General features: G+C 44.1%; 2 protein-coding genes across 3 annotated transcripts; one reads left to right on the top strand and one right to left on the bottom strand.

The window, feature by feature from the left end:
• Positions 1 to 34,479: 34,479 nt before the first annotated feature.
• CEMIP2 (cell migration inducing hyaluronidase 2) lies at positions 34,480 to 121,108 on the bottom strand. 2 transcript variants are annotated; one of them, XM_044265911.1, is made up of 24 exons: positions 121,029 to 121,108; positions 101,224 to 101,566; positions 95,543 to 95,683; positions 94,170 to 94,731; positions 88,715 to 88,884; positions 83,475 to 83,663; positions 80,847 to 81,016; positions 79,118 to 79,327; positions 78,597 to 78,802; positions 78,372 to 78,441; positions 75,295 to 75,423; positions 71,529 to 71,617; positions 66,651 to 66,782; positions 65,286 to 65,321; positions 63,985 to 64,140; positions 61,042 to 61,219; positions 58,409 to 58,624; positions 54,981 to 55,189; positions 51,023 to 51,205; positions 48,471 to 48,690; positions 43,770 to 43,868; positions 39,992 to 40,146; positions 36,868 to 36,971; positions 34,480 to 36,532 (listed from the first exon to the last, which is right to left on the bottom strand). In XM_044265911.1, exons 2-24 carry the CDS (start codon positions 101,552 to 101,554, stop codon positions 36,336 to 36,338), a joined length of 4,152 nt encoding a protein of 1,383 aa, XP_044121846.1. In that variant the 5' UTR covers positions 101,555 to 101,566; positions 121,029 to 121,108; the 3' UTR covers positions 34,480 to 36,335. The 2 variants fall into 2 exon arrangements, with proteins under 2 accessions (XP_044121846.1, XP_044121845.1); XM_044265910.1 differs by lacking the exon at positions 121,029 to 121,108 and adding an exon at positions 119,935 to 120,023.
• Positions 46,321 to 47,088, top strand: LOC122917705 (glutathione S-transferase omega-1-like). The gene has a single exon (XM_044265912.1). The coding sequence runs from the start codon at positions 46,379 to 46,381 to the stop codon at positions 47,060 to 47,062; it is 684 nt and encodes a 227-aa protein (XP_044121847.1). The 5' UTR covers positions 46,321 to 46,378; the 3' UTR covers positions 47,063 to 47,088.
• Positions 121,109 to 144,179: the final 23,071 nt, after the last annotated feature.

Here is a 144,179-nt window from a genome sequence, read left to right as displayed (position 1 = left end):
GCTCCCCACTAAGCAGAGAGCCTGATGTGGGCTCAATTCCAGGACCCCGGGATCATGACCTGAGTCGAAGAAAGAGGCTTTAACCCACTGAGAGATCCAGGCACTCCCCTGTTCATACTTCTTTTATGACCCAAAGCACCCATGGAACTATGGGTGGAATGATTTGCCTGTGTTTTACCCACTATGTTCTTCCCTTCTTCTCCAACTCTCCTTCCTTCCTTCTTCCCTTTCATTCCCTTGTTCCTTCAGTCCACCCTTCCTTCTTTCCTTGTACCTTGGTCCTTCCTTCCTTTTCTCCTTCCCTGTACTTCCTTGAACTCTCTTCCGTTCTTCCCACTTCCCTGTTTCCCTTCCTTCCTTCTTCTCAGTCTATGGAGCACTGTTTTGTTTTTTACCCACCTTTACAGTGGACAGCTCCAACCCAACTTCTGTTTGCTCAGATAGAATGCAAGTCTGTTCTCACTGACATCTTGGCAGCTCTTCTGACACTGCACTGTTTTCTTCTCTGAATTACGGGTTAGAGAGTGAATATTGTTTTAGATTAATTTTTCCATAGTCTGTGGTGCAAAGGATAAGGAGAGAGCTCTGCCGGGGCTCTGGGTAACCTTAATTTGAGGACACAACTCTTCTATTTTTTCAGAGATTTTCTTAATATCCTAAGAATTCACATCACCTAATTGTGAATGCTCTCCCCTGCTAAAACTATTCCCATGGGGGCAAGGGTGCCCAGACTTTTTCCTATGCTGCCTACTCACTTCCTTCATCTGCTTCTCCACAAATATGGCAATATTTATAACAATTTTATAAGAATTTTCACCTACTGAGGCCTCTGGCTCAGTTAAGCGTACAACTCTTGATTTTAGCTTCGGCTGTGATTGTAGGGTTGTGAGATCAAGCCCCATGTCAGGCTCCATGCTAGGTGTGGAGCTTCCTTAAGATTCTCTTTCCCGGGGCGCCCGGGTGGGTCAGTGGGTTAAAGCCCCTGCCTTCAGCTCAGGTCATGATCTCAGGGTCCTGGGATCAAGCCACACATCAGGCTCTCTGCTCAGCAGGGAGCCTGCTTACTCCTCTCTCTGCCTGCCTCTCTGACAACTTGGGATCTCTGTTTGTCAAATAAATAAATAAAATCCTAAAAAAAAAGATTCTCTTTCCCTTTTCTTCTGTCCCTCCCCCCTTCTACCTCTCTTATTAAAAAAAAAAAAAAAAATCACTTACTATCTCCCCTTCTGCTGCTTCTGGAAGGTGGAAGTGGGCAAGAAGCCAAGCTAAGCACAGCCATTGTAGACTCCCCTGATTCTTTCCTTGGCTACCAGATTCTCACAGTCATAGAGCAAGAGTATAACCATTTCCCTGCTTGCTAGCTGCTGCTGAACTCGCTGCTGGTTTGTACTGTATTTGTTGTTTGAGGAACAGGGATTTTTCTGATCTTCTTTCACTCTACCGGCTAGCAGGGACACCGCAGCAATGAAGCCTGTGTCCTCGGAGGGCTCACATTCTCGCGGAGGGAGAAGACCAACCAGCCCACCAACCAACCTCGCAAAGACAGACGGGACAGTTTCACAGCGTTTCAACAGAAATCAAAGGCAGGGGGAAAGCATATCTCTTTACAGGTGTCTCACTAATTTGCTCTTTACTCCGTGGATCAATTATCCATAGGAGTCCAGTCGACAAAAGGGCACCCCACAGGCAGTCCCGTGGCTTGGCTGCGCAGGACCTTTAAGGCGAGGCTGCTGTTAAGTGGGCTGTGATCCTGTGCTTAACAGCGACACTAGTTACTTGGGATAGTCACTGGAGCAGTCACAGGTTAGACCCACTAAACCGGTTCTGTCAACTGGCTCCCAGTACGCAGGGGGAAGCCCTGATAGGTAGGTTCGCAAACTTCTGCGCCCGACTCCCACCATGTGATGTCAAGCCACTAGCAATCCAATACCCAGCTTGAGAAGCCCGGAATATTTCACAATGGTCTCCGCGAGCGTGAGGCAACCCTCGAAGCCCATGACCTCAGGGGCTGCCGCTCTGGGACCCAAGCTGCAGTCCTCGTTGTTGGAAGGGCTTCGAATGGCTGAGGGAAGTTTGTGGACGTTACATCAGACATGAGTTGTCTGTAAAATCTTCCGAATTCATCAGGAACATACACTGGAGGGTCTTCTTGTGAGCTGAGTTTTGACCAGGGATTTTGAGGAACCTCAAAATAACGGAAGACAGGTGTGTGCACCTGGGCTCAGTGTAACACAGGCAGGAAGGTGCATTGGCTTCTCTCAGGTCCCATTTCTGCCATACACGTGTCCAGTGTAAGCCACCTGAGTGTCCAGGAGTGACAGCTGGACCCTTGCTCTGGTCCTGACTCCGTAGGGACATCTGAGCAGGGAGTCTGGCTCTTCATGCCGCTACCTCCGAGTCATCTGGAAGCAGCAGCTCATTCTCAGCACTCAGGCCTGGAGACTTCAGAGGCAAGTTTGCCACAGGAGATGGCATTAAGTAAGAATTTTACCCCCCTCCATAGCCTCTGGTCCATTATTATATGCGACCCCAAGACTCCTTCTGCTCAAAGACTCCTAAATGGGGAAATCCCCCAAAAGGCAACCAGGTTGCCGGGGGCCACATCAGCCAAGGTGCATTTCTATCCAGGAAGACAAAGTCCAGCCCCTGCATTCCCTGGAGAGCTGAGCTCTGCCCCCTGAGGAAAAGCCTCCTTAGGGAAAGTAGGGGAAACCACTGGGTTTGGATCCAGAGAAAGGCCTGTTTTCTCAGTAACTTGGGCAGTGTAATTATACACACTTGACAGTGTCATGTAAATACTAATTGAGATCACGTATGTAAAACAGTCTAGCAGCTCATTAATGTTAGCTCAAAATGGGGCGCCTGAGTGGCTCAGTGGGTTAAAGCCTCCACCTTCGGCTCGGATCATGATCCCAGGGTCCTGGGATCGAGCCCCGCATCAGGCTCTCTGCTCAGCGGGGAGCCTGCTTCCTCCTCTCTCTCTGCCTGCCTCTCTGCCTCCTTGTGATTTCTGTCTGTCAAATAAATAAATAAATCTAAAAAAAAAAAATGTTAGCTCAAAATAGTTTAAGTACATCTGCTTATTATTAAGGATGTCTTTCTAGTCTTTGAGAAGCATTACCTATGACTGTCTTAAAACATGTACCTTTAAGTAAACCTCAAACTTACTATTCAGGATTTGTTTCACTGTGTTGCTTTGTTAAAAATTTATCCAAAAGCCTTCTGTGATCCCTTATGCCACTTTGCCCGACTGGAATTTTTGTGTGTGCTTATGCCGTAGATGTCAGTTTTGACTGTTATAAAAATAAAAATCTAATTCAAGAGTCATTTGTTCAACATTTTTTGAAAAATCTTTTTATCTTATTTCTATTACTTCCTCACACTTTTTTTTTTTAATAACACAGACCACAAAGGAACCAGGACCAGAATGATAGCCATGGGGAAGTTTTAGGGGAGGCTAGATCCATTTATTCGCTTTATACACATCTGTTGAGTACATGTCTTCTGCCTGTGTGTCACTACTCTAGGAACTGAGGCCACAGAGAACACACAGTCCTTGGCCTCAAGGCCCCTAGCAATTAAGTAGAAGATACAGACAAGCCGTGGTAATCAATGTATGGCGTGAGAAATGCTAGACACAAAACTGATGCTACAGAGTTTCTGGATCAGAGTGAACTACATTCGGAAAGATGGAGAGAGGGAAGCCTTTTGCAGTTGGAAGTGACATCTGAGTAACGGGGGCACAGTCAGCTAAGAAAGAGGACAAGGAAGTTCCAGACAGAGTGAATAGCATGTGCGTAATTACAAAAGCACAACAGAGACCGGTATGCTCAGAGAACCATATGCAGTTAGACTGTGTTAAAAATCAGGAACATGGAGTGAAGCTTCCAGAGGGGAAGCTGCGTGAGCCACTTCCACCAGTTCATGCTGCACCCCGATGGCAAGGGGCAGTGATCAAAGGACCTTAATCAGGGGAATGAAGAGACCAGATCCATTCTTGGAGAGGTTGCTTGATGGGGATATGGGAAGACTTTAAGGGGAAAAAGCCTGAAGATGGAAAGACCACTTAGGAGGTGAGTGCAACGGGCAGAAAATGTGGAAGGTCTAAGCCAAGGCAAAAGGAGGGGAATGCAGAGAAGCGGAGAGCTAGAGAGTTATGAAGTAGCCAAATCAGTAACTCTCGGTCACCATACAGACATGGCAGGTAAGGGGGACAGAGGATCAAAGTTAATTCTTTTTTTTAAGATTTTTATTTATTTGACAGAGAGAGATCACAAGTAGGCAGAGAGGCAGGCAAAGAGAGAGGAGGAAGCAGGCTCCCTGCTGAGCAGAGAGCCCCATGTGGGGCTCTATCCCAGGACCCTGGGATCATGACCTGAGTGGAAGGCAGAGGCTTTAACCCAATGAGCCACCCAGGCGCCCCTCAAAGTTGATTCTTAAATGCGTGACCTAGGCATCTAGACAGAGATTATAGTGGCATTCACTGACAGGAAGCACAGGAGGAAGGTGGATGGAAGGGGTTAAATAGCCATTTTTAGGTATCCAAGGTTGAACTGCCTATAAAATACCCAGACCAGACAGAGTGGGTGCAGTAAACATGTTACAATATATATGTGTACAAATCATTACATTGTGTGTCTTAAATGTACGCAGTGTTATATATCCATATCTCAACAAACCCTGCGGAGGGGAAAGTGGTGGAATAAATCTAGCTTGGAGTCCAAGACAGATCTGAGGAGACAAGTGGTAATCAAGGCCAGAGACACATGTCAAGAGTGAACAGAATGAGAAGAGAATAGAGGAGGAAAGGAATAGAGAATAGAGGAAGCAAGACTAAGAAACATAAGCAGCAAAAAAGAAGAGATGTGGAAAGACAAAGAAATAAAGGAAACAAGAAGAGCTGGAAATTATATTAATACTCAAGTTTCAAGACTCAGTTCAGGTACCACCTTCCCCAGAAAAGCCTTCTCTTGGTCTCCCCCGACCTCACCACCCTGTCTCTGCTGTTGGCTCCTGAGCAGAGCTATACCCAGCGCCCATGATCTTCTAAGTGAAGCAGCATTTCTGTCTCCTCCACACCCCCAATCTCCAGCTTCTACAGCTCTCAAGGACAGGGCCCAAGTCTTACGCTGGCACCCAGGTTGGTTTCTGGCACATCCTATCTGTCCCATCAATAAACGTCCATTCAACTAAACTGGAATCATGAAAGGAAAGGTATTCAATAAGAGGAAATAATCAGCTTTATGAACTACTTCCAAGAAACCAAGTCAAAACACTGAACTCACCCACAGACAGTGAACTGACAATGCTCTTGGCAAGAGAAGTTAGTGAACTAAGGCAGAAACCAGACCACCATGGAAGTGGATGGAGACAGTGGAGAAAGCACCAGCAGCTTTCTCTTGTGAGGAATTTGATGGTGAAGGGTTGTGTCACTGCATGTAATAGCGGGTCAGAAAAGGATTTTCACCCTAATGGCTCTTCGTTTAGTGACAACGTTTTCAGAAATCGGTTGTCAAAGGAGGAATAAATAGGTGTACTGGAAATGGGAAGGTCACAGAAAATCAAGGGGGATTTTTTTTTTTTTTTTAAAGTTGGAAGATAGTGAAGCACAATTGTAGACCAAAGGGAAATCAAAACACGTCAAGAGGGAATAAAGACACAGGAGCCAGGGCACCTGGGTGGCTCAGTAGATTAAAGCCTCTGCCTTCGGCTCAGGTCATGATCCCAGGGTCCTGAGATCGAGCCCCGCATCAGGCTCTCTGCTTGGCCGGGAGCCAGCTTCCCTTCCTCTCTCTCTGCCTGTCTCACTGCCTGCTTGTGATCTCTGTCTGTCAAATAAATAAATAAAATCTTTTAAAAAAATTATTTAAGACACGGGAGCCAGAGGCGCCATGGATAAACATATTCTGAAAAAGTAAAACGAGAGGAGATCCAGAACACAGGTCACTGAACAGATGTAGAAGGCAGGCCACAGTTCTCACAGAATTGAGGGGAATGAAAGGAATAAAGGCTTTGGATGCAGACCCACGGGTCAGGAAACAGAGCAGGAGCAGCTCAGGTGGGAATGCCTACTGACCTCCACTTTCCTGATTAAATGCTAGACGGGGCCCTCTGCTGAGTGTGGGGCATGGCTGGGGCACGTCAGGAGACCGGTGAAGGGGTGTGTGGTTGTGGACAAACACGACGGTGCTAAGTGGAAATGTGCAGGAAGGTTACTGTGCGGTGTGAAGAGACGGCCGGCTCGCGGCTAACTGCCTGCTGCTGCCCCACGTGTGCCCACACGTTTGCACAGCATCTGTGTGAACGCAAGGCAAGAGCTGGGGCAGGAGGAGGGAGAAGGACTGCTGTGAGGCATTGGTGTATAAGAATTATGTTTATGGAGGAAAGAACACATTTTTCATATATTTTTTATTCATATTCTGTACATACAGCATTTTTTTTAAAGATTTTATTTATTTATTTGACAGAGAGAGATCACAAGTAGGCAGAGAGGCAGGCAGAGAGAGAAGGAGGAGGAAGCAGGCTCCCTGCTGAGCAGAGAGCCCGATGCGGGACTCGATCCCAGGACCCCGAGATCATGACCTGAGCCGAAGGCAGCGGCTTAACCCACTGAGCCACCCAGGCGCCCATACAGCATTTTTTTGAATGTTGAAATTGTTTATAGAAGTGTCAACAATTTGCTTTTTTCACTCCGCTTTTCATTTTTGGGATTTACCACATTAATACATGTAACTGGAAAATTAGATTTCGTGTTACAGTTTTAAGTGAATGTTAGAAAGAGGAATTAGGGACACCTGGGTGGCTCAGTTGGTTGGACGACTGCCTTCGGCTCAGGTCATGATCCCAGAGTCCTGGGATCGAGTCCCGCATCAGGCTCCCAGCTCCATGGGGAGTCTGCTTCTCCCTCTGACCTTCTCCTCGCTCATGCTCTCTCTCACTGTCTCTCTCTCAAATAAATAAATAAAATCTTTTTAAAAAAAAAGACTAATTAATTTTACTTCAAAAAAATCCTTTTGCAGACAGCAAGGTTTCAATTATGCTTTCTTAATTTTTTTTTAAGATTTATTTTGAGAGAGAAAGAACATGAGAGGAAGGGCAGAGACACACGCAGAGGGAGAGAGAGAATCACAGATGCCACACTGAGCACAGAGCCTGACATGGGGCTCAATCCCAGGACCCTGAGATCATGACCTGAGCTGAAATCAAGAGTCGGACACTGAACTGACTGAGCTACCCAGGTGCCCCAACGCTTTCTTAATTTCAATGAACTTTTTAAAATATACTTGTTGTACTAAGTGAAACAAGAACAGAATAACACTTTATTTCTTTAAGTAAAAAATACACTTATCTATTATAAATTCTCTGACAAATGTAAAATAAACAGACATTGTTTCAAGTTCACAAGTCAACCCTCTTTGGACAAGAGCTATTAAACAAACTTCTGCACACATTATACAAAGTTCTTTGTTCCGTTTAATAAACAAACTTAGAGATAACTTTATGATAACATATAAAAGAAGCATAGATTAATTTTAAAATTGTCGTTACTGGAATGGAAATCTTCTCTAACTTTCTGCATTATCTTTCTAATCTAAACAAACAGTGGCTAACCCAGCGTTTTGGGTTCACAAAAGCCCTTATGCCAAAGACTTCATGGAAATTTCTTATTTATCACTGAAATCTCAAACTACATTTTTTTAAGATTTATTTATTTGACAGAGAGAGAGGAAATACAAGCAGGGGGAGTGGGAGAGGGAGAAGCAGGTTCCCCACTGAGCAGAGAACCCGGCTCGATCCCAGGACCCTGGGATCACGACCTGAGCCAAAGGCAGATGCTTAACGACTGAGCCACCCAGGCACCCCACAAACTACATGTTTTGATGATAATTTTAGCTATTTCCAAGTAGTTGGGGTCAATAATGTTGTCTAGTAAATAACATTAAGGAACTTACAGATAGAATTTATCTCCACATGCTACCAATTCATTTTAATTATTTGAGTTCCATTTTATGGAGATCCGACATTTTTATCCACTTGCTGGTGAAAGAGCTAGGTTATTTTCAGTTCTTCATTATCACAAGCAATGCCGCAAGAACATTCACACCCACACGTCTGTGTATGCAAGAGTTCTGACAGAATCCTAGAAAGCAGAATTGCTGGATCCCAGAGAATATGCATCTTTAGTTGGCTATGACATTAGTTGGCGATGACATGAGGACCACATCCTTACGAGGCTGTATCAGATTGTTCACAAAGGAATCACACCAGTGCATCCACTCACCAGCTGGGGGGGAGACTTCTGTCTTGTTTCTCCACATTCCCACTCACATTTACAATTATTACAATTATCAGGCTTTTAAGTGTTCACGGATCTGCTGGGTAACAACCCATGTTTTAATTTGCATCTCTTTGGTCGCTAATGAGACAAAACACTTTCCTGGGCTTGTTGGTCATGCTAGTTTCATTTTATGTGAATTACTTAATTATAGCATTTGCAATTTTTCTCAAGGTTTTGTCCTTTCTTTACAGTTTGGCAAGGGCTCTTAATACATTCGACACACAAATAACTTCTCAGTTTGATGTGTTGCAAAAATTGTCTTCCAGTCTTTAGATGGTCTCCATTTGTGTTTACTATTCCCCTTTTCTTCCTCATTATGTTTTCTTCTTTTTCGCCTTCTGTTGTACTTATAACATTTTTATATACATTTTTTTCCTCCTTTGTGGTTTTAAAGCTATACATTAGTTCTATGCTTTCCAAGGATACTCAGTTTTTCGAACCTACAGAGTTAGCTACAATATATTTCTCCTGAAGTCTGGAGGAGTGGTTCTCAGAGTATAGACCCAGACCAGTAGCATCAGTATCACCTGGTAATTGTTAGAAATGCAAGTTCTCGGGTCCCACCACAGACCTAAGGAATGAGAAACTCCAGGTGGGACCCACAACCTGTGTGTATTAAGTGATTCTAAACAACCAAAGTCCTCTTTTCCTACCCAATCAAAAGACCTCAACCCCTATTTCCACCTTTCCTGCTTTCTTGGTATTCTTATGTAGAATTTTGAGTGCGCGTGTCTGTGTGAATAGTGTCAATCGTTAACTAAAATAATAACATATTATTTTCTGGGGTTTTTGTACCCCAATTCTTAGATATCTGTTAATAGCTCTTTCACTGAGAATGTTAAGCAGCAGGTTTTCCTAATGCCTTTTGAAACTGTATGGTCCGCATTTTTGAGTCATACTTTATTTGGATTTAGAATTCAATTTTTGCACTTGCTATCAGCAAACTGAAAGTGATACTTTGTTATAATCTGGCATTGGCTACAGGTAAGCTCATCTAATAGGTATTCATTAGCAGGCATTCTTCTCTCTCATAGTTTTTAAGATTTCTCTCTCCATGCCTGGAGTTCCACCATATTACTGTTTTGTATCTACATCTACATCTATTTTCTATTTAACCACTTCATCATCCTTTGTCTTCATTTACATGTGAGGGTTTGTGACTTTAACTCTGAAAAATCCTCAATCTCTCTTTGAATAGTGCTTCTCACCCTCCTCCCTTTCTTCTGAACTTCCTGTTGGATGTAAGCTTCTCAGTCAATCTCCCATGCCCTTCCCCTATTTCTCCATATGCTTTTTTCCTCTTCTCTGTGTACTGCATTCTTGGCAAAGTTCTGACACAATTATCGAGAGCACAGTATCTTCCTTCATGTGTCAGCCTAATGCTGATGCCACATACTGTGTGCTTTATCTCAGTGTCTGTTTTTCATGCACAAGATACCTAAGTGGCTCTCTTTCATATATGCTTCTTAATTTCATTTCTGCTTACCTTTGGTTAATTCTTGCTCTTGTTATGGAAGTTCTTATTTCATTTACCACTCTGAAGATCCTCAAAACATGTATTTAAAGTCTTTTTCATATTTCTCTATTTGTTTTCATTTACCTAAAGTTTGTCTCCAGTGGTTGGCAGTCATAGGCTAGATTTCTTCATATGTTCTGGAATTTGCACCTTAAGTTCTCTTTGGTGAAATCTCTTTCCTTCCCCTCTAGCCAGCCTCCCACTTCTAGTGGTGGGTCTGTAACTGCCTCTGGCCCTCCATCCCCTTGATGGCACTGCAGATAAGGAGCTGCCACTGTTTGGGGCTTTCCTCATTTTGGGGTTGTGAACTTGTACAGTGTCCTTCTTTCCTGGACACCAAGTTTCATAGAAGTAGCAGCCCTAAGGAGAGTTCCTGTCTCCTTTCTTAACTAGGGGAGCCTCACTCCGGGCCCTAGTTTCCAGAAGCTCCTATCTACTTTCAGACATACAACCCAGCAGGTTCCAACCCCAGCCCCAACCATAGCTTTGTCTTTTGTTGTATTTCTGGTGTGGGAAAATGTTATTCTTTCTTGTTAATGTATCTATTACTTTCATCTTCTCTTTTTATATAGTTACACGTTTGGAGCAAAGATGGAGCTTCAAAAATTAATTTTTAACGTCTCCTTGACACCCAAGGTCTGACAAGGAATCTGCTTTATTATGTTTTTAGGACCCAGGAAGGTGTACAGAATGCTGTAGACTTCCAGTTTCCAGTCTGGCATGTGAAGAGCTGGGAAGCTATCATTCCCTCCTAACAATGAGTTAAAAGCCGAATAAACTGAAAATCAATGACTTAAAATAGAGAATCCCAGCTTACCAGAGCAGAAACCTCCATTGCAACCATTACCAGGGGAGGAAACCTCAAAGTAATTGACAAACTGCTGGAGGCTCAATGCAGACACGTAGACAGTGATGGAGAAAAATCCTCCCAAGCTTCCAGCAGGGGAAAATCATCCATTTCGAAATACCCTAAAGAATTCCCTTCTTCTTGGTAGTAAGGCCTGCTCTCAAGAGGGCCTAACCCATTTCTGGGAAGGGAACTATCCAACTAGAGCCCATTCCTCTCCCACCCCACCTAAGTGGGAAGGGCAGGGTAGGCAGAAGCCCGCGTGAACTTGCCAGCGTGGAGGCACGGGCTCACCAAAAGACGGAGACCTAATCTCAGGACTCAGACACTTCCCCATCCCCCACACCTCGCCTCACCATCATATTACTAAGGTCTATTTACTAGAGGGTTTTTGTTGTTGTTTTTTTTTTTTTTTTTTTTTTACCCACTAAATCATGTCTGGCTTTTAACAAAAAATCACAAAACATGCTAAAGCAAAAAATGTTTGAAGAGACACAACAACCATCAGAACCAGATTCCTATATGCCAGGAATGAGAACTATTATTAGGTCTATTATTACAAGAGGGGAATTTGAAACCACTGTGATTAATATGCCCGGGGCTCTCATGGAAAAAACTGAGAACATACAAGAACAGATGGGTAATCAGAGAGATGGAAATTCTAAAAAAGAATAAAAAAGAAATGCTAGCCACTGTAACAGAAATGAAAAACGCCTTCAATGAGCTTGTCTGTACACCAGATACAACTGAGGAAAGAATCTCTAGGTTTGTGCAAATGTCAATAGGAACTTCAAAATCTGAAAAACAAAAAGAACAAGGACTGAAAAAAACAAACAGAATATTGAAGGGCTGTGAAACAATGATAAAAAGTGTCACATAAGTGTGATGGGAATACCAGACACAGAATGATGTAATCAAGTTTTCTTCTGTATGACCAATTAAATTTCATCTTCCAAGCAGTTCTGCTGTAAGATAAGACAAGAACTCTCCCTTTAACTCGCTGTGAATTTCCTCATCACTAGATCACAAGCCATACAAGAAAAGCATCTGAAGTCATATTTCAGGCAGAGCAGGGGTAGGTGTAGAAACCATACAGGCCATCAGCATAATGTAGTTTGAGTAAGGTCTAAACCAGTGCTGGCAAATGCTGGCACAGATATATGGCTGATCTAGGGAAGGAGTCACTCTTTTCCTCCCACAGTCCCTTGGCAGTACCTCATGACCCTTCTCAATGCAACACATTGGAATCGCCTCCAATTTACCGGAGCTAGCATACAAATCAATTCTGTTATCCATATTTCCTAAGCTGTGCCTGAGGCAGCTTCCTCCTATAAAACATTAACTGGTAAAAATAATAATAATTATTATTATTATAGCAAATGAATTTGAAAATACTGAATCAAAACTATACACTTGGGTTTTTTTTTTTAAGATTTTATTTACTTATGTGACAGAGAGAGAGGCAGCAAGAGAGGGAACACAAGCAGGGGGATTGGGGGAGGGAGAAGCAGGCTTCCCGCTATGTTGGGAGCCCCATGCACGGCTTGATCCTAAGACCCAAGCCAAAGGCAGATGCTTAACTGACTAAGCTTCCAGACACCTGTATACAGTTGTTTTCGACTGCCAAACTGCACAAAGTATGTTATTCGTTTATATTTTCTGAACTTCCTAAACCAGGAAGGAGTAGCTCATAGAATGAGTGTTCTCTGGAACAGACTTCGACACAATTGGTTCTAGAAGCATTCATGGACCCATCATTTAGGGGAAAATAGAGAAGTCTGGGGGCACCTGGGTGGCTCACTGGGTTAAAGCCTCTGCCTTCAGCTCAGGTCATGATCCCAGGGGCTAGGGATGGAGCCCTGCATCGGGCTCTCTGCTCAGCAGGGAGCCTGCTTCCCTTCCTCTCTCTGCCTGCCTCTCTGCCTACTTGTGATCTTTCTGTCAAATAAATAAATAAAATCTTTAAAAAAAAAAAATAGAGAAGTCTGGAGGTAGAGCAGCAGTTAGCAAATTTTCTCCATAAAAGGCCAGTTAGTCAATATGTGGGGGTTTACTGGCCAGAAGGTCTCTGTCACAACTACTAACTTCTGCTATAATAGCAAAAAGCAGCCATAGTCAACATTGGGTATAGCTATGTTCCAATAAAACTTTATTTAGGAAAAGAGGTCTGTGAACTATAGTCGGCCAGCTTGCTACAGAGCATGGTGATACTTTGACACAAAAAAATTCTGTTATTCAACAATGCTGAGCACCTACCATGTGTGTTCTGGTTCCACACAGATGAATCCATGTGTTAGGGGAGACCATAGTATTTCGGGCACAGACCCATACAAAGCCACAAGAACATCATAGTTTATATTTACAGGCAGTTTTTCACTTGGCTTGTTTTGAAACTGGTATTTTTAGGGGTGCCTGGGTGGCTCAGTCACTTAAGCACCTGCCTTCAGCTCAGGTCACGATCCTAGGGTACTGGGATCAAGCCCCACATCGGGCTCCCTGCTCAGTGGGGAGTCTGCTTCTCCCTCTCCCTCTGCCCACCCTACCATCCCCACCCCGACTCATGCTCTCTCACTCTCAAATAATAAAATCTTTAAAAAAATAATAAAATTGGTATTTTTTGTACCATCATTTCACAAAAAATGTCACTGAGATGCAAACTTCACCTGCTGACTTTGCTGGCAAAGGCAGCTAGAAATGGAAGGTAGATGGCCACACCTCTACTATGGCATTTATAGGTCACGTCCACTTTCTTTGTCAACTTAACAGTGCCTCCAATTTATATTCAACCACAATAAAAACACTGGGAAAAATCAACTAATTAGTTTTCCCCTTAAGCAATGGAAATAAATCCAAGCCAGGGTGTCCTGTTCCAGGCGGAATCGAGTCTGCATCTCATCCAACAAACTAGTCCTCTCATGGAACTCAAAACCTGGCCTGTGGGAAGGAAAGATAGAGAAACCCTCTGTTCTTTTTCAATATTTTGTTTCGAAATCCTGATGGAACAGTTTTATTTAAGTCCAACTAGCCTTTATCCTACAAAACTTTCCAAACAAAGACTCCACAATTTGGTTCTTTTCCAGGTTCTTTTGATTCTGGTAAATCAAGCTAACCCCAGGCATGTCTGGGCTTTGTTCAAATCCCCACCAGCCTCCGTTTACATGCCTGTTCCGGGTGCCAGCTGTTTAGACCACGGGATTCAGATATCTGCTGCCCGCAGTTACACCACGTCCTTCCCTAGGAAAAGAGAACTCCCCGTCGATTCAAGCATTTGGCATCTCCCAACTACAGAAACAGGGAAGAGGAAGCGACTTATAATGAAAGGGGATATTGGTGCCCACGATTACTTTCTCAAGCTCTGTTCCCATATCCTTTCTAATTGTAACCTTTTTGAATAAGCACTAGGAGTTAGCCTGTTTCAGACAAAAGAAACCACTGAAGTCCCCATAACACTATATACCAAGTGACTATTGTGAAACAATTAGCATTGCGGCCAGACATAGGGCTCTGATTTTAAAAGTGCTGCGTTCCTTGAAATTCCGTAGGCTTGGCTGCCCTGCTGGCCACAGAGAGAGCCACTGGAATGTTTCATACACCAAATGTTGCTTTCAGCCCAAGTCATTTGTTTCTCTTTCTAGAATTCCTATGGAAAATTTCCTATGAAACAGACGTGAGAATCAGAGTGAATAAAGAGCTTCCCTTTGAACAACTGTCTTCCACTCCCCCATCCCCCCCACACCACATGAAAGAATCAAAAAAAAAAAAAAATTGCTCTCAGACTGCACAAGAAAATTTGGGCCTCATAAGGGCTTATAAAAGCTAAAGAAAGTGGGGGCCATTCTTCAGTGTGTTTAAATGGATGGTCGACATGAAAGCAAATTCCTGAAATTCTCCTTCGGCTGGCATCATTCAAGATAGCTCATTCCCAAACAAAAGTCTTAGGCCTACATCTGCCAGCGGGGGACTGTCACCACTCATAAACAGCTGTAGATTGAACTCACCCCAGAGCTCTAAAGAAGGGGAATCAGGCATGTGTTATTTCTTCAGAACAAACCAAACCTGATTCAACAGAGCACAAAAACAAACCAGAGCAAAATGAAATGACAAGAAGTAGGTTCTGATGGTTGGAAGGCAGAACACAGAGACAGGGGACAGAGGAGAGGGTTTGAGCTTGGGAATGTGCAACAGAGAGTAAAAAAGACCTGAGCAGCACTGAGAACCCTGGCTTCCGATAAATTAATCAACTAAGGAAGCCGTAGATTGAGGGGGCTCTAATGCCACAGCAGCTTACTGAAGCCAACCAAAGTCTCGGCCTACACAGACCGTCCCTGACTTACTATCATTTATGATTTTCCTACTTTAGGATGGTGCAAAAGCGACATATATTCAGCAGAAAATATACTTCGAATTTCAAATCTTGGTCTTTTCCCAGCTTAGCGATAAGCAGTAGCATTCCCTCTCCTGAGCTGGGCGGGGGCAGCGAGCCACAGCCCCCAGTTAGCCCCACAATCACCAGCGAACATGAGGAATGGGCGTATAGCCCTTCTCTACCCACTTGGCCATTCCGGTTTTCATTTTCAGTGCAGTATTCAATACATTACATAAGATATTCAAAACTTGGCTATAAAATTGGCTTCGTGTGAGCGGATGTTGCCCAACTGGGAGCTGATGTGTTTCCAGCAGGCTAGGCTAAGCCACGGGGTTCCTTAGGTTAGGCGCACTAAATGCAACTGAAGACGTTTTCAACTTACAGAGGGTTTATGGGGATGTCACCCCATCTGATGCGACAGACGCTCTGTCTCTCCCTCATGGTTACAAAACCGAAACGTCAATCAAAGTCAACTAGGTTTTGGGTTGTAGCCCATCAGTAATTTCCTTACTTTGCTTCCACCTTTCCTCCCGAAGAAACTCTCCCCACCTGCTGTGGGTACAGCGTTCCCAGCCACTCGCAGGTCGTGGCTCAAATAAATTCTTAAAATTTTGCATGTGCCTCAGTTTATCCCTTGACAGTTCTGACGTCAGAGCAGGGAACTGAAGGAGACCCTTCCCCACCCTCTCCAAGCACAGCCCCCCCACCCCCTACCCACACCACCACGTGTCCCGGGAGCAGAGAGCAAGCCGGCCACCCACCTGTCCAAGTCCTTCAGCTCCCTGCCGTCCCCGCTGGCTCTGGCGGTCGCCTTCCCATCCCGCGAGGAGCTTTCGGCCCCCCCCCCCCCGCCCCCGAGCATTTCTTTTCCCAGGACTGAGTCTGGAAACCGACCCGAGTCAGACTCGGTCCGACTGGCAAACGGGTCCGGGTCTGGGTCCGACTCGGAAACCGGTCCGGGTCTGGGTGGGGCTGAGCCCCGCGTGGAAACCAAACCCCGCCGGGATCAGACTGGGGGCAGCCGGCGGCGACTTGGGAATGGCACCGAGGGGTGAGGTCAGACTGGGTCCGACTTAGGACAGGGACTCTGTCCGACTGAGACACCCCGACTTTCTGCGTTCGACTTCCAACCTAGTTGAAGGTCTCCCTGATGAAAAGCAGCTCGTTGATAATGCGCTTGGGTGCGTGGGTCCACCTGGATATCATTCAAGCTGAAACACCGTGGTTCTTTAATGTTTCGTTTTTCCAGACTTAAGGAAAGCTGCTTCTCTTTTCTCTAAGTTATCAGCAGTTTTGTAAAGTATGCTTTTGTGAACAGAATTCAAACATTTGCTTTTTTCTCTACCTGAGCGCTCTGGTTCTAGAGGCCAGGTGTCCAAAATCAAGGTGTCCTTTGTGTTCCTCAAGGCTCTGAGGGACACCTTTCCTACCTCTTCTCCGTTGTGTGCTGGCTGCGGGCAATCCTAAGCATTCCTTGCTTTGGGAATACATGATTCTAGTCTCTGTCCCCAGCTCTGCATGACCTTTGCCCTGTGTCTCTGTGCCAAGTCTTTCTCTCCTTCCTCCTAGAAGGATACCTGTCATGGTCATTGGAGCCCATCCTAAATCTAGGGCTATCTCCTCCCAAGATCCTTAACTTCATTATATCTGCAAAAATCCAGCTTCCAAATAAGGTCACATTCAAAAGCACTAGGGATTAAGATTTGAACAGATCTTTTGGAGAAAACTACACAGTCCTTTTGGAAGCATGAGATTCGACAACCCCCTCTTTCATTCCAGGAACTGAGCCAGGTAGCAGAAACCCATAAATAAGTAAAATCGGTGAATCCTTATTCTCGGGCTCAGACTATCCTTCCCCTTGCCTCCAGCCAGTACCCCAGTGGAAATGGTCTCCTCATTTTTCTCTTGGCTTCAAGTCTAACAAGTGTTACATCTGAAACAAAACAAAACAAAAAACTTGTAATAGTCCAAACCAGACAGGTTATGCTACAATAATAACTACCATTGTCTCTGCATCTTAAAACAACGGTTTCTGTCTTGTTTGTCTCTGTGACAAACAAGCTGAGGATCTACTCTATGTCATTCTCACTAGAGGACAAAGGCCCAACTTCCATAGGAGCTCAGGCAGGAAAAGGCTCTGACAAATCAGATAGCATCCCTTAGGGTTTCTCCCCAAAGTGACACACATCACGTTCGTTCATTAGCGTTGGTCAATGTCAGGTCTGTGGCCATGCCTCACTTCAAGGCAGGCAGAGAAGTACAATCCTGATAGAGGCTGGAAGTAGGACATACTGGAAATACTCAGTGGATAGCTCTAACAGCTACCACAATCATTCCACTGTTTCAGTATCTTCCGTGGACATAGCCCACCTGCAGGGTAAAGTGAACACTCCTTAGCATGGCATCCCGGGCTCTGTGTGGTGACCCCACTCTTGATTTTCAGCTTCATTTTGTCCTCCTTCATTACCACACACACTCCAGCTACACGAAATGTGACTACTCAAAATTCCCTGCCAGGCCAGGCTCTCTTGGTAGCCTCAGGACATTTGCTCACGCTGGTTCCCTTTATCCGAGCAACCTTTGCCCTTATTCTTCCTCCTAGATTCTTCTTTAAAAGGGCACTTCCTCTTTGAAAGCATCTCCTCAGGTTCAATTAAACCCTCCCCATCCGTGATCCCATTTTCTTCTTGCCTATCTCATTTCTGCATTGACTGAAGCACTCTGTGTACTGAGCACGGTGTTGCAATAGGGAAAAGGGCCCAGCCCCAGGGCTCCAACGCTTGTGTCACTTGTGTCGTGGGGGAGAGATCTGGGTAGAGAACAAAGGGTGTATGAAGCCCAGAGATGAGAAAACACGTGCTGGTTTGGAGAACTGAAAATATGTACTTAGGAAATACGGGGGAAATATGTGGGCTTCACTATAAAGCAAACTGAACCACGGATCTTGAATTGGAGAACAAGAGAGTGCCTATTTCCTACTTTCATGATTCGTCAGGGTGACTCCTTAATTGGGCCTCCTTGTTCTATCAGTCTCTGAGAGGGATATTCCTCTTTTTTTTTTTTTTTTGTTTAAGTAAACTCCACCCCCAAGGTGGAGATTGAACTCACGACCCCAAAGCAAGCATCCTATGCTTTACCCTCTGAACAAGCCAGAGCCCCCCTCCTCTTAGTCTCTCAATGCCACTGCCTATCATTATGTGCTTTCTTTGTGTCTACACAATTTCTTGCTTAATAGCCTATTAGAATTCCCATAATATTTTTCAATATTGTTATATCAAATGTCTCAGTATATGCTTTTCTCTCTTTTTGTTTTGATCACTCCAAATCCTTTTGTTTAAGGTATATCTATAAATAGCGTGTCATTACTATGGTTTTTTAATTGAGGTATAATTGCCATATAACCTTATATTAGTTCCAAATGTACAACAGAATGACTCAATGTTTGTGTTTACCGCAGAATGACTGCCACAAGTCTAGTTAATAAGTCACCATACAGGGCGCCTGGGTGGCTCAGTGGGTTAAGCCGCTGCCTTCGGCTCAGGTCATGATCTCAGGGTCCTGGGATCGAGTCCTGCATCGGGCTCTCTGCTCAGCGGGGAGCCTGCTTCCTCCTCTCTCTCTCTGCCTGCCTCTCTGCCTACTTGTGATCTGTCTCTGTCAAATAAATAAATAAAATCTTTAAAAAAAAAAAAAAAGTCACCATACATATTTACACATTTTTTTCTTGCGAAGAGAACTTTTAAGATCTACCCTCCTACAAATTTCACTTTTTAATCCCAAACTGAGAGATTTTTGTATCCAATATTAGAAAAGTGAGTATAATCTGCATTTGCGCATTATAGTTATTGATGTATTTGGATTAATTTCTACCATCTTTATACATATACATATATATGTATTTGCAATTCATCCTGTTTTTCTTCTTTATGCTTTCATTAAATAGATCGATTTTTTAAACTTCTTTCTTTTCACTTTCCAGTTTAGAAGTTACGCTTTTTGTTTATTTTTAGCGCACATTCTTACACTTAAAATATGCTGACCAAGTCAAAGTTAATCAGTATCTCTTTTCTCTATGAAAAAGACAGGGCCTGGGCACACAGGCACTTCCTCTGCCTCCTGATGAGGCCGGACACTTGGCTCCCGGACCTGTTTTGAAAGCGTAAGCAGAACTGAAGCTGTGTTAGTTGTGCTATTAACCTAGCCCCACATTCTGTTTTGTTCCCTACTCAAGTGTGTTTTATGCACTTCTTAACCTCGCGCACAGTCAGTCCTTGACTTGGCCTTCTTACCCCCACGCTCTGTTTTCACACTGATTGTAGAAACCTAATGGGGACTGGACGGTAACATTTGTCTTGAAATTATCTGACCTCCCTGACAGAACCGGGTCTGACAGGTGCCTCCTTGCTCAGGAGAACGAACAGCTCTAGGTTGTTTCAAACCCCACCCCCTTAAAGGTTTCAAGAAACCCCTCACTCTCCTCTCACATATCCACCTCCTTCTCCAAGCATATATAAGCTGGCCCTGGGCTCAGCAGGGCAACACAGCTTCGAGAATGATCCCTTGCCTTCCTTTTGGGCTGCCCTGATAATGAAGCTCTCTCTGCTTCAAAACCAGGGTCTCAGACACTGGCTTACGGCACTTCGGGGGCACAAACAAGTGTGGTTCAGAACAGTAATTCCAAGTTATTATGAAGTATTTTATTTCCAGCTTGCTTCCAAACACAAACCCAAATACTGTTATCCTGGTTTTCCGGGAAGTATGTTTTAAAACCATGTCCCATGGTTTACTGCTCTCTTTACTCACCATTGATTCCCAGGCCCCACAGTGTCACCCTGCCATCATTTTTCTTCATCCTCAGGAGCGCTCCAGCCATGGCTGTTTCCAGCACCACCCTCAGACCAGGATGGGGCTTGAGACTCAGCATTTAGAGGGTTTCTCTTGCCCCCTGACCCCTGATCCACATTGCCCATCTTTAAGAACCAAGGAATCCAGGAGCCCAAGAAGACATACCCCTCTGGGCATGCACCGCTCGTCCTCTTCCAGACTATGTTTCAAAGATCCAGGACTCTAGACTCTCCTGCGTGGATGGCCCTTGTTGGGGGCTGGCTTTCAGGATAAGTCTCTGGTCCCAGTGAAGCTTTAGCTCCTGCTCTTTAAACTGGTGCCTTCGAAGTTTCCAACATGTATACATTTTCCTTTATTCACCTTGAGCTCAGCTATGCATGTGCGGGGGCAGGGTGATTTTGGAAAAAAAAAATGCATTATCTAATAATTCTCTATGTTTTGAGTGGAAAGGTTGTTGAGGACGAGGGGAAGCTAGATTTCATATGTACTAAATCCACTGCCTGAACCTTAATTTTACATGTAAACTGAACTGAAATCTAAGTAAAATAAAATTTGTTGAATCACATTGATTAGTTTTAAAATAAAACTACTAGGGACGCCTGGGTGGCTCAGTCTGCTGAACATCTGCCTTCGGCTCAGGTCATGATCCCAGGGTCCTGGATGGAGTCCCACATCAGGCTCCCTCTGCCAACCACTCCCCCTGCTTGTGTACCTGCTCTCTCTCTCTCTCTCTCTCTCTCTCATTCTCGCTCTCTGGCAAATAAATAAATAAAACCTTAAACAGAAAAAAAAAAAAAAAGAAAACCTACTATCTATTAAGTAATCCTCTTACTGTGACCTAGATCATACCTCGGACTAAGTATGATTAATGCTATGGCCTAGGGCAAATTACTTCATCATTCTGAGCTACAATTTCTCTCTTTTCTTTTTAAGATTTTATTTATTTATTTGAGAGACAAAGAAAACATGAGCTGAGGGAGGGAGAGAGAGAAGCAAGCTCCCCACTGAGCAGGGAGCCCAACATGGGGCTCAATCCCAGGACCCTGGGGTCATGACCTGAGCCGAAGTCAGACACTTAACCAACTGAGCCACCCAGGTGCCCTCACAATTTCTCTTTCTAAAAAAGGAGAACAGTGCAGGCTGCACGTAACGACTTCCTTCCAAAGAGCACAGCATAGAAAAAGGAGAAAACAAAGTAACTTTACAGATGAGCAATCTGGCAAACAGTACCTTTGCCAGAGGATCAAGTTTACCACCAAAGATGGTAAGTCATGCTAACAATATGTACACCTGAGACAATGTGATGAGCATGGTACTTCATTTCTGTGGTGTTCTTCTCTAATGTAACTCCAACGTATTTATGAGAAAAATATCAGACAGATTCCAGTGAAGAGCATCCTATGAATCACCTGACCATTACAGCTCAAAATGGGCACAGCCATGAAAAACAACAAAAAAAGTTAAAGTCTGAGAAACTACCATAACTGAAAAGAGCCCAAGGAGACATGACAAAAACATTTATATTGTATCCTAGATGGCATTCTGGAACACATAAGGTACATTAGCTAAAAATTAAAATAGACTGAATAAAACATAAACTCTATTTAGTTCATTAATTGTAGCAAAGTACCAACTACTGTAAGATGTTAATTATATGGAAAACTAGGTGTGGGGATATATGGGAACTCTCTGTACTATACAACCTTCCCAATTTTTCTATCCATCTAAAACTATTCTACAGTTAAAAGTTCATTTAAGATCTTTCTTAAAAAGTAAAAAACGGGATGAGATGACTTTTAAGAGAGTTTTTAACCTCAACATTCTGATTTCTGAATATAAAATAATCAGTCTGTAAGGTTAGCAAGAGTAGAAGGAAATTGGATCATGCAGTTTCAACAATATGTTTGCAACTATAAATATGTCACCAATGCTTACGGATTCACATGTACCTTCTCTATGTAAGGGCCAAGGGCAGGTCACCCCAAGATGGGCCACTTTGGCAGGAATATTATTTTCAGTTAAAAGCAATCAAAACCTAGAAGATTCCAGAAAAGCTGTTTATCTCCACCCTCAACTGCCCAGTTACACCAGGAAGAAAGCTGTTTAACAGAGATTCCTCTGTGCCTAAGAAACTTATCTACATAAGAGAGAAAACTTTGCTCTCCAAACATCTCCTTCCACCTTCTTGTTAATGGTCTTTCTCCCCTTTTTATCCTCAGACCCCGACCACTTTTTTTTTTTTTTAAGATTTTATTTATTTATTTGACAGAGAGAGAGCACGAGAGGGGAGAAGGTCAGAGGGAGAAGCAGACTCCTTGCTGAGCAGGGAGCCTGATGCAGGACTCAGTCCCAGGACTGCAGGATCATGACCTGAGCCAAAGGCAGTCACTTAACCAACGGAGCGACCCAGGCACCCCTGACCGCTCTCCTTACCTCACACAAGCATCATGTTTGCCTCACTGTCTTTGGAATTTCCATGTCTGTGGATTCCCTGCACATACATGATTAAATTTTTCTCCTGTTTATCTATCTCACGGCCATCTGATTCTTAGCCCAGCTAGAAGGACCTTGAAGAGAAGAGGAAATTCTTCCTCCCCAAAAACTGACGTCGTTGGCAGGATACTTGAACTCACTGGACACTGCTTGCTCGGGACACCTTGGGAAACCTGACGAACAGCCAACCCAAGTTCACATTTCTTGCCACGGCAGCTTCCTGACATCTCTCTATCTGTGGTGTCAGATGAAGGGAGCATAATGAGAATCCTTTTTCTCTCTTTGCAAATCTAGATTAGCAGGAGAAAATACTTGCTGAGCCAGCTCCTTGGGCCTAGTTTGGTAGCGTACTCTCTGGTGACTGATGCATTTCTTCCCAGAGAAGGTCTTTATTTTCTTTTGTCCATGTCATTTGATGTGCACAGGAGGTAAAAAGCTGTTGCCAAAGAACATCCTGGAAGCCAAAGCCACAAACCCACTAGCAGTTAAAAGCTTTTAGAGTGCTCACACCTCAACACGCTGCCCATGGTGGGATAAGTTGGTCACAGAATGGGTCACATTGACACTGGGTCATCTGCTAACCTCAAGAAAACTTCCATGCAATGAGGTACACTATAAAACCACACACAGTCACCAACCCCATGGCATATATCTCTTGGGTATTAATATGCCTCCAAAGACCAAAAGCTCAGCTAACACTACTAATGTACACGTATTTTTCCTTCTGTCTTGCTTTATGTCCTAAGACCATTGGCTTTATGACCAATGAGAACATTCTTTTTGGTCTCCACCCTCCTGATGGTGCACGTATAAGAGGTGAACTTGGGACTTCAAACAGACCAGGGATCCAAGTCTCTCTCGCTCTCCCTTTCTCTCTTTCTGTTTGGCCATGCCAACTCTCAGGGGTGTCTGCTATGAGAGGTTCCAAACCACAGGAACCTTTGTCACACTAACCTTTGTTCCTTAGTAGTGTGCAAAGTTCCATCCCAATATTGCTAGCCCAGTGTCGCAGATTAGCAGGTCTGTGGCTAGAGGCATCTCACGTTTGGGGAGTATTATTTAGATGCTGTTAGCATTACACCATCGTCACCGCCTGTGCAACACACATCTTTGCCTACTCCAGCTAATTCTGAGAGTGAACTTTTGGATCATGGGGCTACATCATCTATGTCCCCTTTGGATACCTCCTGCATCTTTGGTTAAGCTATTAAGGCATATTGGTTTGAGTCACTATTCACAGATCCTACTCACAAATGGACAGATGATGGACCCTTTAAATTTCCTGTATTTAAAAGAAAAATGTTCTGTGTTTGGAATTTCCATGCCCATGTAGATTTCCCATATATATGCTATTAAATTTGATTTTTCCCCTATTAATCTGTCTCATGTTAATTTGATTCTTAGTCCAGCTAGAAAGGCTTTGAAAGGAAGAGGAAATTCTTCCTCTCTAACACCTACCAATATTACCTTTTCTAGATATATTTATATTGATACATAACATAATTCATTCATTTTAACAGGAATATAGTAGTGGAATCTATGAATACACTATATTTATATGACCCCTCAATAACATCTATGTTCAGTCCAATGTTTTACTCATATAAACCCAGCCATAAATATCCCCACATATTTCTTTGCACAGATGAACAGAATATTCATAGAAATATATAGTTAGGGTAGCTTATATACAAAGCTAGTAGATACTACAACTTTTAAAAAAATTTTTTTAATGATTCTATTTATTTATTTGAGAGAGAGAGAGAGCATGAGAAGAGAGTGGCCAGCGGGAGAAGCAGACTCCCTGCTGAGTAGGGAGCCTTGATGTGGGACTCGATCCCAGGACTCCAGGATCATGACCTGAGCCGAAGGCAGTCGCTTAACCAACTGAGTCACCCAGGCGCCCCGATACTACCAATTTGATCTCCAAAGTGTTTGCACTCACTTTCCAGCCAACAATGTATCCAAGTTTCATTTCCTCTACATATTCATGAACCCTTTGAACAGTTTATCACTTTTTTTTTTTAACAATTTACTTATTTATTTATTTTAGAGACCACCCAGAGAGTCTTAAGCAGACTCTTGGGCTGAGCATGGAGCCCGACATGGAGCTCAGTCTCACAACCCTGAGATCAAGACCTGAGCTGAAACCAAGAGTTGGCCCCTTAACTGACTGAGCCATCCAAGCACCCCAATCTCACTTTTTAATTGCATTATCCCTAAACACTAATATAGTTAGACATCTTTTTCATATATGTGTTTACCTTTCAGGTTTCCTGTTCTGAGTTGGATATGATCGACATTTGCCCTTTTCCCCCCTTGGTTTGCTTTTATTTTTGTTAATGATTTAGAGAAGTTCTTTTTATGTTTTTGCTATGAATTCTTTTTTTGGTTATATTCGTTAACAAATACCTCATCCAAGTTTATGCTGTGTCTCTTGGCTTTGTTTAAGATACCTTTTGTCATACAAAATGATTACATTGTGATCTAGTAAATTTTTTTAATGTGTTTTTTTTAAAAGATTTATTTATTTAAGAGAGAGAAAGAGAGTGAGGCAGGAGGGGCAGAGGGAGAGAGAAAACTTCAGCAGACTCTGAGCTCAGCACAAAGCCCCATATGGGGCTCAATCCCTGAGATCACCTGAGCCGAAACCAAGGGTCAGATGCTTAACCAACTGCACCACCCAGGTGCCCCTGTGTTTTTTGTGTATTTAACATCTATTTCTCCCTTCCAATGTCAAAATTATATTCTTCTGTATTTTCTCTAAAATTTTATAGTTTGGGGTACCTGGGTGGCTCAGTCGTTAAGCGTCTGCTTTCCGCTCAGGTCATGATCCCTGAGTCTGGATCGAGCCCCACATCAGGCACCCCAAACTATATAAAAACAGGGACGCTGCTTCCTCTCTCACTCCGCCTGCCCGTGTTACTCTCTTGCTGTGTCTCTGTCAAATAAATATTTATCTGTCAAATAATAAATAGACTCTTTAAAAGAAATAATAAAATAAAAGTTTTCTAGTTCTACGTTTTCACACTTAAACATTTAATTCATATTGAGTTTGTTTTTCTTCATGGTGTTTGGTAGGGCTCCAACTGCATCTTTTTCCATAGAAAACCATGTATTCTCACTCTATTTATTGAATAGTTTATCCCTTGCCCACTATTGTAATGCCATCTTTGTCACAGGTCTATTTCTGGGTGCTGTGATTCATTCCACTGTTTAGGCTGCTTATTTAAATGCAGATTTGGGGGTTTCAACCAAAGATTCTAACTCAAACTATTTAGAATGGAATCCATGAATCTGCAGTATTAAGAGTAAACTCCACGGTTCTGGTAGAACAGCCCATAAACCTCACTTTTAAAAAGATAATTCCAGGAGCACCTGGATGGCTCCGTGGGTTAAGCCTCTGCCATTGGCTCAAGTCATGATCTCAGTCGGGGTCCTGGGATCGAGCCCCGCACTCTGCCTGCCTCACTGCCTACTTGTGATCCGTCTGTCAAATAAATAAATAAAATATTTTAATAAATAAATAAATAAACTAAATAATAAGATAATTTTGAGCTTTGGAAAACAATCAAGAATGCAAAACCCAGAAGGTAATATTTCATAACAGCGATATCCCTCCTTCAAAACTATCCTTTTTCCATGTAGAACCTGAAACCTTAATATTCAATTACAGCCCATTTCAAGGCGATCTCACAGAAGTCTAATCAGAGAGAAAAGCTAAACGTTCTTTCTCTCTAAACTTAGAAACTCATACCAAGCCGATGGGTACATCTAAGTAGCTAACTTCCCCCATGGTCATTAACAGTAGACGTGACTTCATCCACAAAGCAATATTCTACTTAACCACTGATGAAGATGATCTCCATGACCAAAATGAGTCAGGCTCCACTGGGCCCTTCTTCCGACTAGGCCCCTGACCTTGGGTTCTTGGGACCTTTTGGCCCATTTAATCCAGTTTTAACAGGAATCCTGCTGCCTCAGCTTCGGGAAAATTCCCCCACCCTTGGTATCTTATCACCCTGTCCAAAATCCGGTAAAGCTGGAATCCCCCTGCTGGAGAAGTTTCCTCTTAGTAATTTCCCACCACCCAATCTCCACTCTGCTCCTTGGCTATGAAAGTCCACTTGTCCTTGTTGTATCCCGAACTGAGCTCCATCCGCTCTCCTGGTACAAAACCCCACTGTAATAACCCCTTGAATCAAGTCCACCTCACCATCTTTTACAAGAGTGCTGAGTACTTTTTTTTTCTTTAACACTGTACACACCAGTAAAATATTCTCTATGTGGCCCTCAGCAAGACAAAGTTCTTTAACAGGGCTGGAACCAAATTTTATTTTTAAAATTTGAGTTTCTGGGGCGCCTGGATGGCTCAGTGGGTTAAGCCTCTGCCTTTGGCTCAGGTGATGATCTCAGGGTCCTGGGATAGAGCCCTGCACTGGGCTCTCTACTAGTGGGAAGCCGGCTTCCCCCTCTCTCTCTGCCTGCTTCTATGCCTACTTGCGATCTCTCTCTCTTTGTCAAATAAATAAATAAAATCTTTTCCAAAAAATAAATAACATTTCTGACATGGTTTCATTCCAAATTATTAATTCTATCATTACCAAAAAGATGAGGTTTCAAAGAAATATACGTAATATAAAGTTCATGTCACTTATCACCAAGTTAGACAGTCAAGTATATTAAGGATAAATAAAACAGAGGCAGTATTTACAAATTTAGATTACATGAAACACTGTGAAGAATATATACTTTTTGACACACTAAAATGATAGATCTGTTCACAATGTGATAAAAGTCATAATGTTGAAGATTAAATTAAAGTCAAGGTTGTCATGTTGAGGGCTTTTAATTAAATTCAGGTGAAATAGCATTGAAAACTGAATTCAAGGTGAAGGTCAGGTGATAAAGATTTAATTTCATGGTTGCAGTGATGATATCAGCATAACAAACTCTCAGGCATATTAGACACACACACACAGACACACACAGAGTAACAAGGAGGGCAGGATTTCTTTAAAATGAGCACTGGGTATTATATAAGACTGATGAATCACAGATCTGTACCCCTGAAACAAATAATACACTATATGCTAATTAATTTAATTTAAATTTTTTAAAAAGTTAATTGATTAAAAAAAATAGGAAATTTAGGAATTTAGTAATGAGATTCCACCAGCTCTGACCTGCTAACTTAAGCATAGAAATAGTTAATGGAAGGGCACCTGGGTGGCTCAGTCAAGACGCAAGAAGAGAAAGAAGCGAGAACAGAAGCGTCTGCCTTCGGCTCAGGTCATGATCTCAGGGTCCTCGAGTCCGGCATGGGGCTCTCTGCTCAGCAGGGAGCCTGCTTCTCCCCCACTCTCTCTGCCTGCCTCTCTGCCTACTTGTGATCTCTTTCTGTCAAATAAACAAATAAAATCTTAAAAAAAATAAATAAGTCTTTCACTGGGTACCTCGTTGCTTCATAGTAATCCCTTGTCTTCTGTGAACAAGATAAAGAACCTGAATCAAGTGAAAAGAACCTATCCTACTAATTCAAGTATGTAGCAAGGACATAGGCATTAAGTTGATAATTTCAAAGTTGACTATCCAAAATATCCCATCATTATACTTGTCAATAGATTCTGAATCCAATTATTTTAGATAATACCACATTAAAAAGTCACAACTGAAATAAAAAAAAAATCATCCCATTTCAAAGAATTGGAAACAAGAGCCAGAAAATATAGATCATCAATATAATAAAATCACCCTGCCTTTACCCCTCAAAATAATAATTTTGTATTTGTAATTAACCTTCTTCCTCTGGATGAAAGTGCACAGGAAACTCCTAATCCTTGTGATCTCTAATTTTGTTTATATATCATCTATCTATCCACTTGGATCCTCATTTAACCTTGGGGGCATGTGTTTTCAATATAAAGCTGTAACAAAGGAAAGCTGTAATTACCCAATCTCTTCCTTTAAGCTACTGAGATAAGGCGATTTACAGAAATGCAAGACAACTATAAACAAAGGGATTTTCCAGTGCTCAGAGAGCCCAGCTTCCAGGAAGACACTGGAATAAATACTCTTCTTGTGGCCAAGTCCCAGAGCCTGGAATCCAAATGGATTACAGGCTTCAGAGCCAGGTAGGGTTCTCACCCAGTTCTCATCTAGCCTGTGTTCTGAGAACATTGCTTAAGCAGGAGGGAAATTGGGGTGCCTGGGTGGCTCAGTGGGTTAAGCCTCTGCCTTCGGCTCAGGTCATGATCTCAGGGTCCTGGGATCGAGTCCCGCATGGGGTTCTCTGCTTAGCAGGGAGCCTGCTCCCCGCCCCCATCTCTCTGCCTTCTTGAGATTTCTCTCTGTCAAATAAATAAATAAAATCTTAAAAAAAAAAAAAAAAAAGCAGGAGGAAAATCATCATATTATCCATAACCTTCTAAAAGATGATCAGAAGGGATTCCATTCAAATACAAATACCGATACGAGTGGATGGTATTGATCCCATAACCCCATGACTGATTACTTGGTTTGTGGATTTTCCAGATTTGCAACTTCCCCTAGGCTTTGATAGCATCAGCTTCATTTGTAGGTGAAGTATGCAGGAGAGCAAAATTACCTCAAATCGGGTACACAAAACTTCCAGCAACACATTACCGGGAGCATTATAAGCACTGTGGGCTGATATTAAAATGGCATCATTGCCTAAGAGGAAACTAGTTTTAGACATGAGGACTAATCTGACTTTGAATTTGTTTAGCAAGGGCTCGGGTTCCTGAAGGCTGGACATGGAAGGTGTGAGCCGAGCTGTGAGAGGTACAGAGAGGTCCGGGAATGTGGTCTTGGCCAGTCGGACCAGACCAGACCGCAGCAGTGGACCCTGGGGCAGTCGGGAGGAGGCGTGACAAGGAAGAAATGGGGTGCAGAAAAAATTGGGAAATTCCCCTGCCAAAGACACTCATTCTCCAAACCCACCTCTCAGCTTCGGCTTGCCATATCAGCCTAAGCTTTGAACCATTTCACTGTATGTTAGCATCTGTCCCGCTTGATAAGAAGCAAAAGTGAATGGATGCCTGGATGGCTCTGTGGGTTAAGTGTCTGCCTTTGGCTTGGGTCATGATTCCGGGGTCCTGGGATGGAGTCCCACATGGGGCTCCCTGCTCAATGGGGAGCCTGCTTCTGCCTGCTGCTTCCTCTGCTTTCTCTCTCTGACAAATAAATAAAATCTTTAAAAAAAAAATAAGTAAAAGTGAAAACGTGGGTGGTTGAAGGATGGAGTAATAATTAGGAATAAGTTGTTTCTAGTCCATGTTGAGTTTAGGACAAGAGGGATTGGAAGAGCAAACTCTTAGCTGAACTGCACTTTTCCCTCCCAGGAAGGGAGAGCAGAAAGCCGCACACACCAGCCGGGGAACGGGGTGCAGACGCAGGGTCTCAGTCCCCGCTGTCTTCCACAGCTCGTAGCGCTGGCCCGCACACAGCTGGCTTGCTGAGGTACACAGCTGGCGCAACAAAGGGTACAAAGGCTGAGTCCATGAGGACGCTCAAACCGAGTCACTGAACACGTACTGTCTGGCCCAAAGTCGTGTTTTCCAGATACAAACAACTGAGTACAGAAAGTGTGTTAGAACTAGACCCCGGGCTTTCACAGGCACTTTTCAGGGCTTCCCAAATCTGGCATCATCTCCAAAGTCTGCTTTAAACAAAACAGATTCCCTAATCCTTCGCCCTGAAACTACTAAATTAGAATTCACAGGGGTCTGAAAGTCTAAGTTTTGTTTTTTATTTTATTTTGTAAACAAACGACCCAGGCATTGTTATTGTTGATAATGGACCTTGTTTGGGAACCATGATTGTTCTCATTTAATCCCCTTTGTAATTTTACCCCACTATCGCTAGCCCCATTGTATAGACGAGAGAGCTGAAAATCAGGACTAGGGAGGCACCGAAGTCACAAGTCTAGTAAAGAGCCCCGACTGACATCAAACCTAGTCTGGTAGCTAGAACATGCACCAGACCTACAGCAATGAACCAGATTAGGCACTTCACGGTCTCAAATCCACTAACTACTCACGAAGAATCACTTCCCTTAGAAGACTGCTCAAGTGCACATTTTGGGAGGCAAGTAGTTTTGGATGGCTTTTGTCTCCCGGGATCAGAACTCTCTTCTTCCTTGCCACATTGGCAACTAAGGATGCCCCTTGCTCCCTGAGATCTGTAAGATCCTACATTGGCTCCCATGGGCAACCCATGTGATCTAAGCCTTCCGCTCTCAGGAACTGGGTGTTTCAGACCCACATGGGCTGGGGGAGGAGGTGGATGAAGGGAGCCCTGCCACCGTCTCCCAAAGAGTGTCCCACCCTCTGTCCGCAAAGATCAAGTTCATAATCTCCCAAGCTCATCCAACCGCCTCCCACCGCCTTCATAAAGTTTATGTGTTAAAAGGCTTTCACTTACAAATCAAACTGCTCGTATGAAGTCACTCACACTAACCTTAAAAAAAAGAGAGAGAGAGAGAGAGAGAAGTCTGCAATTGACAATTAGTGCTTCCAGGAATGTGAAATCACCAGAGTGGCTATACAGCTCCATCCCAAAGCAAAGAAATGATGCTTTTGTTATTCTGTGTGGCTTGATTGTGGCTTAATGTATATTTTCCTTTAAACTCCTAAAACTAACAAGAACTTGCAGGAAAACAAAGGATGGCAGGAAACAAAGGATGGCTGGCCCTCCAGAGTGGGAACACCCAAGCCAAAGGAATCATCTACTAATGAGAATTTCAGACGATGGAGAGAGGCTTTTATCACAGGCTCCAAACTTCTGCCCCAGGAACAATGACAGACTGTGCTGTGCACATCAGATCTGACTTGCATCTATCACAAAAAGTTCTGGGGAAGATCACGGAGATCAGGGTTCAAAAACACAACATTACGACTTGTTCAGATGTGTTCTCTGCTGAAGGAAAGGAGGGAAAGAGGTAACAAGAGCTCACTAAACCTTATGGGGTCTCAGAAAAATTCTCAGATTTTTCTTTAGAAGAAATACCTGGAGAGCTTGTTATAACATTATATTCCCGGCGCCAACCCCCAGAGATGCCAATTTTCCCGTCTGAGTTGGGGCTGGAGATTCTCCATGTCCATCAAGCACCTCAGGGGATTCTCAGGCTGGTTTTTTCTGTTAACTTTCTAGTTAAAAAATTCTCAAGTCTTCTAGAAGTCCCAAGAAGAAGATAATGAACACCAGTAGACCCTTCACCAAGAGCAAGGGTCAGCAAACGTCCTTCAGTAAAGGTACAGAGTAAACCTTTTCAGCTCTGAAGTCCTGCAGACTCTGTGCCCAGCTAGCACCTCAGGTCTGCCCCTTCTGCCCCTGGGACATGTAGCCCACATGGGAGCAGACGGATGTGGCTGTCTTCCAGTAAGACTTCACTTATCATCACTGAACTTTAATTTTCACATCACAAAATTATTCTCTTCTTTTGACTTTTCCCAACGTGTCACCTTTAAAGATACAAACATCATTCTTGGCTCAGAACTGGTACAAAACCAATCAGGGGTCAAATCTGGCCTCTATGTCACTTCGCCAACCACTGAGGAATTCAATTGTGCTCCTAAGGTCTGTTCTTCTGAGGATGAGCTTGAAATTGATGACTTTTAAAAAATATATATATTATTTATTTATTTGACACAGAGAGAGAGAAGGAAAAAAAGCAGGCTCTCCACAGAGCCGGGAGCACAACATGGGGCTTGACCCCAGGACCCTGGGATCACAACCTGAGCCAAAGGCTGACTTTCAACCAACTGAGCCACTCAGGCGCCCGAAATCGATGACTTCTCTTATCCAGACTACTGTCCATCTTAGGAAAATTGAAAACCTGAATCTATGAGATTGTTTTCTGACAGACTCTCTGATGTATTTTCAGATAGAACATTTCACACCTTCCTACGGCTGATGTTTCTGGATGCCCTGTAGGGCACAGTTCCTTATTTAGAAATGTTCATAGTTCAGTCAGTCATTCCCTAATTTTATCACATAAAATAAAGTCTGTATGTGCCCTTCCCCACAACAAGTGCCTGATTAGCATCTTTTTCAGCTTCTCTCTTTTTAAGAAATATTTATTTATTTATTTATGAGAGAGAGAGAGAGAGAGAAGCAGGCTACCTACTGAACCGGGAGCCTGACAGGGATCAATGCCAGGACCCTGGGATCATGACTTGAGCCAAAGTCAGACTCTTAACTGACTGAGCCACCCAGATATCCCCAGTTTTCTCTTATTTTGAGGACAAATGGATAAAAAACAAAAAAAACCCTCTGCCTTCCAGATGACTCCAATGGCCAAACAAGATGTGAATAGCATTTCGTTCCTTGTGTACAAGGTACTGGGGATGGCTTTCCTTGATTTTTTTCCTCCCTGACTTTTGGTTGAAAATCAGCTCTTGGGGTGCCTGGGTGGCTCAGTTGTTAAATGCCTGCCTTCAGCTCAGGTCATGATCCCAGGGTCCTGGGATTGAGCCCCGCGTGGGGCTCCATGCTCAGCGGGAAGCCTGCTTCTCCCTCTTCTACGCCCCCTGCTTGTGTTCTCTCGCTCACTGTATCTGTCAAATAAGTAAATAAAATCTTTAAATTTAAAAAAAAAGAAAGAAAGAAAGAAAAAGAAAATCCACTCCCACCCAGAGTCTCTGCTTACATTTCCAGCAGACTGGATTGTTGCCAAGTTAAGACAACAGTAATGATACAAATCTGTTACCCAATTACTCCCATTCAGTCTTCATCCTTAGGGGATCTTCTCTGGTTATTAAACATGGTTTCCTAAGTATCTGAAAGCCAAACGAGAATTCTGGAAGGTCAGGTCCAACTCTATCACAGAATCAACAAAGATGGTCATGATGAGATCTGTACACTGACCAAGCTGGAGGGGGAGGAAACCCACTTGAATTCACTAAGTGCATTCCTGTTTATTAAAATGCCTTCCACCGGGCTTATCCGAACATGACCTCATCTCCGAGGGAAGGCACACCTCGTTATCTGAAGCCTTCAAGCGTCTATCACCTCATGGCTTGCCCCTCCTCATTACGAAGTTACCCACTTAATGGCATGAGGATGCGTTTGCTCTCTTCTCACAAAGCTGCAGAACAGGGAAGTCCTAAAACCCCCTCCGCCATCCCTGCATCTCAATGTCAGCTGAGTGGCCACTTGCAGTCACATCCCGAAACCAGACGCCCGCCGTTCACGTTCCTGCAAGCTCCCCTCCAGCTTCAAAAGAAGACTACGTGGCATGCCAGGCTCAGGTGCAGAGGCAGGAACCTCTCAGCAAAGACAAAACCCACGTCTGTGGACATACGAGAAGGCCCTGTGTTTCTCATCAGCCGGCTGATTTGTGGACGGCCACATTTCTGGAGCTCCGCCAATTGCCTCACCTGATGGAATATGCTCATGAACTTGTAAATCACCCTTGAATCCATTTTCCCCATAGAAATAAAACCCATTGCTGGCTTCCCCCCCCCCCTTCCCGGAAATGTATTTAAAAAGTTAGTTGACCAACTTAACAATGTGAGGTGATTAAGGACTGAAAACCATATTTAAAACTCTATTAAAAGAAGACAATAGTGAAGCGCTGTTTAGGGCTGGGAGTTTGGGAATGTAAAAATAATAGATACATGTGATTTTGTTCGAGTCACAAAAAATTACAGACTCGAGTTAAACAGTGTACCTCTTATATGGGCGCAATGCTTTTTAAACCTGGCTGCGTTCTGGAATCACCCAGGAGTTTTAAAAAAATTCCAATACCCAAGCTGCATCCCACACATCTGAGTGTCAGGGTTTGGGGTGGGTCCCAGGCCTTGTTTTTTTTTTTTTGTTTTTTTGTTTGTTTTTTTTGTTTTAAAGCTCCCAGGCAATTCCACTGCACAGGCTCGGTGGAAAAGGTCTGCACTGCAGAAGAGGGTCCTTGCCCTTCTGAAGCTTAGCGTTTCCCAATCTCCCTGGAGGAGAGTTTCCCTTCCTCATCCCTGCCAAGAACTTCTCCACGGCTGGAAGCTGAAATAAAAAATGGCTGATCGATTGACTGAGTCACACGCATATATAAAAAATACATGCACACATATTTTTATTTATTTAACTTAGGCCCTGACAATTAGCATACAAATTAGAAACACTGAGTGCCTCGGAACTTACATAGCCTCTCCAAATCTTTAAAGAACCAAACTCTAAAAAACACACATCGAAGATATTTAAGTCATAAAACACACACCCACACACCCACACACACACACAAACTTGAATCACCTTCAGGAACCATGACCCAATAATATATTTAATAGGTAAGATCTTGTTCATCAATATACAAAAGAAAACAACAGCAACAACCCTCCACTTTAAGACACATGCCCTTACCAAGAGCACTTAGGAGTTAGAATGGTTTATCGGTAGCATTTGAGGTAGCATATTTTGTAAAGTAACAGAAGTTTCAGACCTGCTCTGCAGCCTGTCCGGGATGCCGAGGGACAGACCCTCACTCACCTTTGCTCTTGGTGCAGGAGAGTGAATCTGCCCATGTTCACTGCCAACTCAGCCTGAACTCACTTCCTACCCTCTCACCATGGCCATGTCTATCATACCCTCCTTGTACTGCAGGTTTGGGAAAAGGTGAAGGCGTTTTTTTGATCCTTCTCTCCCCTCGGTGTGGTGTCCTCTCTGGCTGTGGAGTTCATCTTTCTGCTACATGCAAGTCTCACGGGCTGGACACGCATGCACCCAGGGGGAGGGAAATTGCACATCGCGGCACTTTCTTTTTTTAACTGGCTCTAACAATTTAATTAATTAAGAGTGACCAATTCCTCTAATGCTCTGCAGAGTATTGTTACTGAATATCCCCCCCCTCCATGATTCTGGCCCTTCAAAGGCTCTCCCTTTTTCCTCCCCCTGAGTACAATATTTTGGAGTATCGGTGAGCTTTCTGTAAATTTTTCTGGCAGGATGGTGAGCAAAAAAGCTTAAAAAAAAAAAAAAATACTCACAAAAACAACAACAACAAAACCCGGGTACAGGAGCAACCCCGAGAACAAACTTCTCTTGTGCCCTTTGAAATGACCCACGTGTACATTTCAGGAACACGGCCTTCTTCTTTTTAAAAAAAATGTAAATATTCAGCTCAGTTCTGCATGCTAAACACAAATATACAGTCGAAACAGGCTAAGGACTAAAGCTGCAAATATGGTCCCAGCAACTTCAGACCTCGGTGGCACTGATCAAATTTTTTGCCCCGGAGGTACAAGTTTAAAGGGATGTCCAATCCCTAAAGCCCTTTCATCCCAGTATGCTTTCCCTCTGAAAGTTCAACCCTTGGAAGGAATCAATGTACAAATGGATAAAAATAGCACATGCCCCAGGCAAAAAAAAGGCAGGGCATGAGCTGGGCCTGAGTTGCCACGTATGACTCTGCCATCGAGTATCCTATACAATCTGGAAAGGCTGCGGGCCCCGATCCAGCGCCCGGGGCCTCGTGGAACACGTCTGCCACCCGAGTCAACTGCTGACCCAAAGCCAATGACACAACCGGGCATCAGACTACAAGTATCCTAGGTGCTACAGAAGGACTCGGGCCAACCCTCAGAGGTCCCCACCTCCCCCCCCACGGCAAACTGTCACACAGAAGGTGAAGCTACTTACAGTCCCTAAGACACACGAAGTGGCGGGTGAGGGTCAGGAGAAATGCTCTCCGAATACACCAGCCTAACCAACCCAAATAAATTCTTCAACACTTTGTACAACTAGAAGGTGCGCGAGCTGGTATTCAAGCCATCATGTTAAATCCTTTCGTCCCTCTCTGTATCAAGACAGGAAAATGGTTCCATTGGGTTAACAGTGTCATTTTTAAAATGCCATAAATTAAATAAGTTAGTTCACATTTTTTTTCTTCCCCCAGCACTTAAGTTACAGTGAGTCCCTAATGTGCTTTTGCCGTCTGCATGAACAGCTCCAGATCCCTCCGGCGGACAGCGCTGGCTCGAGGACAACCATATTCATCCAGCTGCAAAGGGAGGAACTGTTCGAGCAGCCCGAGGCCCTGGCCAGCAGGACTGGTAAACAGCTTAGCCCAGGATGGTTTAAAGTTTCCGCTGAATCCCAGAAATATGGTACTCCCTTAAAAAAAAAGAAAAAGAAAAAAATGCACCATTTGTCCATCTAAGCATTCCAGGCAAGACCATGCAGGAGGTTGAGTCGGAGGTGAGCAAAACAAAGACAGCTACGAAACAGAAAAGCTACACTTCCTTGCGTCAGCCGATGAACTCTGACCACCCACCTCTTGCCCCAAATAATAAACCACATCCCCAAACACTTCCTATAATGTATCCTTGTTTAAAAGTTATCTTAACGATACCCACTCCAGCAAACTAAGCTCTTGCAGCTTATCCCACCCGAAGAAAGTTTCTATGGCTGGACTCGTAAGAACTTCAAGGAAAAATACAAATACAAACCTTTGTTATAAAGATGAGCCGGTTTGGCTAATCCCAGAGGTACTAAGGAATCGGAAATATTTAAATGCTTTATTTCTCCTCTTGTGCTTAACAGAACAATTGACCTGTACATAAAAGTCAGAAAATTGGAGGGAATTTCAAAAAATCAGCATGTATTAATTGAGTGCCTTTCTGAACTGAATACAGCAGAAAAATACTAGATAAAAGCAGAGCTAAAAACAAACAGGAAGCAAAACAACAAAACAAAACCCAGATGCTTTTCACATCCCTGCTGTTCCAAGTTCAGGCTCCACGCCACCCCCAGAACCCACCCAGGACCCACATTGCTCCTGTAAGGTGTCTCCAAGTGTTGGGAAAGCCAAGGTCATTGAGGTCAGTTAACCCAGTGAGTGAACTGGGACTCACCTCTTTTATATTAATAAGGGAAGCTGATTTTGTTTCAGATGCTCTATCTGTTCATGTCCTATTATCTATTTATAAAATAAATGAATAAATGCCAGTTCTAAAAAGAAATAAAGTCTGTGCCCCATGGTTTGGTTTAAATTCCCTGTTTATTATGTAGCATATCAACACATATACTTAAATCCATTTGCAGATTTTCTCTTCTCCTGATCTCTCTCTCTCTCTCTCAACTCTGCCAGTGTCACATGGGCTTAATTACTATGGCCTCATGATTTATTTTAATATGTTATAAAACAGGCTCGTTGCATTATTTTAAGTTGTTTACAAATATCTTATTACTCTCCCACAGTTACTCTTCCACTGTTCTTTTCTTCAACTCTTATATAACCATTAGTATTCATCTTCTTTTTTTTTTTTTTAGATTTTATTTATTTATTTGACAGAGATCACAAGCAGGCAGAGAGAGAGTGAGAGGAGGAAGCAGGCTCCCCACGGAGCAGAGAGCCTGATGTGGGGCTTGATCCCAGGACCCTGGAATCGTGACCTGAGCTGAAGGCAGAGGCTTTAACCCACTGAGCCACCCAGGCACCCCCAGTATTCATTTTCTTAATGTGGGTCTTGATATGTTGACGTCATCCTAAAGCAGGGGAGACCACTCAGCGTCAGGACAGAGGTTTGACCACAGCAAACCTACAGGCCTGACCCTCTTCCTCAGGCTTGTCCCATGAGATCACTTACAGATCCCCAGGGCCCCACTCACCCCAGTGTGTGCCTAGTTTTCTAGAAGACACTGGTAGCTGCTCCATAACTTCTGAAATCTTTGTTAAGATACAACATACAGGACCTCCTGGGTGGCTCAGTCGGTTAAGCGTCTGCCTAGGCTTAGGTCATGATCCCAGGGTGCAGGGATCTAGACCATATGTTGGGCTTCTTGCTCAGTGAGGAGTCTGCTCCTCTCTTTCCCTCTATGCCTACACTCTCTCTCTCTCAAATAAATAAATAAAATCGTAAGGGGGGGAAATACAATATACATACAGAAAAGTATCATTAAGTGTATAGCATTTTGAATTTCTGCACATGATGTACTTACATAACCAGCCTACATGAAGAAACAGAGCGCTACCCACATCTTTTTTTTTTTTTTTTTTTTTTTTTAAGATTTTTTATTTATTTTATTTGACAGAGAGAGAGATCACAAGTAGGCAGAGAGGCAGGCAGAGACAGAGGGGAAGCAGGCTCCCTGCTGAGCAGAGAGCCCGATGCGGGGCTCGATCCCAGGACCCTGAGATCATGACCTGAGCCGAAGGCAGCGGCTTAACCCACTGAGCCACCCAGGCGCCCCAGCGCTACCCACATCTTAAAAGTCTTCCTTCAGTACCCTTTCCAGAAACAACCTAGTGACTTTTTAATAAGCTGGTTTTAACTCTTAAATCTATAGGGTACCTTACAGGACTGCCGTGTTATCCTAAAAGTTTTTGGTGAGCAGTATATCCTGGAGGGGTTCAGGTGAACTGAGTAAACATACCCACCATCAGCAAAAATCTTTAAATCCTTAAAGAAAATTGAGGCCTTGGAAAGGAATTCCCTAAAAGTATCTCAAAGCAGAAAGTAGAGCTGTAATATTCAGCACACTGAATATTACAGTCAAATAATCCAGTGACTTTATTTGTAATTTGGTCCTGTCAGGGTGTCTGGGTGGCTCACTGGGTTAAGCCTCTGCCTTCAGCTTGGGTCATGAACCCAAGGTCCTGGGATCGAGCCCCGCATTGGGCTCTCTGCTCAGCGGGGAGCCTGCTTCCCCCACAAATCTCTCTCTGTCTGCCTCTCTGCCTGCTTGCGATCTCTGCCTGTCAAATGAATAAGTAAAACCTTAAAAAAAAAAACAAAAACTTTTTTGGTCCTGTCATATGTAAAGAGCACAAGTCATCAGATGATGGAAGATGCATTCAAAAACCAGACAGGACCTTACTCCCCAGGAAGCTTATGCTTCCTTTAGCTCCCTCACCGAACAAAGGTCTGCATGTAAGTTAGCGTCTGGTGCACAGCCAGGCGGCAAAGAGGAGCCTGAATTCATCTCCTTGCCTCCAGGCAGGTTCTAACCACCCCCCACAAAAAGAAAGGTTTTGCTCATGTGCATTCTTCTTCAGAGACCAAAAAAGCAAAACCCATCAGTCCAGGGCTTTTAAAAGAGAGACCAGATACTAGTCCACTTAAAACTGAATTGACTCCTTTCCAGTCACTTCCACCTGAGCTAGGTGGGGAATTCACAGCACAATGCCACCTGAGGACTTATCAGTACCATGGATGGCCACGAAGGTCAAACTGTCTATAAAATTGCTTTAAACTGGAAATGAACCTTCTGAGTAAGTTAGGTGCAATATAATCAACCAAACACTAAAAAGTGGGAAAATATTGTTTAATATTTCAAAATATTGAACTTTCAAAATATTGAAATTCTGAACTTTCAAAATATTGAATTCCCACGTGAAGAGCCTTCACACCATTTGCAAACTCCACTCACATCTGGGCTTTCACCAAGCAATGCTATGCAGCTTGGACCATGGGCGCCAATCTCTCTGAGACGAGGAAGAAATGACCGCCTTTCAACAGTCCTAAAAGCCCACACCACAAAAGGGTGGAAAGACAAACCAAAGCTCAAGAGTTAACCAGGTGTCACCTGTTGCGATGGTCCGTCCCCTCTTGCAGAACAAGCGTCACCTACCTTGGAGGGATGCCTGTTCTCAAATACTCTTCCATGCGACTGACATCAGCAGGAGAGAAAATCTTTTTTTCCATTAACCGGAAGGGAACGCTACAGGCATCCACAATAAGGAGGAGGACACCTGCGTTCTGGATGGTAAAGTCGGTGCCGTTGACCTGGAAACAGAGAAACATCTGCTGTCATCACCCCGTTCCTATCTCCAAGAAGAATCTTTCTAGCCTTCCCCGACACAGAAACCCCCCATTAGAGTTTAGGTTTGGAACACTGAAGGAGCCAGATGGCCTCACCTCCTTTGTTCCACCCATAGCTCTCCCTTAAAATCAAAACGTAATGGGGTAATTTCACCAGGATGTAAGCCACAAGGTATTAATAAATTTTGTTCATAATTTATTGTGAGCTGAAATTTCCAGTAGTCCTCTCTAAATTAAATTAGTGCTTTGAGACCTCTTCAAGAAAAAGGAACTCCAGACACATCCAAATATCATTAACTCGTCAGCCAGAAAAGAAGGGGAAAAAAACTCGCTGGACTAAAAAATGACTGAACACTAATTTAAGCCATAGGCACTCTTTCTATTTTAGATATGTAAAATTGGGGCGCCTGGCTGGCTCAGTCAGAGGAGTGGGTGGCTTTTGATCTTGGGGTCCTGAGTTTAAGCCCTGAACTAATATAGAGATTACTTAAAGAAATAAAAACTAAAAAGAAAAAGAAAAGGTTTTTCTTGGGGGAAAATGTGTAAAATCATAAACTATGCTAAAAGCTAACAACACTTGTTCATATTTGGGGAAATAGCACTTAAATTTTATTTATTTTTTTTAAGAATTTATTTATTTGAATAAAAAAATTTAAAAAAAAAAGAATTTATTTATTTGAGAGGAAGAGCGGGGGTGGGGGCAGAAAGATAAGCAGATTCCGCACTAAGCACAGAGCCCAACACAGGACTCGATCCCAGAACCCGCAGATCATAGGCCCAAGCCAAAGTCAGACGCCCAATTGACTGAGCCACCCAGGTGCCCCTAAATTTTATTTCTAATCACTACTTGTCTCACAGGAGTCAAATGACTTTGTTGGCTACGTTTATATTGTTCTAATCCAGGGAACAATTCTGAAAATCCTTGAGATCAAGTACCACTTCATACTTGGGAAGATGGGAAATGATTCTCTTATTTTTAAAAAAATCTGAATACCTAAAACTGAGATACATTTGAGAAAAAATACATAATGATCCTCTACACACTTAAACTGTCCTCTTGAAAAGAACCCCCTAAAAACCTATTGCTTAAAGAAATCACAAAAGACTAAAGCGACACCATGTCCTAGCAAAGACTTCAGGCAATGCTTGGGTAAACCACTGGAGGTAAATATGACAGAACACAATGTTGTGGGACTTTTCTGGGGTCCTGAGCACCCAGTGTGCAGCAAAGGAGTTTAAAATGTGTCTTCAGACGCTGGAGCAGAGCCTGCCTGAGATTTATTGGGCGAGCCAAACATTATCTTCTCGAAGTGTTTAGTGAAGTTAGTAGAGCAGAGAGACTAAGCACCCACTCGCTTCCCTTCTGCAATGGATTGCCACGCCAACAAGGCTGGGGTGAGGTTCTCCACGCCACCCACTGCCCTGAGATGCTGAGCTAACAAGTTTTATGCCAGAAAAAACCTACATCATGGGGGCACCTGGGTGGCTCAGTGGGTTAAGCCTCTGCCTTCAGCTCCCGTCATGATCTCAGGGTTGGGGACTGAGCCCCGCATCGGGCTCTCTGCTCAGCAGGGAGCCTGCTTCCTCCTCCCTCTGCCTACCTCTCTGGCTACTTGTGATCCCTGTCAAATAATAAAAATCTTAAAAAAAAAAAAAAAAAAAAAAAGCTACATCATGAACATACTACAAAATGAACTGCTGCTAACAGAGGGCCACAGGCATAAATACATAGTTAGGAAATCTTTGAGCTCCATTTAAATAGGGATAGTCTCTATTTATTTATTTTAAATTTTGTGTATGTGAAGTCACGAGATCCATCCACTTAACCAATTTTAACTGTACAATACATAATTACGGACCATAGGGACAAGGGGGGTAGAGCAGACCTGAAGACCTTATTCATCTTACTCACCTGAAACGACATGCCTGTTGATGAGTAACACACCATTTCACCCTCCTCTCCCCCCACGCAGGGACAGTCTTAATTCAGGGTTGTTAAGAAGTTTCTGATTCAGAGCTCAGTCCTGGAGACGGATGATGATGATGCTTACACACCATCTGAATGTACTTCACGCCACTGAACTATACACTTAAAAATGGGTAAGACAGGGGTGCCGGGGTGGCTCAGTGGGTTAAGCGCTGCCTTCGGCTCAGGTCATGATCTCAGGGTCCTGGGATCGAGTCCCGCATCCGGCTCTCTGCTCAGCGGGGAGCCTGCTTCCTCCTTCTCTCTCTCTGCCTGCCTCTCTGCCTATTTGTGATATCTCTCTGTCAAATAAATAAATAAAATCTTTAAAAAAAAAAATGGGTAAGACAATGAATTCGATGTTACGTATATTTTAACACAATAAAAGAAATTGGGAAAGGAAAGAAAACGAGTAAGAGGCAATTTTGTCCGCATACATATGGATTTGTGGCTGTTTTGCCCACCACGTTAAAAAACTGAGCTCCTGGGGGCGCCTGGGTGCTCAGTGGGTTAAGCCTCTGCCTTCGGCTCAGGTCATGATCTCAGGGTCCTGGGATCGAGTCCCACATCAGGCTCTCTGCTCAGTAGGGAGCCTGCTTCCTCCTCTCTCTCTGCCTGCCTCTCTGCCTACTTGTGATCTCTCTCCCGCTGTCAAATAAATAAATAAAGTCTTTAAAAAAAAAAAAAAAAAAAAGAGGTAGACTTTTCCAGTTACAGAATGTGTAAGTCACAGGAAGGAAAAGTACAGCATAGGGAAGAGAGTCAATAATACTGTAGTAACTTTGTGTGGTGACAGGTGGTAACTACACTTACCACAGTGAGCATTTCATAACGTACACAGATGTCAAATCGCTATGTGGAACGCCTGAAACTAATGTCATACTGTAGGTCAGTTATACCTCAGTTACCAAAAAAAAGAAAAAATGAGCTTTTTAGAGAGACCACGTGGGGGGCGCCTGGGTGGTTCAGTGGGTTAAGCCTCTGCCTTCGGCTCAGGTCATGACCCCAGAGTCCTGGGATAAGCCCCGCATCAGGGTCCCTGCTTCTTTCTCCCTCTCGCCCTCTGTCACTCCTCCTGCTTGTGCTCTCTCCCCCCACTCTTAAATAAATAAATAAAATCTTTTAAAAAATTAAAATTAAATTTTTAAATAAGTAAATAAATCAAGACACCGCATGAGACTGGGACCAGGCCCGGCTAGACATCTGTTAGGTGGTTAGATGCCTGCCCTGCCGAGAGCTCCTTAGACAGTGGCACTCGGGTCAACCTGATTTGGAACAGACTTCATGCCAAGAGCGGGTCACCCCTGGCTAGCCGGGCTCTTCGGTCACATTCTACGTGTTGCCAAGGAGCCTCAGGCCTACACTTTCTTAAACCCACCTAGAAGAGAGGACTAACACTCCGTGAACCAATTTCAACATTCACTCGAAGTCATCAAAACACAATCTAGAGAGAAAAAAGACTGGATACGTTTAACGTGTGTAAAAATGCAAACGTTTAGGAGGTATTTGTAGCTCGACCACATTGCTCGCCACCCAGTGACTGTTGCCAGAGAGAATTCATGTCACCCGACGAAACACAACAGTGAGAAGCTGAGGCCGGGGATGTGCCGACCGTACTTACAGAGATAATAGTCAGGTCTCCACGCTGAGTCTCTGCTTTACTGGGTGACTGGAACTGCACCAGGAGGTAGCTTTTATGAGGATCGCTGGTAAACACCACCTAAACGGGGGAGAAATCCCGTATTTCTGTCAACCACATCTTCCTTCAAAGGGGCCTCAACATCAACTCAATTATATGAAATCCAATGGTGCTGGGGTACCCCCCCCCCCAGTGAACTTTTTGTACAGACGGAATGGCCTGGAATTCCCTCTTTGGATCCAGATTTAACTCAAGAACTGTATGTTCCTCATTTTCTGGAATAATCCCAGTCTCAAATAATTGAAATCTTGTTCAGGAAATCAATTCTGCAAGTGACTACGTAAATGTGCTTCACACTTAGATCTTTGTCCTTTTCAGACCAGTTATCTTAAACTGGGACCCAGTCACTCCAGAACTAAGAAAAGTAAAGGTGACAAGGATTATACTTCAAAACCTTTCAGCTGGGGCGTCTGGGTGGCTCAGTGGGTTAAGCCACTGCCTTCGGCTCAGGTCATGAGCTCAGGATCCTGGGATCGAGTCCCACATCGGACTCTCTGCTCAGCAGAGAGCCTGCTTCCTCCTCTCTCTCTCTCTCTGCCTACTTTGATCTTTCTTTGTCAAATAAATAAATTATTAAAAAAAAAAGAAAAAAAAAAAAAAACCATTCAGCCGGTGGTGCATCACCAAGCTAAAGTCCTGACCTGACTTGCGCTGTGTCCCATAAATCAAGCTACCCGCTACATCCAGGTCCCTAATCCCACTGTTCTATCGCCTTCTGCAGGAACCAGAGCAACCTGGCTTTCCCATACGTGCTTTATCTCCTTTCCCGCCACTTTGCCTTTGCAGATGTTGTTCCCTCCCCCCAGAATGCCCTTCCTTGTTTCCCTCCACTCCTTGAAATCACTCCCAGCCTCCAAATCCCACCTTACACCTCCTCCCTAAAAGCCTTCCTCTCAATTAAAAGCAGGCCGAACTCTCACACAGTTTAGCACTTCAAGTATATATTCCTTACGAATGCGTGTAGACAACTTCATTCCAAGGGCAAACAATCGTCATGATACTCAACGTTTAGAAGCCCCAGTTTAGAGGGGCGCCTGGGTGGCTCAGTGGGTTAAAACCTCTGCCTTTGGCTCAGGTCATGGTCTCAGGGTTCTGGGATCGAGCCCCGCATCAGGCTCTCTGCTCAGCCGGGAGCCTGCTTCCCCCTACCTCTCTCTCTCTCTGCCTGCCTCTCTGTCTATTGTGATCTCTGTCTGTCAAATAAATAAATAAAATCTTTTTTAAAAAAAAGAAGCTCAGGTTTAGAGTCAAAAGTCTGCATGAATTTTCCTACTTACTCCTCATGAACATGTGTTTCTTTTTGATATTTGATTTGATATTGATATGCAAAACAAATTAATCCCTTCAAATTTCCAAGTAAAAGTGAGGTTTCCAACTGCTTCAAGTAATTTGCAATTGCACCAAGTCAGTAATCGATACATTTTTAAAAAATAAATTCTAGGGGCGCCTGGGTGGCTCAGTGGGTTAAGCCTCTGTCTTCGGCTCGGGTCATGATCTCAGGGTCCTGGGATTAAGTCCCACATCGGGCTCTCTGCTCAGCAGGGAGCCTGCTTCCTCCTCTCTCTCTGCCTGTGTCTCGGCCTACTTGTGATCTCTGTCAAATAAATAAATCAAGTCTTTTAAAAAAATAAATAAATAAATAAATTCTAAACAATGTTTTAAGCACACACACACAAAAAACTAGGAGTGCTAAACATTAATATATGGAACCATTTAGATAGGCTTAGGATATTTCCAATGATAATTATTTTTATAAATTACCATGTTGTGATTGCTTTAATAAATTATATGATCTTTTCTGTAGTGAAGGACTTTTAACAAATTCAGCTTGAGAATTAGGCTAAAGAATTTACTTCCCCACTAAGATTATCTAAAAGTATCACTTTAGGGGCACCTGGGTGGCTAAGTCAGTTAAGCGACTGACTCTTTTTTTTTTTTTTTTTTTAAGATTTTATTTATTTATTTGACAGAGAGAAATCACAAGTAGATGGAGAGGCAGGCAGAGAGAGAGAGAGGGAAGCAGGCTCCCTGCTGAGCAGAGAGCCCGATGCGGGACTCGATCCCAGGACCCCGCGATCATGACCTGAGCCGAAGGCAGAGGCTTAACCCACTGAGGCACCCAGGCGCCCAGCGACTGACTCTTGATTGCGGCTCAGGTCATAATCTCAAGGGTTGTGAACTGAGCCCTGTGTCAGGCTCCGTGCTCAGGAGGTAGTCTGCTTGAGATTCTTCTCTCTCTTCCTCTCCCTCCATCCCTACCCCCAAGAAAATAAAAATGAAAATAAAATAAAAAATAAATAAAACGTCACTTTGACAGTCAACATATTACATGGGACGAGCAAGGATCTATAGAAACGTCTTCATGTACGTGGCTGGCTTGGTTGGTGGGTGGGTTGATAGGCTGGTTTTATTTGAGGTGCAGAATGGAAGTGGGACAAGGATATGAAAGACTGAAACTGTGGATAGTGAGTTGCCACTGAAAAAATATTCAGGCAAACCCGGAGCGTGAGATCAGTCTGTGCTGCGCCGCGATGTCGGGGTCGGCCAGGAGCCTGGCGAAGGGAAGCGCGCCCCCGGGACCCGTCCCTGAGGGTCTGATCCGCGTCTACAGCATGAGGTTCTGCCCGTACGCCCAGAGGACACTCCTGGTTCTGAAGGTTAAGGGAATCAGGCATGAAATCATCAACATCAACCTGAAAAGTAAGCCTGAGTGGTTCTTCAAGAAGAATCCCTTTGGCCTGGTGCCAGTTCTGGAAAACAGTCAGGGTCAACTGATCTACGAATCTGCCATCACCTGTGAGTACCTGGATGATGTATATCCAGGAAAGAAGCTATTGCCAGATGACCCCTATGAGAAAGCTCGCCAGAAGATAGTGTTTGAGTTATTTTCTAAGGTCCCATCTTTGGTAACAAGCCTTTTGAGAAAACAGAATGAGGAAGACTGCTCTGGCCAAAAAGAAGAATTGCGGAAAGAAATCAGCGAGCTAGAGGAGGTTCTTACCAATAAGAAGACAACCTTCTTTGGTGGCAATTCTCTTTCTATGATTGATTACCTCATCTGGCCCTGGTTTGAACGAATGGAAATTCTGGAGTTAAATGATTGTGTAGACCACACTCCAAAACTTAAGCTCTGGATGGCAGCCATGAGGAAAGATCCTGCGGTATCAGCCCTCCTCATGGAGCCCAAGGCCCTTCGAGGTTTCCTCAACCTCTAATTGCAGAACAGCCCCGAGGCCTGTGACTATAGGCTCTGATGGGGGCAAGAGTTGGCAGGGAAGAAATGTCTGATATTTTCCTTCACTAAAATGAATAAAATAAGCTTTAATTAAAAAAAAATATATTCATATATGATAACAGGAAGAATAAATCCATGTTCCGCTTTCTGCTTCTTACTGTCACCCACAGGCAAAAACAAAGGAAAAACATTTCTGATTCAGCAGGACTAGGGCAGGGCCAAGGATTCTAAGATCTTCTAAGTTCCCAGGTGATGCTGATGTGGTTGATCTGGGACCACACTTTGAGAACCATTTTCTGTAACCTATATTTGTTGTGCAAAACTTAAATATTAATTAGAGCAATATCAACTCTATACTTCCTTTTTACTTGGAGCTGGTCTGACCTCCTCTGAAAACCCATGCCCAGTCTGACCTCATTATTTTGGATTTACTTTCATTGCCACATGTTCTTAAGATCCAGAGGGAAGCCTTGTAATTAAGAAGGAAAAGAATTTTGCTTCTAGCCAAAGTTAGTTTGTAATTTTAATTACAGGTAAATGTAATAGCAAATGCTTCAAAATCAACAGTAACTTTCCACCTTAAGGAGGGGGCAATTTTCAATAGGAGTTGCATTTTTTTTTTTGAAGATTTTATTTATTTATTTGTCAGAGAGAGCGAGCACAGGCAGACAGAGTGGCAGAGGGAGAAGCAGGCTCCCCGCGGAGCAAGGAGCCCGATGTGGGACTCGATCCCAGGATGCTGGGATCATGACCTGAGCCGAAGGCAGATGCTTAACCAACTGAGCCACCCAGGTGTCCGCATTTTTTTAAGATTTATTTATTTTGGTGGGGGAAGGGCAGAGGCAGAGGGAGAGAGAATCTCAAGCTGGTTCCCTGCTTAGCGCAGAGCCCAGCACCGGGCTGGATCTCACAGCCCTGAGATCAGGACCTCAGCCAAAATCAGAAGTCAGACACTCAACCGACTGAGCCACCCAGGTGCCTCATATAGCAGCTGCATTTTTGGAAGAGAAATTTTATAGTTCTCAATAAAAGAAAGTACTTTTCTACAGCACGGACATGTAAACCCAATAGCAATATTTTAACAGAATCACACCTGAGGGGGAAAGAAAACGAGGACCAGAAAATCCACAGCCATCCCCAGTAAACTGCTGTATCTCAGGGGTCAGATATTTCTATTACGAATTTGGACTAGTTTACTTCTTAGGCTTACTGCATTCTAGAATGGGCCAAAATTCAGGAGAAATCCCGCAGTACTTACAACTTGGCAAGACACATGTTCCCAAGAGAAACGTGCCTCTTGCCAAAATAAAGAAACAAACAAAAAACAAAACAGAACACTGCTTTCAGTTCTTCCTCCCCCGCACAGCCCAGTCTTCTCCCTGACCTACCTGGCGGGTCCCGCAGTCTTGACAGAGCCTGGTGAGCATGGAAGGCATCCGCTTGAGGGCCGACGGCTTCCTGGAATACTGGGGATACGCTCTGGCCATGCAGTTACTGGTATCTTTTGAGTCCGTCGCTGCCTGGATCTTGACTCTTTCGCATCCCTGAGATGAACAGTAACTGTGGCCATCCCTGTGGCTTTTGGCTTTGAGATACAGAAACAGCAACCTGAGAACACAAACCGGTCCACGGGGTGTTAGCCGGCCTCTCACAAACTCACGGAAATGCCTCCCACTGGCTCATGGCCCAGAAGGCTGTTCCTCTAATAAAGTAACTTTTCCTTAAAAGAAAATAAATTACAAAACTAAGAAAGTTGATTCTCCTTCCTTTCTATCCTTCCAGGGCCCTAAGTCAAATGCAAAATGCAGCACTACTTTTATGAGACATTTTGATAACCCGATTCAATCATTCTGGAACATACCAAAGTTCATTCCTGCAGCAAATTACTTCAAGAGGTAATTTGGAAAGATGGACTTTGGTTTGGTTCAAACTTCCTTGGAAAATTTTAGACTTATATTGAGTTTATGATTTCGTAAATTAGTGTGTGGTTTTTTGGGGGAGGGGTGGTTTATTAATCATTTCAGTTTAAGGCATAAATTCGAAATAAATAAAAATAGCAACAGCGACGTGCTTGCTACGGTCTCCCATCAATTCTTGTGATGTTTACCAAGAGCAGATGGGCCTGAGGTCCTTCTGTCTGTACTTCGGCCAAAATCAAGGGAAAGGAACAGTCCCCGCCCACTTGGAATTATCCTCCTGCTGCCAAGACGGATGGAAAAGTAACTTCCAGGCAACAGTCCAACATCTGTCAGCAAACCTAGTCTTTCTGAACCAAAGGAAGTCAAGACTGTAAAGCATCTGATCCAATGTGATTGATTACTGGAGATCACGAATTCATATTTTAATACGCAGTCAGTGAACAACGAAAAGTTGCAGTTCTGAGGTAAAAAAATCAGCCATTGTCCTAACATCAACACTTTTAACATTCATCTGTCAGGAATGAAAGGGACCTAATTAGGCTTGGGCCTTTTGACACACAATTAAAAAAATTTTTTTTAAATTTAAAATTTAAAAAAATGAATACAATTAAAAATCAACAAAAGGAATAGAATTAAAAAGAATTAGAACCTCGAAGGTTGAGGGATTCTAAAAATACCAGAATGGAAAAAAAAAAAATATTTCCCAGTTAATCATTCATCATTTGTGATCTCCAGACCATCCTCACAAATTGGGGTGCTCCATTTATTTCTGTGGAAAATCAACAGGGACTGTGGAAGTTCTGTCATCTGCAGAATAAAAGTCCAAGTAGGTTGTCTTAAGTCTTACTAAGAACTGAAAATCAGCGACAATTATGATAAGAAAAGACTTCAGCAGGTCACACGGGCTGCTGGAGGGAGCCCTAGAGGGCAAATGAGGGGCATCTTCTTCAAAAACTAACAAGCCACTAACAGAACCCCCACCTCACGCCCCCGTCTCCCCATTCTGAACTTTCATCTTTCCCCCAAACATGCCATGCCGCGTTCTTCCATGCCTCCATGCACCTCTCCACGCTGCTCCTGGGGACACCTGACCCCTCTCTTTTTCCATCTCTCCCTACTCATTCCTCAGGAGTTAGCCCCAGTGTCATCCTCTTGGGAGGTCACTGGGCATCCCAGGCTGAGCTTTTGGGTGACCTCAGAAAGCACCCTGAAAACCCCACTATAGGAATCGCAGCATTTAAACCTCTAGTTCGCTAATGACTTGCTTTACAAGCCCACGTCCTTGATTCAGCGGACAGCGAATTTGCCTAAGAAATGGCTCTTCGTCACATGAGTATCTTAATGGCACCTAGACGATGGCATATGTGATGGGAATGTCAGCTTCAGGGATGGACACTGAAGGAGCATGCTACTTGCTGGAAGAGTACAGGAGATCGAGCCTACCATAACCCAAAGGCTGAGAGACTGTAACTGGATAAAGGCAGACAAAGCCAACAGGACCCCGGGTGAACAGGATTAGAATTAAAAAGTGGAAAGACGCAGCCTAGAGAAAGTTGAAAGCAAACATGCCATGGTTACACAGTGGTTTGGGTGTTGGTTGTTTTTTTAAACTCAAGGTCAACTTGAGAGATCACCTTAAAGGAAGAAAAAAACGAGCTCTCCCTGAAATATGAACTCTAGCCCACGTAAATAATCATCTTAAGGGTTGCCACAGAAAAAAAAAATTATTTTAATTTTCAATTGGGCCTACTAGTTCTTTATTGACAAGGGTAATTTTCCTCTCCAAATTGCCTTAATAGGTATACGGCAAACATCTCCATCCGATTCCTGCTGCCAACTGTAATTACGAGTCATTCTACGTCTCTAAACCTCTAATAGTGATGAGCGGAGAATTACCCACATCGGCTGCGTTTCTAAACAGCCGTCCCATCCCAACCTATTCTTAGTTAGGCTGAAGAATAGTAATTTCACCATTAAAGAAAAATAGCAATAATTCTCATTCACTGGTTGTGCCCAATTACCCCGTGTTGGAGTCAAAATAGAATTTCCGCTCCGACTGCTTCCGCTGCAGCTCTTCCAGCGAGTGCACGGGCTCGTACTCCTCCATTCTGGATAACGAGCCGTTATGGCGCTGTAAAAAGCCGAAGGTGACCTGAAAACTTGTGTTTGATGGATAGCAGAGGCCAACTCGAATCCAGTCATTCCTATAAAGGAGAGACAATAAAACAATGAATCCACACTTGAGTCTGCGTATTTTGAATACTATAGCATTTGTAAAGTTCCGCCGTGATTCTTCTCTGCCTTAAATTTCTGCTGTGGGGATGCCTGGGTGGCTCAGTGGGCTAAAGCCTCTGCCTTCCGCTCAGGTCATGATCCCGGGGTCCTAGGATCGAGTCCCGCATCAGGCTCTCTGCTCAGCAGGGAGTCTGCTTCCCTGTCTCTCTGTCTGCCTCTCTGCCTACTTGTGATCTCTGAGCCAAAGGCAGACACTTTAACCCACTGAGCCACCGAGGCACCCCTATTTCTGTTTATTTTATTTATTTATAAGTAATCCCTACACCCAAAGTGGGGCTCAAACTCACAATCCTGAGATCAGGAGTTGCACGCTCCAACCTTCTAAGCCAGCCAGATGCCCCTCCAAAGAATTTTTTTGTTCATAAATATTTTTTTTTCTTTTATGATTGCATTAGGATAAATAGTTAGTGGTAAAACTTTTGGCTATAAAGGCATATGTGCTTTTATTTTTTTATTTTATTTTTTTAAAGATTTTATTTATTTATTTGACAGAGAGAGATCACAAGTAGGCAGAGAGGCAGGTAGACAGAGAAAGAGGAGGAAGCAGGCTCCCTGCTGAGCAGAGAGCCCGATGCGGGGCTCGATCCCAGGACCCTGAGATCATGACCTGAGCCGAAGGCAGCAGCTTAACCCACTGAGCCACCCAGGCGCCCGCATATGTGTGTTTAAAACTTCCGATGCATACTACCAAATTGCTGTGGTTGTTTTTTTTTTTCCCCTTAGGTAATATTCTGTTTTTAGATATAAAATCAACACTTTCCGGAAACCATTAAATCATTTGCTGTTTGAAGGTATTTTGTAAGTTGTGGTAAAATATACATAACCAAAAATTTATCTTTTTATCCATTTTTAACTCCACAGTTCAGTGGCATTAAGTACATTCGCAGGGTTCTACAATTACCACCACTCTTCCAACGAATTTTTAAAAATAATATGTAACGAGGCCTTAAAATTATTCATACAGGTTTTACCAGTAATCCCATTAAAGAATAATTAGGAACATAGACCAGGAAAGATGCTCTAAGCTGTATCATTTATAATAGCATGAAGGGTGTGTCAAGGGGTTGGCAGAAGAAAAAGAAGGTACATGCTCATGGAGAAAGAGAGCAGTCAAGTAAATTCTGGTATATTTATATGCTCCAAAAACACAAGGGTGGACGGGTGCCTGAGTGGCTCAGTGGGTTAAAGCTTCTGCCTTCGGCTCAGGTCATGATCTCAGGGTCTTGGGATCGAGCCCCGCATCGGGCTCTCTGCTCAGCAGGGAGCCCACTTCGCCCTCTCTCTCTGCCTGCCTCTCTGCCTACTTGTGATCTCTGTCTGTCAAATAAATGAATAAAATCTTAAAAAAAAAAAAAAAAAACGAGGTGGAGAGAGGGGAGAATACTACATTTATAACGCCTCACTCTGATTAGAAGAATTATAGGTTATTTCCATTTTCTTTATATTTTTCTCTATCTTCCTTATTTTGTTTAGTGAATAAGCACAGCTCTTACCATTTTATTTTTTAAAGATTTTATTTATTTATTTGAGAGAGAGACGGTGAGAGAGAGCATGAACAAAGAGGAGGTCAGAGGGAGAAGCAGACTCCCCGTGGAGCTGGGAGCCCAATGCGGGACTCGATCCCGGGACTCCGGGATCATGACCTGAGCCGAAGGCAGTCGTCCAACCGACTGAGCCACCCAGGCGTCCCAGCTCTTACCATTTTTAAAGTATTATTCGTAGACATGGCATTATGACAAAACCTATGACTGTTCTATCATCACATCAAATTTGGGGAAAAACACTGTCCATCTCTTCCTCCTGCCTCTGCCCATGATGTAATTTTTATACACTTTGAGCTACTTAGGCTAGGAAAGTCTGACTGAACTTCAAAAGCCCAAGCAGATTTTTGAAACTTCTGGGTTCGGCCTTATTTCACTTTAAAAGATTTTTACTCTAAAAGATCTTTTCCCGCTCGGTGCTTGTTCAGAAGTTACACGGGATCCCCACAGAACCCTGCGTATCCTTTGCTTGTAATCTCTCACATCAAATTCACACGCTGCCGGATACCAGTCTTCCCATTCCTGGTCACTCTGACTTTCCCCATGGTCCCCTCTGACCGTCGCTGTTTCCTTCTCTGCCTTCTCCACAGCTCGCTCCGGAGACTGGCCACACAGGATTGGCTTTTAGAGACCTCACCCTGGACACAGTGCGAACAAGGACTGGAGGCGGGGAGATCACGTAGGATCCAGGTGAGAGAGGATAATGGTCTGAACTCAGCCGCAAGCAGTGTGGGTGGAAAGAAGTGGAGAGACTCGCACAGCGCTAAGGAGATGCGACCGACAGGCTCTGGTCGCTGACGGGTTAGGACGAAGAAAAGAAGCGTCAGTGTGACGAGACCTGGGATTTTGGCCTGGGGCTGACTCCGTGGGCAGGGGTGCGATTCTCCAGCAAAGGCACAGAGAAACAGCAGCAAGTGTTAGGGGGAAACCGTCATGGTCTGCTTTAGAGCAGGTGCTGAGGCCCTAACGTCTCAGAAGAAGGGCATCCGCTGATAGGTCACAGACCCTTGGAAGTGACCTACACAGAGCCGAAGTCCTACACATTATAGGCCACCTCTGTTCATCTCAAGTGGGTGTTTTTTTGTTTTCTTTTCCTTTTTTTTTTTTTTTTTTTCCTTCAAGTGGGTGTTTTAAGAGAGGCCATTTGAATTTTTCCAACACCTATCCGAGTAGTCTCATGGACTCCCCTGGGGTCACCATCACCCGCAACTAGACTGGTCACCTCTGCCTCTCAAAACAGTCCCATGCCTCCTTGCCAGGGTCATCTGTCACTTGCCCTGACACACCCCATGCTCCCATCGCACTGAATCCATCCGTCCCTGAGCAGAGCCAGCCCGTTCTCAACGGCATTGCTTTTCTACCAAGACTGAGCCCTTACTATCACTTCTTCTGGGCAGCCCGGCCAGGCCCCGGTAGGCCCTGGTGGGCCCCGGTGGCAGCATTTCGGCTCTATCCCGTGTCCACTAAAAATAGCACTGGGTTGTCAACCCACTTACAATTTTTTTCTACCTGGACAACAGGAGCTCCTGAAAGGCAAGAGCTTTTCTCGCTCATCTTTAGGTCAGCGGGCACACAGAAAACACTTGCATACGTTGATGGAAAAACAGAGCCTTTGATTGGAAGTAATGTTATTAGGACGGACAACTGAAATCCAGAAGGGACAGAAAGATGCCTTCCAGCAGGGGTGGTGGGCGCCTGGGATTCACGTCTGGCTCTTTCCCCTCTCGCCTGTAGCTGATGTTAATTGTCAGTCACGCCTCTCTCTTCTGTCAGATCTAAAGTGGGCCTCAAACATCTTTGCACTTTCTAGATAACCAAGAGCTCCGCTGGAACGTCCAACACAACTTCGTCCCCTCCCAGCGACGGGGAATTAAGAGCATTCGGCAGGCTGTAGTAAAACCTCTTGTGAGGCTGCACACAATAGCTCAACCACAGACAAAAGAGAAATGTTTTTAACATGATTGGGTCCTGTCGATCTGTGAAACTGCTTAATTGTGTCCACAAGACAGATACAGCCTCCGCCTAAGAACGAAGTACGTGAAAACTGGCATTCTTGCCCTGCTCCCAGAGCAATACGGTCTGGTCTGTCCCCAGGAAATGACGCCTGGCTCCGCTATGGGAAGTAACAGTAATGGAGACGTACTTGTTGAAGTTTATGAGGTAGAGAAAAGCAGTCCTCGGTGCCGGCCCGTTCCAGTGGATGGTGTAGCCCTTCTCCAGCATGATCACCGGCTGGTACTGAGGAAAGGCAGCCTTCTGGTTAATGCCCCGGAGCACCATAGGGTAGGAGGGGTACTCATCTCGTGCGATGGTCATAGTCAGATTCTGGGTGCTCCACGTCTGCACGTAAACCTTCGGAAAGCAATCAAGAAGTAAAGGGGAGAAGACTCTTAACCACAGAGAACGTGCTGGTAGTCCCCGGAGGGGAGGTGGGGGGCAGGGCGAGCCGGGCGAAATACGGACTGGGGATTCAGGAGCACAGTGAACCGTGATGAGCACTGAGCCACGTGTAGAATTGTTGACTCACTACCTCACACACCTAAGACTAACTGAACACTCTATGTTAACTGAACTGGAATTAAAATTAAAAACTTAAGGGGCACCTGGGTGGCTCGGGTCACGGTCTCGGGGTCCTGGGATCCAGTCCCATGTAGGGCTCCCTGCTCAGTGGGGAGTCTGCTTCTCCCTCTCCCTCTCTCCCTCCCCTCCAACTCGTGCTCTCTTTCAAATAAATAAAAATCTTGCAAAAAAAATTAAAACGTAATGAATTTTTTATAAAAAGAATTAAAGAGCAGAGGACGAAAGCTCAGATAACCTAAACAAACATTTTCCAGCACAAAGTTCAGAGTCCCTCCTTCCAGAACAGAGGTTCTGTGACCTAAGCCAGACTCAATGAATAGTAGCCAACTTCATCCTAAGTTATACTTAAAACGAAGCCGACTTAAGCGGCAATGGTAAAAACAGACCAAGCATTCCGCTAGCCAAGACCTTCATCATCCGTTCCTCCGCCACAGGCCGGCTGATTCATCAGAACATAAAACCTCTGTGGCTTACACAGCTTGTCAAAGAAATACCTCAGTCGGAAGAACACACATACAAAGACTCCGTAAATTAATGTGAAAACTGATACCTACCAGTCAATCTGAAAGCCTTTCCTCTAAAACAAGAGATGGAAAACTGAAATATCTTAGAGCTTTGGTTTTCAATTTTCCATGACCTACATCAGCCCAAGAAGTCATTTTTCACCCATTCAAAAATAAATAAATAAAATAAAAGCTATAAAGGACTTTGCAAAAACTGGAAAAAAATACATTCAACAGAGACAAATTTAAAAATCCTGAATTCATTCCAGTGGCTGTGCCCCTTGCTGTGCCAAAACGAAACCTTCTCCAAAGACATCCTCCAAAGAACACACCTCAGAACGATTTCCTAAAACAAATCACTATCCCATAACGGAACTCTCCAGGAGGATTAAAACGTTTGCTGGAAACAGAATTTAATCCACAATAGTTCTCTATTTTTCTTCCTGTCAGTTCTATGGTTCTGTCCATATTGATTCCTCATGCATACAACCTGTGAGCCAGAAACGCTCCCAAATCTCAGTCATGTCTGACTATTTCAGTATAGTAACACTCTTCTTTACGACACCCCTTGAAGATTTAAAATAACGATAGGAAACATATCGTTTGAGACTACCAATGGTCTTCATTTATATATATTTATTTAGTATATATTGACTTAGTATTTTATACTTATTTAGTATTTATTTGTAAAAATTATAATAGTATTTTTATAAAAATCATATTATAAAAATCATAATATATTATTAAAATAAAAAGTATAAAAATGTTATAAAAATATTTATATTTATTTAGTATATATTTATTTAGTGTTTATTTTGTACTATATATTATATTATAGTTACTACACAAACATAATATACTTATTTTTAAAAATGTTTATATTTAACCTAAACTTATTATATAGATTATACAAATATAGAATGTATAATTTCAAATATACATTAAAATAACAGTATAATTTTAGAACTAGGTTATAACATAAAAAAAAGATTATATACAATAGGATACATATAATAGACATATCAAAATCAATCTCCTGCCTTCTTCCAAATCCAGGAAGGACGGGAAGTGACACATGTAACTTTTTTTTTTTTTTTCCAAGATTTTATTTATTTATTTGAGAGAGAGAGGGAGGAAGAGAGCACAAACAAGGGGAGCAGCAGAGGCAAAGGGAGAAGCAGACTCCCCCCTGAGCAGGAAATCCGGTAAAGGGACTCGATCCCAAGACCCTGGGACACTGAACCGACTGAGTCACCCAGGCGCCCCTGTAACTTAAATTCGCCTTACATTTTCACCTTTCTTCCTGAGCCCCTTTAACCCATGCGTTAGCAAAGAGCTAAAATATATTCACAAATAGCCGAACAATTATTATTCCGTCTTGAAATCCAGGTGCTTCTACCTTTTTGCCTAAAAACATACAGTCTTATTTTGTTTCTACCTTTGACCGAAAAACATACAGTCTAAACATTACCTAAGTAACAGCAAATGGCTGCAGATCCGGGCTCCCAGCCCAAATCTCAAATTCTCAGGAGAAAATTTCTGACTTGTGGTCCTACCATTCCTAGAACCTCCTAGGAAGCATTAGATGACTTACTTCTTTCTTCGTCCTCCAATAAAAATTGAATTACTACTCTGCCTTGTAAGACAGGAGGATTAGATTCACATTCTCGAATACATTTGAAATCCAAAGGGTTGACGGGCACATTTATAATAATTTTCTATTTCACTGGTGAGTACATACCACCCTCAGACATACACCCATGAAATTCAACTAAACTGTAGCTACAGAAAAGAGCTAAAAGCTTTTTGGTTTTGTTTTATTTTAATTCTAGAATTTCTACAGCATCCGAGGTTAACTTAGTTTTAGCAGGCAATTCTGATTAAGAGTAAGATGAAAGGAAAAAGAAACTACATTTCAAACTACATTATTTTCTTCTCTATTATAGTTAATTCTCCATTTTTTCCCTTGTTTTCCCCAGAACTTAGGCAAGAATAACATATTTTTTTTCCTTATGGGAATAAAAAATCCCACAACAAAGAAGCTAATACTCCTTTAAAATTAAGCCAGAAAACTTCCTCCAATCTTTATCCCCCCTGCCTAATTCTCTAATTTAGCAGAGATAATGACCCTCAAAGCCAAGAATAAATCCCCCTTTCAGTGAGCACAGCGGCAGCATGGCAAGAAAACCCAGCCTAAGACTTAGGAAGTATAGGTTCTCACCCCAACGGTATCCCAAGCATATTTAACCAAAGGCAAATCATCCTACCACTCTTGGACCCACTTGTTGAATTGCTCTGAAGGAGGAGAACTTGAAATAAAATTACATGAGTCCCTGATCCCTTATGATTTTTTTTTTCTTTTTTCCTAAAGAAAAATCATCCTTTGGAAAGGATCAATGACACTGCAGAGCAGGAGAGCCCTCCTCCCAGAAGAGACGCTGTCGGCAGCGGGGTTGGAGTTCAGGCATCACAGTGCACAACGGCTCACCTGGGCGTAGTTCCCGCTGCAGACCACCGCGTTCCATTTGGTAATGTTCACACAGCTTGGGTGGCGGATCAGGTAGTTGTCCATTCTTCCCACATAAGCATCCTTGTAGCCTGTCACGGAGCCATCGATGTCGTGGAATATGGAGTTCTTGTCACCATCCAGCTCACAGTCTTCAAACCAGGGGCCAGGCTTTCCAAAGAAGACGTTCAGAGAGACCTGTCGGCAGGGAAAAACCAGGACATCACCATGGGAAGGCTTCTACCGTCCTGGCCGGTGTCCCCTGCGAACACCCAAAGGTATATCCGTTTCAACTGCTTCAAGGTTAGAGCAGCCGAGAGTCCCAGTTCACAGATGTCAACGATGGCACCCAATCAGTCAAAGTGTTCAGTTAATTATGACATGGTTGGGCAAAAAAAAAAAAAAGAAAGAAAAAAGTCACAGAGCCTTGTGGAGGTCAGGTAGCTAATGTTGGTCTTTTCCAAAAAGAATTACCTGCTCTCTTAACCTTGGTAAGAGAATCAGAACAGTCATGGGAAGGGGGAAACACGCAGTCACGTATATTTGTTAAGAATTACTCTGGGTGGCTCAGTGGCATAAAGCCCCTGCCTTCGGCTCAGGTCATGATCCCAGGGTCCTGGGATCGAGCCCCACATCGGGCTCTCTGCTCAGTAGGGAGCCTGCTTCCTCCTCTCTCTCCCTGCCTGCCTCTCTGACCACTTGTGATCTCTGTCAAATAAATAAAAATCTTTAAAAAAAAAAAAAAAAAAGAAAGAATTATAAACTTCACACTTAAGGTGTGTGCATTTCCCTGCCTGCTAATTATACCTCAATTAAATATAAATTCCATCTTCTGAGCTAGCTCATCATTTTATTTTTACATTCTCCCCAACATCAACCAAACCCAGCTCAGTCGTTTTCATGTCAGGTAGAGTTAATTTAAGGCTTTTATTAAACAGCTGCAAAGCAGGCTGCAGGTGACCTGTTTTATAGTCTTTAGCTACTTATTAGTGGTAAATTATTCCCACTACGCAAGCCTCGCAGATACACCTCAAAAATGCTTTTATGTACTCATTACCCTCAGATGTTGTAAAATCAACTGAACATCTAAGTAATAGGCAACTCAATGAAAAATCAGTGATGTTTGGGACAAGTGACTCTAAATTCTTACTTGTAGGACCTTTTTCCCCATTTCCCTTGTACCTTCTGTGGTTAAATCTAGGAGACGTTTAGGACACATTTCCCACCTCTTCAGGGAGAATAAAATTGGCACTGTTCCCTTTGCAAACTGTTCCCTGGGCACCAGCACCGTCAGACTCCCAGGCTGATGACCACTACCTTGAAGAGCAGGGATGTGAGAACTTGGGAACTCCACAGCCAATGTAACACTCAGTGAGCTATTTTTCAGAATGAGTGTGTCAGAGGTCACTAGAAGTCTGTGTGTGGAAAGGTCTGTGTGGGCAGTAAGTGAACACCCCACCTCCACCCTAGCTGTTCCAAGGACTGTCCTACTTATTTATGTGGGAAATGATCTGCTAGTGTAGCCTTCCCTCTTACCCTGGAGTCATAGGGCCTAAGAGAGAACCAGCCAACGAAGCTGGCATCCCAATTTGGACCTGGGCTCCTGTTTCATGCCTCAGCCATTCTGGAAAACTGGATACAGACTCTGGTCAAACTATCCCATGTTCTTTTTTTTTTTCCCCCCAAAGATTTTAATTATTTGACAGAGATCACAAGCAGGCAGAGAGAGAGGAGGAAGCAGGCTCCCCGCTGAGCAGAGAGCCCCGATGCAGGGCTCGATTCCAGGACCCTGAGATCAGGACATGAGCTGAATGCCCAGGCTAAATCCACTGAGCCACCCAGGTGCCCCTCCCATGTTCTATTTCAAGCTAGGCAACTGCAGAGTCTGCCTGTGGACAAAAATGAGAGAAATATGAGCCACTTCCCCGTTATAGCCATTTGTGGGAGCGGTGAGTGAGGAGAGACTCTCATCCCCCCAGTACCACAGCCATCTTGGAACAGGCAAGATGGCGGAGGGCAAGGTATATAATCAGACTGTCCTGTGTGCTCGGGCTCCAGAGGGCACGGATGAAAGTACGAAGAAAACAATCTCTGTGGGCTACTGTCCTGTAAACAATTACTTCTCAGTCTTCTCGGCAGTCTTCATAGAAACCTCCCAAGAGTTTGTACCTGTATCTGTCTTATACCATCCCAGTACTCCTCTTCTTTCCCATCCTTCTATCCTTTGGTTCTCCAGAAGAACAAGCCCCAGACAAGTAAAATACCAGGCACAAGTCAATTCTCCTCATAGATGATCACAATGAACTTCCCCAAATCCTAGATCCTGGTGCTCCTCTAACACGCTCCCATCCCCCCATGCCGTGTCATCCCTTTAAGCCGTGGTCCCTTCCGAGGTATTACGTGAAGGTCAAAAATACCTCAGCTCACATGGGACGTCTGTTCTCACCTTGAACCCGATGGAACAGTGTGCATGGAATTAGAGTCTTTCCTGCATCTACTTCTCCTCCTAGTTGTAAAGACTCATCACGAATACTTGGTGTTTTTGTCTTTGGGAATGATCTATCCCCCACCCTCCCACCATGGTCACTGCACAGATACCATAAGGACATACTTACATGTGGACCAAACTTCACGAGGGAGATGTTATTCCTGGGGGTTATCTGCCAGGGATTCTTCATAAGGAAGCCAATAGCGCTGGTGTACCTATCTGGCGTGGGCACGTATTTTTTGAAGGTACACCTGGTTAGATGAATGGGCCCGTCATAAATCTGAAAACCTCTGATGGGGAACGTCCTGTTGAAACATAAGATTTTGTTTAATGCACACGGACTCCTCCCTTCACTCACATGTTTGTTTGTTTGTTTTTAAAAGATTTTATTTATTTATTTGACAGAGATCACAAGTAGACAGAGCAGCAGTTGGGGGGGGGGCAGGCTCCCCACTGAGCAGAGAGCCCGATGCGGGCCTGGATCCCAGGACCCTGGGATCATGATCTGAGCTGAAGGCAGAAGCTTTAACCCACTGAACCACCCTGAGGCGCCCCGTCACATGTTTGTTTTATAAACACTGTTCAATCTCCTGGACGCGCTAAGTACAATTCTAGGATCCAGTGGAACCAAGAGACGATCCCTGCTCGAATGAAATGCATACTGCAGTGGAAGAGGCAAAGAGAAAAACAAAAGGTAATTTCAGATAGTAAGTGTTGTGGGGGCAGCAACACACGGTACTACGACCGATTGGGGTGAGAGATGTGCTGTTTGGGACAGAATGGAGGCCTCTCTGAATGTGACATTTCCCGCTTGAATCAACCCAGTGAAGACCTTTTATTTGGGAACTCATACACTTCCCCTTTGGTTCCAAAATCTCTGGCAAGAGAACAAAAGACAAATCTGTAGCTTTCACAGAGAGAACCTCCTTTCAAGCCACTAAATGACAGTAATAAAATGAAATGATATGCTTGAAAGTATAAAAGTGTAAATTCTTAAGGCTTACTATGTCAGAGGGGCTGGCTAGAGTGGGAAATTCGGTTTATTCATTTTCCTCCCTTCTCTTCAAACACAAGCCCCTTAACCTACTAATCATGTATCATTAATCATAATTAAGGTACAAAACCCATAATATTCTGGATCCCTTAGGTGTCTACTCTGTTAAAGTTCTTTAATGGCACTGCCGAGGACTTCTACAGCAACTCTAGTTTACAACTTGGCAGCGTTTTACTGCAAAAGCCTACATGCTAGCAAGGAAACGAAATCACCTGGCTAAAAAAACTATGCATTTCTGAGGAGAAATCCCCAAATGGTTCTCTCACATAGAAAAAGTTGTCAAGAGACAATAAAACAAAGCCTGGATCCAGGGACCAAGGAGGAGTCTTTGTTTTGGAAAAGCCTCCTTCGCAAAGAAGCAGTGAGCATTTTGAGATGAAACCGGGGGCCACATAACGTATATATGATTCTTGAGTCGGTATTTTGCACACCTGAAACGTACTACTTTAAGTCAACTATACTTCAGTTAGAAACAGAGAGAGAGACAAGAAAAGAAGAAGAAACTGAAAGCTTCATAAAATAAAAAAGGACGGAGCTGGCCACCCTCATACTGTCACCAAACACCAACAGCTATTTTTGGTGACACGTCAGAAGAGACGGGTACAGCTTAGAACACTCCGACAGGCATGGACCGTGCGGAAGGCCGAGTCACGGGATCCGAATCCCACCCCAGCCACGTTCAGTAAGCTTCTCATTTATAAAGCAGGATAACGACAGGACCTACCTCACTGGGCTTTGCAAGGTTTAAGCAGAGAATGGAGTACTTAGAACGGGACCTGACACACTATCAGCATTTAATAAATGTTAGCTATTAAATATCCAAGAAGTTTCTTTCCCAGTGGCTTCCACACAGTCTGGCCAACAGGAGTGCTAGACAGAGCGAAGCTTATAATGGCACACAAGACTTCCCAACGACCAGGGGTGCCTGGGTGGCTCAGTGGGTTAAGCCTCTGCCTTTGGCTCGGGTCATGATCTCAGGGTCCTGGGATCGAGCCCCGCATCGGGCTCTCTGCTTGGCGGGGGAGCCTGCTTCCTCCTCTCTCTCTGCCTACTTGTGATCTCTCTCTGTCAAATAAATAAATAAAATCTTTGAAAAAAAAAAGAAGACTTCCCCAACGACCAGCACAGGGGGAGTGGAAGCAAGCTCACTCTTTGCCAGAAGCTAGTAAAGTCCATTTGGCCCTCAAAGCCAAGCAGCCTGTTGGGCCCATCCCCCTGACCTGTCCTAGCCCAATGACCACCTATGGTGCACAACTTTAAGGAGACTGCTGCTTGATAACTTCTGACAGTAGCTCTAATGTGAGACCTTTAGAACATGACGTTTTCTCTATTTTTCTCACGAGGAAAACAAGGACGATTCCAAACGGTGTCTCAGAACCAAGGTATGGATTAATTAGTTAGTAGCTCCCCTAAAAGCTCCAAAGAATCATTCTGGGGTAAGTACTATTTTAATGACTCTGTGATTATTTTGACAGAAAACATGCCAAGAGTCTCCTCCATGCAGCTGAAACCCTCGTAATTACAGGGGCCGTGGTCAGGGCTTGAGTCAGCTTTGGCAACTGCCCACTCTTATTTTCTAGGACTCTTTGCAATAGGTTATTTCCTTTTTCCAGTGGCTATTTCTGCAAACCAACCTCACAGATTGAGGCAAAAGTGACCTCATGTCATAGTTTACAGCTTGGCCAACTTTCTGTGGCTCAAGAAAGAAGAAAACAAAAAAATCAGCAGCTTTTATCAGGCCATGTAAGGAATGAAAAAGGAGATCGCTTCCTTCGTTTAAACAATTGATAATGAAATCTATAAAGCGTTCGATCGTTAATACTCCAGAATTCCAGAAGATACTATACACAACTATAATAGCAAGAACACCAAAAATAATAGTAGTGGTAATTAGATAAGGTGGGAAGAGCGGCATGGTGGGAACCAGTCCACCCAGGATTACTACAGAAGCTTCCGTAAGGGTTGGGTTTTATTTGTTGTTCAGATATAACCATCCGCTGATAAAGCAATGCTTACCTGTTCCGAGGCAGGGTCCGGGGCTTCTGGTCGATCCCTCCAATGCCCACATACTTGTTCTGACCACCCTGGAAGCCGTAATTCCTGCTCTCCCCAACAAAGAGAGACTCGGATACCTCCTGGCTAGAGCCTTCATCACTTGGGAAGCTTCCATCGCTGTGAAAATGAGCATAAACATTACCCTCCCCCTTCCAGGAGATTTAAATTGACGCTCAGATAAATAGCGGGGGATGCCTGGGTGGCTCCGTTGGTTAGGCGTCTGCCTTCAGCTCAGACAATGACCTCAGGGTTCTGGGATCAAGTCCCCGTGTCAGGCTCCCTGCTCAATGGGGAGCCCGCTTCTCCCTCTGCCTGCTGCTCTCACATAAGTGGGCTCTCTCCTTGAGACAAATAAATAAATAAAATCATTTAAAAAAAAAAAAAGGCAAGTTACAGCTGAAAAAGCTAGTTTTCAAAGCAGCCAGGAGCTTTTTCAAATACCTATTATCAAGGCATCAAAAAGTCCTTCTAAACTGTGAGCATACCTCATAGAAATCAATACGTGGTTTGTGGAGTAAACAAACGGAATTGCATTTCATAGCAACGGTGGGTGAGTTTAGTCTCAAGCAACAGCACTGCACATGGGAGAATGAACCTGCCATGAATGTAACAGTTCGAGGGCAAGCATGTTCACGACAGCAGCCAAAATAACGGTCCCATAAAAAGTTCAGGTCTTAGAGATCACTGCAAAGTTAGACTGGCTTCGAAGAAAGAGGTTATTTAATATGATCCCAACTGTTATTTCCTTCTTCTCAAGTGTTTTCTTCCCTTGTTGTTTTCTTTAAAAGATTTCATTTATTTATTTGACAAAGAGAGAACACAAAAAGGGGGAATGACAGGCAGAGGGAGAGGGAGAGGCAGACTCCCTGCTGAGCAGAGAGCCTGATGTGGGACTCGATCCTAGGACCCTGGGATCATGACCTGAGCCAAAGGCAGATGCTTAACTGACTTGAGCCCCCCAGGCGTCCCTCAAGTGTTTTCTTCCAAACAAAAGATATGACGGGCCTACCTTTCTATGGAATTCCAGCTATATTAACCTCCAACTTTGGTACAAATGCTATTAATTAAGAAAAATGTGTTTTTGGCCCTCTAGTGGTATCAGGAAGTGGATGTTGTTTTGTTGTGGCCGTTGTTTTCTTTAGTGCTAATACAATAATAGAACACTCCTATTCCGATCAAGTAAAAACAAAAACAAATACCCAGGCTATTGTACCTTATAGCTTTAAAATAATCGATTAAGTATTTCCAAAGTGATTACAAACCTGGCAAAGGTCAGCCCTATTCCATTATCTGCAAATCTGTAAGAGAAGAGAATAAAAGAACATTTAATTTACCATCTCATGTAACAAGAGATCATTTCTCTCAGTATTCAAGTTTTAGGAAATCCAGAAGCTTCCAATACTGCTTACTCTCCAAGACCACAGAAAGCATCTTGCTTCCCAGCAGCTAAACGCACAGACTCCACAGAGAAGGTACCCAGTTCAAATCCTAGCTTTGCCAATTACTGGCTGCGGGAACCTGCGTGACCTTGCATGACCTTGGGCGAATGACTCGGCCTGACCCTCCCTCAGTTTGCTTACCTACAAGATGAAGCAATAACATAACCCTGCTCATCAGAGTTGATGAGGGCATGAAACATCCTAATTAATTCGACCCCTTTAGAACAGTGCCTGGCATAGAGGAAGCAGCCTGTCCGTGTGCGTTGTCACTGTTCTTTTCATAATTCTTTTTTAAACAATTAGATCATAACACCCTCTTCAAATTTTTCAACACTAATACCTAAGCTACTTCTACAGACTTCATACAAAATTAATTTTTTTGCACCATGAAAGTCAGAGGTGATGGTAAAATGCCAAGGAGCTAACATGAGTGCCAGCCAGAAAAAACATGTTTTTCTAGACTCTCGAACACCAACTCTTAGCTCAACGTACATCAAGACTTCTCCTAAAATTATAAAAATGGGAAAAAAGCAAGATGCTTACTGCCTCAAGTCATGTTAAGACATAAGTCAACAGACGTATTAAGGTGGAATTCACAAGTTCTGTTTTGAATGGCAGTGAAAGAGCATCAGGCAAACTTCTGAGTTTCCAAAAGCAAAGGAAAGAAATCCAGGTAGTTTCAAAATCTTTATTTAGCTCTCTGACATAGACCATGGTTGTTCTATCAAGTTAAAGCCCCAGTTTCTGCTCAATCTCATCAAAAAACTCCCGTGTCACCAGACAGGTTCAGTTCCAATAAAAGCAGCGGAATGAGACGATTCCAAACATTGGCAGTCTGCGAGCGTGAGCTTCCGTCCTCAGAGCTCACCCTGTCTATTAGGAACAATAATATGATTCCAGGGGCGCCTGGCTGGCCCAGGCAGAAGAGTATGCAACGCCTGATCTCAGGAGTGTGAGTTCCAGCCCCATATGGAGGGTGGAGATTACTAAAAACAAACATACTTTAAAATTAATATTAGTACTAATATTCGAAGTCCAGAAAGTCTCACTGTACTTCCAGTACCCTGGGTTTTGTTTTTTTTTTTTAATTTTTTCATAGACTTGAAAAATAAATACCCTGGAAAATAAATAATTAAATTCATGCATACATCAGTGTTATCAGACAACGACTTTGCAGAGAATACCTACGCTGAATTCTGAACGACAATGTCTCCCCCTCTGACCCAAGCTCCGTTGTCATTATTTTTAAAAGAAATGAGCCTGTCAATTAAAGCAGCGACACGTGGCTTTTCAGGGTCCGCATCTTGATGAGGCCTAAACCTTGGGGTTTAAAAAAAAAAAAAAAAAAAAAAGGAAGTTTTTTAAAAAAGCATTGGAAACCAACTATTTACAATTATAAGCTTAAGTGTCAAAAGGCAGGATTTATATTTGACCAAAACAAACAAAATCTTAAGGCACAACTTACAGACTCATTATTGGTATTTCAGATATTGAAAAAAAAATTTGTTTACTTACATAAGATTCAAGAGAACTACTTTCATAACTTCTTATTTTTATTTTTAAATCAACTTGTATTATAGACTGGGGTACTGCAGAACATTCTAAACACTAAAACCATTTCCAAACAAACAAACTCTCAGACCAGGAAATCTGGTAGGTTTTCACAAATTCTTAATCTACACGACACTAATATAAACATACTGAATAAATTCATCAGATATTTCCACATTCGTATATGCGAACTGGAATATTATGTGAGTTGTGTGCGGTGAAAATGTTTTAGGCACAGATAAAACTAGTTCAGGACCTTAAACGTGCCTATATTTAAGACAGATTGTATTTAATTAACTTATTCATTACAGAGACTGAATTTTACCTCTTTTATTCTTTTCCTTCCAGAACACTTACAAGGACTTTTTTTTTCCTTAAGGATTTTATGTATTTGTCAGAGAGAGAGCCTAAGCACCCAAGTAGGGGGAGTAGCAGGCAGAGGGAGAAGCAGGCTCCCCACTAATCAAGGAGCCCGGTGTGGGACTTGATCCCAGGACCCTGGGATCATGACCTGAACCAAAGACAGACACTTCATGACTGAGCCACCTGGGTGTCCTCACTTAACAAGGACCTTAATAAAAAGGTCAAATAATTGTAAAAAAAACCTGTCCCTTATAACAAATTGAATAAATAATTCCATAAGGTTACCTTTTTTTTTTTTTTTTAAAGATCATTTCTATCTTTATCTTACAAAGCTTGGGGACAGGGTGGTGGGGGGACAACTAGATAGCTTTTCAAAAACCAATTCAGCAGTTCAAGATTTTTTTTTTTAAAGATTTTATAGAGACAACAAGAGAGGGAACACAAGCAGGGGAGTGGGAGAGGGAGAAGCTCATTTCCCACCAAGCAGGGAGCCGGATGTGGGGCTCGATCCCAGGACCCTGGGATCATGACCTGAACTGAAGGCAGATGCTCAACGACTGAGCCACCCAGATGCCCCAGTTTGAGATTTTTAAACATGCAGTCAGCAAGGTATTTGCTGATGGTATTTGCTGATATGCCACTACCTTGGTTGCTGGCACACAGTAGGTGCTGTGATGGGAAAAGAAGCCAAAGGTCCTTAGGCATGGCTGAGCTTGGCACATTCAGAGACCAAGCAAGTTGGCTGGAAAGTAAACACCATGGAGCAGGGGCGCCTGGGTGGCTTAGTCACTTAAACGTCTACCTTCGGCTCAGGTCATGAACCCGGGGGGAACCTGGGATGGAGCCCCACAGGGAGCCCCCTTCTCCCTCTGCCTGCTGCTCCCCCTGCTTGTGCTCTCTCTATCTGTCAAATAAATAAATAAAATCTTAAAAAAAAAAAAAAAGAAAAAAGAAAGAAAAGAAAAGAAAAACAAAAAGCATGGGGCAGAGGATAGAGAGCTAAGCATGTGCCCAGCAAGGATACGGTTCTTTATTCTAAACGCAATGGGAAAAGCAGACCAGAGAATAATGGCTGTGAGGGCAGGGGGGAGCAGGATATAGGCAGGTGATGGCCAAAGGGCACAAAGTTTTAGTTATGCAAGATAAATTCTCATTTTTTTTAAGGCAAGCATGCGTACATGTGCTAAGACTGAGAAGGGCAGAGGGAGAGGAAGAGAATCTCAAGCAGTGTCCTCGCTCAGCAAGAGCCCCACACAAGGCTTGATCTCATGACCCTGAGATCATAACCTGAGCCAAAATCAAGTCAGACACTTAACCAACTGAGCCAGTCAGGTGCCCCTGTGCAAAATAAATAAATTCTAAGGATCTACCATACAACATCATGCCCACAGCTAATAATCCTCTATTGTGCACTTAACATTTGCTAAGAGTCTAAGATCTTAGGGTAAATTCTTGTACCACATATACATAAAAAATATTCTTAGGTTTTTAAAATCATAAAGGAGGTCCGAAAAGACTTTGGAAGGTGATGGCTAGGTCTATGACCCTGACGGTGGTGATGGTTTCTTGGGTGGACACCTATCCCCAAACTCCCTGACTTGTATACATTAAGTAGGCTCAGTTACATGCTAATAAATAAATAAAGTAGGTGGATAAACAGAAAGACAGACAGACAGACAGATGGACGTGATGGAAAGTCTTCAGAAGCCAGGAAGCAAGGAAGTGATACAACTATATTTCACTTTCTCTTAAAAACTGGTCACTCGCTCTGACATGGTGAAAGGACGGTAGACAATGGAACCCACGAGACCAGTCTGGTAAGTGCTATATCCGCCCTTGGACCGAGTGTACGACCTCTTCCGCTAAATAGTTCTGACCTCAGGACTGAAAAGTCTGACTCTAGGCTATCGTCTCTTCTCTGGCCTTGTGCTTGCTGGCACCAGCTTCACAGTCTTTACATAATATCAAGCAGATGGAAGAGTTCTGGAAAGAAAACTATACAACGTTCTAAAATCAGGCCAAAAAAAAAAAAAAAGTATCGGAAAGCAACACTGCTGCCGCCATCTTGTCCTTTCGCAAACTCCGATCCATAGAGCTCAATCGTTGACCACTTGCTTGGACACCCTTTATTTTTAACCTCTTTCCCACCTGAGGTGGAGATGATAGTTAACATTCCCAATTCCAACCTCCCTTAACTGCCCTTGGCTTTAAAGACTAGTTGGTTTTCATGCTTTTTCAATTCCTTTGGATGAAATGTCCCAATCTCAAACCAAGAGTTCTCCTGGGTTACACGTCCCCATCTTCGGATGCCTGTCATTTCACATCTTGAAGACACAAGGAAAGGCTCATCTGATCAACTGTTGAGTCAACTTCCCCTTTGATGAACAGACTAAGTACCTTCTGGATCCCATGAGCCAGAGATTAATTCATGGCTGGCTTACTACTCATTGTGTTAGAGGTTTATCATTTTTACTCATGTCTGGACTGCATGAATACGTGTGGGCATAGCCTACACATTAGTCTGTACAAAACTAAATGTATACACCCGCTGCCAGATGCCTCATTACTCATCTTCTAAAATCAGTTCTTTTCTATAACAACTTCCAAATGGAGTCTAATTCCCGATATGTATGCACGTATAAACTGGCAAGAGAAATAATGAAGAGCAGAGAAAAAACTACCATCATCGTAATATCATACACACATACCCACTGTGTCATCCAGGCCATTGTGGGTAAATTGTTTTATTGTCAAGTCTCACGAATTCTGAACTGATTCAGAATTCTAATGAATTCTGAAAAATGTATTTTCATCCATCCATCCTACACACACACATCATTTCTGCGGGGCAGGCAAGAGAGTCAACTGTGTTGTGTTAAGGATCTTTCTGTTAATACTAAGCAAACCACACACTATTCGTTCTACCAGTTAAAATAAACTCTTAAAAAGCAGGAGCGTCCGGCCAGCAAAGATTTCTTTGTTTTGCCAGTTAATAGTATCTTCTTGGTTCACCGTCGGTTCTCATCTCTATGCTTCTTTTTCTCTTTCAAGTTCATCTCCTCTTTCCCTTTTTCATTTCTTACTCATCTATTAGACGTCCAGAGACTTGTGTTTTACTTAAATAATATCCCTAGTTTCTTGGCTTCTCACATGCCATCTGATCGTTGCCTGAAGATATTTCAGGCTCAACTTGACCTTTAAAGAATCCTGATGAGTAATTTTACTAACTGTACTTTGCCCAGTTTTCTCCTGACCTCATGCCTTATTCCTGGGTTGCGAGAATCCTGCCTCGCACTTACATGCACTCACCGACCTACAGTGTGGCTCTTATCTTACTCCCTCCTGGAACAATAGGGCCTGGCATTTTTTTTTTCTTAAATGTCTATCAACAGAGCCTATTAAATCCAGCATTCTTCCAAAACCGGACGTGCGTCTTTCAACTTGAAGTATCAGAAAATAACACATACACAGTTTCTGCTGAATAGGACTTGAAGTTGCTATCTCTTTTCCAGAAACTCTTATTTCCATTGGAGACACGTTATTTATTTTGGCTCTCATATAGCACATAAGAGAACTTTGCTGAAATGTTCTCTCTATTCTAGCCACATTCTGTGGTTATAAAGGAGAGCAATACAGAGCCCAGCGATGATGGGACTCTGAGCCTATAGACAAATGAACCAAACTAGCTTGCTCATCAAGTTCAAGACCTTTCCCTGTGAAATACATTCAATGCAATGTTCCCTTCTGACCACTAACAATAAATTCTCCATGCCTTGGTTTTCAGGGATGACACAAAAACATCTTAGCTCGTTTTTCCAGTGAATCATGTTCTGCTTTTTGCCAAACGTAGCCCCTGTTTCCAGCATCTCTCTCTCCTTTTTCTTTCTCATTCCGCGCCTCTCGTTCACATCAATTTACAACTATGAAAAGCTGGAGAAAGTACTGACTTCTTTGGCATCTCAGTAAGATTTTAAAACAAACAAGCCAGCCACAGGGCTTAGAGCAGAAAGAAATGTTTTCCCAAAGCTCTCCTGCAAACATTGAAAGCTTCAGTTTAAATGTGTTGGTGGAGAAGAGAGCACAATGGCTTAACTCAGGAAGTTTTGCTTTGCCAAGATATGGCTAGAGCGTGAGGTCAAAGGATGACTCTACCTCGCACTGTTATCCAAACAGAGGTACTCCCTTGGGTCTGCCGAACTGGCGTTGGTTGTTTTGACACCTTTGTCAATAAATAAGCCAGCCTGCAAAACAACAAGGGACCAAAATGAATATGAATCCTAAGTTAGAGCTACACGTTACATAAAGATTCATGAAAATTAGTTGTAGTTTCTCACACCCACCAAAAAGAGGGGAAAGGAACAAACAGCAACTTTACGAGATATTTTACTTGATCTAATTATACTCAGTCATTCAACAAATATTTATTTAGTGCCTGCCTTCTGGGAGGCACTGAGCATTGTACACTAACAAGAAAGCCATGGTCTTTGCTGTTGCTGGCACATAAACTGGCAGGGAGACATGCCTTTAAGTCAACAGTCACAATCCAGCATGATAAGCATATGATGAAGAAGTAGACGATGCTCGAGCAACACAAAGAGAGGCATCAAGTGAGATCTTTCTCACAGGTGGAAGACACGGGCTGCAGGGGAGGTCCCCGCAAAGCAGGGAGCTCCTAAAGCTGAGCCGGCAAGAATGGGGAGGACATAACCACACAAAAGCATGGGTTGGGATGAAGGACGGGGACTGGGTGGGAAGCAGCTGAAGAGCCCGGGGGAAAGCGCTCAAGGATATCATTTGTACAAAAGCCTGGAGGTGAGGGAGAGCATCTGAGAAGAAAGTGTCAGCTGGACTCAGGAAATGTAAGGAGGGAGGAAATGCAAGAAAGAAGGCTAAAGAGAAGCAAATAGCGGACAACATAGTCGATACATGAGAGTCACTTCAACGGGACTTTTTTTTTTTTTTAAGATTTTATTTATTTATTTGATAGACAGAGATCACAGGCAGACAGGCAGGCAGAGAGAGAGAGGAAGGGAAGCAGGCTCCCTGCTGAGCAGACAGCCCGACGCGGGGCTCAATCCCAGAACCTTGAAATCATGACCCGAGCCGAAGGCAGAGTCTTAACCCACTGAGCCACCCAGGCGCCCCTCGACGGGACTTTTAATGAAGGCAATGCAAGTAACTGCATGTTAGGAAGGAATGCTCTCGCCAACAGGATAGATGAATGGATTACAAGGGGACAGAAATGGGGTAACTGGGTGATGTGTATTAAGGAAGGCACTTGATGAAGTGAGCACTGACTGTTATACGCAGCTGATGAATCATTAAATTCTACCTTTGAAACGAATAATATACTTTGGTACGGGCGCCTGGGTGGCTCAGTGGATTAAGCCGCTGCCTTCGGCCCAGGTCATGATCTCAGGGTCCTGGGATCGAGTCCCGCATCGGGCTCTCTGCTCAGCAGGGAGCCTGCTTCCCTCTCTCTCTCTGCCTGCCTCTCCATCTACTTGTGATTTCTCTCTGTCAAATAAATAAATAAAATCTTAAAAAAATATATATATACACTTTGGTACTTGAATTTCAATTAATTTAATTAATTAATTAATTAATTAATTTTTAAAAAAGAAAGGGACAAAAAGGGAGATAAGAGACGAGGAAGGACACGACCTCGATAATCCAGAAGAAAAACTAAGGTGACCTAGACTTGTGGGAGTTGTTAACGGGGGAAAATGGATAGGGCAAGGCTTCTTTTTTTTTTTTTTTTTTAAAGATTTTATTTATTTATTTGACAGATAGAGATCACAAGCAGGCAGAGAGGCAGGCAGAGAGAGAGGAGGAAGCAGGCTCCCTGCTGAGCAGAGAGCCCGATGCGGGACTCGATCCCAGGACCCTGAGATCATGACCTGAGCTGAAGGCAGCGGCTTAACCCACTGAGCCACCCAGGCGCCCCAGGGCAAGGCTTCTTTAAGAGGTACAATATGCTTTAGTATTTAAGGAAATGTCTAAGGGTGAAGGAAAGGGAGCAATAAAGATTCCTGTTCTAAGTTTGGGCAATCGGGTGGCCAGTGGTTTCATTCAGTGAAACAGAGAGAGGGGAATGGGTATGAGGATAAAAAGAAGGATTTTTAGTGAGGACCCACAGCAGAAGGGTCAGTGATACCATTCTTTATGACTGATCCAAAGATCACCGGTTCCTCTCGGAGGGTTCCCAGGGTTCCGATTCCCTTGGCTACAAAGTATTATTCTGGACAGTCAACCCCAAATTAAACAAGTTAAAACCTAACCATTATTAGATTATTATTTAGATCTACTATTCTTTTTTTTTAAAGATTTTATTTTATTTATTTGAGAGAGAGAGACAGTGAGAGAGAGCATGAGCGAGGAGAAGGTCAGAGGGAGAAGCAGACTCCCCATGGAGCTGGGAGCCTGATGTGGGACTCGATCCCGGGACTCCAGGATCACGCCCTGAGCCGAAGGCAGTCGTCCAACCAACTGCGCCACCCAGGCGTCCCTAGATCTACTATTCTTAGAGCTAACAGATCACTACATGTCCTCAGGGCATAGGACATTAAAAATTTAATTAGAATGAGATTTTTTTATACCACTGTTAATTAGAAAATTTTGAGGATTTCCAGTTTGAAACGGTACGCTTAACAATGATTAGCCTCGATCAGCTCCTCAGCTCACAAAAAAACAGAATTCTGACTGAGGTTTTTTGCTCTCTCAAGTCTTCAAGTGATTCCACTCTTCAAATTATACCACACTTAGGTTTTTAAAGGGTCCTCTCCGTATCGGAAATGGGAAGCATTAATCGGATTTTTTTTTTTTTAATTTATTTGACAGACAAAGATCACAGGTAGGCAGAGAGGCAGGCAGAGAGAGAGGAAGGAAAGCAGGCTCCCCGCTGAGCAGAGAGCCCCGACGCGGGGCTCGATCTCAGAACTCTGGGATCATGACCTGAGCTGAAAGCAGAGGCTTTAACCCACTGAGCCAACCAAGCGCCCCACATTAATTGAATTTTGATGTGGCTCATATCAGGGTAAAGAATCTGGGCATTGCATCACATAAATGAAAATATCAAAGTGCCTTATGTGGGGAGTTTAGGGGGTAGGGAAGGAAAAAATGAAACAAGGTGGGATCAGGAGGGAGACAAACCTTAAGAGAGACTCTTAATCTCACAAAACAAACTGAGGGTTGGGGGGTGGGATGGGGGAGGGGGAGGGTCGTGGGGTTATGGACATTGGGGAGGGTATGTGCTATGGTGAGTGCTGTGAAGTGTGTAAGCCTGACGATTCACAGACCTGTGCCCCTGGGGCAAATAATATACTATATGTTAATAAAAAAATTTTTTAAAAAAATTGAAGTGCCTTGTCAGCACAAAATGAGGCAAATATAGTTATACTCCAGGATGGGGATGAATATCAAGGAACCTGGACTTCCTAAGTGGCTTTTTATTGACTTGATCTGCATCATTTCAAGTCAGGTCAAATACCGTAAGTAATATTTTACTACATAATTAGCATTAAATGCCCAAAAGGAACCTCTACCAACGCTGTGAACTGGGAGTAGAGAGAACAGATGCTTCTTATCTAATGTGTACATCCCTAAAACATGATATTAACGACTGGAAAGAAGGGGGGAGAGAGGGAAGGAACGAGCAAGGGGACGTGGATGCAGGGATCAAGTCCCTCATTCCCATTACTCAGTTTGAATGCACATGCGTTCCGCTGGTGCTATGCCTGTGGACACTGTACATAATTCTCAACGTGGAAGGGTCATAGGTCTGCTTATTTAATCCCAAATTACTTTTTCTGATGACAAGTTTTACTGAAAACTGTCATTTCTCCCCTGCATTTCTCAGCATTCCATCCTTCACCTTGGAAATCACATGAAATGATTTTGTTAAGACCTAGCAACCTACCTTAAAACTGGAATGGACTCTGTTGTTATAAAATACACCCAATGGAGTGAGTTCTGGTTTTGCTAAGAGCTGCAATCCACTGGATTCCCCCGTAGGTTCCTTGTGGAATAAATACCATATTCCAGCATCCTGTCAGTAAAAGGGCAAGATCATTAAAAGCCTTACTTTATAAAGCCACTTTAGGAAACATGTTCAAAATACCAAGTGCTTCATAAGCAAACTGAATCTTCTCAACACTAATTTTTCATTGTTTCGGGCTCAGAATGGACTACGAAAGTTGTGCACGGATCTAGCACCCTCCAAGTCATCATAATCATGCTTATGATTTTGAATGCTTAGAATTTTTTTTAATTCTACTTGCAGTCCTGGATAGAAATGATTGGCTGATACCAAAACTCACTTCAAAATATACCTCTCCCAGCATTATCTACTTTCAAAAGTTATGCAATATTAGAACCAAACAAGCCTTCCTTCCTTCCAGGTGACCAGGACAGCACAGTCTTTTAGCTATGTGAGTGTTTTTCTGTCCACCTCCAAACCTGATCAATAAATGAGTCATACTCGTTAAACAACTATCCGCCAACTCGTAGAGCTCACTGACTTCTTTCAAACAACTCCAATGCCCTTCCTGTCCCGAGGCAAACTTTTGCCAAAGAAAAAAAAAAAAACCACCACGCGCATGAATCAGGATGCTGTCTCAGTCTGGATCCTGTCTGTTCACTTTCGGTATTACTGGCCTGAACAGGAGAAGCGGGGCAGTTTTCACAGTTTTTGGCAATCGAAATGAGATATAAAAATCAAAATGAGTGTCTAAATCCCCACGGCAAGTGTTTTATTTTACGGTTTAACGAAAAACCAGCCCAATGCGAAGGACAAGTTCAAGCGGCAGAACTTTGAATAGGTTGTTCATAGTCTAACATAGAGTCCAAAAGTATGCTATAGAGAGAAAAACACATTTGGCAAACATTCCTTTAGCGCTACCTTGTGCCAAGCGTGGAGTAAGCCTAGTGTCAAAGAATTCATAGTCTGATGGGAAATAGAGAGGGAACTAAAATATATGTATTAGGTATTACATTCATTATAAGAAATAAGGTTTTTTAGAAGCATAGAGAGATGAACAGTGGAAAGCATATATACTTACCCACCAAAATGAAAGCAGTATTTAACATTTTTCCATGATAAAGGTTTAGAGATGGATCTTAATAAAACTAACTACCCTGAAAAAACGTCTGTGCTTCCTCTACTCTTTGGGGCACAAAACAGCATAGAAGACGACCTGGAGGCTCCACACCACAGCCCTAGAAGCTTAGGGTGGCACGAACCCTCCCCAGGACGCAATGGAGTCTGGGGAGGGGGCTGGCGGGGGTGGGGGGCATCCAGGGGGTAGCAGCTATTTCCTGTTCAACACTGTGGGGTCCAAACAGGTAAAGGGAGCTTTGTAAAAGGCAGTGGAAACGTACAAGAAGAAAGAGTTTGATTTATTTGGAGAGGTAAATCCTTGCCAAAACATGAGTTTTACTGGAATGGTTTTTCTAGAAAGAAAAGAAAGAACTCACAGAATGAAAAGGAAAAAGGACAAATATAAGATGGGAAATGAGAGATGGGCTTTCTTCATGTCTCCCATGAGCTCCAGGAAGGGCTTGTGGCAACCTCCCCTTACATTGTCTCATGAACCATTTGCAATTTGCTTTCATCTTCACCCCACGACTTCTGAAACAAGCTGAAAAGAACCTTTGCTCCGTTCATTTGAAATGTAACACAAATCAGAAGATGATCCCAGCCAGGCTGAGGCTGTGTATCAAGCCTGTGGCCATCTTGGCCCCAAAACCTATCCTCTAATTAGAAACTCTTGGCACAAATCTGATAGATGTTCAGCAAACATGTGACAAAAAATGAATGGACGGAAACCTGAAATGATTCAATGTCCAGGCCTCTGCCCTGGGAAGTAAGAATTTTATGTTTTATGTTTTTAAGGAAAATCACAGAAGTGAATACCACCATCACCCAGAGATGCCCATATTCTCGTTATCTGGAAGAAATACTCCCTTCCCCTAATCTCTTACTCAGTCCTGGAAATAATGCTATGTAATCTCTTTCCTTTTAAAAATTTAATAGAATATATATATATATATATAAAATATTTAATATTTTTATAAATGTATATAAGCATGTGTATATAATAGACATACACAAATGTGTGTATATAATATATATAAATATGTGTATATATTTTTATCATATAAATATTATATTTATATCATATATATTATTATTTATATATATAAATATGAATATGCAGGTATTGCTGTAAAGCTCCTATTTCTGTACTACAGTGCGCAGCATGGACATAACCGTAATAGAATAATGTCTTCAAGACTCACGTTTCCATTATAAATTAACAGTTTCAAATCACACTCAATTATAAATGTAAATCTCTCCCAAGTTTCTCCAAGAGACATTTCTGCCATCCCCAAATGGCTTATTGATTCTCTTAAGTTATTCTTATGTGTCTGCATGTCTCTGAAATGATTCAAGGCACACAGTTAATTGAAGGCACAGAGTTTAGCTGCTTTACCAAGGAGATGAAGCCCCTAAGTGTGTATGATCCCTGCACTTAAACAAAGAATGTCCACCTTGACCAGAATGACTGCTGCCATAAGATTCTACGGAATAATCCATTCCCATAGAGAAAAGCTAAGGCTTTCCTCATTCATTAAAATTAAAAACTGAAATGATCAGGCATTCAGCCATGCTCAACTTGAATATGAGAAGCCAGAAAGACGGCACATGACCCGGCGAAAATGCACCTGGAAGGTCCGATAACCCCAACCATCAGCCCAACTCTTTTCCTCCATCTGGCATCCGTCTTACCACACCCAGAGGTACTAACTGGCAGGAATGATGCAGAAGGAACAAAAGGAGCCTCTCAACCATACCCTGCTTTCAGCGAAACGAACAGCACCAGAACACAGCACCGTGCCCGAGCTAGACTGTCCCCCATGACGTCACAACCCCACAAACCAGAACACTTCTCAACACAAAGACCACACAACCACAAAGCATTTAACATTACTTACCTGTGAGCCCGCAGCTGCATTACTAATCAGGTTATTGTTGGGATGAGAGATCCAGAAAGTTGAAACGGCCCTGCAAGGCATTTTTTTAGAATGACTTCAACACTAGTCACGGAAAAATCCTGCCTACTAGAAAACTTCCCCCGAAACATCTCCCCCCCCATCCCCCACAAAGTTAAAGGCCTTGAGCATCACACACGAGTCTCTCTCTCTCTTCCCGTCACTCACATGCAGTCCGTGGCGGGCACAGGCACATAATTTCCAAACACCTTGTCTCGCACGGTGGTACACATGGAGTTATTCCTATCGGTGGGGAGGAGGGTGCCGGGTTTGGTGAGGAGGCCCAGATTGTGGAACAAAGTATTTCTCTGTTCCACACCGTCTTCCAAAAAGAAACAATGACCCAGCGTGTCAAATCCGATTGTGTCTTTAATCTGTAGAAACACAAGTGTGCAATGTCATCGATAACAAGATCAACTGAGGGTTAAGTGACAAGTGACACTGTGACAAGTGACAAGTGACATCTACGCAGCGCACTCACTACAGATGCAAAGAGAAGTTTTCATCTTAACTGGAGGGGCAAAGCCAAATGCCCGCTGTTACTGATCTCCTGATAGAGGAAAACACCAGAATTCTCAGTGAGAGGAGGACAGAGGAAGGCAGGCGCTACAAGAGCGAACTTAATCAGAGGGAGAGGTTGCGACAGTGAAGGAGAGGTCCTATGCGTCAGCGGAGTGAGCGCTACGTACCAGCAGACCATTTGTCCCGTGCACAGTAATGCACCGGGAGAAGCTGTGATGAATAGATAAGCCGTCCACAAAGGTCGCGTGTCTGTACCCCCCCTTGTAATCCACGTCGCCACACAGGTGGAAGTGAACAGGATACCGCCCCAGCTGCTGCTGACCCATGTGTTTCAATTCCACGTAAGAAAGATGGACGGATGTGAAATTCTTTCTTATCTGTAAGACAAGAGAACCGAAATCAAAGCGATACACTTTGGAATATTCAAGTAGCAAAAAAAAAAAAAAAAAATGGCTCTAATAGAAAATGTCTAAAGGTGAGTGCGTATTAAAATATTTGGGGGGGGGGCACCTGGGTGGCTCAGTGGGTTAAGCCTCTGCCTTCAGCTCAGGTCATGAGCTCAGGATCCTGGGATTGGGACCCACATCGAGCTCTCTGCTCAGCAGGGAGCCTGCTTCCCTTCCTCTCTCTCTGCCTGCCTCTCTGCCTGCTTGCGATCTCTCTCTCTCTCTCTGTCAAATAAATAAATAAAATCTATTAAAAAAATATATATCTATATATAAATAGATATATATATTCCCCCCCTCCCTTTGGCACCCTGCTTTCCCGGATCTCCAGTTCCTAATTTAGCAAATGCTTCTTTTTTGCTTCTTTTTTTTTTTCTTCTTCTAAGTAATCCCTATACCCAGTGTGGGACTCAAACTCACGCACGACCCTGAGATCAACAGTCACATGCTCTACTGACTGAGCCAATCAGGTGCCCCAGCAAAAGCTTCTTAACATAAGTGAATACTTTAAAGAGCCATAAAAATAGCCTCTACTTAGGAATAAAAGGAAATGCAACCAGGAAAGCTACAGAAATGATTTCTATATAAGTAATGTGTTTTGATTTGTTCAAATATTTTGGTCATCTCTAGTCTCGTCTCATTCTTTCATTTCTGTAAATACCATCACAGTTTGATAAATAGTTATTTGTTAATCTTCCCACATAATATTATTTACTTCAGTTCTTTTTAAGTATTTCTCTGTGATTCACAATTTCAGCATTCTATTTTTAAACACCGGATTTTTATTCATACTACTAACAACAAAGGAATAACACTGACCACAATTTCAGTAAACAGTGTAACAGAAATGTTAACAACCATAACCTACTGTTTTGAAAACACAGGCAGCCCAAAATGAAGCCCAGAAGTCACAGCAGATAGTATGCAGGGCAAGGCTTACCACACAGCAAGTGCTCGATTCCTTTATAGAATAAAAATCTGCGTACAAAAAATATTCTAAGAAGAATCATTCGATCCTTTCAGAGACTGCATGCATGAGACAAAATGGTTTAACTACAGGTCAAGGTCAACTAAATGAAGACAGAATTTTCTCTTTTAATTTTGCAAAATCTCTTCATTGTTACTGAGTAGAAAAATAAAATAGGATTTCTTTTTCATATTTATATAGATCCCACCGCAAATTTGGGAGCTCCTGGGTGGCTCAGTGGGTTAAGCATCTGCATTTGGCTCAGGTCATGATCCTGGAGGTCCTGGGATCGAGCCCCACATCAGGCTTCCTGCTCATCGGGGAGCCTGCTTCTCCCTCTCCCTCTGCCCCTCCCCGCCCTGCTCATTCTCCCTCCCGTCCATCCTTTCTCTCTCGCTCATAAATATATAAATTTTAAAAAATCTTTAAAAACACCTTGAAAGTATTTAACAACCAAGGAACTCATCATATCTTTTTGCCTACCATGACATGCCCCCCATATGTATCATAGTCAAAGAACCGGCACTGGTTCCCAGCATAGCATGAGTCTTCCACTTCTCCTCGGATGACAACGTTCCGGGTGAGAATTCCAACCTCTGCTCTCATGTCTACACCGTCGGTGATCTCACCCATGTGCAGGAACTGAGGGGCTTCTGGTTCACATGGGCAAGAGACAAAAAATATTTTTAGCAAAGAACACATGAAACGTATCGAAAAGATAGTTCTCTTTATTGTGCAACTCCAAGACATTATCCAAATAGATAGTGTGCTGCCGTTCCGTAATACCTCAGCATCACGGAATATAAGGAAGCAATGTTAAGGATTATTTATTATTAATTAATATTATTTAATTAAGATTATTTTATAATCAGAATCATTATTATTTATTTGAGATTATTTCTTTAAGATTATTTATTATTAATTTAAAAGACTATTTATTATTAACTTAAAAGATTATTTCCTCTAACCATTTACTCAATCTCAAAACCAAATACAGACAGGGTGCTTAACCCTCTCCTGAATGGCACCAATATTCTGGAATGTACCTAAGTACCCTCCCTCTCTTTCTCTCTCTATCTTGCTCTCTCAGGTTCCTTCCAAACGCTCTTGTTCTAATCCCCTGAGGGCACATGAAGAACCAAATGCACAGCAAATCCACAAAAAGGAATGGTTTTGCAGATATTGATAAAGGGGTATCGAGTTATTTTTGCTTTCACTTCAAAACTAAAGTAATAAAAAATAAATAAATAAATAAAGTAATATGCATGGAAACATGAACATTACAAACATGGCCGTCTTTCCTACTTCTTATTTTAATATGAGCACGCATTCTTCTAAATTTCCACCTTTCTGGAAGTCTAGAAACACTTTCATAATGAGCTTTTTCTGACGTTTTTATCACATAAAGTCGGGAAGGAAAAACACAAATAAATCAAGCAGCTGGGATCATGGGAGATTCATTATCAGGTAGACTTGTTAACAAGAGTGGGAATTTCCAAACAAAATTAATGCCAGATAGTAACATGGTTTTTTGGGGGGTTTTGTTTTCTGCTTCTGCTCTCTATCATCAAGAAGGAAAAGTACAACACTGAATAAAGCACAGAAAGTGCCAAGGGAGCCAGTTGTCCTATTTTTTTTTTTAAAGCAAAAACTCTTTGCCTTGAACTACTTAGAGCTCTAAATTACCCATAACTGTGTGCTTATTAAATAGTTACCATAAACTCTTTGGTTTTATATACCACGAATGTATATATAATCTTGAGTACAGAAGGAAGGGAGACAATGTCGTAACGTCCACAAGTGAAGCAACACATAAACGAGCTTTGCCTATTACAGTCTCAGGATAAGTACCTGGTAGAAGTCAGCTGTTCTTCCTAAACACAGCTTACAGTACGGGGCTCACTGCATACTGCTTTCCTTCAAAGAACTCAAGCTTACGATTAAAAAAATGTAGTCTATGAAAATACCTTTCCAGTTCTATTTTATTTTATTTTATTTTATTTTATTTTATTTTAAAGATTTTATTTATTTATTTGAGAGAGAGACAGTGAGAGAGAGCATGAGTGAGGAGAAGGTCAGAGAGCGAAGCAGACTCCCCATGGAGCTGGGAGCCTGATGTGGGACTCGATCCCGGGACTCCAGGATCACGCCCTGAGCCAAAGGCAGTCGTCCAACCAACTGCGCCACCCAGGCGTCCCTCCAGTTCTATTTTAAATATTAGATCTGGCTTTTTTGCCAAGTAAGTTAGGTACTCAAAAACAATGAGATTTTCTTTAATTAAGAAGAAAAAAGACTTCTATTTAAGTATGAATCAGTAGATAATTGGATTATTATTTGATAGTAAAAAATGAAAAGAGGGGCGCCTGAGTGGCTCAGTGGGTTAAAGCCTCTTCTTTCAGCTCAGGTCATGATCCCAGGGTCCTGGGATGAAGCCCTGCATCAGGCTCTCTGCTCGGCAGGGAGCCTGCTTCCCTTCCTCTGTCTCTGCCTGCCTCTGCCTACTTGTGATCTCTCTCTGTCAAATAAATAAAATCTTAAAAAAAAAAAAAAAATGAAAAGACGTTGGATAGGATCTTGGGAGGGGGGAATCAATCCGTGTAGCTGCATCTTTTTTTGTTTGTTTGTTTTAAACAAAGATCAGTACAGGGGCGCCTGGGTGGCTCAGTGGGTTAAGCCGCTGCCTTCGGCTCGGGTCAGGATCTCAGGGTCCTGGGATCGAGCCCCACATCCGGCTCTCTGCTCAGCGGGGAGCCTGATTCCTCCTCTCTCTCTCTCTGCCTGCCTCTCTGCCTACTCGCGATCTCTCTCTGTCAAATAAATAAATAAAATCTAAAATAAATAAATAAATAAATAAAAATAAACAAAGATCAGTACAAAAGACCCAGATTTGCCTGCTACACATCATTAACAACAACACTATTGCTCCCTAAATACTCTTAGTGAACAACCCCTGGGATCTGGTGTTCAAAGCACCCCACTGCTAAGATCTTTAATATCCAGATGACAATGGTGGTGGTGGCGATGAGGAGGGCCCGGGCTTTGGGCTGGGGTGGCGGGAAGGGGGATGCTACAGGAATCAAATGCCAAGAAACATTCTGAGCAGTCCAGTACCTTTGACTTTGACCTGGAAGCGGTTGCACTCAGGGCAGGGGAGGAGAGTGAACTCCTCTGCCTGGTACATAGAATAGTCTGTGCTTGCGACCACGATCTGGTCTCCAGGTTTCCAACTACTAACGTCGTCCAGCAGGTGAAGCTTCACTCCATCCACAACCTCCACCCGGAAACCTGAAAGAGAAACACCTAAACCGAAAAGTAAGAAAGAAAATGATGTGTTAGTAGGCATTTCCGCCTCCTCATTGACTCACAAATCAAAAGCTGAGTTAGACACGAGTCAGTACATTTTTACCAGCACTAACCGTGTGCCTGTCATTCTGCAGACACTGATAAGAAGATGGAAATGGACAGCCTGACCTCCAGGGTAGAGCACCCCATGTTCCCCGAACCATGACGGGACAGGAAATGTCCAACTACTCTTTCTGATCCCCAAATCTCTCTCTGTACTTGCACTCAGTGCTAAAACTATCTAATAAGGCTTCCTAGCAGTCCTAAAATGTAGTAAGAACATATCACACAATAGGAGACGCTGCCAAACACGGAATACGTCTGTAGTCAATACTCAGTGTTTCCTTTTTTTTTTTTTTTAAAGATTTTATTTATTTATTTGACAGACAGAGACCACAAGTAGGCAGAGAGGCAGAGAGAGAGGGGGAAGCAGGCTCCCTGCTGAGCAGAGAGCCTGATGCGGGGCTTGATTCCAGGAACCTGAGATCATGACCTGAGCCGAAGGCAGAGGCTTAATCCACTGAGCTACCCAGGCGCCCCAATAATCAGTGTTTCAATGTGATCCAGACACAGGATGAGAGAGAGAACATACATTAATCTTAAGAGTACAAATTTGCTTAGGCAATCTCTTGTCCCTGGGCCTTTGTTCATGCTTTGTTCCTTAGCTACAATGTCCTTCCACTCTTAATACACCAACCAAGATACTACCCCATCTTATAAAGGTGGAGTTCGAACGCACAACCCTAGGATCAAGAGCCACATGCTCTACCAACTGGGCCAGCCAGGTGCCCCAAGACCAGGCACATCTTTAAGGAATTCCCCGACATCCTTGCTGGAAGCAACCTCCTTCTCCAGTATTCTCATTCTACTGTTCCTTCTGGTATTATTCACACCTGTCCAAGGGGAGAATAGCTCACTTCCTTGGAGGGTACATTCATGAAGGCAGCAGAGTACGTCCACCTGTATATCTGCTCCTCTGTTTCATCATGCAAACTCACAGATGTCCACTGAAGAGACCAGCATTCCCACTAGGATCTACAGTGTCACCCAGAGGCCGCAAGATAGTGTCCCTGTCCAACTCCCCTCCTTCCCTGTGATAATGTCAACTCTGCTGTCTATGTGATCCAGGGACTAATCTCTGATCTCTCCCAATGCATTCTTTCGAAACTCGAAGTCGGTTCCCCACTAGCTGGCCAAAACTGAAAAGTTGATCCAACATTTCCTTCACTTACTCTTTCACATGCAACCAAGTGTAGCAGCGTTTCCTGCTTCTAAAATACCCATGATAGAATCTGTCACAAACCAAAAGCTGACTTAATGCAAATGTATATGCAACAGATACAAGCCATGTCATAACGTCAGTGGAGAAAGGAAAGCACCGCATCTCAAAGCTGTCTGTTTCCTTGTATCTGTACTTACAACCATCCTTCCAATTAACTGGCACACTCTTCTGGGGTGCCTTTAAGATACCGACCCTAAGGGTCCATGGCAGGAGTGAAGAAACACACTGACTCAAGTTAGGGAACTCAGAAAGAGGGAAATTCGGGCAAGACACAAGGAATACTACAGACACCTTGACAGTCCTGAGCCCACTCTCCCGAGAAAACCTGAGCAAGTCACAGATTCTATTCCTTGAGATGTCAACCTACCAGGTGTTTGTTTTCACAAAGGACCAAAAGACAAGTATTTAAAAAAAAAAAAAGTAAAGTAGCTTTCTTGTTATGTATTTCTTTTACCCAGATACTATGATGGGATTTGGTCCAAATAATACTATTAACAGTAATGACTCCAATAACAACAGCTAATAGTTGCTGGGACTTTATATGCATAATAAATTAACTTTTCAGGGCGCCTGGGTGGTCAGTTAAGTGTCTGCCTTCAGCTCAGGTCATGATCCCAGGGTCCTGGGACCAAGTCCCTCATCGGGCTCCCTGCTCAGCGGGGAGTCTGCTTCTCCCTCTCCCTCTGCTCTTCCCACCCCCCAACTTATGCTTTCTTTCAAATAAAGTCTTAAAAAATAAACAAATAGATTTAATAAATAAATGGCTTTCATCAAAACAACTGGGAGAGGGACACCTGGGTGGCTCAGTTGGTTAAGCAGCTGCCTTCAGCTCAGGTCATGATCCCAGCATCCTGGGATCGAGTCCCACATCGGGCTCCTTGCTCAGCGGGGAGCCTGCTTCTCCCTCTTCCTCTGCCTGTCACTCTGTCTGCCTGTGCTCACTCTCTCTCCCTCTATCCCTGACAAATAAATAAATAAAATCTTTAAAAAAAATTTTTAAAAAAGACTTTAAAAAAAAATTAAAACAACAACAACAACAGGGAGAGAAAGAAACTGCTATGCACACTAGGGACGAAAAAACCAGAAGTCAGGGAGTTTGAAGAACAGCTGGAAAATGGTAGACCCCAAAACTAAATGCTAACTGAACTCCAGAGCCCAGTCTCCTAACTTCTTTATTATTTTGCCTGCCCAAGAATCAGAATGGGCAGAATAAGCACAAAGATGAGCAAGAACCTCAGGAGCAAGGATAATCGCTGCCCAAATTTTCAGATTTCACACACACACACAAATTATATATATATATATATATATATATATATAATGACTGAGCCACCAGGCACCCCACTTAGTTATGTGCCTGGTGGCTCAGTCGTTAAGTGTCTGCCTTCAGCTCAAGTCATTATTCCAAGGTCCTGGGATTGAGCCCTGCATCAGGTTCCAGTCCTACATCGGGCTCCCCGCTCAGCAGGCAGCAGGCTTCTCCCACTCCCTCTGCTTGTGTTCCCTCTGCTGCTGTGTCTCTATCTGTCAAATGAATGGGTAAAATCTTTATAAATAAATAAATAAATAAGAAACAATTTTTTTCATATAATTTTTTTTAAAAGATTTTATTCATTTATTTGACAGAGAGAGATCACAAGTAGACACAGAGGCAGGCAGAGAGAGAGAGAGGAGGAAGCAGGCTGCCTGCTGAGCAGAGAGCCCGATGCGGGACTCGATCCCAGAACCCTGAGATCATGACCTGAGCCGAAGGCAGCGGCTTAACCCACTGAGCCACCCAGGTGCTCCCATATAATATGTTTTTTAAAACTGCTTTTTAAAGAAGAGGGTTGCTCGATACATCAGGTTCAACTTCAAAGACCATGAGGATTTGTTGCTGTTTAAAGAAGTCATAAGGTTAGACTGGGAAGATGTGTGTTATTCACTAATGCCTCACTTTTTCCTAGCATCAGAAGAAAATCCTGCCTAAGATTTCCTCCCATTAACACTAGCGAATTGGAAATATGAAAGGAAATAAGCTCACCCCCTCCCTTGCTTCCTGGAGAGATTTTTCTACCTCTTCCAGAAAAGAAGAGTCATTGAGAACACGGGACCCAATATCCTACGACAGCTAAACAGACCCTCTTCCAGAAATGAGTAGTCACTGCTACTGTGGAAATAAAAACAAAATTTTCCACAGAGGAAATGTTGATTTGAGGTTTGTCAGTAATTATCCTCTGCATGAACTCTTACTGGAAGCCCTTCCACTAAGCTCTTCATGCGGGACCAAATTCTTGCTAAGAAATATTTCCCATCCGCTTTTTGCCAGGGGCAACCATGACGGGGTAGAACAGTGGTTTTGGAGGCAAAAAGCTGAGCTTCCTTGTACGTAGTAGGTACCATCTCCTTGGCCCAAATCCAGAAGGCTGTTTAGAAGGAACATGTGAAAGTCTCTATTACATACAGGGAACTCTATTTACCTGCTTATTTTAAAGCAAAAGACTTTCTCTGTTTAATTACAAGGGTACAAAATGCACCATTACAACCCAAGTCATGTTTGGATCCTCATTAAAATAGCTAACACCAAGTGCTTCCTAGGCACATGTATGAAAAACTTCATATTCTTCCCCTCAGACACCCACAGCAGCTCTATTTCTCTGACTGTGCCCATTTTTCAGATGAGGAAACTGAGAGCTAGGAAGTTCAAGTCACGTGCCCACCATCACATAGGAAGTGAAAGAGGGGGGTTCTCTGTCTCCAGAAATCCATCTTAGTAAGCATACTGGCTCCCTGCTGCTGAAAACTGAGGTATAAGCCCTAAAATCAACCTTTCTGGATAACAAGGCACCTCTCGATTACTCGTTTCACAATAATTTGGGGATAATTTTTGCTTGCAAAAGAAAGGTAGTGGGCAAGCACAGACAGGAGCCTGCTAATCCATAACTTGAGCCAAGAAACCTGGCAGCAAAGCAGGAGAGGAAACATCCTTAAAGAAACAAGTCAGAGGTGCCCTGAACACCCAGTGCCAGGCATTATTTGAACTAATTATGGTTCTTCTGAAAGGTGAATGAGAATAAAAATTATGCAGAAGAAAATGTTAAAGACCTAAGCTAACTGTATAAAATGTTATTTCAAGCGAGGAAAACAGGTTAAAACAAAATGGACAATAGGGGAGAAAAACCATATACAAGAGAAAAATAGCTAGATTATTTGCACAAAAATAATTCTCTCTTAACGATAGGGTTAGAACTTAATTTTTACTTTGTATGTTCCTGTGTTTTCCAACTCGTTTAGAAGATCAAGGATCTTCTAATGGATCAAGGAAAAATTGCTAAGAAAATGAGTGTTGTTTATATAGCATGTGTGCAAAGGTACTATTTGCTACATGTCTGCATAAGGAAAAGATTCAAAGTACAAAAGCATATTCACCGTCTCAGGTCATAACCGAAGGCAGCTCACCCTGTCACGTCCAGACTGGTTCCAGTGGTATCAAATCCAGGAAACAAATCCGTCTCTAATAGTTAACCACACTTTATGACTCGAGAATCAAGAACAAAGGCCATCTGGGAGGGACCAGCAAGAACTCTTTGAGTCAAAAGGATGGACTAGAGTGGGAAACGATAGGTTGCATCTTCAACCAGTTGAGAAACCTAATCAGACTGTCCCTTGGATACAATTCCACCTAAAGAAACCAGCCTTTCACAATACTTACCAATGTCTTAGAAGAGTCTAAACCATTCTTGCTTACCTTCAATCCACTCACTGTAAGCTGTCACGGCGAACTTCTGACCATCCACAGTATAAAATTCTCTTTGGGCAAGAGCCTTGCCTCCACTACTATGGTTTTCATAGTTTCTCACGGACTCGTTGCAAGAAGTACTTCCTCCATCGATGACCCCAACCAAAGCCCACGCTTGCCTGGAGGGGAAAAGAGCATGTGCCTTATTTGTCATGGTCCCGACACAGATCCTTGACACAGATGTTACGTCAGGTGCTGCGTAGCGCTTGAATTTCATTTTTATCAAACCCTCTATCTCTTTTAACATGTGGCTGCAAGTCCAAATCTTGCCTGAAGTAACAGACATCCCAGAAGGAAATGCATCTAGATTTTTTTTTAAATCCTTGTTTGTCTGGCCTTGTAACAGGTGGAACACCGAAGGCTGGGATAAAATGAATTACTGTCTTCCTTCCCCTATACACACCCCTATTATTCACCTGTCATTCCGGCCACAAACCCATTTATTTCCCTTCTTTTAAAATGAGTATGGCACGCACCCTGATATTTATAGCAGCGTTATCTACAATAGCCAAATATGGAAAGAGCCCAGAATCCATTGACTGATGAATGGATAAAGAAGAGGTGATGTGTATACACAGACACAAAGACAGACAGACACACACAGGAATATTACTCAGTCGTTAAAAAAAAGAATGGAGGGGCGCCTGGGTGGCTCAGTGGGTTAAAGCCTCTGCCTTCAGCTCAGGTCGTGATCCCAGGGTCCTGGGATTGAGCCCCGCATCAGGCTCTCTGCTCAGCAGGGAGCCTGCTTCCCCCTCTCTCTCTTTCTGTCTACCTCTCTGCCTACTTGTGATCTCTGTCAAATAAATAAATAAAATTTTTTAAAAAATGGAATCTTGCCATTGGCAAAGACATGGATGGAACTAGAGTTCATCATGCTAAGTGAAATAAGTCAGTCAGGGAAAAAGACAAATACCGTATGATTTCACTCAAATGTGGAAATTAGGAAACAAAACAGATGAACATAGGGGAAGGGGGGTTAAAAGAGAGAGGGGGGGGGAAGCAAACCAGAAGAGACTCTTAACTACAGTGAACAATAGAGACTCTTAACTACCAGAGGGGAGGTGGGCTTGTGGGGGGGCAGCGAGGGGAATGGATGAAACATGTGATAGGGATTAAGGAATGCGCCTGTGGCGATGAACGCTGGGTACTGCATGCAGGTGTTCAATCTCTATATTGTACACCTGAAACTAATACTACACTGTATATTAACTAACTGGAAATCTAAACAAAACTTTTAAAGAGAAAAGAGGGTGCCTGGGTGGCTCAGTGGATTAAAGCCTCTGCCTTCGGCTCAGGTCATGATCTCAGGGTCCTGGGATCGAGTCCCGCATCGGGCTCTCTGCTCAACAGGGAGCCTGCTTCCTCCTCTCCCTCTGTCTGCCTCTCTGCCTCCTTGTAGTCTCTGTCAAATAAATAATCTCTGTCTGTCAAATAAAATCCTTAAAAAAAATTAAAAAATAATAAGGAGAAAAGAAAAATTAATAAAAATAAAGTGAGTACTGCCCACTCTCTTTTGAAGTCTCGGCAGTGTTCTCAAGCCGGCTGCGTGATAGAACGACTTAACAGAACGAGCTTGAGGAAGCCACCCACACTCAGACCCAGCCCGGACGGACGCCATCATCCTCTCTGCAGGTGGGGCAGGCATGGGTAGGTTTTCAAAGTTCCCCAGACGATGTGAATGTGCAGCCACACTTGAGAACCCACTGAGTCAGAGAGTGGTTCTCACACTTGAGTGTGCATCAGAACACGTGGAGGGCTTGTCAGATCAGACTCCCTGGCCCCGCCCGCTGACTGCCTGAGGTGGGGACAAAGCAGGCACATTGCTAACAGGCCCCTCCCCCTGCCCCCCTGTGATGCTGATGCTACTGGTCTGCGGACCACACTGAGAACCCCTGAGTTACAGGTCAGAGGTTAGAGCAGTAGTGATCAGACCCGATTGTGCATCGAACACCTGGGGGTCCTACCCATCAGAGATTCTTCTGTAGAAATCTCTACGGGGGCCTTGGGCATGCGATTTTTAAAAAATCTCAGGAGTGCACAGCTGAAAACCACTGGGTTACTGGTTTCTTAATAATCTTAAATCAAAATCATGTAATCACTATCCGAGAGATTTAAAATTTTACATGCCATATATCTATTAGTTGACAGCAACTGTGTTTGCAAATGCCCTTTAATTTCATTTCATTTTTGTAATAAACATCCCAGGGACTTGCTCAAACTTGTGACCAAAATAAAAAAAGAACAAAGACAAAAAGCCCAAAAAAAAAAAAAAATCTGCCTTAAGATTCCTGGTTTAAAACCCGGAAGGAAAAATGTCAATTTCCTAGTCTAGAGGGATGGGGTGCATGTGTGTGTGTGTGTGTGTGTGTGTGTGTGTGTGTGTGAGAGAGAGAGAGAGATCTATGCCAGACAGATGGCTGGATAGTCACAGATAAAAGTTAACCAAAGCATGCCTGTATCCTTATAAATTCCACACCTGCCCCTGCGTGGATTAGCTACTCTCAGCTGACCATGCTTTACAGCTCTATTTATATTCCTTGGTACAGTACAAAGAATCAAATGCCAAATGTTTCAATTCATTATCTCCTATGTGAGAAGAAAGGAGAAGAAATATCAGAGGCTTCCTTTATTTACCAAAGCTGCCTCAGCAACTCTAAAACAATATTCTGTTCTCCTGACATTATCTCCAAAACACTCCTACTTCCCTCCTCCACTTGAGGAAAATTTCGTGGCACCAGAACAGTATCTTCAAAGGCGTGTGTTTGTGTACATTGGAGATAATGTCAAAGCAATGGAACATTGGCACACTGGCAAAGGATCACAACTCAAATTCCTCTGTCAAATCAGCAGCACTATTTGAAAGGGAATTCAGAAACCAGGAACCCAAAAATGTCAAACAACATATTCATAGCTAATGATCACACAAACCCAGAAGAATAATGGAATAAAGAGACAAAAGCTGTCATCCTGGCATTACTGGATAATGAAACGAAGTAGGTATCTAACTTTGAAAAGATCGTGTTTCTACGCCTAGGTCTATAAATTACAGAAGTATGGATACATGGGTTTTAGAAGATGGATAAAAGAACATTTGGAGAAACCCTTTTTATTTACTTTTTTAGGACTTTTTATTTATTTATCTGACAGAGAGAAGAGACAGCGAGAGACAGAACACAAGCGGAGGGGGAGGGAGGTGGCAAGAGGAGTGAGAAGCAGGCCTCCTGCTGAGCAGAGAGCCTGACGTGGGGCTCCATCCCAGGACCCTGGGGTTATGACCTGAGCCCAAGGCAGACGCTTAATGACTGAGCCACCCAGCCCTTTTTACAACTGAGGTCTGAACTGTTAGAAATGCCTAGCAGTGGGGCGCCTGGGTGGCTCAGAGGGTTAAAGCCTCTGCCTTCGGCTCAGGTCATGATCCCAGGGTCCTGGGATTGAGCCCCGCATCGGGCTCTCTCCTCAGCGGGAAGCCTGCTTCCTCCTCTCTCTCTCTCTCTCTGCCTGCCTCTCTGCCTACTTGTGATCTCTGTCTGTCAAATAAATAAATAAAATCGTTTAAAAGAAAAAAAAAAAAAGAAATGCCTAGCAGTGAATACACGGGGGTAGACTCCTACAACAGAAAATGAACAGCAATGGAAACCAACCAGCACCACACGAACCAAAGTACGCAATCCTCAGTTAACAGAGTTGAACAAAGAAGCCAGATACAAAATGGGGTATATTGTCTGCTCACATTTATATGAAGTCCAGAAATAGACAAACCTAAACTTTCACGTTATCCACAAATTCCAGTGAGTGGTTATCTTTGGTGAGCCGAGGGAGGGATCAGTGAAACAGAGGGGACAGCCAGGGGGCCTCTGGGCCATGGGCAATGATCAATGCTTTGATCTGCATAGTGGCTATCCAGGAATCATGTTGTGATTAAGTCATTAAAATCTGCATTCTTGGGGCACCTGGGTGGCTCAGTGGGTTAAAGCCTCTGCCTTCGACTCGGGCCATGATCCCAGGGTTCTGAGATTGAGCGCTGCATCGGGCTCTCTGCTCAGGGGGGAGCCTGCTTCCTTCTCTATCTCTCTGCCTGCCTCTCTGTCTACTTGTGATCTCTATCTGTCAAATAAATAAATAAAATTTCAAAAAAAAAATAACCTGCCTTCTTATTTTTAGCAGTTTTCTGTGTTTGTCTTACATTTAATCCTAATTTTTTAAGAACCCACCTCCAAGGTTTGGCACCTGCTACTCCCCGTCTAGAAAGCTTTCCATCTTCATCTGCCCACAGAGCATGCTTCTAGACTCCCCCCAGGTTTCTCACCTTTGGGAAGCCTCCACAGGTTCCCCAGGTCGATTTGATAGCTCCCACTATTTGCACTCCCATTACAGACTAGAAGCGAGGGTCTCACTGCACACTCCTGTCTACTGAGGTGTGTTTATCCACCGGATTAAACAAGGGCTCTTTCATCTCAGCACCCAGGGGTACCCGCACTCAGCACCTCCTCAAAATCCCCACGGTGAAGAAAAGGCATTTTAAGAACCATTAGAGACCCTTTTTTTCATTAATTTTGTCTGCTTCACCTTCTCTAGAATTTCCACAGCTACTGCTCCATTCCAACAATCAACGAAAGGAAACTAACAACTAGATCCACCAACCATCCAAGGAAAAAATAACTAGAGCCTTTCCATATGTGAGTTTTCAAGTCCTCTTCCTTATCACAGCAGACTCACTCCCCTGCTTTAGGAAGAACAGTAAGCAGATTTAAAACTTCTCTTTTCTGAATTACATGTTGAGCCAGCGACTTCCCCCAGCCTCAGAGCTGGATTGGGAAATCCTGGTGCGCTAGACGCGGAGCGCCAAGAAGTCCCGTAAGCCCACAATGACTCCTACTGTGTGCGGGAAGGTACCAGCCCTCCAGTCCCTGCCTTCCTCCGCCTGGGCCGAGGCTCCAGGGACCAGCACCAATGCCACAGGCAGGTGCAAATCAGCAGGCGGAGGGCTCCACAGAAGGCAAGGAGTGCCCCGCCCCCAGGCTTTCCTGGGGGAACTTCTACACCTTCTCGCAGAATCAAGTAACCTGCGTTTCAGACGGTTTGCCCAAGGTGGTTTGCCCAAGGTCGAAAGAGGGAAGTAAACTGCCCCGGGGCTGCCTGGCTGTTTCTCAGCAGCCCAGGGCTGTCCTTCACTTTCCAAAACCTGCTGTTCTGCTTCACAAAGTGCTTGGCCAACCGATGCCAAGAGAAGAGCGTCTTGGAACCAGCACCCTCTGCCCCCCAGGCCCGTGTTTCAAAGTGAGAGTGGCCATCCTGCCACCCGAAGCCAGGCTATGGTGTGCTCTGTCCCTTTCTGCAGCCCCCGACACACAGACACAGGCTCTAACATGGCTCTGGGGAGGAAGGTTAAAGGTCTGCCCACCTGTAGCCCAGCCCTTGGATCAGCTTACTGCCCAGCCGGTCCTGGATCATTTGTATGGTTCCTTGTAAGAGGCTCTTGGCAGCGGAATCCCCCACGGCTATGGCGACGATCCGGCCTGGATCCTGTACTCTCAGAAACTCCTGCAGCCGTCTACTCTCATTGTGGTATTCGTGGGTATCAAACCTGGCACTTTCCAAAATTTTGGCCGTGTCCTGGTCAATGATCCTCACGTTGAGGCCCCTAGAAAAGTCCTTTTCAAAGGCGTAGGACCCAAAGGTCAAGCCTGAGGAAGGCAGAGTTCTCGCCAACAACGTCCATGACACCTTCTGGGCCCCGTGTATCTCCAGTGTCCCACCAGCTTCCACACCAATAAATTTTTTGCCAAATATTGGCATACTTTCACCTTCATCTGACTTGCCATACAAGGCAATGGTCGCTTTGGACTTATAGCGGCATTTTTCTGCTCCAATATGAAGCGCCCCACCATCCTTGATCAGGATGTAACGAGTCCTCAAAGTAATATTTCTGGATCCATCCTTATCATCCCCAAATACAAGCAATCCTGCAAGGAACAAAACAAGTATCAGCCAACTCCTGAATCACCTCTCCAGGATACAGAGAGAGTTTACCTTGATGGGGGTGGGGAAGAAAAGACCCTCCTGCAGTTAAGTTGGGGAAAAAAAATTGTTAAGAGGTTACTTGGGAAATAAAGCCTGTTTTCAAAATAGTGAAGGTAGAAATGAAGAGTTCATGTCTCAACATGCCAGAAATGCCAAGGGGCATGAATTTCAATCCATTCACTTTAAGAATAATTTTTTTTTTTTAGAAAAGTATCTGGGGGCCGGGGGCGCCTGGGTGGCTCAGTGGGTTAAAGCCTCTGCCTTCGGCTCAGGCCGTGATCCCAGAGTCCTGGGATCGAGCCCTGCATCGGGCTCTCTGCTCAGCAGGGAGCCTGCTTCCTCCTCTCTCTCTGCCTGCCTCTCTGCCTACTTGTGATCTCTGTCTGTCAAATAAATAAATAAAATCTTAAAAAAAAGAATAATATCTAGGAGCCTACAAACTATTGTTACGTATGTTAACCCATGTCAATTCCCTCATCACTCTCCGTAGCTGTGAGAAAGATCGAGCTACAAGAGAGCACCTTCTGAAACGGTTTCCTTCCCTATCAATCAGAGGTCTTGAATTGAATGGTTTAAGGGAATTTTAGCTCTTGAATTCTACGGTGCTACCTAAGGAACATCTCATGCCCCATGGATAGACCATCACCACATTCTAAAGGCTAAGAATAGCTTTCTACATACAGAATATCAAAGCCCCCCCCCCCACAGGAACGAGCAACCTTGCCACCCCCATAGGCAGTGACCATTCCTCACCTCCATCCTGAATGACTACAGAATTCACGGTGGCATCCGAGGTCAGACGGAACATATCCCCCTCCTTGATAACAACGTGCTCTGCAGAATCTTGTCCTGGATCCCAGTTCCTGAGACGTGGATTTTGATCTGGGCAATTCTCTATTTAAAAAATGCAACACCAGCATCCATCAGTGCAACAAAATGCAAGAATTTCTTTAGCCACATCCAAGTGCTACCGTCACTGACTGCAATCTGCAGGTGACGGACTCATTGTAAGTTCCTGCCAGCAGGATGCAAATCCCATCCCATTCCACCCAGCAGATATATCCAATCCTTTACTTCAACACATAAAAAAGGTTGCTCTCCGAAACCAAGTTGCCACCATCTAGTCCGGGTCAGACTCCACAAGGTAAACACGGAGTTCCCCTGAATCGTCTACTCTGGAAATAAATTGACAGCAAGAGGCAAAACTGTGAATTGTCTCTGGATCCACACTAGAAAGCGGTTTTAGAAAACAAAATTTATGGGGTGCCTGGGCGGCTCAATGGGTTAAAGACTCTTCCTTTGGCTCAGGTCATGATCCCAGGGTCCTGGGATGGAGCCCCGCATCACGCTCTCTGCTCAGCAGGGAGCCTACTTCCCCCTCTCTCTATCTCTGCCTGCCTCTCTGCCTACTTGTGATCTCTGTCAAATAAATAAATAAATCTTTTAAAAAAAAAAAAAAAAAGGGAACTACTAAGTAGTTCTAGGTATGTCCGGTCTTCCCAGGTTCCTTCCTGTGCACAGTGAATCATAAAGTAGGCAACAGAAGCCCCCCTCTCGTTCCACAGACCACAGCTGATAAATACCAGCTATCTGCAGACGTGCACGCTTTCCCCATGAAACTGCAAGAAGCAAACGGCCAAAGGCATGACTTCTCATTTTCAGACATGAGGAAACTACAGATCAGAGAAGTCAAATCCAAGATTACTCAGCAAGTTGAGTGATACTCAAGTTCCCCCTTAAGAAATGAGATTTGCTGGACGTGTTGTGTTCCTTTACTAGAATGAGAACGTGCCCCTTGAACAGATGATGATGGCAACATGAAAGTATTCTGCATTGCCACAGCTGTTTAATGCATGAGACCTTAAAAAAACAATGCATGAGACCTTTAGTTGCTGCTATATACGGGGGTACAGGGGGGGCGGGGCAGGAACCACACTGGTTTGGAACAATTTGTGACCCAAGTATTTACGGAGGATCCATTTGCTCACTTTGTCCTAGATACTGTAGAATTTATAAAGCACAAAAGGAACTCACAGGCTGCGGAGCTTATACTCTAGCTTTGGAGAAAAGCCAGCAGGTAGGAAAATTAAAATGTGGTAGTCGGGGGCGCCTGGGTGGCTCAGTGGGTTAAGCCGCTGCCTTCGGCTCAGGTCATGATCTCAGGGTCCTGGGATCGAGTCCCGCATCGGGCTCTCTGCTCAGCAGGGAGCCTGCTTCCTCCTCTCTCTCTCTGCCTGCCTCTCTGCCTACTTGTGATCTGTCTCTGTCAAATAAATAAATAAAATCTTTAAAAAAAAAAATGTGGTAGTCGGGTGATGTGCAAATGAGCTCAGACAAAGGAGGAGTGGGCGGGAGCACCTGAGGCAGGTTTAACAGGACATTAGACCTAGACCCTCAAAGGATGCACAGTCCTTAAATAAGAGGAGCATGGGGTGCCCGCGTAGCTCAGCAAGTTAAACATCTGACTCTTGATTTAGGCTCAGGTCATAATCTCAGGGCCCTGAGATCGAGCCCTGTGCAAGTTCCATGGCTTAAGATTCTCTCTCTCTTACTCTCTCCCTCTCCCTCTCCCCCTTCCCCCGTTCCCTCTTTGGAAAAAAGAAAAGGGGGGGGGGAGCATGAAGATGAGAGATGCAAGTACCCCTCGCTACCCAAGTTCATTGGTAGCTCAGTTAGAAGGGGAAGGTGGGTGCCACCCATATTTAAACTCAGCTAAGGTAAGGACAGGCAGGGTGTGCTTGGGAATCATAAGAAGGTGGAAGGTACATGTTGGGAAATCAGAGGAGAAAAAGTGGAGAGGCTGAGTGCAACACAAAGATATTAATTTTTCTATAAAGGAAATTATGACTCCTCATTTTGAATTATATAACCATTAATGCAAACATCTCATTTCTAAGCACTCCTGTTGCCCTAAGCTTGTGCTTTCTCTGAGGGGACAGTAACCTCTGCAGTTAAAATCAGCCTCCCTGGTGAAGTCCTTGGCAATTATCTCATCGAATTTTTCCCAAAGCAGTTTCATAATCACCGATATTTAATTCAGGTAAGTCAAGGATCATCACAATGAGACGAGAAATAATCCTTAAATGTTTCTTTCCACTGAAGAAACAAGAAATCTCTTGAATGTGTTCTGACTTAACACTAAGGATTACTTACACTTCTCTTCAACCTCCCTCCCTTCCCATAAAACATGGAGCTGGAACTCTCCGTGATGTTACATCACAAGCAAATGTAGCCTCATGTAACAAGCTCTCTATACCCAGCTACTGAGAAGGAAATCCAGTATTCTGACATGGAGAGCCTACCAAATGGTTATATAATTTCTCTTGGTTTTTGTTTTGTTGTTGTTGTTTTGTGTGTTTTTTGTTGTTTTTTTTTTTTAAAGATTTTATTTATCTATTTGACAGACACAGATCACAAGTATGCAGAGAGACAGGCAGAGAGAGAGAGGGAAGCAGGCTCCCCACGGAGCAGAGAGCCTGATTCGGGGCTCGATCCCAGACCCTGGGATCATGACCAGAGCCGAAGGCAGAGGCTTAACCCACTGAGCCACCCAGGTGCCCCTTTGTTGTTGTTGTTTTTAAAGATTTTATTTATTTATTTGACAGAGAGAAATTACAAGTAGATGGAGAGGCAGGCAGAGAGAGAGAGAGAGAGAGAGGGAAGCAGGCTCCCTTCTGAGCAGAGAGCCCGATGCGGGACTCAATCCCAGGACCCTGAGATCATGACCTGAGCCGAAGGCAGCGGCCCAACCCACTGAGCCACCCAGGCGCCCCCCCTTTGTTGTTTTTTTAAAGAAGAAGAGAGACAATCTTAAGCAGGCTCCAAGCCCAGTACAGAGCCCCATGCAGGGCTCGATCTCACAACTCTAAGATCATGACCTGAGCGGAAATCAAGAGTTAGACACTTAATTGACTGAGCTGCCTGGGTGCCCCAATTCCTCTTGCTTTTAATTCTTTCCCAGGAAAGCGTGCTTCCTTAGGAAACATTACCAAAAACTCCAGTCTATTGCCTTCCTGTAAAACACACTTAGTGAGAAAACACAAGGTCTGCAGAGAGCACCGTCAAATAGCTCCAGAGCCCCCACCTTCCCGGCTGCCCACTGTTGAGCTGAGGGTTCATTATCAAGATTATATAACAGCAATAACCACAGCGAGGCTGACCCTCAACGATGTCAGCACACCACATATTTCCACCGAAGTTCTACATGTATACAGCCCAAATGTGAAACTAAAGAATGTTGACTCAAAGGAACCACATCAGTGAATCACTGTCTTAGATGGGAAAATGAAAACATCAATTAAAGGCACAGATTTCAGCTCTGATCTTTCCCCCCCCAGATCTGGCATCTCTTTACTGCAGATGACTTGGGAAGAATGAATCAATAGCAGTGAACTTGGTTATTTTGCTGGAGAAAAGGGAAGAGAAAAATCAATGCCAGGAGCCAATAGAAAGCAATGGGACAAAATTATCCTGTGTTTGGCCTGGTCAACAAAGACATTGGTACGAACATCTCTCTCTCTTCAGGTCTATTCCCTTAGAAGCATGACCACAATGTCTAGAAGCATGGACACAAGTCACTTTATAGACTTTAAAGTCTATAAAACCCCAAAAGCACCCATGGAAACTAAATAAAATAGTATTTGTAAGTCTTACAAATGATAACATGCTTCTCAGATGTTATATCCATTTAAGGAGACATCTAATTTGACAAAAATCTGTTGTACAGAGTAAAAGAAAAAAAATGCAGACAAAAATGATGCCCAGTCCAGGGTGTTATGGTCTGCCTCTCCTTCGACAGCCCTGAGCCCTCTGATTTTCAGACCGGTGGATAGGACTCTATCCTGATACCTTAGCCATGACACTGTATTGAGGCTGACTGACAATGAATTTCTTCAAAACCATTCGAACTATTGCTATATTACCAACTTGCAAAGCAAAGGCCATTTAAGAAATGAAAACCTGCCTACATGATATTTAACTATGAAGTAGTAAGTGACTTTTAGACAAATGTATCAGATGTAACAAATGTAACAAATAATAGATATAATAGATGTAACAAAATGTAACAGATATAACAAATGTAACAAAAACAAATGTAACGGATAAATGGATCTTTCCTTCCAAGATATAAATTGTTTCCTCAAAATACTTGAAGCTTCTCTTTTAGAATGATTCCCCAGCTGATTTCAAGCAACGGAAGAGATACCTTAGCACTTACCCTCGTTAAAAAAAAAAAAAAATCGGGCGCCTGGGTAGCTCAGTCAGTTAAGCATCTGCCTTCTGCTAAGGTCATGACTCCAGATCCTGGGATCCAGTCCTGCATCGGGCTCCCTGCTTAGTGGAGAGTCTGCTTCTCCCTCTCCCTCTGCCCCTTTCCCCTACTCACACTCATGTTCTTCCCCTCTCAAATAATCTATAAAAATAAATAAATAAAAATTTTTAAAAATCAAATGTAGCTTTGTCACTACATTTCGTAATTTTTTTACTGTATTTTTAAAAAACTTTTATTTTAAGTAGGCTCCACACCCAACATGGGGCTCGAACTCACAACCAGGACATAAGAGTCACACACACTATGGACTGAGCCAGGTGCCCCTATATTCAGTCATTTTTATCGCTAAAATTCCCAGCAGTCAGAAAATCATACCGGGGTGCCTGGGTGGCTCAGTGGGTTAAAGCCTCTGCCTTCAGCTCGGGTCATGATCCCAGGGTCCTGGGATCGAGCCCCGAGTTGGGCTCTCTGCTCCGCAGGGAGCCTGCTTCCTCCCCTCTCTCTCTCTGCCTGCCTCTCTGCCTACTTGTGATTTCTCTCTCTCTCTAAAAAAAAAAAAAGAAAGAAAGAAAGAAAAGAAAATCATACCTAACACAAAGGATGAAATTGCGCTCCTGCAAGAATTCACTAAAGACTCCTGAAATGAACATTTTACAAAAAAATGCTCCAAGAACATCTTGAGCACTGGGACAAAGCAGCAAAATGGAAAGGAAAAGCAATCCTTCAACTGTATCATTTCCAATGGGTTCCTTTAACAATTGCTTTAATAAGTGATGTCTCCATTTCTCTATATATGAATTAGCTAGAGCCAAGTCAAGATAATGCGAGTTTAAAAAAAAAAAAAAGGGACGCCTGGGTGGCTCAGTTGGTTGGACGACTGCCTTCGGCTCAGGGCGTGATCCTGGAGTCCGGGGATCGAGTCCCACATCAGGCTCCCAGCTCCATGGGGAGTCTGCTTCGCTCTCTGACCTTCTCCTCGCTCATGCTCTCTCTCACTGTCTCTCTCTCTCAAATAAATAAATAAAATCTTAAAAAAAAAAAAAAAAAGATAACGCGAGTTTTTCTTTTTAATTCTATCCTCCCATTTTCCTCCCCCGTTCTTCTCCTAGAACACGTGCTCTGTACACATGCGTGCCCACGACGTGCATACGTGCACTCTTACCATCTGGAGCGTATTTCGAGGAGATCCCTAGAATGACCGCAAGTGCAACAAAAAATGAGAAACTAGTGATAGCAAAGCAAATGAAAGTATTTTTGTGCCTCTTCTGCTTTCGGCTTTCTCTCTGGGCTTGCTGCTCTTCGGTGGAGAAAGCAAAGGTGGCCCGGGCTTCCTGTCTGATGGAGGTCAGTTTGGCTGAAGCTTGGCTCTTTGGAGGAGGAGGGGGCCGCAGGGGCACAACCTTCCCTGGAACGTAGCCAGACGAGCGATGGCTGCTTCCATTCTGAGGTTGCAGGAAAGCAGGGGAGTGTCCCCTGGAATCAGTGGCATGCATGATACACTGTCGCTGCGAAAAGAAAAAAAAAATTAAGGTCCAGACAGGTGAGAGTTGTAATGGCTTTTTTTTTTTTTTTTAAGAGTTAATTATTTGAGGGGTGCCTCAGTGGCTCAGTGGGTTAAGCCTCTGCCTTCTGCTCCTGATCCCAGTCTCCTGGGATTGAGCCCTGCGTCCAGCTCTCTGCTCAGTAGGGAGCCTGCTCCCCCTTGCCCGCCTCTCTGCTTACTTGTGATCTCTGTCAAATAAATAAATAAAATCTTTAAAAAAAAAAAAAGATTTATGTATTTGAGAGAGTGTGCGCAATCAAGCAGGGGGAGGGAGAGGGAGAGATTCCTCAAGCCGAGCCTGCTGAGTGCAGAGCCTGAAGGGGGTCTCGATCCCAGGACTCTGAGATCATGACCTGAGCCAAGCTGAGTTGGCAGCTCAATGGACCAACACCCCCCAGGCACCCCAGTAATGGCTTTATTAAGTGTTTTTTATGATGATCAAATCACGTCACATAAAACTCATCACTTCAACCATTGTAAAGTGCGCAGTCTGGTGGCCTTTAGTTCCTTCACAGTTTTGCACAACCGTCCCCACCAACCATCTCCAGGACATTTCCACCATCCCCAAGAGAACTCGGTAGCCATGATGCAAGAATTCCCCGCTCCTCCCTTCCCCCCCAGCGCCTGGTAACCACTTCAACGACTCTTTGAAAATACCAGGTCAGCTCACACACCTGATAGAACCACGAACTGTCCTCTAATGTCACTGCTTCTTGCCCCTGCCTGCACATCAGAGTCACCCACTAACATCACCGCCCTGTGCTGTACCCCAAACAACAAAGTCAGGACCCAAGCACCCCCATCTTCTTCATGCCCCCAAAGGGATCTGAATGAGCTCCTTGGTTGACAGCCACTCTCCAAAGGCCTGCGAGTCCCCAGTGCTGTTTGATAAAAATGTCGATTCCTGGGCTCTCCACCCCAGGGACTGCGGCGCAGCTGGTACCAGGAGGGCCGTGGATTTTAGATCTTAAACATAAACCTGGTAAGACACGGAAGCAAGAGATCAAACTTCTAGAGTACCAGGACTCTAAGCTCCTCACACTGAAGTTAAAGTCCACGCATGCTAGGAAGACCACACGTTGGCCCCAACATGTTCCCACAGACAAGCTTTCCCGTTTCGGTGTTCGATGTCCCCACTAGGTTTATCTTTTGGTGAAGCAACTTAAGCAATTCTACCTGCGTTATCCCTTAGCCACAGACAAGGAATTCATTTAGACAGGACACCTAAAGTCTACATTCTCTGGATAAAAAAAGAGGCAACAGGCCCAAAATGTGCTAAGGCCACATCACCAAACCAAGACTTGACACCCAACCTAACGGCGGTTTCAGGCTCCCTCAGGAATGTAACCTTCGACCAGTCTGGAATTACCTGGTCGGCCCTAGTAAGATCATCAGCCTGACAGACCCCTGCCTTCCCCCAAAGGAAGGTGACTGCACCTGAAACAACCCACTCTTCGCTAGAAACTTCTTTTTCTGCCCCCCTCTGCCTTCCATTGTTGACAGCTCTTTGGAGCCCCTTTCTTTCTGCTAACATGAGATGCTGCTTGATTTCCGAATCATTAAGTAAAGCCAATTAGGTCTTCCAACTCACGCAACTGAATACTGTTTTTAAGAATTTCTTTGAGTCCTCACATTTTGTTTAAAAACACAGGCATTCAGGGACACCTGGGTGGCTCAGTCGGTTAGGTCATCTGCCTTCGGCTTGGGTCATGTTCTCAGGGCCCTAGGATCGAGTCCCACATTGGGATCCCTGCTCAGCGGGAAACTGCTTCTCTCTCTCCCTCTGCCTGCTGCTCCGCCTGCTTATGCTCTCCTGCTCTCTGTCAAATGAATAAAATCCTTAAATATATATATATAATAGGCTTTCAAATATTATGGTTAGAATAATTTTTTTTTTTAATTTAACTCACCGTCCTGACTGCCAGGCACTGTTCTAAACCTCTCACATATATTACTCATCTAACACCTTTAACATGACAAATCTCAGTAGCTCCCATGGTCTCTATCATACACATGAGAAAAGCGGAGGCCTAGAATTGTTCATTAGCTAGTAGAGGAGAAAACCAGGACTCAAACCCAGGGTGCTAGAGTTCAAGCTCTTAACCTTATACTAATGTGTCTTTCAAAACAACCAAGAGGCAATAATGTCAAAGAAATCAGTTTTCTGATTTGCAAGGGTGTAGCTAGAATGAGCTGAGTCTGAAAGAGCATATTAATATTTTCAAGAATCCTTCATGCAGGTGGCTCAGTGGGTTAAAGCTTCTGCCTTTGGCTCAGGTCATAATCCCAGCGTCCTGAGCTCTCTGCTCGGCAGGAAGCCTGCTTCCCTTCCTCTCTCTGCCTGCCTCTCTGCCTACTTGTGGTCTCTGTCAAATAAATAAATAAAATCTTTTTTAAAAAAAAAGTATAAAAAAAAAGAATTCTTCAGGCAGAAGTTCACTACCAATGAGTCTAAGAGAAGCTGACACACAAAACAAGGTCAGTCCTTTTTATTCTTTAGAGTAAGCACTTGGAAGTTTCTGAATGAAAGAGGAAGTTTTGAATGCAACGCTATTTTGTTACTTTGCAAAGTCAAAGAAAGAATGCAAGGAAGCAAGAAATGCTATGCTCCTATCATGTCATTCTTGCAAGGACCATGGCTAAACGTGTCCCATGGCTTTGGAAACACGATGTTCAACCTATTCCATTACTTCCCTTTGTCCGTAACTAGAGACTCTCAGAGTCACCTGATTTCATTCAGTACCTTGTAATTAATCCCCTCATCTTCTGCCAAAACAATGGATAAGATCCCAGTCACAAGGGTACCCCCCAATTGCTCTAAACTACAGCAAATCCATGAAACACAAAATGTGGTCATTAGAAAAGCCATCAATAAGCCTTCCCAGGACCCAAACGACCTGGAAATTAATGAGGACAGAAAGGGAATCTAATCAGGAATTGATGCCGATTTTACACGGGGCAAAGAACATTCTCAGAGTCAGTGTGTCTGTCAAAACACTTGGTGAGTGGAGTTTGATTTCTGAACAGAAGTAATTATTTAGATGAAGCTTAAGCTTCGTGACAAAGGGAAGAGAACACGATTCAAGGTACCATTGAAGAAACTGCCGCATGTGCCAAACAGCAGAACGAAATCATGGAGACATCCTCCTAGAACAAGTGAGAGAGAGTAACAAAGACCCCTTTATGATCCCCTATTAACAAAGAAAGGACTAAACTAGATACTCTTGAGTGCCAGGCTCACCAGGGTGGGAGGGAATCGTGACGATAATCTGCTCTGAAAGGGAGTGGGAAGCTTTTGTTCGAGGCTGCAATCATCTGATACTTCATTGTTTCGGGGTGAGAAAGGTTGTTATTACTTACCAGGCTGGAGGGCCCTTTTGTGGGAGATGATGTGTCTCCAGATGTACCCACAATATAATCACAGGCAGTAAGAGGCTAGATGAAGCCACCAAGCCACTGGGAATAATTTGTGTCTTCACATTCACAAAACGATATCCTAACATGGAAAACTCAGACGGTGCTGGCCATAAATTAAATTGATCAATAAAGGAAAAATATTTGTGGCTGTATTCTCCCCATAACTCTTTTGTAAACCTCAGTATATATATTTTTAAATTTTTTATCATTTTTTAAAAGATTTTATTTATTTATTTGACAGAGAGAGATCACAAATAGACAGAGAGGCAGGCAGAGAGAGAGAGGGAAGCAGGCTCCCTGCTGAGCAGAGAGCCCGATGCGGGACTCAATCCCAGGACCCTGAGATCATGACCTGAGCCGAAGGCAGCGGCTTAACCCACTGAGCCACCCAGGCTCCCCTAAAATTTTTATCATTTTTTAAGTAAACTCTGCACTCAACATGAGGCTTGAACTCATGACCCCCTCCCCTGAGATCAAGAGTTGCTTGCTCTACCAACTGAGCCAGCCAGGTGCCCCAAAACTAAATATATTTATGTTCATATATTTTGAGCCCATAAGCTTCACTCTACTGGAAAACATGTAAATGCATAAGCAACAAATACAATCATTCTTTTCCTAAGAAGTAAACACACTGTTGAGACCATCTTAAAATTACAACCAGGAACATCTGGTTGGCTCAGTCATTAGAACATGCAACGCCTGACCTCAGGGTCATGAGTTCAAGCCCCATGTTGGGGGTAGAAATTACTTAAATAAATAAACAAGCATTTAAAACATTACAACTAAAAAAATCACTTTATGCAAATTTCTCTTTCCATTTATCATGATTTTTAAAGATACAAGATACAAATACACTGCTTTAGAATTTCACTTGACATTCACGAGTTTACTTTAGGAGTAGTATTATGAATCAATTACCTAAAAATATAATGATTGCTAGTTAAAGATTTAAGTTATTTGTGGGAAGAATTGACATTTCGCTCATTGAGTCAGCAACTGTGAGCTATCGAGGTCACTAAAGAACTGTGGTAAGCACTATGGGGGATAGACAAAAGATGTGCAGCATCCCTAAAACATACAATTCCTAGGTTCAATTTTTCTTTTCCTCAATTCAATTTTAATCATTTCCTTGAAGGCAGAGGGGCACTGACCAAGGCAGTTGACCCCTGAACCGGGGAGCGGTTAGGGGCACGGATCCCCGCCTCCCCTCAACAAGCAGTCAGTCATAAATCCATGTATAACTTTTGACTCTCCAAAGACTTAACTAATAACAGCTTATTGTTGGCCAGAAGCCTTACGGAGGACATAAATGTTGATTACCACACATTCTGTATGTCATATGTGCCATATACTGTATTCTTACAATAACGGAAGCTAGACAACAGAAAATGCTATTTAAAAAAAAAAAAAACCACAGGAAGAGAAAATTCATGTACAGCGCTGGATTAGTGTGAGTTTGGGGTTCCAAGAACAAAGAGGCACTTAACAGAAGAAGGCATGAAGAGTTCCCTCCAGCTTTCAAGACTTTGAGGGGAGTGTGAGCTGTCATTTTAAACTTTTTATGACAGATCAGTGTTTTTATTCAATACACTAATAATCTGTTCATGTTACATGTCATTTTTAAGAGGGCCATCTTCCTAGTGTAAAGAACACAGTACTCTACGGAAGGAACATGTTAGCATTTTATGATGTATTTGAAGAGCTAGTACAGACTGAGTTAAATCCCTAAACACAGACAGAGAATTCAGAATGGAAGCGGGGGGCCAACTCATTGGCTTTGAGTTGGAAATGCACTCCATGAAGATTTCAAAGCGTTAACTTCTGGCATTCCAAAGAATTACCTCTATTTCTTTACCGGATGGTAAAAAGTGGCAGCCCGAAAGGCTTAGTAATAATTAATTAACTAAAAAGTAAAATCATTAAGTAAATAAATAAACAAATATCACTTGTCATATTTCATGCTATCACATACATAAATAAATACCATGCCATTAGAAATCTTCACAGGGAATTTAGGCAAAGATTTAAAGGATGTAATACAGGAAACGACTAAGAATAGGAAACCATATCAACTTGAAAGATATCAATGCAAATGCTGAAAAAGGGTAAACATTCAAAACCTGCTACTTTTGTCAAAAAAAAAACTACAAAAGAACACTTTAAAACTTGCTATTATTTTAACTAAAACTCTGCTTTTGGATAGAAAAGAGCATCGTGCCTCAAACAGTAACTCAAGGTGGGAGGGGTCTGTGCATTGTCAAGGGCACTCAATTACAAGAAGTAATCACAGAAAATAATTTCTTTTCCTTAGGAATTTCAATAATGATAAAGAAGCTCAGGTTGGCGAGAGTTTCTTGGGCCTATAAAAAAGAGCATGATTTTAAGGAAACGGATATAGGGGCGCCTGGGTGGCTCAGTGGGTTAAAGTCTCTGCCTTCGGCTCAGGTCATGATCTCAGGGTCCTGGGATCGAGCCCCGCATTGGGCTCTCTGCTTAGCGGGGAGCCTGCTTCCTCCTCTCTCTGTGCCTCCCTCTCTGCCTACTTGTGATCTCTGTCAAATAAATAAATAAAATCCTTAAAGAACGAGTGGAGAACAATTTAAAAAAATAAAAAGAAAGAAAACAGATATATACTCATTTAAAGTCATCAAACACCACGCTCTGCTCTCCACGAGGCCATCTCCGCATTCTACAGGTTCCCTGGCTGTTCTTCCCTGCACTCTGCCTAGAACTCTTGTTGGGGGGCTCCTGTCCTGGCTGGCTCAGTTCACATAGCCTGTAACTCTTGACTTAAAAGTTCAAGCCCCACGTTGAGTATAGAGATTACTAACCACAACAACAAAAAATTTAAATAAAACTCTAGTTGATCATCTTGCTTTCTGTCTCATGTTTGTTAACGTGTGGACTTGTCTACCCGTCCCCTGGGGCTGACTTAAGTTTCTTGAGAACAGGCACTGGTCTCACTTATCTTACTATTCTCCCCTTCCACACAGTAGGTCTACCAGGTGCTTGCTGAACTCACACACACACACGAATGTCCCACTCAATCTTTCCTCAACATACTTGAGGTTCTGGGAAATTTGTCGCATCGATCTGGATCTGTGGCCTTGATTTGGGAAAAACTGAGAACATCTACTACTTCAATCAAGAAAGCCAAAGCATGGGGCTCCTGGGCGGCTCAGTGGATTGAAGCCTCTGCCTTTGGCTCGGGTCGTGATCCCAGGGTCCTGGGATCGAGCCCCGCATCGGGCTCTCCGCTTCGCAGGGAGCCTGTTCCCTCCTCTCTCTGCCTGCCTCTCTGCCTACTTGTGATCTCTGTCTGTCAAATAAATAAATAAATATTAAAAAAAAAAAAAAAGAAAGCCAAAGCATTAATTTTCACAAATTGCAATCCTAGTGTGCACTTTAGCTGGTGACTCAAGGTATTATTACCAACTGCAAACAGGAATTCTAAAGATGAAGAGCAGCAAACTAGACAAGCTCAGTCTTTCACAGGATTTTGTAATCCTGGTAGCACAACAGGAGGAAATGCAGCAGGCACACAGGAAAAAGCAAAGTGTTCCATTCCAGTTTACACTGTTACGCTGAAAGCCAGAAAGTGCTGTGAGCTGGGTCCCAGGGCTGGCTCAGCCAGTAGACCATTTGACCCTTGATTAGCAGGTTGTGAGTTCGAGCCCCACAGTGGGCACAGAGCTTACTTTGAAAACAGTCCTGTGATCAAAGGGAAAGTCTTCTCAATACAGACACAGCAATATTTCAAAGCCAATAAGTGCTCTTTAAAAGGGCTGAGTTTTCGCATCTTTCTACTGCCACAAACCACCTACTATCCCTGCTTATTTATTCACACAGTGGTTGAGGACACTGGCCCTGGAAGCCGTATATTCAGACCCCCCAAATCACTCAGCATCTCCAACCCAGTGCAGAGGGGATCTCATACGTCATGCGTATCGACCCCATCATACGGAACACCTAATGAAAATGCTCTACGTTTGATTCGTTTAAGGTCTTTGAAATCCCACCTACACTTGTTATGAGAACTTAGTTTCGAAGGGAAAATTCAGGCTGTAGTTAGAGGAGCAGTCAAGAAGCTGGTCTGATCTCAGGCTGACTCTTCTTTGATCAAGCACATAATTTTTAAAGGTCAGTTCTGCCAAGTTACAGTCGAGTTTGGGAACAAATGGCCAAAATCTGGCTGAGGAAACTTCCTTTCATTAAGATCTTGGTAGGTCATAAATGTAGTGATCCGAAGGGGCACGTGCACCCAAATATTTCAGCAGCAACGTCCACAATAGCCAAACTATGGAAAGAACCTAGACGTCCATCCACAGATGAATGGATAAAAAAGAGGTGGTGTATATATACAATGGAATACTATGCAGCCATCAAAAGGAATAAAATCTTGCCATTTGCAGCAACGTGGATGGAACTAGAGGGTATTAAGCTGAGCGAAATAAGTCAATCAGAGAAAGATAATCATCATATGATCTCCCTGACATGAGGAATTTGAGAGGCAACATGGGGGGGTTGGGGATAAGAAAAGAATAAATGAAACAAGATGAGATCAGGAGGGAGACAAACCATATGAGACTCTTAATCTCACAAAACAAACTGAGGGTTGCCGGGGGAAAGGGGGAGGGAGAAGGTGGTGAGGTTATGGACATTGGGGAGGGTATGTGCTATGGTGAGTGCTGTGAAGTGTGTAAGCCTAATGATTCACAGACTGTACCCCTGGGCCTAATAATACATTATATGTTAATTTTTTTAAAAAAAGATTTGGTAGGTCTTTATCACACACCCACTGGTCTGCTCTTGGTCACAATAAAAAGTTAACACATGCCAGGAACAAGAGGTGTTCATGAATTACCTTGAAAACAAATGATAGATATTTATAATTATTAGTAATTATAACCTAATTAAAATTTTAACCAGTTCTTAATGGCCTTGAACCTACCAATTAATGTTTCCAACTTCCAATATCCCATTTTTTAGGAGAAAGACAACATCAAGGAATCAGGTTTAGGGTGTTTCTTTCATTTTGTTGTAGATTCAGACTCTGTCTATAGTTGATAAACAATGACCTCAACACATTAATCATATAAAGCTGTTCTGTAAGAAATAAGCTTAGCAAAACTGACTTTAAGGCCCTTTAGTTTCTCAAAATGTGAAATAAATACTTAGGTGTGAGCAATATTTTCATGAAAATTATATATTTAAATACATACTATAAAGATTTTTCAAAAACAATGGTTGAAAAGTTTCTGGGGGACATCCTTCTATACAAAGCTTAGAGGAATATATTTGGATGCATATCCTATTCCCAGAGCATACAGGATAAAATACATTTTTTTTTTAAAGATTTTATTTATTTGACAGAGATCACAAGTAGTCAGAGAGACGGGTGGGTGTGGGGAGCGGGCTCCTTGCTGAGCAGAGAGCCCAACGCGGGGTTCGATCTCAGGACCCTGAGATCACGACCTGAGCCGAAGGCAGAGGCTTTACTCACTGAGCCACCCAGGCACCCCTAAAATACATTTCAACATAAATGCTAGGTCTGTAGCTAGAGCTATTGGGGAGAAAACAGACAGATGGTGGAGGAAAGTTCAGTTCAGTTTCACTCAGAGATCAGCTTGGTTTGTCCAAGCATACCCCAAAGACTCCAGCACCCTGAGACCTCCAAACACAACAGCACACTCAGACGAGACATAGTCTCCACCATGACCTTGCACAGGCAGGCCTTTGTCTTTTCTTTCAAGTCTCCAAACCAAGATGAGTCACTATCACCTGCAATTGCCTGTCAGGTTCCCAAGAAATAAGACACTTGGCATGGTTAGTTTATGTACTTCACTCGGGTTTACTTTAACTAAGCTGATCATGCCCAGGGCAATATTCAGAGGCAGAGGGGAAACACCAATCCTCGGTTAAAAACCTCTCCCTAGGGGCACCTGGGTGGCTCAGTTGGTTAAGCATCTGCCTTCAACTCAGGTCATGATCCTGGAGCCCTGGGCTCAAGTCCTGCAAGAGGGCCGAGGGGTGGGGGGTGGGTTGTCTGGGCTCAGCAGGGAGTCTGCATCTCCCTGTGACCCTCCCCACTGCTTATGCCCACGCTCTCTCTGTCTCTCAAATGAAAACAAAAACAAAAACTTCTCCCTATGCAGGGAAAAAATAAGGGGCTGAGAAATCTTCATTTTTATTCCCCTACCTTCTTTTTCCACCTGGTCAATTTAGACACATATGATGCATGATACTTCCCAAAGCTGAGCTGCTATTATGTAAAAAAACACCAGTTCCCCCAGACTTCTAGCCCAGCACCAGGCATCACTGTTCACATCACCCCCACCCTCAAGAGGAAACCACACTCCCAGTACATACTAACTCTGTTAAAATATAATAGAGAGAAATGATAAGGGATTTTCCAAACCTATAATCTCCTAAAAAGACTAAATTTACTAAAAATTATTTTTTGTCACTAAGCATTTGAGTCAGAATAAGTATTAGTGAAAGCCAGAAGACATTTGTTTTTTCCTGCTTAGAAATTTGCTTTTTGTTAAGCTCTCCTATTAAGCTCATTGCCAGAAAGCCATTGTTAGGAAGTAACAAGTCCGTGGAAAACAAAAATTAACTAAAAATACTAAGAGTCAGATTATGTTGAAAACAACGAAGCAACAAATGCCGGGTTTATGGGTCTGCGTGAAGGAATTCGCAAATTAGCAAATTTGCAGATTAGCAAATCGCCTACAATTTCACTAAAGTGGATATATCCCTGAAAATTATGTCGGAATCTCCTGTTAAATATGGATCCCTCGGAACAAAGAGTCTTTATTTATTTAGAATATCTAATGCCCAAAGCAAACCAAGTGAACTCTTTCCCATCTTGAAGTTATATAGGCAACCTTTGAGAAATATTTTTGGTTCGTCCTTATATTCCTCTCAGTAAGCAAGGCACCGGAGGCAGATGTCTGACTTTCCCGACACCAAGGATACTCATTAACCCTGTCTTTTTCAAATCTGTTAAGCATCTCCATGAAAAGCAGTGCTTGACCCCAAAGCCAAGATGGCGGACAGAGCAAAGGCTAAAGAACATTACCATGGGCAACAAAAGAAAAGCAAAAGAAAAAAGGAAACAGACCCACAGACCAAGGGGGGAGAGAAAGGCTGACAATGAAGAATGTCTAACATTCCTTACCCGGTCGAAATTAAATTTAAAAAGCCAAGGAGGTAGGCCCCTGGGTGGAAGGAAAGAACTACTGGATAAACCCAACTGAAGGCAGAACCACCTCCAACTTGGGAGCCCTGGAGAAAGGAGAGGCTGCGTCCTTTCACCTACCAGTCCTCTGCTCTTCCCTCCTGTTTCCTTTTCCTGGGTATTATTCCTCAGGTTCCTTCTTCTCCTTAATTCTTTCCACTGAAAAGCTGCCCTCTCTTCTCCCCTCTCTTCTAACGCTGCTTCCACCATCCCCCTTCGCCCTTGTTCCCCCGCAGCTTGGGCGGACACAGGCTCCCAACCTGCTGACAGTGACGGATGGCTGCCACAGAGGCACACAATGGCAGACCCCGGCGTGTCATCAGCCTGTGCAGCTGGCCTTGGAAAGAAAGAACCAGAGCCAACGTCTGACCTGGGGGAGGCTGATTTAATTAAGGTTACGGCAAAGGGCAGAGCCGCCTGCGGGCTGCATTCTCCGCCGAGCGCCAGGGACAAAGCCCGAAAATACTTCTCAAGAAGAAAGAGCCAAGAAAGTTAGGTTGGTTAAAATGTCGAAACATAGGAAAAAAGAAAAGGCGACAGAGATTTGTTTGATAAAGAAGCAGAGATGCACCAAGAGTCCACGATCTCGAGATAGAGACATCAAAATGCAGTGACAGTAGAAAGCGGGTGACAAGGATGGATGTTCGGGCAGGACTTTCAAGATAGGAAATACTCCAGATGAATAATGAGATGCCCAGATTGAAGAGATCTGGGGCCACACGATCCAGCATCAAGGCAGAGTTTCTATTAATGGCAGGGCTGGGATTGCAGTCCAAATGCACTGCTTATTTTACCTACAGCACAGAGCCTATTTTTAATACAATGTTCACCCCTGAAAGTAAAGGCTTGCACAAAAGGGAACACATTTAGGCTTGAACATCTCTTATGGGACAAGGACTCTGCTAGATGATGGGGACCCAACGGTGCACAATCTCTACCTTCAAGGAGCTCAGAGCTCAGTGCTGGGGAGAAGGGGGGTGTGAGGAGAGGTCCCAGGGAAACAAGTACAATGCATGTCCAGGCAAAGACACTGGGCTGGTGGGCTGAAGAGGTGATCGCCTGAGTTTATTAGATCTCTATAAATGCAAAAGAGTTCATTTTTAAAAGCTCTGGCAAGCTGACTTACCCAAATGCAAGCCACCAGACCACTACTAATAGCTTCCTTTGCAGGTATAAACCAAACTCTCCCACGGAACTCAGCCACTAACATGACAACATGTTGTCCAATGATGACCAATATGGGAGGAAACAACAGAAGTCTCTTGTATTTTCTGGAAGGCTGCAGATGCGTCCCTGGCCACAATAAAAAGAGTCACAGTGCCTGACCTCCGGGGGCGTCTGAAAGTTAGGCTTAGGGAAGGGACCCTATTACACCTCCTCCAGCCTCCAAGTTCATCACAAGTCAACAGTGCCGGGGAGTCAGCAGGGAGGACCAACGAATCAGCAAGAACTCAGCACTAGACGGTGCTTAAAATTTGCAGAGCTGAGCAGGGACAGATTCCAGGCAGCGGCCGTGGGACAGACAAACAGGGGCTTTGTGATGACCTCAAGGGCCTGAAGCACGAACAGGGAACAAGAAGAAATACCTGAAGGTTAGCGCCAAGCTCAGACCACATGGAGGCAGGGGTGGGGGTGGAGGTGGGGGGTTATCCAGGAGGTGACCATACACTGTGAGGCGCGACCATATGGAGAGGACAGGCACAAGCACTTGAGAAAGCAGCTATTAACATTCATCAAAACACATCATTAACCGTGCTGAAAAGACAATTCAACTCCCATTTGGCTTTTTCCACTCTTCTCCATACCCAGCCCACTCGCTACCAAACTGCTAGCTTCTCCATATTACCAGCACCTCGCTTCTATCTGAGCATGTCCTAGGGTGACTGGCAAGGGGCTGTCATCAAGTACCCCTTGCACAATTAAAGCCACATCTTTGGCATTAAGCAAAGAGAATTTTCGAGAGCCTCATCCGAAGTAGATTTTATAGAGGTGGCATTGGTCCTAGTAAAAACCCAATCTGGTTTTTTAACCACAATAAAAAAAGACAACTCATTTTTCTCATTTCTTTCTGAAACAGGAATCAGGCAATTGTCCTTGTGCTTAACTTAATCTTTCCGCTCCCTAAAATGTTAATAATTAATTTTCCAACCTCATTGTATACAAAAAAAAAAAAAAAAAAAAAAAAACCACACACACCAAAAAAAACCCTATTCATTCTCCAAGGAAGTGAGTCACCATCCGTGAGGACCATGGTGAGAACAGGAGATGGGTGGTATCCAAGTACAAGGCAATAATTAGGTAGGAGCCCCCAATCAGTAACAATTTCACTTTGGAGAGCATTCGTCATTAGATACGACCCAAGACATCTGGCTTGTGGTGGATATTCGTAGGTTTTAAGATACTTAATCTCAAACTCAGAGTCAATAAGACCATTCAGTGGCTCAACCTGGATAGTCTGAAATTGCAATCCTTTCAGGAAACAATGTTGCAATCACACTCCTAAGCGGTCCTAACACCATTTTAAAAATTATATGAAAGCTAAGACTGCTATGAGCCTTCTCAGGCAAACTTTTCAAAATATAAAGTCTCAGGGGCACCTGGGTGGCTCAGTGGGTTAAAGCCTCTGCCTTCAGCTCAGGTCATGATCTTAGGGTCCTGGGATCAAGCCCCACATTGGGCTCTTTGCTCAGCGGGAGGCCTGCTTTCCCCTCTCCCTCTCTGTCTGCCCCTCTGCCTACTTGTGATCCCTCTCTGTCAAATAAATAAATAAATAAATAAGTCTTTTAAAAAAATTTTTTTAAAAATAAAAATAAAGTCTCCAAATGCTGTCAATTTTTTACTTATTGTCCAAACTAAGATGAAACCCTGATAACATAAATATCAAAGGTTGAGCACATGTGACCACATAACGAAAATAAATGTCACATCACAACTCTGGCCACAAGGTTAGACTACTAATTACAATTTCAAGGCAGATTTGCCTAATCGATCAAAGGACGGATTCGATGGGAGGCAGCAATTCTGTGTTTTAAGTCATGGACAGAGTCCCGATCTATGCCATTTTTTTTAAAAGAGGCATTTTTTAATAAAGACCCTATGTTTCATTCATCTTGGTACTGCTCACAGTCCAGAGCCTTGCACATCTTAGGAATGCAATAAAATATTTGCTGAACATAGTTCCTGACAACGAACATTAATGGCTTCCCAAAGCAAGCACAGGGAAAACAAAAGACCATGCCAACATATTTCTAATACACTTACATCCTATGAATCACAACACAAATCTGAATAATGTTTCCAGGAACTTGCTTTTCAAAAAAAATGTGCACTTCTATAATATTTTACATTCGTGTGCTATTTATGAAAAATGCAAGTAAAGCTAACATTATTTTTATGCTTAGTTCCCTATTTGCCAGAAATTTCTTACAAGAAGGATCACCCCACTGTGTGTACATCTTATCATGTATAAATCCTACGAAATGAAAAAAGGTGGAGTGTATGTTTTAAACTTGGGTGCAAGGAGTTTCTAAGCCCAAATGCAAATTATTTCCCCATTAAAACACTAAAATAACTAAATTGCTAACAAAACCAAACAGGTACAAATTAGATTATATTAGTGGGGGGAAAAATGCTGACTGGAAATGAGGACAAAGGGGTTCTTGTCCCTGCTCAGCCATTAATTTACTATATGACCTTACCTAATTAGTTAGCCTCTCTGGGTCTCAACTTCCTCATTTTAATATTGTTTAAAGCCCTTTCAAACTACATGCTAAGATTCAACATGTCCTGAAAACTGACTGACATGCGTACTGCGCCCCCCCCACCTCCCAAATCACATTGAATGTGCTAGTTTTAAATATGTGACTAGGATTTCTATCAAAGGCAACTTATTAAAATGTAAGATGAGCTTAAGACCATTTCACATAGAGAATAAGGCAACTAGATTAAAACAAACAGTGCTTCTAGATTCAAGTTTCACCCAGACAGCAAACTGTTCTTCCTGGGGGAACAGCCCTTTCTTTCATAGCATCCTTGAAAATTCCACCTCTTTACAAATGGAGAAAACGAGTCAGGGTCATTGTCAGGATCTCAAACATGCAGATGCATGGCTTTTCCTTCCTTTTCCCTTTTCCACATTCACCTTGTTAGAGGAGAGGAAAGCTGAAGGGCTAGTTTGGCTTGGGACACGGGGAAGAATGTGGCAGTTAGGGTACAGACCAAGACAAGCCCCTCTCAATTGAGGCACTGTGCGAGCCAGCCCATCCTTGTAATTACTGCTCACACCCCAAACGCAATGAAAAGATTTCCTGTGGCTGAGATGGGAAGATGCCTGGACACGCTGAGGAATGCTCTGCGACAATAACCACCATAACCATCTGAAAAACTGCACTCAAGCTGAGATTCAGAACACTCCGGAAAGCGTCAACAAAACAGAACTTGGTCACTGAGACCGTTTAGACTCAGTTATGATCTGAAGCGAAAAAGCTCTAAGAAGAACATGGTTTCAAAGTACCTTTTGATACCCAACAGCATAAGCCTGTATGGTCCTTTATTACATACACAGCAAATTAAATCAAGTTTAATCCTCAAAGAGTTGGATAAAGTATTTTTTTAACTTTTTTTTTTAAGATTTTATTTATTTATTTGACAAAGACAGAGATCACAAGTAGGCAGAGAGGCAGGCAGAGAGAGAGGGGGCAGCAGGCTCCCCGCTGAGCAGAGAACCCCATGTGGGGTTTGATCCCAGGACCCTGGGACCATGACCTGAGCCGAAGGCAGAGGCTTTAACCCACTGAGCCACCCAGGCACCCCTAGAACTTGATAAAGTATTCTTAAACGAATTTTACAGGTGAACCAACAACATGGGAAGAAGTGGGGGAATTGTCCAGCAGCAAACATCAGAGCCTCATCTTAAACTCCATTCTGACTTCAAATACTTCAAACTTTATGTTTCAAAATGGTACCGCTGACTCCAGTGTTCAGTCCCTACTATTTTTTTTTTAAGATTTTATTTATTTATTTGACAGGCAGAGATCACAAGTAGGCAGAGAGGCAGGCAGAGAGAGAGGAGGAAACAGGCTCCCTGCTGAGCAGAGAGCCCCATGTGGGGCTCGATTCAAGGACTCTGGGATCGTGACCCGAGCCGAAGGCAGAGGCCTTAACCCACTGAGCCACCCAGGCGCGCCTCAGTCCGTACTATTTTTGTGTGATTTCAAAAGTTTTATTTCTCACTAAACTGCTTTCTCCCCCACCTGCACTCCCAATCTGGTCCTCCTCTGGAGGATTCTTAAAGCATTCTATGTACAATGCTCCAAACACTCATACACACTTACTGCGCCTTCTCTAATTGCTCATTTCCTTTTCTCCCATCCTAGGCTCATTCCTTTCAACAGCAAGAGACCATCTCCTCTTTCCTTACAGACAGAAGCCACCACACAGATGATCTTGGCTCCCTGTGACTTCCAAGCTTGACCCACTCCAACCAGCCCCGTCTCCCTACAGACAAGAACACGGTGTGGGCATTCAGACTGCTTCCCAAGCGCCCGACACACAACAGGTGAACAATAACTGTTAGTTTAATGCATGGGGGTGGGGATGGCTGGATGATCCAAGACTTGTATTTTATAGAATTTTACAAAGTACACCTTTACATCCAGTATCCCATGGGAGTCTAAAACTGTACTTAATAATATCTTCTCAATGATCTCCTTCTGCACTGTGGCTCATTGTATCATTCTGAAATTCAGAACCCAGGCCCAGAGGCGCGGAGCTGGTTAAGTAGCAGCCTGTCAACTCTACTTTCTAGACTGTCTTCCCGCCGTTCCCAAGGTAGCCTGGGAACAGGCAAGATTAGGTTCATTAGAACACGAAGGAGGTGTTGTCCCATTCAGGTTTCCTGTTGTGAAATCGGAGACTTCCGAAAATCTGCAGGTTGCAGGTTAGATCAACAAAGGAGCTTGGCCTCCAACAAATTCGCTGGGACCACGAAAACCTGAAAAAGCACAGGGGAAGAGTGTACTATCTGACCTCCGTGTCCACACATGCCTCAGCTTCGTCCGCAGGCCGTTAAAGCAGAACAGGTAAGCAAGGATCCAAAATTCACTTCTAACCTTACTGTTGTAAGCCAAAGCACACACACACATCCATCAGATCCAACAGCATCAGGTGGAATGAAATGAAAGCCAGAAGCAGATATCCGGCTCCATCTGCATCCACTCAGACCCTCGAGTGCAGGTACGCAGAAAGTGAAGGAGTGACTTTCAGGTAAAGGACACAACACCAGAAGGTTCTACCCAGTGTCTGCTAAGCACAAGTACTTTGTTCTGCTTTGCCCAGAAATGCAAACCCAAAAGAGCCCTTTGAATAGCTCATCAAAGGCACACAACTAGAGCGTGATGCCCAGACCAATTTTGAAAACAGCAAACTTCCTTCAGGGGTCAAAAAAAGATTAAGAGCTCCTTTTTGCCCACCAAAGAACCCTAAGGCTAACCACTTGAAACGCATTCCTTACACAGAGTCACTTCCAACAGGTATGCCTGGCTGCCCTGAGGGCTGAGGCCTCCCTCAGCTCAGGTGAAATCTCCCTCCATCCCAGTGCCTCTAAATTCTCATTTTGTCCCTGTAAGGGCTCCGGAAAGCAACATCCGCCTACCCTCAACACAAGCAATTATGCCACAAGGCATCACATTGTCACACTGAAACCAGGAGAGTGGACATAAGCCAGTGAGTGGCTTCCGTGTGGAATGCAAGTTCTTAAAAATTATTAAGCACTCCATCCATAACCCGACTGTTGATGAAAGGAGATGTATATCAAAGTCTGTTTTCCTAACCTTAGCCAGAGAATTTAAGTGAGCGGTTTCCGCTCCACAGCGAGGTCTGGTGATAAGCCTCAGCGGAGAGCAACGTCGGGACCTTGCTCTGATTGCAAAGGATGTAGCAACTGGCATTAACCACTGAACTCTGGGATCCTCGCAGCGCCGGGCCCCCTCCTTTGCCAAGACCTCCCAACTCTGCAGAGTAAAGCTGGGAGTGGGGTCCAGTGCCAAGGCTACCCCAGCTGTAAAGAAAGCTGCGAGCGATTTTAAAGCCCCCCTCCTTACTTTTACTAACACAAAGCGGGTAAGGGCTGAAGGGTTGCTTCACCAACCCAGTGGAAGACTAGAGAGACAAAGGTCACCCCCAAACGCGTCCGCGCGCGCCCCGAAGCCGAGACTGTGCAGCGCACGTTCCACCAACCTTCCCCTGTGGTCGGCTTCCTGTGGGGTTTATCCCCCCCACCCCAACCCTCTCCGGAAAGTTTGAGGCTGTTCACACCGACTTTCAAAGGTCCATTGTTTCCTTCCCCGTAAACGCAATGAAAAGAGAGACGGAGAGAAAGAAACCGAGACGCCGTTCCCCAGACCCTTTCTTACGGAGAGGATTTACTCCGGGGGAGTCCGGGGACTCCGGACCCAGCCAGGAGAGAGACCGGGAACCGCGGAGGGCAGGGGGAGGGCGGGAGGGGGCTTCGGGGGGCGGGAGGATGTTTTGCGTCTCAGCAGAAACGCCTCAATGCCGGACCGCCGGCAGCCGGGAGCTGGGACGGTGCTCGGGGCCGCGGGCGGCGACCTCGCAGTGGCCCCGGCGGGCAGCGGGGGAGGCGGGGCGGGGGGAACCCCTCCGCGGCTTACCTTCCCCTCCCCCACTTAGCGTCGGCTACTTCAGGTGCCTACACCGCGGTCCAAAGAGACGGAGCCGAGCTCCCAGCGTCCCCGTGTCCGGATCTTCTCTCCATGGCCAGAGAGCCCCTGGAGCCCCGCGCCAGCCGCCGCCGCCGCCGCCTCCGCTTTTCTGCAACTGGAAGCCGCAGCCTCTGCCCGGAGGTGCAACGCTCTCCTCCCGGGAATGACGCGCACTTCCCTCCGCCTCCGCCTCCTCCTCCTCCAGCCCCGAGCCTCGGGGGCAGGGGCCTCGGCTCGCTCGCTCCCGGAGCCGCCGCTCGGCTTTCTCCGCTCCTTCCCCTCCGGGAGGAAGAGAGCCTCGGCCCCGGCGGCGCGCGCCCCAGCGTCCCCGCAGCGATGGGAGGCGGCGGCCGCGCGGGGCAGAGCGGGGTCCCGGGAGTCGCGCTTGTCCCTGGTCGGCCGGCGCCGCGGCTCGCGAGGGTCGCGCTCAGCCTCGGCCGGCCAGACAAGCGGCCCGGCTCTGCTGGGCCGAGGGTTGCCGATTGGGCCGGCGGGCGGGCGGGCGGACGAGACGGAGGAGGCGGGGGGAGAGGAGGAGCCTGCGGCCGGAGGGGGCGGTGGCCACGCCGGGCTCCTCCCGCCGCCCGGCTCCGCGGGAGCTCCGGACCCCGGCGCGCCGCGCCTCCCGCTGCGGCCACCGAGAACCGCGCCCCCAGCTGCGGCTGCAAACTCCCACCACGCGGGTCTGAACCTGAGCCGGGGCCCCCAGCACCTCGCGGCCGAGCCGGACAATGAGCCCTCACCAGCCCCGGCTGAACCTGACAATGAGCCCCATCATCCCCCCGCGGTGGAGCCTGCTCCCCCGCGGATCCTGTCCTGGCTGAGCCTGACACTGCGCCCCCCTCACTCCACGGCGGAGCTGTGCACCCCTACCGCCTCCCGGCTGAGCCCGACTGCGCCCCAACACCCCGCCGCTGAGCTGGACACTGCGCCTTCATCGCTCCCGCCTGAGCCAGACTCCGAGCCGCATCATCCCCAAAGGGACTTCCATAATTCCCGAAAATGCTCTGTGCGTCGGGCCAGCGCACCACGGCCGCCCCCACCTGGCCGACCGCGGGCGCTGGGTTCTTAGCCCTCTCCGCGGAACGAGCCCGCTCTCCGACTCGGGACAGCTCCTCCGGCGGCGCTGAGCGGCCCCGGCCCCCGGCTCCCCAGCCAGAATAAATAGAACTACGCTTCCCCACGCCCCCTGCCCGCGTCACTCTGGAGTGGCCGCCGCTTGCAGGAGGGGCGCGGAGCGAGCCCGCCCACCCCAGCGCCTCCCGACCTCTCTACCGACTCCCGCACCGGGGCTGGAGCAGCCCAGCCGCCCCCACCCCGCCCCTTGCTGGAGCCGCTCTCACCGTGGTAGGGGCTTGGCTCCCGGCGAGGGTGCGGCCGGGGCCGGATCTGTCAGACCCGCGAGGTCCCCATCTAGGGACAGCCGCAGGTCTGCCAAATCCAGGCAGTCGTCATCCTCTGTTTAATTCGGGATTGGAAATTGTCCCGAAAGGGAACTCTTTCAGTTAAATACTGTACAGACAGGAGTGTTCATTTTTCAGGGCTGCTCTTCCTCCCTCCCCGCCCCCCACACCCTTTTAATAAAACCTTAGTCATGTAACCATGACACACCCAGCAGGCGGGAAAGGGAATTCCCTACTTCCACGAGTTTGGTACAGTTTGTAGAAATCAAAAGGTTGCCGGATCTTGGCTGATGATAAGACTGCCCCGGGAACTTTGAAAAATTCGGATTCCCAAAGTTCACACGACCTAATGACTCACAGAGGCCTGGAATATGTAAGTTTGAGAACCGGATGGAGCACCATCCTCTACCTAATTAAACCCTTGGAAAGTTGCCTCCACTATAGCAACATGGTCCGGTGCTGAGACCTTAACGAAACTACCAAACTTTGGGAGCCACTGTCCCTCTGGGAGAGGGAGGAAGTTTCTTGAAATAAGGCAGATGCAGATGGGGGGAGGGGTGCTCAGTTGGTGAAGCATCTGCCTTCCCCTGGATTCACGATCTCAGGTTCCTGGGATCCAGCCCCGTAGGGGGCTTCCCACTCAGTGGGGAGTCTGCTTCTCCCTCTCCCTCTGCCCCTCCTATCTGCTTCTTCTCCCTCTCAAATAAATAAATAAAATCTTCCCAAAGCGGGGGGGGGGGGGTGGGGGGGGGGGGCAGATGGTTTTGAATGACAAGCTAGAAGGGACAAAGGACTTCTTTAGTGACCAAAGATGATATGTTTAGGATAGGAAATGTGTCCCCCTGTGTGGTAAACTGTGGTAAGCAAAGAGTTCAGATCTTAATCACTAGAACCCGGAAGTGTTCCTTTATATGGGAACAGGGTCTTTGCAGGTGGGATTACATTAGAGATCTGGAGTTGGGGAGATTATCCTGGGCTATCAAGGTGGACCTTGAGTGCGATCACAGGTCACCTTAGAAAAGGGAGGTGAGAAGATGATGGGAACGCGCCAGCAGATGCAGCCTCGGTAAAGGAGCGTCAGCAGCCCCCAGAAGCTGGAAGATGCCAGGAAGGGCAGGTCCCTAGAGCCTCCAGAGGGAAGGAGTCCTGCCTATTAGAAGAGTTCAGACTTCCAGACTCTACGAGAATGAAAGTATACATTTCTGCTGTTTTAAGTCACCAAGTTAGTGGTAATGTCTTACGAGAGCCATGGAAAACACACACATCATATGGCCTGTGTCGTGTCCTTTACATTAAAATGCCCATTTTCAGGACGTCTGGGTGGCACAGTTGGGTTAAGCATCTGCCTTTAACTCAGTCAGGATCCCGGGGTCCTGGGATTCAGTCGGGCACCTTGCTCAGAGGGGAGCCTGCTTCTCGCTCTGCCTGCTGCTACCCCTGCTTGTGCTCAATCTCTCTCTCTTTCTCTGACAGATAAATAAAATCTTAAAAAAAAAATGCCCATTTGCTGAATCTTTATCAAGTGCCAGGCATTTTGCTTGGAGTTTGAATATGTTATTTAATTTAATCCTCCCAAAAATTGTTACTCTGATTGTAGACATGAGGACCCTGGGACTCAAAGTCTAGGGAGCCTGCCGCAGAGCAAGAGCCTATTGGAATCAAACATTAAAAGTGACTATTAAAAAATCATGTAAACTATTTTAATGAAAGTTTTGGTTTTAAAGAAGTCTTATTTCTATAACTATTGCCGGAATCAAAGGAAATGGACATGGGTATCTGGGGACGCTGTGCCTGGAGGGTGGGGTGGGCGGGGGGTGTAGGAGTCTCATACCTTCTGCTCAATACTCTTGTGAACTTAAAACTGCTCTAAATAAAGCCTATTGAGGGGGGGCACCTGGGTGGCTCAGTGAGTTAAAGCCTCTGCCTTCGGCTCAGGTCATGATCTCGGGGTCCTGGGATCGAACCCGGCATCGGGCTCTCTGCTCAGCGGGGAGCCTGCTTCCTCCTCTCTCTCTGTCTGCCTCTCTGCCTACTTGTGATCTCTGTCAAATAAATAAATAAAATCCTTAAAAAATAGGATTAAAAAAAAGCCTATTGGGGGGCACCTGGCTGGCTCAGTCGGTAGAGAGTGTGAGTCAGTAGAGTATGTGACTCTTGACCTCAAGGTTGTAAGTTCAAGCCCCATGTTGGATATAGGGATTACTTAAAAATAAAGTCTTTTCAGAAAATTTTAAATAAAAAAAATAAAGTCTATCAACACAAAAGAGGGCATTGAATCCTTATGTGGCTGACCTTTGAGAATTTTATAAACTTATGTTCTTGGGTATTTATCAGGAAACATTAAAAAAATCAAATTTTCTTTTTTTTTTAATTTTATTTATTTATTTGACAGACAGAGATCACAAGTAGGCAGAGACACAGGCAGAGAGGAGGCAGAGAGGAGGAAGCAGACCCCCTGCCGAGCAGAGAGCCTGATGTGGGGGCTCCATCCCAGGACCCAGAGATCATGACCTGAGCCGAAGGCAGAGGATTAACCCACTGAGCCACCCAGGTGCCCCCCCAAAAAATCCAATTTTCTTAAAATAAGGGAGATGGTTTTGAAACTACAGTCTCCAACTTCCAATGCTTTGACTTAATTGTTCAACTTTATGAGGGGGCAAATGTGAAATGCATTCAAACACTACTTCAAATTTCGAATTAGGATCTTTTCCTGGTCCACCCACACTCTTTCATGATGCCAGGCAGCGACAGGGAGCCAAGGCTCCCGGTCACCCAGTGATCACGAGGGGCATCAGCCAATCCTCTCACCATTCTGCATCCAGACAACCATTCTGTCTTTCATTTTCAGCACAGTATTCAATACATTACATGAGATAGTCAATGCTTTATTATAAAACGGGCTTTGTGTTAGATGATTCGGCCCAACTGTAGGGTAATGTGGGTGTGCTGAGCACATTTAAGCTGGGCTGGGCTAAGTGATGACGTTCAGTAGGTTAGGTCTACTAAATGCATTTTTGACTTAAGATATTCTCAATTTATCATGGGCTTATCCAGATGTAACTCCGTCATGAGCTGAGGCAGATCTGTAATGTGAATGGAGTTATACTGGACACAAAGTGAGAGGTCACAGACCTCTGGTCAAGGAACTGATGTTGTTCCAAATCGGGTTCCCAGGGAAGCAGGCTGAGACACAGTGGCAAGATGTTCATTAAAAAATGTCCATGAGATCAACACCTTTTGAGGGAGGGACAGGAAGCAGGATGGGACAGAGGGAAAAGTTGAGCTGCTGTGTGAACCCAGCCACGGACTCAGCCAAGCTCCCTGGGAGGCTCTGGACCAGCATGGCCCTTCTGAATTATTGCCGCTAAATGCCTTTACATAGCCTCCTGAATTAGTCATCGGATATGGTGCATCCTGGGAAATGGCATGACCTTGGGCAAGGCAGCTCAGCAGCCCAGGAGAGGTTTGGCTCTGGATAACCCTTGGAGCTGGGCAGCATGTCCTCTCTTGAAGGCAGATCTGGTAGTCTAGTACCTAGTCACCTATTCCCTCACTGTTCTGTCCTTTCCACATGAGGAGGGAAAGCCTCATATGAGCATAGGATGCCTTTTGTTTGTTGTCCCAGTGCTGGCAGGGCTCACGGTCTTGAGGCAGGACAGCACACTGGCTGACGGTGGAGGTCCCTCAGTCACTTGGCCTGGGTTAGAACCACAGTCCATAGTTCCCTGCAGGACAACTTCAGACAAGACGCCCAGCCTCTCTGTGCCTGTGTCTTCACTTAGAAATGGGAATAGGGGGACGCCTGGGTGGCTCAGTTGGTTGAGCGGCTGCCTTCAGCCCAAGTCATGATCTCAGCATCCTGGGATCGAGTCCCACATCGGGCTCCTTGCTTGGCGGGAAGCCTCCTTCTCCCTCTGCCTCTGCCTGTGCATGCTCGCTCTCTCTCTCTCTCTCTCTCTGACAAAATAAAAAAAATAAAAAATATTCAAAAAGAAAGAAATGGGAATAGGGACAGGGCTCCTGGCTAGCTCAGCCGATGAAATGTCTGCCTTCAGCTCAGGTCATGATCTTAAGGTCCTGGGATCAAGTCCTGCATCAGGCTTCCTGCTCGGTGGGGAGTCTGGTTTTCCTTCCACTTCCCCCTCTGCTACTCCCCCACTCACACGCTGGCTCTCTATCTCAAATAAAATCTTTTTTTAAGAATGGGAATGGGGGGGCACCTGGGTGGCTCAGTAGGTTAAAGCCTCTGCCTTCGGCTCGGGTGATGATCCCAGGGTCTTGGGATCGAGCCCTGCATCGGGCTCTCTGCTCAGCAGGGAGCCTGCTTCCTCCTCTCTCTCTGCCTGCCTCTCTGCCTACTTGTGATCTCTATCTGTCAAATAAATAAATAAAATCTTAAAAAAAAAAAATGGGAATGGGGTGCCTGGCTAGCTCAGTGAATAGAGCGTGTGACTTTGGAAATCGGGGTTGTAAGTCCTGGCCCCACATTTGGCATAGAGCTTACTCTGAATGGATGAATGAATGATAGTTCCTAGTCCATGCAGTTGTTATGAGGATTAACTGATAACGATGTAAGGGGCTTAGCCACACACTTCGTAAGTGCTCAGTGTTGTCAGGGTCTCTGGCCCTCTTCTGTAGCCTTCCATGTCTGGCTAAATTAGAATCCTAGAGCGCCTGGATGGCTCAGTCGGTTAAGCAACTGCCTTCAGCTCAGGTCATGATCCTAAAATCCCAAGATCAAGTCCTACATCAGGCTCCCCACTCAGCAGAGTCTGCTTCTCCTTCTGACCTCTTCCCTTTCATGCTTTCTGTCTCAAATAAATAAATAAATCTTTTAAAAATAACTAATTAATTAATTAGAATCCTGTATCAGGTTACACTCACAATGACTTTTTTGGTGGGGATTTGCAACTGAGTGCTGGAGATGAAGGCTCCAGACTGGAGGTGAAGGCCATGAGAAACAGTCAAGGATCATGGTCTAAACGAAGCTGGTGAGAATGGGGAGAGGCAAGAGCCACATTCCAACCACGCCTTATTCTTACAGCCTCTCTGGCTCTGTATGCCTGTCCCTTTCCATCTCTCTGAAATGCCAGTTCTCCCAATCCATACCCTGGCTGGCCCATCCCTTACCCCCCTCACCACTGTGCCTTTACCTCACGAGAGCTGGATCAAAGGTGACCCTCTGTGTGAACATTCTAGAATCCGTCAGGGCCTCCCTTCGGGTCCGACGGCTCTATCCACACATCTGTTACACCCCTCCCAGCACCGCGCCAGGATGCTTAAGTATGTCCTACTCCCAGCCACCCCCCTCCTGTCCCCTTCCTTACAGCTGGTGGCCTGGACACCTGAAGAATCAGATTCAAGATGGAACCTCATATTGTGGATGGCAAAGGAGTCCACAGAGCCCTTCAGGAGAGGGGAGAGTATCAAACACCACGATCTGGAAAGAGCTGGGACACCTCTGCATTCAGCTTTTTAGTGTCGCTGCTTGCTTTGTATGTTCTGGCTCCAAACCCTTTGAAGGCAGAACCTCCCTTGACTGCCACCTCTCTTCCCCTCTCTGTTTCCCCCCCCCACCATCGTCAGGCTGTTAGAAATTAATCCCTACAGACCGTGTTTCATTCTATGAGGGTCTGAACAGATCGTTTCCAAATCTCGTTTTTCTTTTTTTTAATTATTATTAAATTAATTTATTTTCAGCATAACAGTATTCATTATTTTTTCACCACACCCAGTGCTCCATGCAATCTGTGCCCTCTATAAAACCCACCACCTGGTACCCCAACCTCCCACCCCCCCCCCGCCACTTCAAACCCCTCAGATTGTTTTTCAGAGTCCTCAAATCTCGTTTTTCTGTTCATACTTGTTCCCAGCTACACTTAGTGTCTGGGTGGAAATGATTCTCCAGGTGACTAATGCTTCTCCAGGAAGGTGTTGATATGCTGTTTGTATCCTCACCTTAATTAAAAGTCTTAGAAGAATTTTCCCCCATTGACCGAATGCAATAACATTACAGAATGTTAGTGTGACCTTTCTCCACTGGGGTAGACCTGAGTGTCTACAAAACCATCTTTTCTTGCTTTATGTCCCTGTATCCAACTAACCTCATTCTCACACTTCATCAGCTTGTCGTGAAGACTGCATGTTTCCAGTTAAACTCTTTGGATCCTTGCTTTAAAGTATGACGTAAGCAATTCTGATATAGCTAAAACTCTGACACAGTCTTTTCAGAGAGAGGAGAAACATTTTTTTTTTTTTTTTTTTTTTTTAATTTATCAGCCTCCAAAATCTGTTGGGTAAGTAGGAATGAAACCTCTTTTCTTTTTGTCATTTGAAAACACAGCCTTCAGGGTGCCTGGGTGGCTCAGTGGGTTAAGCCTCTCCTTTAGCACAGGTCATGATCCCGGGGTCCTGGGATCAAGCCCCACATCGGGCTGTTTGCTTGGCAGGGAGCCTGCTTCCTCTTCTCTGCCTGTCTCTCTGCCTACTTGTGATCACTGTCTGTAAAATAAATAAATAAAATATTTTTTTTTAAAATGTAAAAAAAAAAAAAAAGAAAACACAGCCTTCTACTTAAAAAAGAGATACTGCATCCTGATTCCTAGGCAATATATTCAAAATAGGTACCAAATCATTTTAAGTTACACACTATCTCTATATAAGTGGTTTTGCTTTGTCATTGGCACCCTGAATCAGTATCTAGAGGTCTTCACAACTGAAGACACCGTCCCTGGGAAGGGAAATAAGTTGCCTGAGGTCACTCAGCTAGAGTAAAGTTGCTACTGTAACATATTTTGTATTAAAAATTTCTTTTAGGGGTGCCTGGGTGGCTCAGTGGGTTAAAGCCTCTGCCTTCAGTTCAGGTTATGGTCCCAGGGTCCTGGGATCAAGCCCCACTTCGGGCTCTCTGCTCAGCAGGGAGCCGGCTTCCCTTCCTCTCTCTCTGCCTGCCTCTCTGCCTACTTGTGATCTCTGTCTGTCAAATGGATAAATAAAATCTTTAAAAAAATAAAAAATAGGGACGCCTGGGTGGCGCAGTTGGTTAAATGACTGCCTCCGGCTCAGGGCGTAATCCTGGAGTCCCGGGATCGAGTCCCACATCAGGCTCCCAGCTCCATGGGGAGTCTGCTTCGCTCTCTGACCTTCTCCTCGCTCATTCTCTCTCTCACTGTCTCTCTCTCTCAAATAAATAAAAAATAAAATCTTAAAAACAAACAAACAAACAAACAAAAATAAAATAAAATAAAAAATAAATAAAAATTTCTTTTATCATTTCTAAGGTATATGCAGTATTGATTGCCCCCGTTGTCTTATGGGTTTGCTGTATGAGGATGAGAAGATATATGTAAACTCAAGAAATACACATGAGAAATGTACCACCTTTGTGTCATATTCACAAACGGATGTGTACCGAAAGATTTTAAATAGTGAATTAGCGTAAGAATTGAGAAAGCTGATGATGCATAAAGTACATAATTTAAAATAATACCAACATCCTGGAGCATGTGACCCGCTCAGTAAGTAGAGCACATGCCTCTCAATCTAAGGGTTGTGAGTTAAAACCCCATGTTGGGCATGGCACCTACTAAAAAATGGTTTTAAAAATTTTTTAAATAAAATAAATAAATAATACCAACATCCTGAAATCATGCATTATCTCCTGAGTTTTACCCCTTCCTTCCTGTACCTCCCTTCCAGGCTACCAGTAAAGAAGCATAAGACCACTGTTCCCTGAAAGATTAAGAATCCTGGGTACTCATCCAAGAAGCAGAATTAGAAAAGAGAAGCAAGATCAGGAACACCAGACCTGCATCAATTCACAGCTGCCAAATTCCCCTAAGTATACCATATAAAAGCTCTCTGCATACAGACAAAAGGTTGATATCCAGGATCTATAATGAACTCAAACTCATGTGCTCGCTTCGGCAGCACATATATAATGAACTCAAACTCAACACACACGAAACAGGCAAACATATCAAAAAATGGGCAGAAGATATGAACAGACGCTTCTCCATACAAATGGCTATCAGACACATGAAAAAATGTTCATCATCACTAGCCATCAGGGAGATTCAAATTAAAACCACATTGAGATACCACTTTATACCAGTTAGAATGGCCAAAATTAGCAAGACAGGAAACAACATGTGTTGGAGAGGATGTGGAGAAAGGGGAACCCTCTTACACTGTTGGTGGGAATGCAAGTTGGTGCAGCCTCTTTGGAGAACAGTGTGGAGATTCCTCAAGAAATTAAAAATAGAACTTCCCTATGACCCTGCCATTGCTCTCCTGGGTATTTACCCCAAAGACACAGATGTCGTGAAAAGAAGGGCCATCTGTACCCCAATGCTTATAGCAGCAATGGCCATGGTCGCCAAACTGTGGAAAGAACCAAGATGCCCTTCACCGGACGAATGGATAAGGAAGATGTGGTCCATATACACTATGGAGTATTATGCCTCCATCAGAAAGGACGAATACCCAACTTTTGTGGCAACATGGACGGGACTGGAAGAAATTATGCTGAGTGAAATAAGTCAAGCAGAGAGAGTCAATTATCATATGGTTTCACTTATTTGTGGAGCATAACAAATAGCATGGAGGACAAGGGGAGATGGAGAAGAGAAGGGAGTTGGGGGAAATTGGAAGGGGAGGTGAACCGTGAGAGACTATGGACTCTGAAAAACAACGTGAGGGTTTTGAAGGGGCGGGGGGTGGGAGTTGGGGGATCCAGGTGGTGGGTATTGGAGAGGGCATGGATTGCATGGAGCACTGGGTGTGGTGCAAAAATAATGAATACTGTTTTTCTGAAAATAAATAAATAAATTTAATTTAAAAAAAAAAAAAAAAAAAAAAAGCTCTCTGCAGTGCCTCAGTGGCTCAGACAGTTAAGTGTCCAGCTCTGGATCTCAGCTCAAGTCTTGATCTCAAGGCCATGCGTTCAGATCCCAGATTGGACTCCATGCGCAGCAGGGAGTCTACTTTAAAAAACAAAACAAGGGACGCCTGGGTGACTCAGTTTGTTAAGCAGCTGCTTTAGGCTCAGGTCGGGATCCTAGGGTCCTGGGATCGAATCCCACATCCGGCTCATGGCTCAGCAGAGAGCTTGCTTTTCCCTCCCACTGCCTGCTGCTCTCCCTGCTTTGTACTCTCCCTCTCTGTTAAATGAATAAATAAAACCTTTTAAAAAAATTCTTTTAAAAAAATAAAAAACATCTCAGGGCCATCTGGATGACAAAACAGCTCTTCAGGAAACTTGAAGTCACCCATGACTTGAAAAGCCTCAATGAACAACTTGTCAGAAGTTCCTCTCAGGCTGTGGAAATCTCTTTTGTGTGATACATCCACATTCCTCTCTAAAGAAATGAACATGAAACTATTCTAAAAGATAGTCAAGATTACTTGAGATAAAGGACAAATACTGTATGATTCCACTTACATGAGGCGCCCAGAGTAATCAAATTCCTAAAGACAGAGAGTAGAATGGTGGTCGCCAGGAGCTAGAGGAGAGGGGCACTGTTACTGTTTAATGGATACGGAGTTTCAGTCTGCGGAGATGAAAAGGTTACAAAGATGATTAGTGGTGGTGGTTGCACAATATGAATATATTTAATACCACTGAAACTTACACTTAAAAATGGCTAAAAGGGTAAACTTCATGTTGCCACGGAGAAAAGATTACATCTTGAAATATTATAAACTAAGAAAAGTCATCAAATATTTCCCAAGTTTCTAAGAGTACAATGGAAAAATGACAAAAATAGAAAAATCTGATTTTATGTTCCATTTGGATGTAAGAATTTACTGCGACTTTAAACGGAGGCAATTGTTTTCAGAAAACTACTGTTAAAATGCACTAGTATGTGGGGGGGGTTGTCTGGCTGGCTCAGTCAGTAGAGCATGCGGCTCTTGATCTCAGCGTCATGAGTTCAAGCCCCACGTTGGGTGTAGAGATTACTCTAAAAATTAATACATAAATTAAGTAAATAAAAATGTACAACAAGGTGCTTAAAAATGGAGAAAGGAATTTCAGTCCTTTCCATGATCACATCAATTCAGCTCTCTTGTGTGGATGAGCTGAAGACAGCTTGGGAAACAGAGCTCAGTTAGTTATCCAGCAAATACTTACTGTGGGCCACTATGCCAAACACTGACAGATTTTGATGGTAAGACAGCACAGCTAAAGCAATCCTGGTGGAGTTCCTCCCTCTCATTGAAGGAGACTGGCAAGTAAACCAGTAAGCAAATGATAATACAGATTGTGATAAACTCTCTGAAGGACATAATCAGAATTATGAATGATGCGTGGGACAGAAGACACTGATGGCCTCAACGACACACACTCTCAGGATTCATGCTCTTGTGAGGTCCCCTCCCATACTAGCTTTGAACTTGGCCATGTGACTTACGTTGGCCAATGCAACAATGGGGATGTGATATAAACAGAGGCTTCAAAAGCATTTGCATAGGGTGTCTGGATGGCTCAGTCAGTTAAGCATTTGACTTCAGCTGGGATCATGATCCAGGAGTCCAGGAGTCAAGCCCCCCATCAGGTTCCCTGCTTGGCAGGGAGTCTGCTTCTCCCTCTCTCTCTGTTCCTCCCCTGCTTGTGCTTACTCTCTCCTCTCTTGCTCACTCGCTGTCCCAAAGAAATAAATTTTTTTAAAAACCTTTAAAAAAAAAAAAAGCATTTGCACAAGTTGCTGGGGTTGAGGTGGGGGAAGGGATATTTAAGATTACATGGTCAGAGAATACAAAGATAGTAGTAGTTAACAACCTAAAGGATGTGAATCCTGAGAACAAAAATTTGAAAAGGAAGATACATTATAATGGCAAAAAAGGAGGGACCAAGGTAGGGGAAGCCCTGAGGATGGGGAATCCAGGCTTGGAATACCATGGACCCAGGAGAGGCCAGCGGTGAACTTTTTTATAATTTCTGCTTGGACTGGCCTTATCTGGGTACTAAATAAATCATAAAAAGAAGCCATAAAGGTTCAAGAATTTCCTGGAAAGATTCTTTGCTTAATAGAGATATATTTTAGAAATTGCTGGGTGCCTGGGTGGCTCAGTGGGTTAAACAGCTGCCTTCGGCTCAGGTCATGATCTCAGCGTCAATCAAGTCCCGCATCGGGCTCTCTGCTCAGCAGGGAGCCTGCTTCCCTCTCTCTCTCTCTGCCCCCCTCTCTGTCTACTTTTGATCTCTGTCAAATAAATAAATAAAATCTTTTTGAAAAAAATGTTGCTTAGCTGAAAACAAGCAACAGATTTTTTAATTTTTTAATAAAAAAAGGTGCATATAGATATGCACCTATTTTTGCCATAGGAAAAATACCATCACTCCTGCATCTATTTGGGTCATCATAATCAAGGAGGAGGGTCCTTTCACATAGACAAGAGTCAAGTGTAGTTCCTCTTCTGTGACTTGTCTATTCAGAACCTTTGCTTGTTTTGCTGCTGGGCTGTTGTCTTTGTCATTGATTTGTAAAAGCTCTATATATGCTAAGGAAATTACCCATTTGTGATTTGAGTTGAAAGTATGATTTCCCAGTCTGTCCATAAGCTCCTGTTTACCTTCTGAACCATTCAAGTCTTGTTTCTCTCTCAGTCTTGTGGATATAAAAACAGCCACCAAGAAGAGACCCAGGGTGAGCAAGGGTTCTGGAGCCACACTGCTTCAGATCAAGTCTCAGCAATACCACCTATTAGCTGTGTGACTTTGGGCCACGTACTTCAGCTCTCTGGGCCTCCATGTCCTTATCTGTAAATGGGACTAATCATAGCACACACCCCTACAGAGAGATTATGACAATAAATGAGTCAATAAATGTGAAGCATTTAGAAGAGTACCTGGTACACATATGCATATGGTTAAAGTTATTTAATATTATTGGGGCACCTGGGTGTCTCAGTCAGTTAAGCATCTGACTTGGTTTCCGCTCAGGTCATGATCTCAGGGTTGCGGGATAGAGTTGGCCCTCGGGCTCCATGTTCAGTGGGGAGTCTGCTTCTCTCTCTCCCTCTGTTACTCCCCCACTCATGCTCTCTCTCTCTCTCAAATAAATAAATATCTTAAAAAATAATAATGAAGTTATTTAACGCACACACATATTTAGTCTATTTCAGACAAGTAACAGTATCTCAGATTTTCAACCACTGTTGTGTTATCCTCATTTCACAATTATCCTCATTTCACGGTAAAGAAACTGAGGCTCAGGGAAAGTAAATAAGTCCCACTTTTTTCATCACCTTTGGGCCATCTCCCAATATTAAAGAAAGTAGGGGGCGCCTGGGTGGCTCAGTGGGTTAAGCTTCTGCCTTCGGCTCAGGTCATGGTCTCAGGGTCCTGGGATTGAGCCCCGCATGGGTCTCTCCGCTCAGCAGGGAGTCTGCTTCCCCCCCCCTTCTCTGCCTGCCTCTGTCTACATGTGATCTCTCTCTGTCAGATAAATAAATAAAATTGTAAAAAAATTAAAAGGTTAAAAAAAATTTTTTTTTTAAGATTTTATTTATTTATTTGACAGAGAGAGATCACAAGTAGGCAGAGAGGCAGGCAGACAGAGAGAGAGGAGGAAGCAGGCTCCCCGCCGAGCAGAGAGCCCGATGTGGGACTCGATCCCAGGACCCTGAGATCATGACCCGAGCCGAAGGCAGCAGCCCAACCCACTGAGCCACCCAGGCGCCCCTAAAAAAATTTTTTTAATTGAAGTTTCTGTACTACAGGTGAAAGTAACTTCAAAGGGAACCCTCCTCAATGCTTCTCATTGTTTTTGTGGGACACAGGTGTCCAGAGGCAAGACAGCTCTACTGCTACTGTACACAGGTAAAACCAAGTAAAGGAAAAAAGCTGTAAGCAGCATGCCTCAGAAAGAAAAAAAAAAGAAGAAGAAGAAGGAGGAGGAGGAGGAGGAGGAAGGGATGGTTCAAAAGGACTTTGGCAGCATATAAAGTATTAATATAAATTAATTCCTACCATTGGAAGATTTATGATGCACCAGCCACTGTGAGAAACTGAAGTCTCAATGGAAAAGTGACTTCTCTGCCAATTTTTGAAGACACTGGAGCCGGAAAGGACCAAGTTCAAATTCTGACTGGAACATGTAATCATGGTTTGACTCTAGGCAAGCTCCCCTAACCTTCTGGTCTTCACGGTAATGTCACATGTAAATCAACACAAGTGGAGAGACAGAATTCTACACAGAACACACCACATGCAAATCTCCCCCAGGACCCAGTAAATGTTGGCAGTGCCCCCAGTCTGTACAATGGGCTGCCTACGACGGCTGAGAGCCACCAAAGACCAAGCGGCTGGCTTGGTGAGCTCGGGAGGTCTCCATCTCTGGAGGTGTTTGTGCAGAGACTACACATCTCCGTGCAAAGAGCAACACTAACATAATGCTTCCCACGTGCCAGGAGCTGCCGTGTGGGATTTAGAGATATATATGAACTCTGCAGACCCCCCAGCCCTATGAGGTAGATACCGCAGGTCTCCATGTTTTACAGATGAAGGAACTAAGGAGCAGCTAAGTGGTTTGGGGGGGGGTGTGATAACCACGAGCAGGTGCCAGAAATTTCCACCCCGAAGTCCTGCTTTTAACCATTGCACTAAGTGCATGTAAGCAACAGTGTGAAGACATTTGCCTATTAGTTTGCTGGAGTCCATGACCTCCACGTTGCTTCGGGCACAGGGCGCTCACGGGCTCAGACTTTCCGTCTAGCGTGAGACCGACAGAAGCGCTCGGTTTCGAGAAGGAGAAGCAGTAGATGCCGACGCCAGGGGCGGCCCCGGCGCAGCGCGCGCCTCGCTGGGACAGGGTCGGCCGGGCGCGGCTCACACCCCCGAGCACCCGCCGGGGGACGCCCGCCGCCAAGCGCAGGCGTTTCCCGGAGCCAGACCCTAGGTGTCACCAGCGTGCCAGCGCGGCCCGTCCGTCCGTCGTCGGCTCTCGGCCGCCGCAGGAAACGACAGTGTCGCCGGCGCGGAGGGGGGCGCTGACGCTCGGAGGGCGGAAAGGGCGTGGGTGCGAGCGCCCCGGCCCGGCTGTTTGTGCCCGCGGCGCCCTGCGGCCCGGCCGCCGCCCCTCGCTTCCTGGCCCCGCGGCGGCTGGGGGTGGGGGTGGGGAATGGAGGGGGAGGATGGAGGGGGGATGGGGTGGAGGGATGGAGGGGGGATGTGGTGGGGGGAGTGGAGGGATGGGGGATGGGGTGGGGGGATGGAGGGAGGGGGACGGGGTGTCGATGCGGGGGCAGGGGGAGGCGGGAACCCACCGCCCAGAGCTCACCCTTTAGGTTTTTTTGTTTTTTTTTTTTAAAGATTTTATTTATTTGTCAGAGAGAGAGGGAGAGAGAGCGAGCACAGGCAGACAGGCAGGCAGAGGCAGAGGGAGAAGCAGGCTCCCCACCGAGCAAAGAGCCCGATGTGGGACTCGATCCCAAGACGCTGGGATCACGACCTGAGCCGAAGGCAGCTGCTTAACCCACTGAGCCACCCAGGCGTCCCTCACTCTTTACTTTTAAGGGCTATTACCGCGGATTCAGGCTTGAGGTTTGGACTTTGAGGAGAAAGGGGAACAGAGACTTCCCGGGTCCGCACAGAACTTGATTCTTCCTTTGTTTCCCTCTGCCTCCAACCGCATTTAGATTTAACATCTCCTGCGAGCTCCGTCTGCCGGAGGAAATGATAAAGCCGGGCTGACTTACATGCACGTCAGGGAACACGACGCTTTCCCAAACGCCCTCTCGTTCCATCCTCCTAACACACCTGCGGAACAGACAGGACAAGCGCTATTATTAACCCCATAGTACAGAGGAGAACAGTGAGGTTCAAGGAGACGGTAAACAGGGCTCAAAATAGTATTCACTTTGTCTCCGAGGGATTAAAAAAAAAATCCTCTGGTTTTTAAATGAGATACTATGTATAGTGAACCCATGTAATATAAAAGACGAGGCATTATTCAAACTCCTTATTCATCATCTCTCTTCCCCGTCCCCCATTACATTTGCTGGTCACAAGAGGAAAAAAGTTAGAAACCACAGAAATGAAAAAGACAGTTCTAGATGAAAAGAGACTTAAAATACACACTAAGTGCCCTCTGTGGTTCTTGACCCCACCCTCATTTGAATGAATCAATGAAAGGGGTATTGGGAGCGCCTGGGTAGCTCAGTGGGTTAGGCCGCTGCCTTCCGCTCGGGTCATGGTCTCGGGGTCCTGGGATCGAGTCCCGCATCGGGGTCTCTGCTCAGCGGGGAGGCTGCTTCCTCCTCTCTCTCTCTGCCTGCCTCTCTGCCTATTTGTGATCTCTCTCTGTCAAATAAATAAATAAAATCTTAAAAAAGAAAGAAAGAAAGGGGTATTTGGAAATCAAATGCAAAATTTTGAATATAGACTAGGAATTAGGTAACATGAAGGAATTATTGCTAATCTTGGCAGGGATGATGATGGTATTGTAGTTATAAAGAAAAATATTCTTCTTTTTAGAGCTTCCCCATGACATCTGTAAAATACGTTAGCTGGCACTTGGGTGCTCAGTGGGTTAAATGTCTGCCTTCAGCCCAGGTCATAATCCCAGGGTTTTGGGATTTTGTGAGTTCTTGCCCAGCAGGAAGCCTGCTTCTCCCTCTGCCTGCTCCTCCCCCTGCTTGCGCTCTTTCTCTTACAGATAAATAAAATCTAAAAAAAATAAAATAAAATATGCTAGCAAAAAACCTAATATATAAATAATAAATAAAATGAAATATGTTAACAAAAATAATAATTTTTTAAGCATATGTGAGAATATACTGACAATTGTTTACTCTAGGTTATGGATATACATATAGGTGTTTATATTACTATTCTATTTTTCTTGATGTTTATATTTTTCATAATTAGTTAAAAAAATCTGTTGAGAAAAACAGTGATTCATTCTTCCTTTTATAGTTAAGCATCTTTGTCTTTTTTTTTTTTAAAGAATTTATTTATTTATTTGACAGAGAGAGATCACAAGTAGGCAGAGAGGCAGGCAGAGAGAGGAGGAAGCAGGCTCCCTGCTGAGCAGAGAGCCTGATGAGGGACTCGATCCCAGGACCCTGGGATCATGACCTGAGCCAAAGGCAGTGGCTTAACCCACTGAGCCACCCAGGCGCCCCAGCATCTTTGTCTTTTTAATTTGTTGGTATTTTGACATTTTCCTTGCCTGCCTTTCAGTGCATAGAAAATGTGATGGGTGGGGCACCTCGCTGGCTCAGGTGAAGGAGCAAGTGAGTCTTGATCTCAAGGTCATAAGTTTGAGCCCCACATCAGGGGTAGAGATTACTTAAATAAACTTAAAAAGAAAAGAAAATTTGGTGTGAAACATAAATGGAGTAAGAGGCTTCATCTTCTATCTGACTGAAATTTTACACCTATAATTATCTTTGATCACACCCTGCAGATTACAAACAGGAGCCCAATACATAGAATGTGAAAAATTCCTCATAAAAGAAAATGGTGCTCTGAAAGATTGTTTTTTCTTTTTTGCTTTTTGAAACCAACCAGATTTACAGAAGTTGCAAAAAAAGGTGTGAGGAGGTATACCTGGGTGGCTCAGTCATTAGGCGTCTGCCTTTGGCTCAGGTCATGATCCTAGGGTCCTGGGATTGGGCCCCACATCAGGCTCCCTGCTTGATGGGAGGCCTGCTTCTCCCTCTCCCACTCCCCCTGCTTGTGTTCCCTCTTTTGCTGTGTGTCTCTCTCTGTCAAATAAATGGGGACCCTGTGGACCCTTCACCCAGATACATCAGGTGTGAACACTTCGTCATGTTTGCTCATCACTCTTTCTATCTACACAATTATACATATTTTTTTCTGGACCATTTGAAGATAAACAGCAGACATCATTCCCTTTTACCCTTAAATACTTCAGCGTAGATCTCATGGGAATGGGGACTTTATAGCATAACAACACAATCCAGGAATTTTTAGCATATCCAGTCCCTATTCAAACTTTGCCAATTGGCCCAACGATGTCCTTTACAGTATATTACTCCAATCCAGAATTCAGGATCAAAACTGTGTGCATTGCATGTGGCTGCTGCCTCTTTTTAGTTTCTCCTAAACTGGAACAGCCCGGTTAGCCTTTCTCTGTCTTTCAGGACATGAACAGTTGTTGTGTATAATTTCCCCTAATTCAGGCAGAAAACCTATTAATGCTCTTTAATTATAATTTGAAAATTTTCAGCAATGCAACCTCTCTCTTTTTCAAGAGCTAGAATTACATTTACAGGAGAAGAGAAAAATTGAACTACTAAACCTTGAAAGTATGTATAAAAAAACATTATTCTCCCAGAGAAGATTCAGAGAGGCCTCAGTGGCGAATGGAATCAGTTAAATAAATTTACACAACAGTATCGGATTTTAAACTAGGTGAAAAGATTAACTGGTGACTATAATAATTTGGCAATAAAACATACTACTAAGGGAATCCCTAGTGATCTCAAGTTTTGGTTTCTTTTATTTTAATTTAGTTAATTTATTTTTAATTTTTTTTTTTTTTTTAATTTACCAGACAGAGATCACAAGTAGGCGGAGAGGCAGGCAGAGAGAGAGAGGGAAGCAGGCTCCCTGCTCAGCAGAGAGCCGGATGCGGGGCTCGATCCCAGGACCCTGGGACCATGACCTGAGCCAAAGGCAGAGGCTTAACCCACTGAGCCACCCAGGCGCCCCTAGTTAATTTATTTTTAATTTATTTTATTTTTCTACTTTAAAAATGGGGCATTTGGGTGGCTCAGTTGGTTAAGCATCTGCCTTCAGCTCAGGTCATGATCCCAGCGTCCTGGGATCTAGCCGGGTATCAGGCTCCCTGCTCAGCAGAGAATATGCTTTTCCGTTTCTCTTTCCCTCTGCCTCTCCACCTGTTCATGCTCACTCGCTCTCTCTCAAGTAAATAAATAAAATATTTAAATAAATAAATAAATGTCAAACAGGGGTGCCTGGCTGGCTCAGTTCCTGGAGCATGTGGCTTTGGATCTCAGGGTCATGAGTTCAAGCACCACAATGAGTATGGAGGCCTCTTTAAAAAACGAAACAAAACAAAAGACTGCAAACAAACAAAAGCCTTAAAAAAATAGCATATATATATATACATACATATATATATATATATATGTGCTATATATATGTATATATATAATATATATTTTTTTAATCTGGGATATATATGTTTCTACAAAAATAAGAAAATCAAATTACAACTTAAGATACCTTCCAAATTCTTGAGATAGGAAGAACCTTAGAGATTATCCAAGCAACTGATATTTTACAGAAAAAAAAAAAAAAACTCAAAACCCAGACTGTATCTTACAGAAATACTCAGACAAGTGTACATGGGTGTTTGTACAAGGATGTTCCCCCAATAGTGTTTATAATAATGGGGGGTGGGGGATGAGGGGCACCTTGGTGGCTCAGTGGGTTAAAGCCTCTGCCTTTCGCTCAGGTCATGATCCCAAAGTCCTGGAATCAGGCCCAGCATCCGGCTCTCTGCTTGGTGCGGAGCCTGCTGCCTCCTCTCTCTCTCTGCCTGCCTCTCTGCCTACCTGTGATCTCCGTCTGTCAAATAAATAAATAAATAAATAAATATCTTTATTAAAAAAAGTAATAATGGGGGGGGAATGATCTCAATGCCCATCAATGGGAGAGTTTTTTTCCATTAGGCAAATTTTTCAGAAGTTATTATTAAGGCATGCCATTAGTGGGTTAAGCCTCTGCCTTCTGCTCAGGTCATGATCCTGGGGTCCTGGGATTGAGTCCCACATTGGGCTCCTGCACTCTGCCTGAATTCTCTCCCTCTCTCTCTCTGACAAATAAATAAATAAATAAAATCTTAAAATAAAAAGTTTTTTTAAGGGCGCCTGGGTGGCTCAGTGGATTTGAGCTGCTGCCTTCGGCTCAGGTCATGATCTCAGGGTCCTGGGATCGAGTCCCGCATCGGGCTCTCTGCTCAGCAGGGAGCCTGCTTCCCTCTCTCTCTCTCTCTGCCTGCCTCTCCATCTACTTGTGATTTCTCTGTCAGATAAATAAATAAAATCTTTAAAAAAAAAAAAAGTTTTTAAAAAAAATTTTGGAGGTGGGGGGCAGGTTGCCTGGCTGGTTCAGTCAGTAGAGGATGCAACACCTAATGTGAGGGTCATAAGTTCAAGCCCCACATTGGGCATGAAGCCTACTTTAAAATATAATATAAATGGGGCGCCTGGGTGGCTCAGTGGGTTAAGCCACTGCCTTCGGCTCGGGTCATGGTCTCGGGGTCCTGGGATCAAGTCCCGCATCGGGCTCTCTACTCAGCAGGGGGCCTGCTTCCCTCTCTCTCTCTCAAGTAGATGGAGAGGCAGGCCATCTACTTGTGATCTCTCTCTGTCAAATAAATAAATAAAATCTTTAAAAAATATATATATATAATATAAATAAAATTTTAAAAATAATTTTATTATGAGTGGTTTTTTAAAATTATTTTATCAATATATTACTCTATAACCATTAACTAATAATGCAAAAGTCTATTTAATGAAACATGCTCATTATACATGAAATGGGAAAGCAAACTCTCAAATATCATCTTTAGCAGAATCTTCCCCCCCTTTTTTTTTAAAGATTTTATTTATTTATTTGACAGACAGAGATCACAAGTAGACAGAGAGGCAGGCAGAGAGAGAGGAAGGGAAGCAGGCCCCCTGCTGAGCAGAGAGCCGGACGCGGGACTCAATCCCTAGACCCCGAGATCACGACCTGAGCTGAAGGCAGCGGCCTAACCCACTGAGCCACCCAGGCGCCCCAGAATCTCCCCTTTTTAAAGTAAATGAGTTCAGGTGTGTGTGGGAACTGAAAATAAATATTCCAAAATATCACTAGCAATGGATGGCCTAGAATTTATTTCAATTGACTATTTTATCTTTAGTAAAGTATGAATTTTATATCAATTATTATTTCATTAAACAAGAAAAATAGTTATTTTTATTTGCAAGAAGAAGCAAGTATCATCTTTTCATTTTCACTTTGACCAGCAAATATTAACCATGTCTCAAAGTATGTGGAACAATGCTATGGAATTGTTACTGGCTGGAGACCTTTTTTTTTTTAGATTATTTATTTATTCATTTCACAGAGATCACAAGTAGAGAGGCAGACAGAGAGAGAGGGGGAAGCAGGCTCCCCGCTGAGCCGAGAACCCGGTGTGGGGCTCGATCCCAGAACTCTGAGACCACGACCCGAGCGGAAGGTAGAGGCTTAACCCACTGAGCCACCCAAGCACCCCTGGAGATGTTATTCTTAATATCGAAGATCAGAATTGCACTAACAGGGAAGAAAGCTTATTTGAAAGTGGAATTACGTTACTGGGATCAGAATCTGAAAACAAAACAAAGTATGTCTCACTCATGTGAAAATGACATGTTGTGGGAAATTTTTTGGATGGCTGGATGGACGGACAGACAGACAGATGGATGTGTGGGTGGGTGGATGGGACGACGGATGGACAGACAGGTGGGTGGGTGGATGGGCAGATGGATGGACAGACAGATGGACAGATGGACAGACAGGCAGATGGATAGATGAACGGACTTCAATACGTGTGAATGTGCGTGGCATACCATTCCATAAAGAAAATCCCACCCATTAATTTCGTCGAGGCTCACCAAGTCCATGTTGAGAACTCGCACGTCTGCCTGTAGTAAGAGAGGACCGGACCTGGCAATGACAGGCAGAACGGACCGTAAAAGCTTTAGAGGTCCAGCCCTTGTATTTCTCTTTGACATAAAGGATCTTGCTACCTTGAATGTAGCTACAGTAAACAGCACTTAAAATTAGGAAGGAAGGGGATGGAAGTTAGTATAATTTTCTGAGTTAAAACAATGAGGTAAAATGATGCCTTTCGAAATCAATAATTCACCACAGTCCCAAGTGGTGAATTAAGGATCAGAGTCCATGATTCCTCACAAAGAAAAAGAAAGAAAGACAACCAAGCGTGCATGTATTTATGCAACAGATCTATACTGAGTTTCCGCTGCACGCCAGCCGTGCTCCCAGGAGCTGGGAGTCATAACAAAGGACAAAACAAAGCCTGCCACGTGGAACGTGCTTTCTTGTTGAGGTGCGGCAAGAAGACAATAAAGCAGCAAACAAGCGATTATAGGATAAAATGTAACAACGGACTAAGTGCCAGAAAGAAAAATACAGTAGAGGAAAGAGAAAAAGAGCAATGGGAAGGTTTTATGACAGGAGAGTTAGGGAAGGCTTGGCTGACAAAAAGACACTTGAACGGATGCCAGAATGGAGTGAAGGAGCAAGCCATGCGAGCATCTGGGGAAAGAGTTTTCCAGGAAAACAGAACAGGAAATGCAAAAGCCCTGGAGAGGGAATGTGCTCCATGTGTTAGAAACAGCTAAGAGGCCAGGGCGGTTGCAGAGAGATGAACAGGCAAGATGGCGGAGCAAAGCCCAGGAGGTAAGCCTGTGTGGAGCCATGCAAAGGCTTGGAGGCCACGGGAGGGACTTTGCATTGTCTTCTAAGAGTCATGGGAAGCCCCTGGAAGGAGGGCAGTATTGTGATCTGACTTCTATTTTATGATGGGTCATTCTAGCTGCTATGTGGAAAAGAGACAGAAGGAGGGTAAATGTGAAAGCAGAGAAGGGAAAAGAGAATGCATATTTTTCCCTTTCCACGTGGTACTGGTAATTTTGGGTGGCCCCAGGAAAGAGAACACAGACACAGAAATTACTGGATCAAACTGAGTGCTTCAGACCAATTCATTCTGCCAGTATCTTGCCAACAGCCGGCTGATAGGCTCTGGAAAAGAGACAGCAGTCTCCCAGCTAAGGGAGGCTATGATATTATGATTTATAATAATATATATTTGGTCTTTGTCCCCATTTCTGGCACAGAACTTCTAAAGCCTTTGGAATTTCCTAAGTGATGAGAGTGACCACAGTGTCTCTGGTTGTATTAATAAGGCATCTTTAAGACTGAACCTAAGGACGGGGGGCTGGTTATCTGGGGAACCAACCATATGCCTAGAGGGCTGGGACTTTCAATCCCAGGTGGATACCTGATATCTGGGGAAAGGAAAAGGGTTGGAGCCTGAATCAATGGTCAGTAATTTAATTAGTCATTCCTATGTAAAGAAGCCTCCATGAAAACCCAAAAAGACAGGGTCAGAGAGCTTCCAGGTTGGTGAACATATGGAGAACTGGGGAGAGTGACTTGCTCTAGAGAAAGCATGGAAGCCCCACCTCCTCCCTTGCCCCATACCTTGTTCCCTGCCTCTCTTGCATCTAGCTGCTCCTAAACTATATTCCTTCATAATAAACCAGTATTCCAGTAAGTAAAATGTTTCTTTGAGTTCTGTGATCCCCTCTAGCAAAGTAATCAAACCTAACTTTGAGGGTCTAGCAAATTAATCAAACCTAAATTTGACCCAAGGAGGGTCTTGGGAAACTACGATCTATAGCTGGCCAATCCGAAGACTAGGTGACAACTGATGCCTGAGGCCATATTAATCTCGATCTAAGATAGTAGATCTTGTGACTGGTATCTGATGTGGGGAGGGGGGAGGGTAGTCTTGCTGGACTGAGTCTTTAACCTGTGGACTATGACACTATCTTCAGGTAGATAATGTCAGAATTGATTTGAATTGTTGGACCCCCTGCTGGTATCTGAAAACTGTGTGGTGGTGTGTGAGGCTGCAGATGTGGCCCATACCTCCTTGTTAAGCAACAAACAACATTGCATCCCAGCATCTAAAAGATTTAAGGGTTTGGTCTCCATCATATTTCCATCAATTCACC

The sequence above is a fragment of the Neovison vison genome, chromosome 9 (genome assembly GCF_020171115.1).
Source record: "Neovison vison isolate M4711 chromosome 9, ASM_NN_V1, whole genome shotgun sequence".
Lineage (NCBI taxonomy): Eukaryota > Metazoa > Chordata > Mammalia > Carnivora > Mustelidae > Neogale > Neogale vison.
Note: the sequence above shows the minus strand (reverse complement) of the source record. Positions and strands in the feature narration are given on the sequence as shown.

Excerpts from the sequence above, each read along its gene's own strand:
- LOC122917705 (XM_044265912.1), top strand. The coding sequence starts at position 46,379 with ATGTCGGGGTCGGCCAGGAGCCTGGCGAAGGGAAGCGCGCCCCCGGGA.
- CEMIP2 (XM_044265911.1), bottom strand. The coding sequence starts at position 101,554 with ATGCATGCCACTGATTCCAGGGGACACTCCCCTGCTTTCCTGCAACCT. Across the intron at positions 43,869-48,470 it reads AAGACTGCGGGACCCGCCAG|GTGGTGTTTACCAGCGATCC; the intron begins GTAGGTCAGGGA and ends TCCCCCGTTTAG. Across the intron at positions 36,972-39,991 it reads AGAACAGGCATCCCTCCAAG|GTCAATTGTTCTGTTAAGCA; the intron begins GTAGGTGACGCT and ends TTTTATGTACAG.